The following is a 144179-nucleotide window of genomic DNA, read 5'->3' as shown; positions in this document are numbered from 1 at the left end:
AACATCTAAAGTTTAGAGACACTTGTTTTTCCAAGATCATATAGCATCATGAAAGTAATTTGAGAATAGCAAAACAATAAATATGCTCTATGACACCAAAACTAGATTTATAGTGTTCCTGAAAATTAAAAATATTGGAAACTGAAAACATAGTGTATTAGTTTGTTTTCACACTGGTTTAAACATACTACCTGAGAATGGGTAATTTATAAACAAAAGAGGTTTAATTGATTCATAATTCCACATGGCTGGGGAGGCCTCAAGAAACTTACAATCATGGCAAAAGGGGAAGCAAGGTATGTCTTACATGGCGGGAGGAGAGAGCACGCACAGGGGAAACTGCCACTTTTAAACCATCAGACCTGGTGAGAACTCCCTCACTATCATGAGAATAATATGGGGGAAACCTTCCCCATTATCTAATCACTTCCAACAAACTCCCTCCCTCAACATGTGGAAATTGCACTTCGCGATAAGATTTGGGTGGGGACACGAACCAAACCATATCCCATAGGTGGGCTTGTTTATCAAAGTGTTCCCTTCATCTAGTACATAGTCAAATTAAACTTGTTTTTAATTTAATTGTGTTTATGTTGAGGGTTATGAGGACTTTAAGTAGAGAGTGACAAAATACGCATTTTAAAACACTCTGGAAAAAGTGTGGAAGGCAGTTTAAAAGAAGACAAGATTTGAGAATTAGAAGGCTGTATGATTTTTTTAAATAAATAAACTTTAATTTTAGAGCAGTTTTAGATTTACAGAAACTTGAACAGAAAACACAAGAGTTCCCAGTATTCCCTCTGTCTCCTTGCCCTCAGTTTCCTGTATTATTACCGTCTTGCAGTTGCGTGGCACATTTGTTATAACTGCCTAGCCAATATTGATATATTATTATTAGCCAGTCAGTAGTTTTTATTTTATTTTATTTTACTTTAAGTTCTGGGATACATGTGCAGAATGTGCAGGTTTGTTACATAGATATACATGTGCCATGGTGGTTTGTTGCACACATTAACCCATCATCTACATTAGGTATTTCTCCTAATGCTATCCCTCCCCTTGCCCTCCAACCCCTGACAGGCCCTGGTGTGTGATGTTTCTCTCCCTTTGTGCATATGTTTTCATGGTTCAACTCCCACTTATGAGTGAGAACATGTGATGTTTGGTTTTCTATTTCTGTGTTAGTTTGCAGAGGATCATGGCTTTCGGTTTCATCCATATCCCTGCAAAGGACATGATCTCATTCTTTTTTATGGCTGCATAGTATTCCCTAGTTTATATGTACCACATTTTCTTTATCCAGTCTATCATTGATGGGCATTTGGGTGGGTTCCATGTCTTTGCTATTGTAAATAGTTCCACAATTAACATACGTGTGCATGTATCTTTATAGTAGAATGATTTATATTCCTATAAGTGTATACCCAGTAATGGGATTGCTGGGTCAAATGGTATTTCTGGTTCTAGATCCTTGAGGAATTGCCACACTGTCTTCCACAATGGTTGAATTAATTTACATTCCCACCAACAGTGAAAAAGCATTCCTATTTATCCACAGCTTCACCAGCATCTGTTGTTTCCTGACTTTTTAATAATCACCATTCTGACTGGCATGAGATGATCTCTCATTGTGGTTTTGATTTGCATTTCTCTAATGATCAGTGATGTTGAGCTTTTTTTCATATGTTCGTTGGCTGCATAAATGTCTTCTTTTGAGAAGTGTCTGTTCATATCCTTTGCCCACTTTTTGATGGGTTTGTTTCCTTTTCCTGTAAATTTGTTTAAGTTCCTTGTTGATTCTGGATATTAGACCATTGCCAGATGGGTAGGTTGCTAAACTTTTCTCCCATCCTATAGGTTTCTTGTTCACTCTGTTTCTAGTTTTCTTTTGCTGTGCAGAAGCTCTTTAGTTTAATTAGATCCCATTTGTCAATTTTGGCTTTTGTTGCAATTGCTTTTGGTGTTTTTTAATGAAGTCTTTGCCATGCCTATGTCCTGAATGCCATTGCCTAGGTTTTCCTCTAGAGTTTTTATGGTTTTGGGTTTTACTTTTAAGTCTTTAATATATCTTGAGTTAATTTTTGTATAGGGTGTAAGGAAGGGGTTGTGTTTCAGTTTTTTGCATATGACTAGCCAGTATTCCCAGCACCATTTATTAAATAGGGAATTCTTTTCTCATTACCTGTTTTTGTCAGGATATGTGGTGTTATTTCTGCTGTCTCTTTTTTGTTTCATTAGTCTATATAACCGTTTTAGTACAAGTACCATGCTGTTGTGGTTACTGTAGCTTTGTAATATAGTTTGAAGTCAGGTAGCATGATGCCTCCAGCTTTGTTCTTTTTGCTTAGGATTGTCTTGGCTGTACAGGCTCACTTTTGGTTCCATATGAAATTTAAAGTAGATTTTTCTAATTCTGTGAAGAATGTCAAGGGTAGTTTGATGGGAATAGGATTGAATCTATAAATTACTTGGGCAGTACAGCCATTTTCACAATACTGATTCTTCCTAACCATGAGCATGGGATGTTTTTCCATTTATGTGTGGGTCTTCTCTTATTTCCTTGAGCAGTGATTTGCAGTTCTTCTTTAAGAGGTCCTTCACGTCCCTTGTTAGTTGTATTCCTAGGTAGTTTATTCTCTTTGTAGCAATTGTGAATGATTGTTCATTCATGATTTGGCTCTCTGCTTGTTTATTGTTGATGTATTTGAATGCTTGTGACTTTTACACACTAATTATATATCCTGAGACTTTGATGAAGTTGCTAATTAGCTTAAGGAGTTTTTGAGCTGAGATGATAGGGTTTTCTAAACATACAATCATCTCATCTGCAAACAGAGACAATTTGACTTCCTCTCTTCCTATTTAAATACCCTTTATTTCTTTCTCTTGCCTTATAGCCCTGGCCAGAACTTCCAATACTATGTTGAATAGGGGTGGTGAGAGAGGGCATCCTTGTCTTGTTCTGGTTTTCAATGGGAATGCTTCCAGCTTTTGCCCATTCAGTATGATATTATCTATGGGTTTGTCATAAATCCAATATCCATCAACTGGATATTGGTGGATAAGCTTTTTGATGTGCTGCTGGATTTGGTTTGCCAGTATTTTATTGAAGATTTTTGCATCGATGTTCATCAGGGATATTGGCCCAATGTTTTCTTTTTTTGTGGTATCTATGCCCGGTTTTGGTATCGGGATGATGCTGGTCTTATAATATGAGTTAGGGAGGAGTCCTTCCTTTTCAATTGTTTGGAATAGTTTCAGAAGAAATGGTACCAGCTCCTCTTTGTATCTCTGGTAGAATTCAGCTGTGAATCCATCTGGTCCTGGGCTTTATTTTGGTTGGTAGGCTATTAATTACAGCCTCAAATTCAGAACTTGTTATTGGTCTATTCAGGGATTCAGATTCTTCCTGGTTTAGTCTTGGGAGAGTGTATGTGTCCAGAAATTCATCCATTTCTTCTAGATTTTCTGGTTAATTTGCATAGAGGTGTTTATAGTATTCTGCAATGGTAGTTTGTATTTCCGTTGGGTCAGTGGTGCTATCCCCTTTATCATTTTCTATTGTGTCTATTTGATTCTTCTCTCTTTTCTTCTTTATTAGTCTAGGTAGCCATCTATCTAGTTTGTTAATTTTTTCAAAAAACAGCTCCTGGATTTATTGATTTTTTGAAGGTATTTTGGTCTCTATCTTCTTCAGTTCTGCTCTGATCTTAATTATTTCTTTGTCTTTGCTAGCTTTTGGACGTGTTTGCTCTTGCTTCTCTAGTTCTTTTAATTGTGATGCTAGTGTGTAGATTTGAAGTCTTTCCAGATTTCTGATGTGGGCATTTATTGCTATAAATGTCCCTCTTAACACTGCTTTAGCTGTGTTCCAGAGATTCTGGTATGCTGTCTCTTTGTTCTCATTGGCTTCAAAGAGCTTCTTGATTTGTGCCTTAATTTTATGATTCACCCAGTAGTCATTCAGGAGCAGGTTGTTCAGTTTCCATGTAGTTGTGTGGTTTTGAGTGAGTTTCTTAATCCTGAGTTATAATTTGATTGCACTGTGGTCTGAGAGACTGTTTGTTATTATTTCAATTCTTTTGCATATGCTGAGGAATCTTTTATTTCCAATTATGTGGTCAATTTTAGAATAAGTGCAATATGGCACTGAAAATAATGTATATTCTGTTGATTTGGAGTGGAGAGTTCTGTGGATGTCTATTAGGTCAACTTGCTCCAGAGCTGAGTTTAAGTCCTGAATATCCTTTTTAATTTTCTGCCTCATTGCGCTAATATTGACAGTGGAGTGTTAAAGTCTCCCACTGTTACTGGGTGGGTGCCTAAGTCTCTTTGTAGGTCTCTAAGAATTTGTTTTATAAATCTCAGTGCTCCTGTATTGGGTGCATATACATTTAGGATTCTTAGCTCTTCTTGTTGCATTGATCCCTTTACCAATTATATAATGCCCTTCATTGTCTTTTTTGATTTTTGTTGGTTTTATCAGAGAGTAGGATTACAACCCCTGTTTTTTTTTGTTTTGTTTTATTTTGTTTGTTTGTTTGTTTGTTTTTGCTTTCTATCTGTTTGGTAAATTTTCCCGCATCCCTTTATTTTGAGCATATGTGTGTCTTTGCAAGTGAGATGGGTCTCCTGAATACAGCACACACATGGGTCTTGACTCTTTATCCAATTTGTCAGTCTGTGTCTTTTAATTGGCACATCTAGCCCATTTACATTTAAAGTTAATATTGTTATGTGTAAATTTGATCCTGTCATCATGATGTTAGCTGGTTATTTTGCAAACTACTTGATGCAGTTTCTTCATAATGTCATTGGTCATTATATTTTGGTGTGGCTGGTACCAGTTTTTATTTTCCATATTTAGTGTTTCCTTGAGGAGCTCTTGCAGGCAGGCCTGTTGGTGATGAAATCTCTTACCATTTGCTTGTCTGGAAAGAATTTTATTTCTCCTTCACTTATGAAGCTTAGTTTGGCTGGATATGAAATTCTGGGTTGAAAACTCTTTTCTTTAAGAATATTGAATATTGGCCTCCAGTCTCTTCTGGCTTGTAGGGTTTCTGCTGTGAGATCCGCTATTAGCCTGATGGGCTTCCCTTTGTAAATGACCTTATCTTTCTCTCTGGTCGCCCTTAAAGTTTCTTCCTTCATTTCAACCTTGGAGAATCTGATGATTTATGTGTCTTGGGGTTGCTGTTATCATGCAGTATCTTAGTGGTGTTCTCTGTATTTCCTGAATTTGAATGTTGGCCTGTCTTGCTAGGTTGGGGATTTTTTTTCCTGGATAATATCCTGAAGTGTGTTTTCCAACTTGATTCCATTCTCCCCATCTCTTTCAGATACTCCAATGAATTGTAGGTTTGGTCTTTATACATAGTCCAATAGTTCTGGAAGGTTTTGTTCATTCCTTTTCATTCTTTTTTCTCTAATCTTGTCTACATGCCTTATTTCAGCAAGATGGTCTTCAGACTCTGATATCCTTTCTTCTACTTGATTGATTCAGCTCTTGATACTTGTATATGATTCACAAAGTTCTCATGCTGTGATTTTCAGCTCCATCAGGTCATTTATGTCCCTCTCTAAACTGGTTATTCTAGTTAGCAGCTCCTCTAACCTTTCATCAAGGTTCTTAGCTTGTTTGCATTGGGTTAGAACATGATCCTTTAGCTCAGCATACTTTGTTACTACCCATCTTCTCAAGCCTACTTCTGTCAATCCATTCATCTCATTCTCTGTTCAGTTTTGCACCCTTGCTGGAGAGGGTGTTGCAATCATTTGGAGGAGAAGACGCATTCTGGCTTTTGGTATTTTCAGCATTTTTGTGCTGGTTTTTCCTCATCTTCATGGATTTATCTACCTTTGATCTTTGAGGCTGATGACCTTTGGACATAGTTTTTGTAGAGGGGAGGGTGGTCTTTTTCGTTGATGTTGTTGTTGCTTTCTGTTGTTAGTTTTTCTTCTAACAGTCATGACTCTCTTCTGCAAGCCTGCTGCAGTTTGCCAAAGGTCCACTCCAGACCCTGTTTGCCTGGGTATCACCAGTGGAGGCTGCAGAATAGCAAAGATTGCTGCCAGCTCCTTCCTCAGGAAGCTTCTTCCCAGGGGCACTGGCCTGATGCCAGCCAGAGCTTTCCTGTATGAGGTGTCTGTCGGCCCCTGCTGGGAGGTCTCTGCCAGTCAGAAGGCCTAGGGTTCAGGGACCTGCTTGAGGAGGCAGTCTGTCCCTTGGCAGAGCTGGTGTATTGTTCTGGGAGAATCCCCCTTGTCAGGATCACCCACTCTCTTCAGAGCCTGCAGGCAGGAAAGATTAAGTCTGCTGAACCTGAGACCACAGCCACCTCTCCCCCAGGTGCTCTGTTCCTGGGAGAGGAGAGTTTGGTCTGGAAGCCCCTGACTGGAGCTGCTGGATTTGCTGCCGAGATGCCCTGCCCAGTGAGAAGGAATCTAGAGAAGCAGTCTGGCCATAGCTGTTTTGCTGCACTGTGGTGAATTCCTCCCAGTATAAACCTCCCAGTCTCCTTAGCGCTATCAGGGGAAAACTGCCTACTATAGCCACAGTAAAGGCAGTTGCCCCTCCCCCACCAAACTCGATTGTCGCAGACTGACTCCAGACTGCTGTGCTGGCAGTGAGAATTTCAAGCCAGTGGTTCTTAGCTTGCTGGGCTCCATGGGAGTGGGACCTGCTGAGCAAGATCACTAGGCTCCCTGGCTTCAGCCTCCTTTCCAGGGGAGTGGAAGGTTCTCCTGTCTCACTGGAGTTCCAGGCACCACTGGAGTATGAAAAAACTCTTGCAGCTCAGTGCCTGCCCAAACAGCCACCCAGTTTTGTGCTTGAAACCCAGGGTTCTGGTGGTGTAGGCTCAGGAGGGAATCTGCTGATCTGCGGATTTTCATTAGGTTCACTCCTTGTGTTGTACATTCTATGGGTTTTTCTAGATGTATAATGTCATGTATCCTTCTTTACAATATCATACATAATAGCTTTACTGCCTTAAAAGTACCTGTGCTTCACCTATTTATCCTTTTTCTTCTTCCTACTCTCAAATCCATTGCAACCACTAGTGTTCTTCTTATCTAAGTTATCCATTTAATAAATTTACAGAAGACCATTATGTTCTGGTAATATCATAAGTGATGGGGATGCAACACTAAACTAGGTAGGAGGGAAACAAGAGGAAAAAAATGCCCAGTAAATACAATATTTCACAGATTTTAAAAAATAAAATTGGGAAATGGGATAAAAAAAATACGCAAGAGAGGATGTACTTTTGATTGGGTAATTAGGAGAGCCTCTCTGAGGATGTGTCATTTTTGAGGTAAGCCTGAGTGATAACAAGGAGCTTCTTCTACAAAGTACTTAGGAAAGTGCATTCCAGACAAAGAAAACACAAATACAACAGCTCTCATGTAGAAAATGCTTGGTTTGTTTGAGTGTCAGAAAGATGCTTTCATGAAAAGGCAAAGAAATATTTATTACCACAGTACCAATAAGCACTCTTAGCAAACAAATGTAGTTTCTACCATATTTTTCTGCTAAAAGGAACCAAACCTCTCTAAATAAATGTATGTTCCCCTGGCTGGGGCTGCACACACCTGAACATCTTGTCAAATCAGAAGCAAAGAAGCTATCAAAGAATACCATGAATGTGTCAATGTGTCAAAAGGACTCAGAAATGTGGAGAGGCACACACTAAAGAAGAGGCAATGGGAATATCAATAAAATAATTATCAGGTGGATAGAAAATATGCAAATTTTTTAAATGTGTGAGTCTGTAAATGATACTGGAAGAAATTGACATTTGGAAGATTCTAGGAAATCTATTGTTTTGAAAATAATCAAGTGAAAGAAATAAGCATTAAAAATAAAAGCAACTAGAGTGTAGTAAATCTTGGAGAGATTGGAAGAAATAGGTCAGAAGTTAGGGAGGAGCCAGATCATATAAACTCCCATAAGGCATAGTAAGAAGTTTGTGTGTTATTCTAATTGCACTGGAAAGTCACTGAGTGTTTGGGCTGGTTAATGACATGATTAGGAGAAAAGCAAAAAAAGAAAAAGAGAGAAACAGTAATAATTCTTATTATTAATGATTAAAAGGAGAAACTATAAAGGAAAATGAGAGTTCATTTTCTGAAGAGGGAGCTGGGTGATCATATTTTGTAAAGAAAAGAAAGAGTGTGTGTGAATGTCTGTCATTGGAAAATTAAATTTGATGAGAAAAATGTAGCATGATGTTGTCCAATATTGAATGCCCATTTATGGCTTTGTATTACACATTTATTTTATTTTATTATTATTATACTTTAAGTTTTAGGGTACATGTGCACAACGTGCAGGTTTGTTACATATGTATACATGTGCCGTGTTGGTGTGCTGCACCCATTAACTCGTCATTTAGCATTAGGTATATCTCCTAATGCTATCCCTCCCCCCTCCCCCCACCCCACAACAGGCTCTGGTGTGTGATGTTCCCCTTCCCGTGTCCATGTGTTCTCATTGTTCAATTCCCACCTATGAGTGAGAATATGCGGTGTTTGGCTTTTTGTCCTTGAGATAGTTTGCTGAGAATGATGGTTTCCAGCTTCATCCATGTCCATACAAAGGACATGAACTCATCATTTTTTATGGCTGCATACTATTCCATGGTGTATATGTGCCACATCTTCTTAATTCAGTCTATCATTGTTGGACATTTGGGTTGGTTCCAAGTCTTTGCTATTGTGAATAGTGCCACAATAAACATAAGTGTGCATATGTCTTTATAGCATCATGATTTATAATCTTTTGGGTATATACCCAGTAATGGGATGGCTGGGTCAAATGGTATTTCTAGTTTTAGATCCCTGAGGAATTGCCACACCGACTTCCACAATGGCTGAACTAGTTTACAGTCCCACCAACAGTGTAAAAGTGTTCCTATTTCTCCACATCCTCTCCAGCACCTTTTGTTTCCTGACTTTTTAATGATCGCCATTCTAACTGGTGTGAGATGGTATCTCATTGTGGTTTTGATTTGCATTTCTCTGATGGCCAGTGATGATGAGCATTTTTTCATGTGTTTTTTGGCTGCATAAATGTCTTCTTTTGAGAAGTGTCTGTTCATATCCTTCGCCCACTTTTTGATGGGGTTGTTTGTTTTTTTCTTGTAAATTTGTTTGAGTTCATTGTAGACTCTGGATGTTAGCCCTTTGTCAGATGAGTAGGTTGCAAAAATTTTCTCCCATTCTGTAGGTTGCCTGTTCACTCTGATGGTAGTTTCCTTTGCTGTGCAGAAGCTCTTTAGTTTATTAGATCCTATTTGTCAATTTTGTCTTTTGTTGCCATTGCTTTTGGTGTTTTAGACATGAAGTCCTTGCCCATGCCTATGTCCTGAATGGTATTGCCTAGTATTACACATTTTAAATGACACAAGTCAAGATGATTGTATTATTCATTCAGCATCTCAGATACAGGTGCAGACTAAACTAATACTTAGAATTAATTTAGACTTGATGCTTCCAGGTGAATATGACAAGGAGAAGGGAGCTGCGAATTTAAGAGATTTGCAAATGTGTGATTATAGAGCTGAATTATTAATTCTAAATGGGTAAGGCAGAGGAGAAGACATGAGTGAAAATCGTAAATGGATTGTAGGTCTTGAAAAAATGTTGGAGTGAGACTATTTGAGTAAATGAGTGATAATAAAATAATTTGGTGATTAAAAGTAGAGTAGAATGCTGAAAATGTAGATTTAACAGACATTGCCATTTTTATGATAAAAAGTAAGAAGTGAGCATGGGAATGCATGCAGGAGTGGAGTAGAGAAAAAGTCACTGATGTTAAGTATTTCAAAAATCTGAGGGGGCAGGGAAGGGATGACTCATATGCTATGTCACCATAGATGTTGAAATAGCCAAGGATGATAACAATAAATAGTAGAGGAGGCAGAACAGTTGGATTTATAATGGCTGCAGTTTGGCTAGACAGGTGTAAGAGATGTTGATAGAAGCAAGGAAAATAAAGTTCTAGATAGTAATAAAGTTCTACATGAGTTGATTGGAGGCTGGTTCTTTGGCAAACAGGGAAAGATTATTAACAGGAAACATATGAGGTTAAACCACTTAATCTAATTCAGTCTGAAGTCTCTCACATACAGATCAAGAGCATTGGGAGAAACTGTTGACTAAGACTTCAGATGATAATGGTCTTTGTTTCTAGTAAGTGTCAAGGATATATTATGTATTCACAGATCTATGCCCAGGACATTTACGCATTTGGCCAACTACTTTTCTGCACTTTTTAGTCAGGTATGACTCTTGAACAATGATGAATAATAAAGAAAAATATAGTAATTAAATAAAACTGTTCATTCCGGTATATTTAGGGCAATTTAATCTTACCAGTTTCCTAAATTTTGAGACAGTTTACTATATGGTTGAGATTCATTGAGAATGAAGGACATCAGCCACAGAAATGGATTGAATTTTATCATAAATTAAATTAATTGATTTTGGAATGTTAAATAAGCCTTGTATTACACTGGATCATTATATACTATTCATATATTAGCAAATTAAATTATATACCATTTTGTTTAGAATATTTGCACCTATGCTCATAAAGGATATTTGTCTGGGGTTTTCTTGCAATGGTTGTCTGGTTTTGTAGTCATGGTAATATTGACTTCATGGAATATATTGAAAGTGTTTCTTCCTCTTTTAGCTTCTGGAAGAGATTGAATAGAATTGCTATTATTTATTTTATACATTCTTGGTACAAATCAGCAGTGAACACATCTGAATCTAGAAATTTTTTCTGAGTAGGTTTTTAACTATAAATTCAAATTATTTTGAAGATTGAGCTATTAAGTTTATGTATTTCTTCTTGAATAATTTTGTTAGTTTGTGTCATTCAAAGAATTAATCAATTTTATCTAACTTGTCGAAATAAAGTTGTTTATAACATTCCCTTATACTCCATTTAATATTTGTAGAATTTGTTTAATGATACTAATCTTCTTCCTGATATTAAGAATTGGTGTCCTTTCTTTCTTCCTGATCAGTCTGACTAAAAATTTATCAATTTTATTGCACTTCTCAAATAACTAGCTCTTAATTTTATTAGTTTTTCTTAATTTTCCTCTGTTTCCTACTTCTCAGATGCTTGTTTTGATCTTTTTTTTTCTGCTTATTTTGGGTTTTGACTACTCTTATTGTCTTAGTTTCTTAGAATGAAAGGCAAGGTCACTGACTTAAATCTCTTTCTAATATTGATATTTAGTGCTATAACTCTACCCTTATGTACTGTGCTACCTGCCGCTCACAAATTCTTTTGTTATTTTTTTTGCTTTCATTTAGTTAAAAATATTTTCTAACATCCCTTTTGAGTTTTTCTTTGACCCATGTGTTATTTAGAAGTGTGTTTGGTTTTCAAGTATTATGGACATTTGAAAAATTATCCTCTTTTTTATTTTTAATTTAAATTTGCCAGGATTTAAATCAATTTTATATCACTGTAATCCTTTTTATTGACATTTTATGACCCAGAGTATGGTCTATTTTGGAAAACAATTTGTGTACACTTGTAATGAATGTGTTTTCTCATGCTGGGAATAGTATTCTGTGATGCTAATTAGGTCGAGATTGTGGAAACTGTTGTTTAAATTTTCTATTTTTTTCTGATTTGGGGTTTAAGTATTCTATCGATTTTTTGAGAGAGAAATGTTGAAATCACCAACTGTATCATAGGATAGGTCAGTTTCTTGTACTTCTATCAGTTTCAGCTTCACATATTTTGAGACTCTGTTAGGGGCATTCATGTGTAGGATTGTTATTCTTCTTGATGAAGTAACCCTTTAGCTTTATAAAATGACCTTCTTTATTCATTACATTAATTTTGTATGACCATTTTAACAAATTAGCAAAATACTTATTGGCTTAATGCAACCCCAATTTTTTTAATCTGTTTCAGAAATCTGACCTATACCTCCCTGGGCTAAAATTAAGGTGGTAGAACTCTCTTTCTAGTGGCTCCAGGGGGGAATCTGTTTCCGTTCCTTATCCAACTTCTAGAGGCAACCCACATTCCTTGGCTATGGCCATCTTCCACCATTTTCAAAGTCAGCAACATTTCATCTCTCTTGCCATTCTTCCATAGTGACTTTTCCCTCTTGCTACAGCTAGATAAGTTTTCTTGCTACACCTAGGTAAGTTATCTGTCTTTAAGGACACATTTGACATACCCAGATTAGCCAGTATAATCTCTCCATCTCAAGGTCATTAACTTAATCACATCTACAAAGTCTCTTTTACCATGTGAGATAACATTTTCACAATGTTCTACTATTAGGTTATAAACACATTGTGGACGGGGGCATTACTTTGCCTACCACACACTAGGCAGTATTTACTGCTCTGAAATCTAATCTTCTTAATATTAGTATAGGCATTCTAACTTTCTTTTGATTAGTATAAACATGATATTTCTTTTTTCATTCATTTACTTTCAATTTAGTTTTGTATTTATATTTAAACTTTGAATTCCCTTTTAATTAAGGTGTTTAGAACATTTACATTTAATATAATTATCTGTATTTGGTTATGTTTAAATCTATCTGGCTCTTTGTTTTATATATGTGCCTTCTATTCTTTGTTCCCCTTTTCCTCTTTTTCTGCTTTCTTTGGAATTGAATTTTAAGTTTACTTCATTTGACTTTTTGCTTATTTGTTAAAACTCATTTTATAATTTAAGTAGTTGTTTCATGCTTTATAATATACATCTTTAACTTATCGCCACCTAGCTTCAAGTGCTATTATACAACTTTACATAATGTAGAATACTTAACAATAGTTTACTTATTTTTATTTTCTTCCAGTTTTTATAAGATACACAATTATACTTCTACATATTTGAAACTCCACACTGTATCATCATTATTATCTTTTTAAACTATCAGTGTTTTGTAGGAAAGGTTATATAAAAAAAAGCCTGGTATATTTACTGATGTAATTGCCATTTCAGTTGCTCTTTATTTTTGGGGGTAGATTCACATTTTCATTTGGTGTCATTTTCCTTCCACTTGAAAGATTTCTGTTAGCATTTCTTGTCATGCAAGTCTGTTAGTGATGAATTATCTTTAAAAGTTTTTACTTTACCTTTAATTTTGCAAGATATTTTCCTCAGCTTAAAAGCCTAGGTTGTTAATTTTTATTTTTCAATACATTAAAGTTTCCTTGTTTCCAGAAAAAAATGTGCTGGTAATCTAACTCTGACTGTTTTCCCTGTGTTCATAATGTGTCCCTTGTCTCTGGATGCTTAAGATATTTTCTTTATCCGTAGTTTTGAGTAATTTAATTGTAATGTACCTTGGTGTAGTTTATTTCTTTGTGTGTGTGTGCTTGGGATTTATTGTATACGTAGGTTTATAATTCTCATCAAATTTGGAAAAGTGGTCTTTACTAAAGTTTTTATTGTTCTTTTCTCCTGTATTTATTTTTATATGATTTCTATTGCTATGTCTTTAATTATTCTTTTTTCTGTATTGTCTTATGTTCCATTAATTCCATCCAGTATATTTTTGATCTCAGACATTTCAGTTTTCATTCCTGGAAGTACAATTCGTATCATTTTTACATATTCCATTTCTCTACTTACTGTTTGACTACATGTAATTGAATGCACCAACTGTTTTAACAACTTTATTTTCTAATTCTAACATCCACTTCAGGTCTAGGTGAGTTTCAAATGTTGATTTTCAACTCATTCTATATTCTGCTTTTTTGCATACTTTGGAATTTTGATTGGATACCAGATATTGTGAATTTTACCTTTTTCTGTGCTGGATATTTTAGTACTTCTATAAATTATATTTTGGTACTTCTATAATTATTCTAGAGCTTCATTCAAAGATGCATTTTATTTATTTAGAAACCATTTATTCTTTTCAAATGTTGCTTTTAAGCTTTGTTAGGCAGGGCAGCACAGTGTTAAGACTAGGTTTTAGGCTGTTTTGTGTAGCTATAACAGAATACTACAGACCACATAATTTGGATCATTTAAAAAGAAAAGAAATTTATTTCTTAATTCTGGAGGCTTGGAAGTCCAAGATCTGGGGACTCACACCTGGTAGAGAACTTCTTGCTGTCTCATGCTCCCTGATAATGACATTAATCTAAAGGCAGACCCTTTATAACTTATTCAGCTCTTGAAGGTCTCATTTCTCACACAGTTGCATTAGAGATTAGTTTCTGACACATGAACTTTAGGGGACACATTCAAACGATAGCACTGATGAATTACTCTCAACTACCGAGAAAAGACTCTTCTGAATTATCTACCCAATACTCTGTGAATTACAAAGTTGTTCCATCTGGCTGGTGGGAACACCCACTATTCTGAGTTCACTGTGAGCATTCAGTGCTGTTCTCGCTAATCCTTTGAGTGACACTTTTTCTGATTACTTTCTTCTCATGTATACAGTGATTAGTATTCTGTTGAATACATAAGCAGGACCCTCTGCAGACCTCTGGGGTACTTTATCTGTGCATCTTCTTGTCTCTTATGCTCTGTCTTGCAAACTCTAGCCAACCTTGGTGTCCCCAGACTCTCAGCAATGTCTTATCAACTATGGGAGTCATCTGGGCTTTGCCTAGATTTCTTATCCCTGTCTCTTGTCCTTAAAACTCTCCTAGCTGAGAAAATGTAGAGCTAACTTCTACTTTTTTCCATCTCTCAGGGACCACAATAATACATTGCTTAATATCTAATGTCTTGAAAATACTATTTCACATTATGATATGTATTATATTATTTCATATATGAAATTGGGGCTCTCAGAGTGTAAATCCTGTCCCAGTTACTTTTTCTTGTCCAGAAATGGAAGTCTCATTAACTTGCTTTTGTTTTTAATGAATATTCTCCAGTGGACTCCCTTCCAATTTCTCCTCACATTTGGGAAATTTGTAGTGAGCTTGGAAAATAAGGAAGAAGGATTGTGCTTATACTTTTTGAAAAATCTATTCTACATCAAATAAGAAAATTATAGAAGAGACATTGTTAATTTAAATGGCGACATAAAGAGAATGATGCTTTGTCTATAGCACACCTAAGTAGGGGCAGTTTTTCTGAGGGAACCTCTCATCCTTCAGGGTTGATGGGTCAATATAGTGCATCCTATTGCATATTGTTAATGAAAATCATTCTCTACTCTTTTTAAAATATTTCCTGTACTTCTGAAGTTTTTATCAAATAAGTTACTTATTTCTCCCCTTCTCTTTGTAATTATCTGTGAAATTCAGTGCACTTCACTCACTGGAAACTCAAGCACCTTTCCACCTTGATTCATGTCATTATGCTATAAACATCTACCTGGACAAGTCATGCAACAGTACATTATAGTAATTCCCAGACCTCTCTATCTTCCTCAACCTTCACTCTAGCTCAGGATCTTGGTGATACTCTTGATCTTATCAGTGTCAGAGTTGGTAATGGCTCCAAAATCATAAGCATCCCAATTCTTAATTTCAAGTTTTGGTCCAAATATATATATATATATATGGTTTTTGTTTGTTTGTTTGTTTGTTTGTTTTTCTTTTTCAACTTCCACCTATTTTCATGTGTCTCTTTTTTTTCTGTTAATATTCTACAATTTATTATAATAATCAATCCCTTACAATTTCCTAATTTCTACTGACTGTCTTTCCTATAGGGAAGAATTGGAATACATCATTCTAGATGAACTCATTATTTAGTTTCTCTACACCTGATTTCATGAAGCTGAACATGGATGTAGAAAATTATACACAAGAAAATAGAGGTCAATATAAATTTATAATTACACACTCAATGAGTGTGTGTTACCCAGCAATCCTTAACATTGCTTTAGTAATTATTTTCTTGAATATTCCATATTTTAATCTGTTTTAAACCTCTTAACTCCTCAAATCATCTACAGTTCTTCTTTAGTCTCCCTATTTTCAACTCTTCAATTTCTTTAATACTATTTGTAGAAATAATATAAGCAAATATCTATTTATTTGCTACCATGACAGTGTTGTTTGCATACACTGTCTTCAAATTTTCACATCCCTTTAAGCACTTCAGACATACTCCAGCCTGACTTGCACTCTCTACTTCATTAAAATGCTCATTTGAGATGACACATCAGCTCTCTTTTCAAATCAGACATTTCTAATTCCCTGTTTCTCTCAACACCTCAAGAACAGTAAGCTCCTGTGACAACTCTCCCCTTACGTTGCTCTCATATACTCCTGGATTTTTACTTCCACCTCTCTGGCTTGTTTTTCTGAGACCGTTTCCTTTTTTTCTCATTTTTCATGTATGATATACACAAAATGTTGAATTTCCATATAGTTTTTCTTGTTATCTCTACCATCTTTACATAGATAATCTTCAAGAACACACTTTGTCATATTTTTATTTTTTTTAATTTTTATTTTAGGTTTGGGGGTACATGTAGTAGTTTGTTACATAGATAAACACGTGTCCCAGGGATTTGTTGAACATAGTATTACACCATCCTGGTATTAAAACCAGTACTCAATAGTTATATTTTCTGTTCTTCTCCCTCCTCCTACCCTCCTGCCTCAAGTAGACCCCAGTGTCTGTTGTTTCCTTCTTTGTGTTCATAAGCTCTTATCATTTAGCTCCCACTTATAAGTGAAAATACGCAATATTTGATTTTCTGTTTCTGTTTCAGTTTGCTAAGGATGATAACCTCCAGCTCCATCCATGTTCCCACCAAAGACATGATCTCATTCTTTTTTATGGCTGCATAATGTTCCATTGTGTGTATGTACCACATTTTATTTATTCAGTCTGTCATTGATGGGCATTTAGGTTGATGCCATGCCTTTGCTATTGTGAACAATGCTTCAGTGAACATTTGTGTGCATGTGTCTTTATTTTAGAATGCTTTATAGTCCTCTGGCTCTATATCCAGTAATGGGATTGCTGGATAAATTGTACTTCTGCTTTTAGCTCTTTGAGGAATCACCATACTTCTTTTCACAATGGTTGAAGTAATTTACACTCCCACCAGTGTGTTCAAGGGTTCATTTTTCTCTGCAACCTTACCAGCATCTGTCATTTTTGACTTTTTGATAATAATCATTCTGACTATTGTGAGATGGTATCTTACTGTGGTTTTGATTTGCCTTTCTCTAATGATCTGTGATAGCGAGCTTTTTTTCATATGCTTGTTGGCCGCATGTATGCCTTCTTTTGAAAAGTGTCTGTTCATATCCTTTCCCCACTTTTTGATGGAGTTGTCTGTTTTTCCTATAAATTTGTTTAAGTTCCTTACATGATGAAGGATATTAGACCTTTGTCAAATGTGCAGTTTGCAAACATTTTCTCCCATTCTGTAGGTTGTCTATTTACTCTGTTGATAGTTTCTTTAGTTGTGCAGAAGCTCTTAAGTTTACTTAGATATCACTTGTCAACTTTTGTTTTATGATTGCTTTTGGTGTTTTTGTCATGAAATCTTTGCTCGTTCCTATATCCAGGATGGTATCCTAGGTTATCTTCTGAGGTTTTTATGGTTTGGGGTTTTACATTTAAGTCTTTAATACAACTTGAGTTGATTTTTGTATATGATATAAGAAAGGGGTCCAGCTTCAATCTTCTGCATATGGCTACCCAGCACCATTTATTGAATAGGTAGTCTTTTCCCCACTGCTTGTTTTTGTTAGCTCAGATGGTCATATATGTGTGGCCCTATTTCTGGGCTCTCTATTCTGCCACATTGGTCTATGTGCCTGTTTTTGTGCAAGTACCATGTTGTTTTGGTCACTGAAGCCTTGTACTATAGTATGAAGTTGAGTAACATGAGTATTCTTATACTACTCATAAACTATCTTGTCCCAATACACACACAGTGATTTTAACAATAATTTATAGAAATTCAGCAATTTTTGATTCTCTGACCCTCATTCTCTCACTTAACTTTATAGCCAACCCATTTCTAAATTTTATAGATTCTACATTAAAACCTGTCTCTACCCACTTGTTTTACAGTGAGGTGGTACTGCATTATAATTAAGAGCATGAACTGTGAAATCAGGGTTCCTAAATGCCTGTTCTAACCTATCACTAGGTGTGTGATCTTAACAAGTGAAAACTTTTCTAAGCTATATCTCCTTACCATATGAGTTATAATAACTCACATGTAAATTGTCTAACATGATGTTTGACACATCATAAGTTCTCAGTGAAGGCTGACTACTATAATTGTTGTTATTGTTTTTGTCATTATTGTCATTATCATTTTATGTTCAGTGATACAACTCTATTTCATGTCATTATCTGTTTTTGCTTCATTCTCTACTGTGTCACTCAACTGGTTTTTAGTCTATTTTTGCCCCTTTCCTAACCATTATCTAGCCACTAAATGGAATGATCTTTTAAGACATAGATTGGAATCACATTAATCTACTAATTGAAAATTCCCAATGATATCACTTTGCACTTAGATTGGATTAGAAAAAAAAAACAAAAAACACTTACCATGTTCTATGATGCCAAATATGATCTGTCCCCTGATCACCATTCAAAATGACTGCTACTCTTCATCACTCCTCATACTCCCGCAACTGAAAGGGTTTTCTTCTCCTAAATCATGCCAAGATTTTTCTTACCACCCTCCTCCCTCTGCCCCATGCCATTTACTCTTCTGAATATGCATCCCATCTTTAATTGATTGTTTTCAATTTGGTTGTTTTCTTTCAAACTTCAGGTAACAGCTTAAATGACACTTCCTCAGAGATCTCTTTCCTGACCAAACTGCAAAATTTCTTCCATTCATTATTAAAGCAGACAAAACATGGCTTAAGAATGACTCTGTGTTTCTATATTTGAGTCATTGTGGATGAACTGTAACCTAGCTTAATAGTCAGACAAAATAGGAAATCTAACTTAATAATATGCACCTGTAACACTGGCTGTGTGTTGGCCAAACCCAGTGGCCATACTTCAACCACTCATAGACTGCTGAATGTTCAAACCGCCTTCAAATAAGGCAAATGCCAAGCTGTAACCAATCTCACTGTTTCTGTACCTCACTTCTGATTCCTGTACATCACTTTATCTTTTTTGTCTATAAATTTGTTCTGACCATGAGGCACCCCTGGAGTCTCTGTGAATCTTCTGTGATTCTGGGGTCTGCCTGATTTGCGAATCATTCATTGTTCAATTAAACTCTTTTAAATTTAATTAGGCTAAAGTTCTTATTTTATCAGATTATGTCAGAAATGGAATCCGAAGTGGAGCTTCTAGTGACCCCCAGGAGCTCTGAGTGAACATTCAAGTTACCTGCAGGACCCACGTGTGTCAATTGATCTCTCAGAGTAGCTGGGGATTGTGGGTAAGCTCCCTCTCAGATTTTGGAGCTCCACAGATTTGTGTTTTGAGTTCTCCGAGTTTCTTTGAGCAAATTTCTGATCCAAACTGGGTTTGGCATTCTGACAGAAACTGGACTGGGTCCAGGAATGGATTTGATTCGGGAATTAACTGTTTGGGATCTCATTAGAGGCCTCTTACATCTGACTTGTTCAGAAAGGAACTGGTAGTAAGCAGTAATATTGCAGGGGTTATAAAATTTGGCTTTTGAAAATTCATGGGATTTTTGTGTTATACCCCTTTGTATTATTTTTCTTGCGTGCTAAGGTAGGAAAAAGTCATTGGCTAAGTTAATCAAGAGAACCTGAGAGTAAAGCCAATATTTTAGATAAAAATGGGATCCTTAATTTCTGGAAAACTGAGTTCCTTCTGGCTTATACATTAGGCCTGGGAGGCAGCAAAGTCTTAGAGAAACAGCAAAATATTACTAAAAATAACTTACAGTGGAATGTTCAGAATGAACAACAATGTACTGAAGTACATTTTAAAAATGAGGGCTCTTGGTAAAGTCCCTTTTGGCCAAGATTGGGTTTGACACTACAGCATGTCAACTGCTATTCTTTTTGGAGTAGTCTACCTTGCACTCTTTACTAATGGCTGTAGGTGACAGATTGTGGGATATGGGGAGCTTTTTCCTCCCTAGAAGGGGAAACTTGAGAGATGATGGGATTGCTGGAAAAGATCCCTTTGCTACTGAGAAGCAGCTGCCTGAACTTTTCAGTGTTGCTGCAATGAGTGGGTCTTTCTCTGGCCTCCCTGATCATTTTGCCTTCCCCATCCTGTCACAGGCAATGCTTTTCTCTCTCTCCTTTCCCTTTCTTATCTTTTCTATTACTCAAGGTGACCATCTTGCCCAGAGACCACATGTTGAAACTCCTGGTTGGAGATTGGATTAACGATGATGGGGCCCAACCAGGGGCAAGCTTGAGCCTTGCCAGTTTGATATTGGGTGCTAATCAGAGTGGCTAATGTCTATGTTCTGTGGCCAGAACAAAAAAGGATAATTTTTCCTTTTGATGCAACTTGGCCCCACCATGATAGTGCAGCAAGCTGAGTCACCAGGGCCGCTCAGGGAAAGTGAACCTAGAAGCCTGGCATGCTGGCAAAAGGGTAAGAATTTCTTACCAGTCAGATTTCTGGCTTCTCTCTCTCTGTGCAAATGGTCAAATGAATGGTAAAAATCACTGTTTATCTCCATTTTGTTTTATGTCCTTGGGAGCTTGACCTTGTAAATAAAAGGCAGTACTTTCTCTTGGTCTCTGCATTCTAGGGAAAAGGAATTTGGAGGTTTATGTCAGAGTTAGCTCTAAACATTATCTTGAGTAGTTAAAAGCCTTTGCAAGCTCAAAGTTAACTACTCTGGATACCTTTCAGGAAGAGTAGTGGAGAATGCCTATGCTGTAACTCAGTAGCTAAGGTTTTGCCTTTCACACTGGCAGTCCAGGTTGAATTCCCTGCTTAGGAAGTAAGTCCTTTTTGGTTTAATATCTGCGGAACTTTTCTAGTCTATTCTCCTCCATGGACTATCTGAAATTTTCCTTTCTCTGAGCACCTGGGAGGTTACCTTTGGTAAAGTTCAAAAGCCAGAAATATCAGCTGTTTGGTCTGGCTAAATTCAGGTAATAAAAAATTTCAAAAGCACTTTATTAAAGAGTGCTATGGTTAAAAGTCAGCTTACTTAAAAGTGGATATTCAAGCTCTGATAGCCTAGACTTCTTAGGAAAAACAGGAGGCCCAACAAATCCCTTTCCTGGTCCTGTTCTTCCAAGGACTCCACCCTAAAGCCAATAACCAATTAAGAAACTTAAAAAATGGGAAATGAAAAATCTTACAACTACTGCAGTAATATTCTGTCTTTCTGTCTGTGTAAATATATATGTGTTGTATTTAACGTTTATATAAAAGAGCTCTAATTAATTGGTTTAAACACAAATAAGCACTTAAATCAAATATTTTGAAAGCAATATAAAAAGTGTAATGCCTTTTGGTTCATGTGAATTTAGTAATCTTTGGGAAATAAAAACAGCTTTGAAGATTATTGATAAAATAAAGACATTTTGTCTAAATTATGCAGGACAAATATGAGGTTTGCTAAATGCTTTAAGGTCATAAACTGCTTTGACTTTTAAAAATTGTTCAATTTATTTTGGAGACATTAAATTCTAAATAAGGTCTGAGTATATATGGAATTAGCCATGCCCCCTAGCTATGAAAAGAAGGTTATAAAGAAGAAAGATTTTATGTAAGAAAGGTTGTTGTATGGTAAATCTTTGTACTAAAGTAAAATGACTGGTTGTTTAAAAAGAAAGATGTTTAGGGCACGTCAGAAAGTCTAAACATGTCATACATGGTCTGTGTAAGTCACGAAAGAATTTATGAAAAGAAATTTAAGCCAGAAATGTTGTACAATTTAAAGATGATTCAATGTTCATCAAGGATATTGGTCTAAAATTCTCTTTTTTGGTTGTGTCTCTGCCCGTCTTTGGTATCAGGATGATGCTGGCCTCATAAAATGAGTTAGGGAGGATTCCTTCTTTTTCTATTGATTGGACTAATTTCAGAGGAATGGTACCAGTTCCTCCTTGTAACTCTGGTAGAATTCGGCTGTGAATCCATCTGGTCCTGGACTCTTTTTGGTTGGTAAGCTATTGATTGTTAATACAGGCAAACCAAATCCAGCAGCATATCAAAAAGCTTATCCACCATGATCGAGTGGGCTTCATCCCTGGGATGCAAGGCTGGTTCAATATATGCAAATCAATAAATGTAATCCAGCATATAAACAGAACCAAAGACAAAAACCACATGATTATCTCAATAGATGCAGAAAAGGCCTTTGACAAAATTCAACAGCCCTTCATGCTAAAAACTCTCAATAAATTAGGTATTGATGGGATGTATCTCAAAATAATAAGAGCTATCTATGACAAACACACAGCCAATATCACACTGAATGGGCAAAAACTGGAAGCATTCCCTTTGAAAACTGGCACAAGAGAAGGATGCCCTCTCTCACCACTCCTATTCAACATAGTGCTGGAAGTTCTGGCCAGGGCAATTAGGCAGGAGAAGGAAATAAAGGGTATTCAATTAGGAAAAGAGGAAGTCAAATTGTCCCTGTTTGCAGATGACATGATTGTATATCTAGAGAACCCCATCATCTCAGCCCAAAATCTCCTTAAGCTGATAAGCAACTTCAGCAAAGTCTCAGGATACAAAATCAATGTACGAAAATCACAAGCATTCTTATACACCAACAACAGACAAACAGAGAGCCAAATCATGAGTGAACTCCCATTCACAATTGCTTCAAAGAGAATAAAATACCTAGGAATCCAACTTACAAGGGACGTGAAGGACCTCTTCAAGGAGAACTACAAACCACTGCTCAAGGAAATAAAAGAGGACACAAACAAATGGAAGAACATTCCATGCTCATGGGTAGGAAGAATCAATATCATGAAAATGGCCATACTGCCCAAGGTAATTTATAGATTCAATGCCATCCCCATCAAGCTACCAATGCCTTTCTTCACAGAATTGGAAAAAACTACTTTAAAGTTCATATGGCACCAAAAAAGAGCCCGCATTGCCAAGTCAATCCTAAGCCAAAAGAACAAAGCTGGAGGCATCACCCTACCTGACTTCAAACTATACTACAAGGCTACAGTAACCAAAACAGTATGGTATTGGTACCAAAACAAAGATATACATTAATAGAACAGAAGAGAGCCCTCAGAAGTAACGCTGCATATCTACAACTATCTGATCTTTGACAAACCTGAGAAAAACAAGCAATGGGGAAAGGATTCCCTATTTAATAAATAGTGCTGGGAAAACTGGCTAGCCATATGTAGAAAGCTGAAACTGGATCCCTTCCTTACATCTTATACAAAAATTAATTCAAGTTGGATTAAAGACTTAAACCTTAGACCTAAAACCATAAAAACCCTAGAAGAAAACCTAGGCATTACCATTCAGGACATAGGCATGGGCAAGGACTTCATGTCTAAAACACCAAAAGCAACAGCAACAAAAGCCAAAATTGACAAATGGGATCTAATTAAACTCAAGAGCTTCTGCACAGCAAAAGAAACTACCATCAGAGTGAACAGGCAACCCAGAAAATGGGAGAAAATTTTTGCAACCTACTCATCTGACAAAGGGCTAATATCCAGAATCTACAATGAACTCAAACAAATTTATAAGAAAAAAACAAACAACCCCATCAAAAAGTGGGCAAAGGACATGAACAGACACTTCTCAAAAGAAGACATTTATGCAGCCAAAAAAACACATGAAAAAATGCTCACCATCACTGGCCATCAGAGAAATGCAAATCAAAACCACAATGAGATATCATCTCACACCAGTTAGAATGGCAATCATTAAAAAGTCAGGAAACAACAGGTGCTGGAGAGGATGTGGAGAAATAGGAACACTTTTACACTGTTGGTGGGACTGTAAACTAGTTCAACCATTGTGGAAGTCAGTGTGGCAATTCCTCAGTGATCTAGAACTAGAAATATCATTTGACCCAGCCATCCCATTACTGGGTATATACCCAAAAGACTATAAATCATGTTGCTATAAAGACACATGCACACGTATGTTTATTGCAGCACTATTCACAATAGCAAAGACTTGGAACCAACCCAAATGTCCAACAATGATAGACTGGATTAAGAAAATGTGGCACATATACACCATGGAATAGTATGCAGCCATAAAAAATGATGAGTTCATGTCCTTTGTAGGGACATGGATGGAATTGGAAATCATCATTCTCAGTAAACTATCGCAAGAACAAAAACCCAAACACCGCATATTCTCACTCATAGGTGGGAATTGAACAATGAGAACACATGGACACAGGAAGGGGAACATCACACTCTGGGGACTGTTGTGGGGTGGTGGAGTGGTGAGGGATAGCTTTAGGAGGTATACCTAATGCTAAATGATGAGTTAATGGGTGCAGCACACCAGCATGGCACATGTATACATATGTAACTAACCTGCACATTGTGCACATGTACCCTAAACCTGAAGTGTAATAATAATAAAATAAAATAAAATAAAATAAGAAAAATTTAAAGATGATTAGACCTCCTAAATGCTTCATAAAATGTCACTATGACTCATAACTGTACAGCCTGCTTGCTTTACACCTATGTAAGGCCTGGGACATGTGGAGTTAGAGACTGGAAAGAGTCAGGCTTTATCTGCATTTCTGTCTGGGTCCTAGGCTTCACACCTTCTACGTAATTAAAATCCTTTATTTACCAAGAATTTCACCAAAAGTAAAAGTAAATACCAACATTTTACCAAAAGAGTAAACATTGTAATATGTAATTGAGACTAATGAAAAAATAAGTTTTCATACAAGGTGTGCAAGGAGAATAAAATGTGTTTTTTAAGAGATTATAAGAAGGAATGGAAATGTAAACTTTTGCTAGGTTAGAGGGTGAAAGGATTGCTTTAAATTTTAAAAAAGGTAAAGGTGTGAACAAGTTGTGGAAGGTTTATAAAAAATTAATTGTAAAAACTTCGATGTGTGGACATATTGGCTAAAATTAAAATGGCATTATTCAGTTTTTTTCCATAAATTGGACATTGGAATAAAAGCACAACAGAGTTTTATCAGAACATTGTTCTGCTCTGAGAAAAAAAAGTAAAGGATTATAAAAGGTTTACAAAAATCTTAAATTATAGTCAAACTAAAAAAATAGATTTATAAAATGTTATTTAAAAACTAGCTTTAACATCAACAATATACTACTGGAAACATGAAATTTGTTTTTCTCTTTTAAAGAAGACTTTTATGTAATATTAAAAGATAATGAAAGGTTTTTGTTTACCTTTTTAGTAAACTACAAAAAAAGGGGGTGGGGAGGAAAGAAAGGAGACAGAGTCAGTAGGCCTCATGCTATCTTCATTGAGTCTTCTTTGGAAAGCTAAAAGACTCCTATCTATCAGAATAATGTTTTTTCCTTTAAAATTTTTTTGAGTTATCATTTTGGCTAAATGAATTACTTATGGTAAGCTAAGATTATATTTTGTAATATCCAATGTTTTAAACTTTGGTATTTAACAAACTTTTCAAAATCAAGCTCTAGATTATCATGCAAAACCAGCCAACATTAAAATTGTTTAAATATGCAATTTGAATGAACTCCATGGTCTAAGTTAAATTACCTCTGATAACCTATTAGTTATCATTGCTTTGCACCTAAATTGGAGAAACAACTAGTATTCAAGAGGACTTAAGTCCAGTGTTAAGCATGGACTCATGAAGAACCAGGACAGCCACCTTGTCCTTCCTGATTCCTTAAAGCTTTTATTATTAAGGTTCTGCATTCCATGACTCATCATGGAAAAGAAAAATTAATCCAAATTGAATATATTGATGTAGTGAGTTATAAATTACAGAAATAGTTTAAAATAAGTTTTTGGTTCCATATTCCTGGAATGATAATCAAAGTTTGAGGTACATTTGGCTACCTCATGGGCCATTTAAACATTTATAAAGGGATTTCATTCAATTGTCATTTTCAATGCATGTTTTCTGGTTGTATAAAAGCTTTCCCATTCAAGAGGCCTGATGTTATAAGAGCAGATTATTATGCTACAGTGAATTTTCACCAGGAAAAGAACTTTTTTTATGGTTCACTGAGTACAATTCCTTCACAATCTAGAACCCAGAGTTTGGATCTTCTGAGAACATCAGAGAAAGACTGTCCTTGCCATTTACACTACAGCAAAACTTTGGAGTCTTGAACCTTGGGTTCATAATCTCACAACTGAGAAGGGTCTCTCCACACTCCTGGAACTGTACACCCATTGGTACCCTTAAAGTAAAACTAACCAGGAAAGTTTTTCCCCAGAAGAAGATGGCATCCTTAATGTTAACAGCTTTTCCCAACATCATGGATCAAAACTTCTACTATCACTAGACTCTTATCTTTAAATATTTTTTCCTTATTTATGCCTCTGTGAACAGTAGAAATAAAAAGAGAATCTACTATGTGCACTTATAATGTATACTTTTATTTATGAAGGATTTTGCAGCCAGCCTTATACATGAATAACCTTACACTTCAACAGATAAAAGATGAAGGCCCAATGTAGGTGAGAAACATTAGTGGTACATACATTGCCTTATAATCAGTCAAAACTCCTCTTAACCCACAACCTGGAATAAAGAGAACATTGCCAGGAGGCCTTCAGTCTTCTAGAAGGACATCATTTGTTAGGTCCTTTTTCCATGGTTTAGAATAAAAGAGGCAATAATTAGAAATATCTCCCTCATAATAGGTTCTACAGCAAATTGTACTTTAAAGGCTATTATCGCACAACAGACTTTAAATTCTCTTGTGAAAGTTATGCTAAATAATAGAATTGACTAAACAGAGAAGCACCTGTGCAGTTGCTGACATTTGTGGCCTATGGAGAAATCTATAAAATGTAAATTATAAAAATTCAGTTGTAGGGGATTAATGAAAAGACCACTTAGTCAAGTGAGTAGACTCTTCATCTAGCTCATTCTTTAATCTATCTAATTTTAAGTAGTTTGGTTTGTGGGGTCCCTGAGTAAGGAGAATACTCCAAACTCTTGGCATTATCCTCCCAATAGTCATAATGGTCTTCCTGGTACACTGTATTCTCTCAAAGATTTTAAATGTTCACATGCAGCCATCTCTAGAACATCAAATGGTCTCTCTTCAACTGGAATGACAAAAGCAGAAAGAAATGTGTGACCATGAGGACACTGTGACCTATGAATGACATGCTGAGACCAGAAACCCAAAACGATGGTAACTGAGAATGGTGCTAAGGCTCTAAGTTTTTATTACTTTCTCACCTAAGTGAGAACCTGGCCAAAAGGGGGGACTTTTTTAAAAACAAAATTACAAGAGGCCATTATTTTGGATTGAACTCATGTACTAGGTCCTAACAAACCAAACCAAACTAAAATGGAGTCACTCATGCTAAATGTGACATAATCAAACTAAGGCTTTAAGAAAACACATAAGTACTAGAACAGATCAGGTTTTGTTTTTCTCCTGTAAAAAGGATGGTCCAGCATAAGGAGGTACCCCCTATTCAGTCCTTATTCTCTTTGCAAAACTCACTGTTCTACTGCTTCCCAGTGAATTTCAAAACCATATTGGTACATTTATGACAGCGACAGTGGCATCAATGCCTAAGGTTTTGGGCAATCTCTCAAAATTGAGAAAATGACCACAAGGGGGGAATTGTTAAAGTGAAGTAAATATGGCCTGTGAAGGACTCCATACTTCTATACTTGAATCCTTGTAGATGAACTGTAACCTAGCTTAATAGTCAGACAAAATTGAAAACCTAACTTAATAGTATGCACCTGTAACAATGGCTGAGTGTTGGCCAATTCCATCTGCCATACTTCAACTACTCATAGACTGCTGAATGTTCAAACTGCATGCAAATAAGGCAAACACTGAGCTATAACCAATCTCACTGTTTCTGTACCTCACTTCTGATTCCTGTGCTTCACTTGATCTTTTTTGTCTATAAATTTGTTCTAACCACAAGGCACTCCTGGAATCTCTGTGAACCTTCTGTGATTCTGGTGTCTGCCTGATTCACAAATCATTCATTGCTCAATTAAACTCATTTAAATTTAATTTGGCTGAAGTTTTTTTATGACTATCAAAAAATTTATTCTGTTCCTCCCTGGCACACATTATACTTTCTAATTGTATACTGAACTGTGTTTTACTTTTATATTGCTTATTTTGCACATAACTCCATGAAGGCAGGGTCCGTGACTATTTTATTAATCACTATGTACCCAGAGACTTGTATAAAGCATAGCAAATAATCAAAGCCTAATAAAATATTTGTTTAATAAAAAACGGAAAAGTGGAGGCAAAGCAAGATGGCCACATAGAACCCTCCAATGGCCATAGCCCCAAGAGGAATACAAATTGAACAACTATCTACACAAGAAAGCACCTTCGTAAGAATCAAAAATCAGGCAAGCTATCACAGTACTTGCTTTTAACATCATAAAAAGGAAAGAGGCACTGAAGAAGGTAGGAAAGACAGTCTTGAATTGCCAATACCATCCCTCCCCCATCTCCCAGCAGCACAGTATGGCATGGAGAGAGAAGCTGTGTACTTGGGGAAGGGGGAAGAAAGTGATTGTGGGAATCAGTGCTGCACTGCTACAGAAAGCAACATGGGAAGAATTCAGCCAGAGCCTATGGAGGGAAGATTAAGACCAGCCCTAGCCAGAGGCAAATTATCCGTGTCAGGAGTCAAAACCTGAGTTCCAGCAAGCCATACCACCACAGGTTAAAATGCTCTGTGGTCTTACATAACTTGAAAGGCAGTCCAGGCCACAAAGACTGCAATTCCTGAGCAAGTCCTGGTGCTTTGCTGGGTTCAAAGCCAGTTGACTTGGGGTGCACATTATCCAATGAGACACCAGCTGGGGCAGCCAAAGGAATATTTTCATTACTCCTTTCCCAACCCCAGGCAGTGCAGCTTGAAGATCCAAGAGGGATATCTTCTTTCTACTTGAGGAGAGAAAAGGGGAGAGTAAGGGTACTTTGTCTTGCACCTTTGATATCAGTTCAACCACAGTAGGATACAGCACTAGGCAAAGTTCTGCAGCCCCATTCAAGGCCCCAGCTCCTAGATGACATTTCTAGACCCACACTGGGCCAGAAGAGAACCTACTGCCTTGAAGAAAACAACTCAATCCTGCTGACTAAAGAGCCCTTGGGCTTTGAATAAACATTAGCATTACCCAAGCAGTACTGACTGTGGGCTTTAGGTGAGACTCAGTGACATGCTTGCTTTAGTTGTGACCCAGAACATTCCCAGTTGTTGCAGTCATGGGGAGAGACCCCCGCATGAGGAAAGGAAAGGGAAGATTAAGGGAATTTTCTCTTGCAGCTTGGGTACCAACTTGGCCATAGTGGGTCAGAGCACCAAGCAGGCTATTGGGGTTCCTGATTCTATGCCTTGGCTCCTTGATGCCATTTCTGGACCTGATCTGGGCCAGAGAGGAGCCTACTGCCCCAACAGGAGAGACAGACCTGGCAGCATTCACCACAAGGTGATTAAAGAGCTTTTGGGGCTTAAGTGAACATTGGTGGTAGCCAGGCAGTATTTGCCATGAGCCTGAGTGGTGGTAGCTGCAGGGAGAGACTCCTTTTGCTCAATAAAAGGAGAGGGAAGAGTTGGAAGGACTTTGTCTTGCAGCTTTGGTGTCAGTTCACCTGCAGTAGAATAGAGCACCAAGTAGATTCTCAAACTTTCTGAATCCCAAACCTGGCTCCTGGATGGCATTTCTGGACATGCTCTGGGTCTGAAGTGAGCAGAGGGGGGTAACTTGCCACCCTGAACGTAAGAACACAAGCCTGGATGGACTTCCACTTGATGACTGAAGAGCCCTTAGGCTTTGGTGAACATTGGTGATAGCCAGGCAATGGTTGCTGCAAACTTTGGGCAAGACCCATTGATGTGCTGAGTTTGGGTCTAACCCACCACAATCCCATTGCTGGTGGCCACAGGGGTGCTTGTGTCACCTCTCCCTCAACTCCAGGCAGCTCAACATAGAGCGAGAGACTCCAATTCTTTGGGGAGAGGAAAAGGAAGATAACAAGAATCTTTGACTGGTAATCCAAAAAATTGTCCTGGATTTTACCAAGGACTACAAAAATCGTACCCTGATGAGTCTGCAAGAGTCACAGTGCTACTGTGTTGGGGTGTCTCCTAATACAGACATGGCTGCTGTAACCAAAGACTTAGATAATAGCACTAAATTTCCTTTGAATACATGGAAAGCCTTCCCCCAAAAAATAGGCACCAACAAGCCCAGACTGTGGAGACTACAATAAATACCTAACTCTTCAATGCCCAAATTGATGAACATCTACAAGCATCAAGATCATACAGGAAAACATGACTTCACCAAACAAACTGAATAAGGCACCAGTGATGAATTCCACAGTGAGAGATATATGACCTTTCAAACAGATAATTCAAAATAGCTATTTTGAGGAAGCTCAACAAAATTTAAGATAACACAGAGAAGAAATTCAGAATCCTACTAGATAAATTTAACAAAGAGATTGAAATAATTTTTTAAAATCAAGGCAAAATTCTGGAGCTGAAAATTCAATTGACATTCTGAAGAACGCATCAGTCTTTCAGTAGCAGAACTGATCAAGGAGCAGAAAGAATTACTGATCCTGAATATAGGCTATTTGAAAATACACAGTCAAAGGACATAAAGAAAAAAATCAATAAAAAAGAATAAAACACACCTGCAAGATCTAGAACATAGCCTCAACTAGGCAAATCTAAGAGTTACTGACCTCTAAGAAGAAGTAGAGAGAGAGATCAGAGTAGAAAGATTATTCAAAGATATAATAACAAAGAATTTTCCAAACCCAGAGAAAGATATCCATATTCAAGTACAAAAAGGTTATAGAACACCAAGCAGATTTAACACAAATAGCACTACCTCAAGGTATTAAATCAAATTCCCAAAGTCAATAATAAAGAAAGGATCCTAAAAGCACCAAGACAAAAAAACAACATACTAAGGAGCTTCAAGCAAGAGTGGTATGACATATTTAAAGTGTTGAAGGAAAAACCTTTTACCCAAGAAGAGTTTGTCCAGTGAAAGTATTGTTTAAGCATGAAGGAGAAATAAAGACCTTCCCAGACAAACAAAAGCGGAAGGATTTCAGCAACACCAGACCTCTCCTACAATAAATACTAAAGGAAGTTCTGCAATCTGAAAGAAATAGACATGAATGAGTGTATTAGTCAGGGTTCTCTACAGGGACAAAACCAATAGGCTAGATGTATATATAAAGAGGAGTTTATTAAGGAATACTGACTCACACAGTTACAAGATGAAGTTCCACAATAGGTTGTCTGAAAGCTGGGGAGCACAGAAGCCAGTCAACTCCTAAAACCTCAAAAGTAGGGAAGCCGACAGTGTAGCCTTCAGTCTGGGTCCAAAGGCATAAGAGCCCCTGGAAAACCACTGGGGTAAGTCTGAGTCCAGGGGCTGAAGAACTTGGAGTCTGATGTTCTAGGGCAGGAAGCATCCAGCACAAGAGAAAGATGAAGGTTGGGAGACTCAGCAAGTCTGCTCTTTCTATCTTCTTCTGTTTGCTTTATTCTAGCTATGCTGGCAGCTGATTAGATTGTGTCCACCCAGATTGAGGTTGGATCTGCCTCTCCCAGTCCACTGATTCAAATGTTAATCTCCTTTGGCAACACTCTCACAGACACACCCAGGAACAATACTTTGTATCCTTCAATCCAATCAAGTTGACACTCAATAACAACCACCACAGTGAGCAAAAGAAGACATCCAAAGGAACAAAACTCACTGGCAATAATAAGTACATAGACAAATATAAGGTATTATAACACTCTAATTGTTGTGTGTGAACTACTTATCTCTGGACTAAAAGGAAAAAAAATGAAACTATCAAAAATAACAAAACAATTTTAAAGACACAGACATAATAAGATATAAATAGAAACAACAAATGGTTAAAAAGTATGGCAGATAAACTGTAGAATCTCTATTAGTTTTCTCTTTGCTTGTTAGTTTAGTTCATTTGTTTTGCAGTCAGTGTTAAGTTGTTTTCAGTTTGCAATCATGGGTTATGAAATGTTACTTTCACACATCATGGTAACCTCAAATCAAAAAACCTTAAACAGATACACAAAAAGAAAAAGCAAAAAATAAAACATACCACCAGAGAAAATCATCTTCACCAAATGGTAGACAGAAAGGTAGGAAGGAAGAATGGAAGGAAGTGAAAAAAAGGAAGAAAAAGGAGAAGATCACATAACAACCAGAAGAGAAGTTATAAAATGGCAAAAGTAAGTCTTTACTTATCAATAATAATATTTACTGTAAATGGACTAAATTCTCCAATCAAAAGACATAGAGTGGCTGAATGGATTAAAAAAAAAAAAAGACCCAATAATCTGCTGCCTACAAGAAACACATTTTGCCTATAAAGGCACAGAAAATAAAGGGATGAAAAAAGAAATTCCATTCAAATAGAAACTAAAAAAGAGCAAGAGTAGCTATACTTAAATCAGACAAAATATATTTCAAAACAAAAACTATAAAAAGAGACAAATAAGATCATTATATAATGATAAATATGTCAATTCAGCAAAAGGATAAAACAATTGTAAATACATATGCACCCAACACTGGAGTACCCAGATATAAAAACAAATATTATTAGAGCCAAAGAGAGATAGATCACAATACAATAATAGCTGGAGACTTCAACATCCCACTTTCAGCATCAGAAAGAACATCCAGGCAGAAAATCAACAAGGAAACATCAGACTTAATCTCATTATAGACCCAATGGAACTAATAGATATTTACAGAACATTTTATCTAATGGCTGTAGAATACACATTCTTCTCCTTAGCACATGGGTCATTCTCAAGGATAGAGCATATGTTAGTACATAAAACAAATGTTTAAAAATTTGAAAAGTGAAATCCTGTCAAGTACCTTCTCTGACCACAATGGAATAAAATTAGAAAACAATAACAAGAGGAATTTTGGAAACTATGCAAATGCATGGAAATTATACAATATGCTCCTTAATGACAAGTGGGTCAATGAATAAATTAAGAAATAAATTTTTAAAATCTTTGAAATAAATGAAAATGGAAAGACAACATACCAAAACCTACGGAATACAGCAAAAGCACTACTAAGAAGAAACTTTATAGCAATATACAACTACATCAAAAAAGCAGAAAAACTTCAAATAAATGACTGAAAAATTCATCTTAGCCAGAATAACAAGAGAAAATGAAAACCCAAATTAATAGAAGATCAGAGCAAAGATAAATAAAATTGAAATGTTAAAAACAATACAAAAGATCAACAATATGAAAAATCGATTTTTGGGAAAGGTAAACAAAATTGACAATCCTTTAGTCAGATTAAATAAAAAAGAAGAACAAATAAATAAAATCAGAGATGAAAAGGGAGACATTGAAACTGATACCACAGAAATTCAAAGGATCAGTAGACACTACTATGAGCCACTGTATTGCCAATACATTGGAAAACCTAGAAGAAATGGACAAATGCCTGGAAACATACAGCATAGCAAGACTGATCCATGAAGAATTCCAAAACCTGAATAGATTAATAACAAGTAATGTGATTGAAGCCATAATAAAAAGTCTTCCAGCAAAGAAAAAGTCAGGACCCAATGGCTTTACTGCTGAATTATACCAAGCACTTAAATAAAAATAGAATCCTACCCAAACCCTTCCAATAAATAGAGTAGGAGGAAATACTTCCAATCTCATTCTATGAGACCAACATTATCCTGATAAAAATCAGACAAAGACATATCAAAAAAGAAAACTAATAGTCTCATATCCCTGATGAACATTGATGCAAAAATCTTCAACAAAATACTAGCAAACCAAACCCAACAATACATTAAGATGTTTCATCATGACTAAGTGGGATTTATCCCAGGGATGCAAGGATGATTCAAGACATGCAAATAACGATGAGTACATAGAAATGTGCTCAACAGTATTGATCTTCAGAAAAATGCAAATCAAAACTACAATTAGAAATCATCTCACCCCAGTTAAAATGGCTTCGATCCAAAGGATAGATAATAATGAATGCTGGCAAGAATGTGGAGAAAAGGGAACCTTTGTATACTGTTTTGGGGTATGTAAATTAGTACAGCCACTATGGAAATGGTGAACAGTATGGGGTTTCCTCAAAAAACTAATAGTAGAACTGCCATATGATCCAGCAATTTCACTGCTAGGTATATACCCAAAAGAAAGGAAACCAGTATATCCAAGAGTTATCTGCACTCCCATGTTTACTGTAGTACTATTCCCAATAGCCAAGATTTGGAACCAACCTTTGTGTCCATCAACAGATTAATAGATAAAGAAAATGTACAAAATACAAAATGGAGTGCTATTCAGCCATAACAAGAATAAGATTTTGTCATTTGTAATAGCATGGATGGAACTGGAAGACATTATATTAAATGACATAAGCCAGGCATAGAAAGACAAATTTATCATGTTATTACTCATTTGTAGCAGCTAAAATTAAAACCATTGAATTCATGGAGATAGAAAGTAGAGTGATTGTTATCAGAGACTGGGAAGATTACTGGGGAGAGACAGGGAGAGAAATGAGAATGGTTAATGAGTATAAAAATATAGTTAGATACAATGAATAAGATCCACTACTTGATAGCACAATAGAGTGACTACAGTCAACTATAATTTACTGTACATTTAAAAATAACTAAAAGCATATAATTGGATTGTTTGCAATACAAATAAATGATAAATGCTTGAGGTGATGGATATTCCATTTACCCTGATATGATTATTACATTTTATATACTTGTGTCAAAATATGTCATGTATCCCATAAATATATACACCTATTATGTACCCATGAAAATTAAACATTAAAAATTTTAATAAGGTAAAATGAAGTAAAAGCATTGACATAATTAACTGAAAGAGTATAGATTTTGATTAAGCATTAATGAAGAAAATTAAGCACTGCATATTTTCAAAGCTTCTATAAAATACTATTGTTAGTTAACATGCATTAAATGTCTACCACCTGCCAGGAAATATGTAGATTAACATACGTTTCTCACAACAAACCTGTACAGTAAACACAATTATATATGTTTTTCCTGTGGAAAAAAATAAGTTTCAGTTAGTTAAAGCAACGTGCCAAATTTAACAACCTGTAAACAACAGTCTCTTAATCTATGCAGTTCTAGGACCTACCTATTACACAAGAGTTTGACTGTTAATGTAGATTAGATATTATGTATTCAAAGCTGTTAATTTCTCTGATGAGAAATTGAGGTCCAGAGAGATGAGTGCCTTACAGAATGCCATATGATTAGCAAATAACAGGCAAGGTCTCTGGACTTTCTATCCAAAGTGTGTTTATCTCCTCTATGTTGAAACACAAATAGCAGTTAAAACAATAGTCAATCATATCAGAAAATCTTAATAACTTATCTTATTCAAGCAGGAGGTCTACAAATAATTTACACTATTGTTAAAGAGTTTTCTTCCTTCCTTAGAAGGATTATGCTTCTTCACTGTTTTAGGTACTTAAAAGGTGTTATATTACCCTTTGTAATTTGATACTTTTGAAGTACAAATATAATATAAAGGCATTTTGCAAGAAATATGTGTTCTAATTAATGATTACTCTCTGTGTCCTTCAAACTTTTCTCATCAAATTCTTTTATCGTGTAGGAAAATACATTATTAAATACATATTTTTAGATATGCAGGCTTTGCTTCATTTGTAAATCTAAAAAAAACTATTCTTAAAGTAGAATGAAAGAAGCAAGACTAAATTATCACTGAAAGCTATCTAGCCAGTTTTCACACGATAAAAATATTCTATCTCCCTAGCATATTTACATTGTTCTGAAAAGTTTACTGTTATTATATCTACAATAACTGGCATATTGTATGTGTTAGCAAAGGGATTTTGAAAAAAAAGCTTCAGGAAGCCCAATAACAGCAAAAACAATGTCAACAATAACAATAGTAAAAATATATCACTTATTAAGGAAGTACTTTGTGGCTAGCAGTGTGCTCTGATCATCTTTTTCCATGCTCCATCTCATTTAATTTTCACAGTAAGCTAATACTTAAACAAAAGTACCTTTATTATCCCATTTCATTGATAATAAAATTGGACTTCAGAGACTTTAATTAATGCCTACAACTTCCCAGGTGGTAATGAAAAACCCAGTATTCTGACCTAAATCTTCTGACTCCAAAGTCCATGAACTTACCTAACAATAAAATTTGAATATTAACGTGAAGTCTTTGCAAAGGGAAACATTTTTTGAAAATTGTAAAATATGCTTCAGGGATTCCCTAAATGTTTCTTGAAGGGTTGAGGATCATTGACCTATATAAATAGCTTCTTAGGTATTTTTAAATAAGAACAAAATAGCTTATGTAATTTCCTTCTAAATTTAATAAACACCACTTTGCATATTCTGAGTCAAATATTTATCTCAACTTATTTGAGCTGTGGATGAATGGTTGTCAAAGTGGGTTGGAAGGAAACGGTATTCCAGAGAGAAAGGGAGTCATGGAGAGAGGAGAAACAAGGCTGCTTTTGTTAAATTGAAAGTAATTCAGTGTGATTAAAGTGTAGGTGGTGGTATCTCGCTCACCTGATAACCTTTGCTAAAACTTGCTGCCCAGGCTGGAGTGCAATGGTGCGATCTCGGCTCACTGCAACCTCTGCCTCCCAGGTTCAAGTGATTCTCCTCCCTCAGCCTCCCGAGTAGCTGGAATTACAGGTGCCTGCCACCACAGCCGACTAATTTTTTTATATTTTTAGTAGAGACGGGGTTTCATCATGTTGGCCAAGCTGGTCTCAAACTCCTGACCTTAGGTGAATCACCCACCTCAGACTCCCGAAGTGCTGGGATTACATGTGTGAGCCACTGCACCCAGTCGTGAAGTAATTCTTACCTTGAAATAATAAATCTTACACTATATGGTTGACATGAGAATTAGGTATTTCAAATGTCCTATTATTTAAGCAGGAACTTAATAAATAATGGTTATATGATTGAAAGAAAGGGTGGATGTGAGGACATAGTAAGACGTGAGCCCACAGGTGGGCACGAGGGAAATAGTAAAATGACAAGGGAAATTCTGACATACGATAATTTTAAAATTAATTCTAAATATTATTCTTATTTTTAAAAAACAAGATTAAACCACATGAAAGAATTTGTGGTTAAAAAGAAATGTATGATTACATTTGTGCCTTAGAGCACTATTATGTCACTGTGGCAACAGATTTAAGACAGATCTCATGATTCAGGGAGACAATACAATCATGGAAACAACGTGTGCGACTGCTTTAGTAATTCAAACATGAAATTATTACAGCTAAAAAAAGTCAAAGTTTTAGAGATAGAAAGGAAGAGAGGACCGCAGTTGATATTTAGGATGTAAAATAATAGGTTATGGTAACTAATTGGATGTGGATATGAAAAGAAAGTAACATCCAACAAATCCAGGTTCCTGGTTTGGATGTCATTTAACTGTCCTTTAGATAATGAAGCTGGAAAAAAGAGAAAAAAGCTGTTTCTCCCATGAAAGGATTATAAAATTCAGGGAAAAAGGTGATGAGGATAGAAAGCTTTTCCTTATCTATAATAAAATGTCAAACGCTTTTATTTTGGAAAGAAAGATTTGTGATCAAGAAACAAAATACATAATTTCACATTGGTGTTTTTCTATATATAATAAATGAAAGGACAAGGGACACCAATGATGTAACTCTAAATGGGATAAGAATAAAATCACACCGATTTTATTTATATAAAACTTGTTTACCTAAATCTTATATTTTTCTCCTGGAAGCTAAGGAAGTGGAGAGTTAAAAACAGAAATTTATTATAGTGATTAAAGGTGCATGGTTTTGCTTTACCTTTATAATTTGGGAAACACCTGTAATTCTTTGAACTACATCACGACACAGGTAACCGACTCTGCTAAATACACAGTAAGTCAATCCCTTCATTTGTTGCATAAAATATTCATGAATTTTAATCTCTATTCATAAATACGTTTTTTCCTAGAACAATAGAAATGCAGTTAATTCCAAAAATTAAAGTGAAAAATTCTGGGCCCCATTATTACAGTATGTTCACTCTGAAGGAAAATAGCCTTAATATTCAGGGTCCTAGGAACTCTGATAGTCTGCAGGATTTGAGAACTTATGATTTCTCACTTAGTTTTTCATTAAGAATAATGAATTGGAGTATTTATCAAGACGTTTGGTAAAAGTTGTCATTTTTTCACTATTCTATCAATTAAAAATTCAATTGTAAATAACAGAAATAAAAGTTGTAATTTTTCATTATTCTATCAATTAAAAATTTTAATTGTGGCTGGGTACGGTGGCTCACGCCTATAATCCAAGCACTTTGGGAGGCCAAGGCAGGCAGATCACGGGGTCAGGAGATCGAGACCACCCTGGCTAACATGGTAAAACCTCGTCTCTACTAAAAATGCAAAAAATTAGCCGGGCGTGGTGGCGGGCGCCTGTAGTCCCAGCTATTCGGGAGGCTGAGGCAGGAGAATGGCGTGAACCCGGGAGGCAGGGCTTTGCAGTGAGCGGAGATTGCACCACTGCACTCCAGTCTGGGCAACAGAGCTAGACTCTGTCTCAAAAAAAAAAAAAAAAATCAATTGTAAATCAGAGAAATTTGAAATCAAATTGTTTAAGGAAAAATTATTTGCATAAGCTCACCTAACTGAACTGTACAGGGTTGGGTGTAATGTTGGGAATGGTCGAATTCAGAATTGGCTTGGCTGTGCTGTTTGTGAGTTGCTGCCATTTTTAAATGCTATGGGTTGCCTCAGGTTACTTCAGGCTTATAGTATCAATAAACCAAATTTATAAAAAGGGTTTGATTTCCTTGTAGAAAATTGATTTTCATTAGGTTTGATTGACTTCACTTGGAAAGATGCCAGTCCCTGAAGTAATGATTATAATAAGAAAGATAGAATGTGCTGATTGGCTTTTCCAAGACACATAATGCAGCTCTGGTGCCTAGAAATGAGGCCAACTCCATCCAAAACACCTGAACGGAGGTTGAAGTAACCATGGTGATTCATAAAGCAAAACAGGACTATTAGTAGATGCAGAAAGTTTTGACGCTGGGCTTCAAAATTATTAAATACCCACTACCAAATAAGCAGCTTGGAAATGCTCCAGGCACAAGGCAAGGACAAAACAAGTTTACTAAATCAGTGAATTTTGGAGGATTCTCTAGGATTCTATCCCCACTGAATTTCTTGAGCTGTTACAATGCACAAGCAAAGAAAATACAAACATAAAGAATTTGTATGAATAGATAATTTATTTCAGTTGATATATAGGTGGCCAATAAACATAAGAAAGAGTTCAACTGTATAAACTGTCAAATGAAACATAACATTTTCATTTATCAAATTGGCAGTTTTAAAAAGATATTGCTAATTGTTGAGGCTGGAGTAAAAAGGGCTTCATATATAGCTTGAAAAAATAAAATCACTGTAATATTTCTGCTGAGCAGCTATCAATGTAAGTCAAGAGTCTCAATATTATATAATGGCTAAAACATGGAAACAATCTAAATTTCAAACAATAGTTACATTTCTAATGATAAATTGCAGTGATGTTTAATACTACAGAATTCTACCAATGTGTTTTTAGGATTAGACCAATATATGGTGAAACGCATATAATATAATGTAAAGCTAAATAGCAGTGAGGATTTTGCAATATGTTTTCTATATGCACTTACATTAATATGTTTTAATAAATATATATATAATGCGTGCATGAATGCATACATATACACACAAGAAATACACAAAATATTAATTATGGTTATCTTTAAGTCATCGATGAATCAACAATTTTTTATATCATACCTTATATTTCAAATGTTCTTCAAAAAATATAATTCTGACCTCTAATTACACTGTAGAGCTATAGTAACCCAAACAGCATGGTACTGGCATGAAAACAGACACATAGACCAACAGAACAAATAAGGAACTTAGACACAAATCCATACTTCAAGAGTGAATTTATTTTTGACACAAGTGCTAAGAATGTACACTGAAGAAACTACAGTCTCTTCAATAAATGGTGCTGGGAAAACTGGATATCCACATGCAGAAAATGAAACTAGATCCCTAGATCTCTCACCATACATAAATGTGAAATCAAAATGGGTTAAAGACTTAAATCTGAGACCTGAAATTATGAAACTTCTAAAAGAAAAATTAGAGAAATTCTTCAGGACATTGGTCTAGGCAAAGATTCTTGAATAATACCCCAAAAGCATAGACAATTAAAGAAAAAAATGGATAAATGGAATCACATCGAGTTAAAAATGTTCTGTACAGTAAAATAAACAGTCAACGAATTGAAGAGATAAGCCACAGAATGGGAGAAAATATTTGCAAACTATCCATCTGAATACGTAATAAGCTCAAACTTTACAGGAAGACAACTAATAATCCGATTTAAAAATGGGCAAAAGACCTGAATAGATATTTCTCAAAGAAGACATGCAAATGGCAAACAGATATATAAAAAGGTGCTCAACATTACTGATCGTCAGAAAAATGCAAACCGAAACTACAAAGAGCTATCATCTCAGGCCAGTTAAAATGGGTTTGAGCCAAAAGATATGTAATAATGAATGTTGGCGAGGGTGTGGATAAAAGGGAACCCTAGGACACTGTTGGTGGAAATGTAAATTAGTACACCCACAATAGAAAACAGTATGGAGATTTCTCATGAAACTAAAAATAGAACTGCCATGTGATCCAGCAATCCCATTGCTAGGCATAAACTCAAAATAAAGGAAACCAGTATATTAAAGAGATATCTGCCATTCCCATGGTTACTTTAGCACTATTCAAAATAGCCAAGATTTGAACCAAATTAAGTGCCTTCGACGAATGGATAAACAAAATGGTGTATTTATACACAACGGAGTGCTACTCAGCCATAAAAAGAAAAAGATCCTGTCATTTGCAACAACAGATGGAACTGGAGGACATCATATTAAGTGAAATAAACCTGGCACAGAAAGATAAACTTCTCATGCTCTCACTCATTTGTGGGAGTTAAAAATGAAAACAATTAAACTCATGGAGATAGAGAGTAGAAGGATGGTTACCAGAGTCTGGGAAGGGTAGTAGGGAGAGGGAAGTAAGGGTTATAGTTAATAAATGCAAAAATATAGTTAGATACAATTAATAAAATCTACTATTTGATAGCACAGCATGGTGACTATAGTCGACAAAAATTTACTGTACATTTAGGAATAACTAAAAGTACAATTGAAATGTTTGTAACACAAAGAAATGAATGCTCTTGGAGATAGATACTTTATTTACCCTGATGTAATAATTATTATGAATTATATGTCTGTATCCAAATATCCCAAATATCTCATTTTCCCCAAAATATGTACACCCACTGTGTACCCATAAAAATAAAAAATAAAAAAGTTCACTTTTATAACTGAACAATTTATAATCTTTTCCCTTGCCCACTAATGTTAGCAACTTAATATATAGACAATTGGCATCTCTTCTCTATGTCACTATAATTATCTTCAGACTATTAATAGACTTCTCCCTGACTCCCTGGCACATATATATATATATATATATATATATATATATATATATATATATATGTGTGTGTGTGTGTGTGTGTGTGTGTGTATGTGTGTGTGTGTGTTTGCATGTATACATACATGTATGTGTGTATATATGTGTGTGTATATATATGTGTGTGTGTGTGTGTGTGTGTGTGTGTGTGTGTGTGTATTCTCCCAAGTTTTGCCAGAGTTATTTTCCTAAAACATATCTGGTAATACTTCCAAATACTTCCATATTTTAAAATCTTCATTAGTTTTCTGACAGGATCACTAATCTCTGTAATATTGTACAAAAGGTCCTTTAGAGTCTTCCTTTAGTGACCTATCCAGTTGCATATCCTGTTCTTGTCCATGTATGTACTCATAACTATGGTGCCAGTGCTTGTGCAAGACCCAACTTGCTTGGAAAATTATGCCATCCTTCATAACTCTGGATATTGGCTTATACCATTCTAGACACTAAAATGTCTTTTAACCCCTTCCCAGCTTACAAAACCTTAATAAAATATTTTCCACTCTAGGATACTTTCCCCCAATTCTCTGCCCCCTGGCAGACTTGGTCTTTCTTCTGTAATTTCTATGGAATTGCAGGTACTATAATCCTTATCCTGTATCCCACATGCACAACAGAGCAAAACACTATTAAATATTTGAGAGTGAATGATTAAAAGAGTACCTATAGTTTGAATGAAGTCACAAAATGCTTTGGGGACTCAAAGGAATTATATTATTAATTCCTTCTGAGAACTTAAACTACCATTAGATTACAGTACTTCTTAGGTACATCACCATTTGTTTCTTTTACTTTTGGCTTGTGCAACATCTATTCTCTCAGTTCTTTACCTTCCTTTCTGTTGATTCCTATTTAGTGTTCTTCTATGTATTCCACACTTGCATTTGCAGACACATCCCAAAATCTACTTGTATTCTTCTTTACCCATCTTTTGCTCTGAAAGAATAATACAGTCCACAGTTTATTAGTAAACTCATATCATGATGGTTTACTAATTCCATTTTGACTCCAGATCCATATTTAACATTTTTCTGACAAATATGTATTAATTCAGAAGGTAAAACTCTCTTTGCCCACTGCTGAACTTATCATCATTATTCTTTTTGGTATGACCATCACCTTATTTAGCAATAAAGTATATCAATATCACAAATATTTTTCCCTAAATCTTTATTCCATACCAATAATTTTAATTTTCATTGATATCACCCCCATATTTTCATGTTTTGCACATCCTTTCAAATCCCTTTGTCTAGTGCCTAATTCAAGTCTTATTTCTCTAAATGATACTATTAAAATATAACTGTCTTGCTCTTGTTTACTACATTTTTTTAAAAAAACACATTTATATATATGATTTTATCTACAGAAAGATGAATTTTATGCTAATGGTTATGCAACATGGGTTTGAATCTGATAATCCTCATTTTGTTTTTTTTTCCCAATCCATTTATAGTGACTTTGGGACATACTTAACTTCTCTAAGTTTCCTTTTTGCCAACTTTCAAATGCAGTAAATAAAACTTATCTCTTAGTTTGTAGAGAGGATTTAATTAAATGAGATCTTAGATGTAAAGGCTTAATATTTTGCATCAAATATATAAAGGCATTTCTGTATGCATTGTGAAACTGATAAATGATGGGGAATTTGAAGAGGAAATACTCCTATTTCTCTCCCATGTTCAGGATCAATTCTTAAATTGTAAACACTTTAGTAGAAATATCATTATTATTATTATTATTTAGCTGATATTGTAAATTGTGGCTTATATCAGTGGTCAAGTGGGATTTCTAATCTTGAATCACAGAATTAAACAAATTCAGACTCTTGGTCACAAGAAATGCTGACTGAGAAAGCCCTCCTCATCAGGGCATAGTGCACTGCTACAGAAGGCATGGCTTGGAAGAGAGGAGAGAAATGTGTGCTCCCAGTAGGTGAGCATCTCCCTTCTGGGAAAGCATAGAGAGAACTGTAATTGGGCTACATTTGCCTAGTTTATTTGTAAACTCATCAATCAGATCAGGTATTTCCCATGAGAGAAGTGAGTGAATGAGAAAAGGGAAGATACTGTAGTAGAGCTGCATCCACATAAATGAAAACACTTGGACGGGGAGAGAAAGTTCCTCTATAAGGATGACAAAGCCATTAGTATATGCTAGACCTAACAGACACCTATTTAATGGTAACTAATTTTAATACCATACACTTATCTTCCAAAAATAAGTTTTATATTACCATCAAACATTTCCAGATATCCCCAATAGCCTTAGAGGAAAAAAATTAAAACATAAAGATGCCCTCATATATTCAATTTCTTCTAGGCTAAACTCTTCTTACTTTTTCCCACACATACTCTGTCACTCCAAAGTATTTTCTAGAAATCCATATTTTATGGCCTTTTCTTACATTATTTCTTCAGCCTAAAATATTCTTTGCTCTTCAGATCCTAAGTTAAATACCAATTCTTTTTTCCTCTTGTCCACCTTATGAGCCTACACTTTTACACAGCATTTACTCCATTCCTTAGGATATTAATTATTCAGCAAATCTCCACTATCTACTAGATTTTTACATTGCTCAAGGATTCTAAATTCTAAATTCTAAATTCCATATGTACTTCCATTCCCATCCCATCAACCAGATCTCATCACAATATATAGCATATAGGAAATGCTTAATATCTGTTCAATGAACATGAATTAGTTCACCTGTATTTCTATTTCCAGACAATGTATTAAAATTATTAAACAGGACTGATCCTAGTGCTTGCTATATTATATATTGCTAATTCATCTGGGATTCAAAAATGAAAGATTGGCAACTATTTTGCACTCCAACAAATAGTATTAGAATTTTAAAATCAGCTATCTTTGCTCTGTTATGACAATTCCCATGACTTTGACCTATAAAAGGAGTGTTGAGACAACTGCAGTTCAGAAAGTCAAAGGGTAGATTTTTATGAATTTGTAGCTCCTTCCCCAGAGAAATGCTGTAGAACTTTTATTAGCTCTATTCCCTCAAGCCTCAAGGAGTTAATAAAATCTGAATTCCTTATTCTCTCTATGGAATAATATTATCATAGACTTAACAGCCACTATAAATGAGAGCCTAGATAATGTACTGTATTTAGAAGTTACTTCTAAAAGTAATAGAAACCACCTGGCCATCCACTCCCTCATTCAGTTATGGCAGCCAGATTTATGAGCTTGTAGGCACAAGATTGCCTACATCTTGTGAGTAATTAGGGTTGGGGTGGGAGAGGACATGAGGAAACATACTTTAATTAATGGGGTACTTTGATCAGACACTGCTTCTTTAATCTTTGCAGTAGGCTTAAAATATAGGCAACTGTGAATCCCTCACAGGAACATTCCCTGAATGGGATGATGCAAATGTACTTAATTGTCTCTCATCCTTGGCCAAGCCCATTTTTTCAAAAAGAGAGGGTTAAAATTTTGTCTTCTGTTGGGACAAGTTTAAAATTGATGAATTCATAATGCATTGTGAATTTCTCAGTTTATAAACTGTTGGGAGCAGGCTCCCCAAAATCTGGCCATAAACTGGCCATAAACAAAATCTCTGCAGCACTGTAACATGTTCATAATGGCCCTAATGCCCATGCTGGAAAGTTGTGGGTTTACGGGAATGAGGGCAAGAAACACCTGGCCTGCCCAGGGTGGAAAACTGCTTAAAGGCATTCTTAAGCCACAAACAATAGCATGAGCAATCTGTGCCTTAAGGACATGCTCTTGCTGCAGTTAACTAGCACAACCTATTCCTTTAATTCGGCCCATCCCTTTGTTTCCCATAAGGGATATTTTTAGTTAATTTAATATCTATAGAAACAATGCTAATGACTGGCTCACTGTTAATAAATATGTGGGTAAATCTCTTTTCAGGGCTCTCAGCTCTGAAGGCTGTGAGACCCCTGATTTCCCACTTCACATCTCTGTATTTCTGTGTGTGTGTCTTTAATTCTTCTTGCGCCACCGGGTTAGGGTCTCCCCAACCGAGCTGGTCTTGGCAATCAACAATTGCATGCATGTAGCTTTCGCTGTCTTTGTTTTGTTTCTTATGCTATAGTACAGACTGAATGATAAAACTATTATTTGTAATTGATTTGTCAGTAAGAAAACCTTTTCACCTGGTATAAATTTTACATGGTAAAATTTTACTCTACTTTACTTGGTAAAATTTTTGCTATTATATTGTAAAAATCAGTTATTATATTGTGGCAGGGCTTTATTGAATTAAACTATTTGGGTCACCCCCTACAGAAAGAGAAATGTCTTCCCAACCCAAAATTTAATTCAGATGTCAAGACTGATGATGAGATACACACACCTCAAGAGGAAATGGAAAGGTTTATTGCTCCCATAATGAGCTTTTCTGGGAGAACAAGGCAAATCTCAAGCAAGTCCAAAGATGACTCGAGAAACAAGGAAAGAAAACTGGCTTGGGGTTTCTATGGTCAGGGATTGCAGCTGGGATGACGGTTCCTACATGGTTTGACCTTCCTGTCCAAATGAAGGAAGAAGCAAGCAGGCTTTCTCATCAGCTTGTCTAGATGTGGGGCAGAATGTGAAGAGGGAGAGGTGGAGCATAAATGGTATCAACAGTTTAACATTAAAAATGCAGTCAGTCTACAAGAGAGCCCCATCTTACATATTGGGACATTTTCAATAAAGCTCCAACAGATAACTAGCTCAATATCACAAAATTATTGTCAGAACCAGAACCCATATTAGCAGGTGATTTCAAAGGATTCATTTTTTCCACCATACCCACAACTACCTTCCTCAGAAGAAAGGGACTCAATTACAAATTAATATGAGTTATTTGTATATTTCCATTTGAAAATATTTCCTAAGACTTGCTCTGATTGGAATGGATCTAATGAACTATTGCAATGTATGTCCATTTCCTAACACAGAAACAATGTGTAAGATCAGAACCTGTTTTTGGAAAACATGGTCCCCTAAATGACAGGATTTTTTGAGATATGATAGTAAGACTCTAATAATCTAATTCCTTTCCTTGCCTGATTAAGTTCCACAGTTTTTATCAGCTGTGTTGCATGTTGTAACAAGGGGGCAAAACATATTTGTCAGGTCAATTTCACTTGTTCAGGAACAACAGGGATTCAAGATAGGGTCCACCTGGGTTCCAATGCCGATTGTTAGTTTACTTGCCTACTTCTCACTCCTGTTGCTTCGGTCCTCATTCTGGTACTTGCCTGTCTAAAATACTTAGCCCTTATCTCATTCCTGCTTTTTCTTTACTATATAATCCAAAATTGATGCTGGAGCACTGAATGCTTCTAGGTCTCTGCTTTTCTCCCACATGCTATCACAGATTATAGCATGGTATACCTAGTCTTCATTTTAGATCCTAGTTAGGGCATCAAAGGAACCACTATAGAGTTTCTCTTGCCTGAAATAGTGTTCATGGGAGCGAACAGAGAGAACACCCACTTCTTGATGCCAGGCTCTCCCCTCCCCAAAGCTTGCCTGACTACTTCGCAGGAGGCTTTCTTATCTGCCCTAAAAACCCATAATTCATTTATTTCATTTATTTTTTACTTAAAAATTTTTTAGATGTTTCTTGGTATCTTTTAAATAACTCATTTTTTTAATTTTCATTTTTAAATTTTTGATATGGTTTGGCTGTGTCCCCACCCAAATCTCATCTTGAATTCCCACGTGAGTACGTCTCATGAGATCTGATGGTTATCATAAGGGGGAGTTTGCCTGCACAGGCTCTCTGCTTGCTGCCATCCGTGTAAGATGTGACTTGCTCCTCCTTGCCTTCTGCCATTATTGGCTTTCCAAGCCATGTAGAACTCTAAGTCCAATTAGACCTCTCTCTCTTATACATAGCCCTAGCTAGGGTATGTCTTTATCAGCAGCGTGAAAACAGGCTAATACAATTTTTTACCAGCACCTATTTTGTTAGTAACTTTTGTCTTTCATGTCTGCTAATTGATTTCCTTCTTGTCACATAGAATTTAAAATATTGTTTCTTGAGTTTTCAGAGTTCTGAAAGCTGAACCACTTAGAAAAGTTTTAAGAATCTGAAAACCAGCCAATTATAAAATTTCTGTTTTCTAGTATCTCGTAACCTGGATTGGTTCTCTCTGATTCACTGTCAACTTACCCAGTAGTGTCTCATAACTAATAAGCACTATTCTTACTGTCTTGCTTTAATTTTAGAAAGTACATTGAGTATGTCCAATTCTACAAATCTTCTCATTTGATAGAAAAACTAAATCCATTTTTAGTCTGTATCGGTGATGGAAAATTTTCCAATTCTCTTTCTGTCCCAGGCCTCTCCTCAATGATAAAATGAATTCTGTTGTTATTATGGGGTTTAGATGCCCGAATGGAATCTATACGTTGTAATCTTGACCAACATAGTGGAAGACAGACAACCAAATATATATTTTTCCACTAAGTAGTGGTTCTTTGAAGGTCCATCTATATGACTCTTAGGAGTTAAGGGCCAAGAATCCACCCATGTCAAACAGCACGTTGTTATTTTACTTATCTTCCTAAAAGGCAATGTTGGTTTAATGATATCCGAGTAAGTTCCATTTTAATCTCCCCAAATTTACCAAAAAGTTGACTTCAGAGCCATGAGGAAATCTACATTTTTCCTTGAAGAGAGGACTTTCTCCCAACCATCATGATTCAAAATATAACACTATAATATAACACTAGGGTTTTTGTAATATGATTGGTCCCACACCAGGTTACTTAAGGGTGTATATCTGCTGCTTGAACCATAAAGACCTCAGCAGGGCCATGGTGCCCAGCTAAGGAGATGACCCTCAGAACCCAAACATCCCAGAGAGTGTCTGAGAACCTATCAAGAAAGACAGTCCCATCACATACACACAGTAGCAAACAATTAGCTTAAAAGTAGCTTAGAGATGGGAGGTAGTGCCCATCTCTAAAGTTATCCTGCTGCCATCCAAGAGTGCCTTGTATGTAAGTCTCTTGACTCCCTCCTAGTTTGAGAGATAGTTTATTCTTATGATTCTCAGTTTTTCCCTTTACAGATTTGTGTTTATATCTGCACATTAATTTGAGGTAATCCTATACCAATTAATATGGACAGCAGAAACTGCTTGCCTAGTCGATGAATTTCTAATATAACCTAGTACCAGGACCTTTGAATCCTGGCAGGTCCTTAAGGGACTCAGGACTCTTGTGTCTTAAAAGCCACATCTCTATAAGTGAGGCAGTCTGCCTAGTAAAGAACACAGGATTTGTAATATCTCTGGATTCTAATTCTGGTCCTGACATTTGTAAACTATATGATATTGGACATGTTATTTTACCTTTTTTAAAGTCAGTTTCATCATCTATAAAAAGGGAACAATAATTTCTACCTCATCAAGATAATGTAAATATTTGCGTGAATAAGGAATACCTCATCTATAGTGGCACCAATAACCTGTAGCTATTATTAGTAAAAGTAAAATATTTGGCCTCATGGTCCATCATTGGAAAGGAATGTTCTATCCCTTTGGGTTTTTTTTTCCATAGAAAGAAGCTAATAAAATACCCCTATGTGTTCTGTTCCAGAGTTGCATGTCAATGACACTGATTCTCAGTTGACATTTAACAAACTATTGCTAAAACTTAGCAATAATTTTAACATCCCTAGTCGATGCTCCTATTCTTTCCTTCTTTTGTAGTGTCTGAACACCTCAGTCTTTATAGTCTCTTAATTAAAAGTATGATCACTTTTTAAATTGTGTGTGCTCTCAACTTTCCTTTCTTCTAACTGAATGTAGTTCTGTGCCTTTACTTATGGTTGGCTACTATTCGTTGACCTTTATAGGTTGTATATGTTCACTAGGTTCTTTGAGCTCATCTGCTTTCAGGATCAGGCTCCATCAGTTCAGTCTTTCTTTCCACTGCCCTTCCCCTCGTTTCGTTTTCACTAATTTCTTGTTAGTGTACTAGCTTGTACAACTCTACACTAAGAATCGTGATGTTCATTTTACCCCTTATCCTAATGTCCATTATCTATCTCTTTTATCTTCATTAAGCCATGAGTGTGTGCCGTTCAGAAATACTTCATGAAAAAAATTGAGTGAAAAATAGTTCTATATGAAATAAAGTTTTAATATTATTGAACCTCAATTTCCTCTATCAAAGACAGAAAAAAAGTCATTTTTAAGTTAAAGTATTTTAAATACGTTTTAAACTATATACATATAACGATATTTTAAAAAATATTAACACTGATCCAAAACAAAGGCAAAAAAACAAGCATTTAAAAAAAGGGGAATTAACTTTTGCTTTCTATGCATTACCTCTTCTTTTCTTCTTTAGCTGAACTAAAAAAATAATGATAATAAAAGCAATTGTGTTGCCAAAAGTTGTTGCGAATGTGAATGTGGTAAAAGATTTGAGGAGTAGAAATTGCATAAACCTTATTCCTTGGAAAACAGTAGTGATTCATTCAATCTGTGCAAAGGGATGTTCTAACCAAAGTATTTCATTTTGTGCTTTATATTTTATGATGGAAAGAGTAGATGAGAATCTGCTTGAATACCAGATGTTTCTTGTTATGCAACTGTTTCCATTTTCAACTGCCCTGCACATATAAATGTTTAAGAAAAGTAGATTTTACCTGAAGTTTAGATCTTGTCTTCCTTTTTTAATTTCAATTTGGACCTCTAAGTGTATAGGCTTATTATTGATTGTGAGTACCTTAGATGATGATAGTGATGATTATCATCATGGTCATATTTATAACATTAAAGGCTCCTTTCATATTTGAAGTTACCTTTCAATGTAATGAAATGAAATCAAAAGTTGTTCCTGTAGGAGATGAACATAATAATGTGACTACTGTATGCACCTCCAAAGTTTCACTCTAATAAATTATAGCTCTGTTCCACCTGACTTAGAGATTATAGAAATAAATTCGAAGGATAGTAATAATCCAGGATCTATGTGGGAAAAAATGATATATCTCGTCTTTCCTGAAAAAAGAAAAGATTCAATTAGCTAAAGTTATGTAAAACTTATTTATCATCTCAGTCTTTAGAATACTTCTGAAAACATCTATTAAATACCTCAAGGACCAAGAAATTCATTATACATGGGTACCAATTCAGAATACAATATGCTAAACACCTGCTATCTTGTTGTCAACAATAAATGATTACAAACTACTATGTTAACATTTAGAACCTGTTAAAATAGGCCATTGTGAATACAAGTAAACAATGTCAATAGGAGTAAAATTGGTTTAAAAAGATGCTAATATTTTACTTTGGAGTGACATTAGCTACCAAAAATATATACACAAATCAAAACTGTTTAAAATAATTTTTATGTGATCTTAGGAGAATATCAACCTGAAAAATAGTAATATCATCTTAGATTTCACACGTGAAACATGTAGAATTAATATGCATGCATAATTTTTGCATAACATATTTAATTATGAATATAGAAGTAAAGAATAACTCATAATTTTCTGGGAAAATAAAAAAAATAATATTTAACAGAACTCTAGCTACTGAAGTATTATTTGAAAGAGTTTTAAGATCATTGTTGTGTGAGAGGAATATATGATTTTTTGAGTTTTTTTTATAGTCTGCACAAATACAATTGAAAAAGTAATCATAAGTATTTTGGTATTGCAAGGACTCTGTAGCTGAGCTATCTAATTAAAAATAAAAATCACTTATTTTGTTTTAACCTTTTAACGAAAATTATTTTCTCATAAAAGAATCAAAGTATGTTTAATACTTCCTTGGATTTTTAAAGAGGTAATGAGCAGTAAATTCACCAATTATTCATACATATTACCAAATGTCATTTGCTGATGAGCAGCAAACTATGAAGGAAAGATATCATCTAATAAAGGGAGAGATTTTGGTCCGATTTCATACTCCATGAGTTCTCATTCTTCAATGAAATGCTTGAATAATTTTATGCACAGCATTGCAAATAAAGGTAGAAAATTCTTCAAGTTTGTTTGACTTTGGGCTTAATTGAAATGCCTCTTCCACAATCATGTGTGCTAATTCAACCAGCAAACTTGATGTGTTTTTAAATGATACAAAGCTAGATAGTATATCACATTTTGCAAATGATACATCCTGATGTTAAGAAAAATCTGTGTTGCTCTTACCAATCCACTGACTTGAGTTTCTGTAAATCTCTTTTATCTGCACCAATAATTACCGTACTTCAGCAAGGCAGTTTTAATTAAATGTCATCCTTTAAAATCAAGAAACACTTACAAGGTCAAGTAGGTCTAGGATAAAACTAAAGTGTGCTCTCAAATCATGGATTACTTGATATTCTGCTATAAAGAAAAATTGTAAATGGGGCATACATAATTCTCCTCATACAATTTTAATGAGATTTTGACCAGTTCAGAATTGTTTTCTCTGTATAATTTTGCAATTGTTCATTGAAGGATAATGCTTTCTTACATTAGAATATGAAAAATACTTCTACGGGAAAGCATTTCATGCAATAAGTGTTATGTTTTATATATTTTATGAAAATAATTTTATGAGTATAAACTTTTTTGTGAAAAGAAGTGAAAGAACTACCCAGTTTACAATTCTTTAGCTGTATTGCAGAAGTTCAAAGATAATGCTGTTAACTTTTTCATTGTATTCATGTGTGTGTATAATTAAATACATTAGGTATATAATATATGCTGTACTATTTCTAAGCCAGTAAGGGGATGAACTAGATTATATATATTGATTTCAATTGTTTGAGAAAAAAATATTCAGTCTCTAAATACTAGCTTTTCATACCATAAACCACACCTCCATTTTGTATACAATTACATTTTTTTAGTATCTACTACATATATACTGAAGGGAAGGCAAAAAGAAGTAAGCAAATAATTATCAGGAATAGTAAAAAAAACTTCATATAGGACCTGAAGTTTTAAGAAACTGTAATAATAATATTTATTAATTATGTTAATGCAAAAGCTACCTTATATGATAAATGGACAAAGTGAAAAAAAGAAAATAAACCTGTCCCAGATTGTGCAACTTGTTAGTGGCAACACTGACATTTGAACCCAATGCTAAAAGGGGTCTATAATGTATAATCTTATCTTTTAGACTCTTCAGCCTCTGATAGATGAAATTTTACAGTTTGGACAAGAGAGGATTTGACAGACAGCCCAGTAAAACAGGACTATCGGAGCCAAGACTGAGGAATATAATAGCATTGTGTGTTTGGGCAGACAAAACTTTCTCTTATATGCAGTCCTGTCCAGTTCCCCTGCTTCATCTCAAGCTTTGTATTAAGAAACATGAAGAGCTTATGTGCATACTTTCTCATCTCTGTATCTTTGCATGTGCTATCACATCCATTTGGAACCCCTCCCAAAACTTCCAAAATGGGAAAAAGCTTCCTGTTTCCTTTAAAATTCAACTCAATGACCACCCCAACTTTAAGTCTATCTTCCTTTTCTCCTCTGTCCTTTTATAGTCCCCTAGTATAGCATGTTATTTAATTTTACATGTTTTTAACTTATCTTTTTATTTGTCAGTAGTGTCTCACACAACTACTAGTACATGGCAAATAATTAAAATTCTATTGAATTAATTAAACTTGCATATGGATCTTGTCTTTTTATGGTTTTCCTCTCAACCTTTTATGTTATTCCTGATACATATTAGAAATTCAGCCTTCTAAAGACTAAATTGATGAGTTAATAGGCTATACAATATTACATACTTGACATGTGCCCATGACTTTGCATCTGCTAGGCCTGAGCTTAAATACCATTTCTGCCATTTAGTTGTCATTTAATTAGTCCAGATGTCCAGTATTCTTGAACCTTCATTTCTTCATCTATAGACCAGGGAATATGTACTCAGGAGGCCGAGGTTGGAGGATCACTCGAGTCCAGTAATTCAAGGCCAGCCTGAACAACATGGCAAGATCCCATCTACAACAACAACAAACAAACAAACAAGAAACAAAAGACAAGGAAACATAAAAACTACACTCAACTTCCCATGTGATGACCATCAATACGGAGTGAAATAATATATATAACAAGATCACGACTAACCCAAAGGATAGTCAATGTTCTATTGAACAATGTTCTACTGAATACAGTACTTATTGTAATTGGTGTTAATGTTGTTATTATCATAACTATTCTTATTTTTATTCCTTAAATATATTTCAACCTGACCCTTCAACAATATTTTAGATAGGATATTGAATTAGAACATTTATAAACTAATGAATAGAGATAAAATAGGAGATGTGGAGTTGCAAGTTTTGAGTGCTTCAAAGGAAAAAAAAGACATTTTCAAAAACATAAAATTTTTAAAGGAGAGTGCAGAAAATTATATGTTGACCAAATTTTGACAAGTTTCATATGGCTACCAGGCTGCCTATGGATATTCATTTTATAGAGACTGCTGAATTGTTCCACAGTTCTGGAAAAAAACCATTGAAATTTCCATATAATTATGTATACTGCCTTTGAGATACTGGGGGACTTCCTAAAGAGACATAAAATAGGGGACTAAAATCATTTGAACCAATTACAGACTGAACATGAGTTATATTAGTGCAAAGTAAGACATTCTTATAAATGTTAAAGACTTTAAAACAGTTTTAACAATATCTCAAGGTTGCTCATATCTATTCTAGCCATGTAAAACTCCAAATTCAGGACTTTCTTAAGTCAAAGCAATCAATAATATGCTTTAGTTAATCACAGGTGAACTACTAAATTATGTTACTGGAAATGAAAATCAATTCAAATTAAACCTTTTGTGAAACTTCAACACAATTCAGGTCAATGTTTTGGGCTACTTCTCTAGTTGCATTTAGTATCATTTGTTCAGGGATATCTTATAGTAAGTTAAAGGTCTATTTCTCAAAGTGCAAAAATTGCATTGCTTTAATAAACTCAGCCAATTCTCATTTTGGAAAACAAATATTCAGTAAAATCAAACAAAGTGTTTTGGACATCAGCTTTAATAAAAATTGTGCATTGTCAATTATATTTGCAAATCCAAAAATAGCATTGCTCATGCTCAAAATATTCAAATTCACAAAGCAAACTAAAACTGCATATTCATTTTCTTGACTTTTACAATTAGCTATATTTAAAAATATTGATAACTATGCATAAGGACATTTTGGCAAGCCCATCTAAAATCCACAAATATACTTGAATTTGATTCAGCATCTGATCATATTTGACTCAAATATGATTCAACTTTTTTTTACATTGGGAATTTTAATGTCTAAGGAGTATTTTTATTAAGTTTTCTTCAGTAAGAAACTCTTCCCTTCTTGTTTAGAGAACACAGGTAGTGATTTTCCTAATCATATATCTGAATCTCTGCTGAGCCTTCTCCCAGCTTTTCTCCAAAAATTACTTTGCCACTGTATAGTATGTATTTTTAATAAAGAAATTATTATAAAAACATTCTACTATTATTTGATTCACTATTTCATTTATTCATTCCAACATCTATTAAGATTTTACAATGTGCAAATCAGACTTTCCACTCATTAGGAATATATTATTTTTACAAAGATCAATTGCTTTGTAAATATTAATATAGCAGGGTTTATTATATAAGAACTGCATTAAAAAGTACAGTGAAGGCCGGGCGCGGTGGCTCACGCTTGTATTCCCAGCACTTTGGGAGGCTCAGGCAGGCGGATCACGAGATCAGGAGATTGAGACCATCCTGGCTAACACAGTGAAACCCCGTGTCTGCTAAAAATACAAAAAATTAGCTGGGCTGGTGGCGGGCACCTGTACTCCCAGCTACTCAGGAGGCTGAGGCAGGAGAATGGCGTGAACCTGGGAGGCAGAGTTTGCAGTGAGTCGAGATGGCGCCACTGTACTCCAGCCTGGGTGATAGAGCGAGACTCTATCTCAAAAAAATAAAAAAAATAAAAATAAAAATACAGTGAAAGCCATTAGAAATTCTTGGAAGAAATAATTTTTAATCATGAGAGCTACAATTTCATAAAAACAGTGGCCTTTTAGCAAGAGCCCAAAAGATAACTGTGGTACCATAGATAGAGCCAGAGGGATGGAACTCTAGACCATAGGAATGACATCAGCCAAAGAAGCGATCTAGGAGAATGCAAAGCACATTTGAGGAACATTATACAGACAAGAGACTTCATTCATGGGAGAAGTGTGACACTAATGCTCAGATGATTGTTAACAATGTTTAGCAATAAAGCACATTTTAATTGAGTTATGTACATTGTTTTTTAGACATACTATTGCACACAATAAACTATAATATAGTGTAAACATAACTTTTATATGCACTAGGAAATCACAAAATTTCTGACTCATTTTATTGTGATATTCATTTTACAGTAGTGATGTGGATCCAGATCTGCAATATCTCTGAGGAATTCCTGCATTGAATTTGATAGTTTTATGAGCAGGGATATGATAAAACAATAATTAGTTTAGAGAAAGGAAATCTGGAAGTGGCATGGACAAGGGACAATGGGTCAGTGGAGGAGGATTCTAGGAGCCTTGCCTGCCGTCTTCCTGGCTCCTATTTAGAAAGGAATTGATACAGTACATGTACAACTAAGGACCTGGTCAGGTTTTGGGGGCTGATAGCAGTCAGAATAAAAATGAAAAAATATAAATGACAGAGATAGTGAAAAGAATACATCAAAATAACTTAGACATTGAAAGAACTTAAACAAGTAAAGTAGTCAAGGCCAGGGAAATCTCTGCTAAAAATTGCTTAAGAAATATGAACAAATATGTTGCCTTTCTGAAAAGTATTTTTTCTCTTCAAGTTTTTTTTGGGTATAGACCTGATGCAGGCACAGCGAATGAGGTTAAATATATAGCTTGTTTATTCTTTTTTTCCTTCATATATTGCAGATTGAAAATGGTCACAAATTCTTTATACTCAGCCCCTTGTGATACAGTCTATTTTTCCTTGCCTTGAATCTGGGTTGACTTATGACTATTTTGATCAATGGAATATGGCTAAAGTAAAGCTATACAGATCTAGACCTAAAATTCAAAGAGACTGGTAGCCTTTGCTGTGGTTTCTAGGATCCCTGAACCATCCTATAAAAACTCCAACTAGCCCACTGGGGAGGGCTTGAGTCTACATGGAGATGGAAGCAGCCCAGTTTAGCCCAGCCCAGTTATCAGATGAATATCACTAACTGGATCATAAGAATCACCCAGCTGAGTTCTGTGTAAATTCCTGACCAACAGAAATGCAGTTGTTGCTTTAAGCCACTAAGCGCTGTATAAATTGTTAAATAGAAACAGATGACTGGAATAATCTACTTCCCAATATTTCTTGTAGGAGAGATTGTCCTACTTTCCATAGTTTCACATAAAATGAGTTCATGGATTCATTTATTGAACAATAAATATTAATATGTAGTGAGACACTATATATGTATGAAGCATTGTAATAGATGCTCAGAATATGCAAATGAAAAAGATACAGCCTCTGCTCTCTAGAGGTCACAGTCCTGTAAAAAAGTAAGAGAGATTAGTAAAATAAACCAATAGGATACTTTTTACTATATCAGAAGTTTTCAGGGATTAGCCATGTGTAAAGGGGAAATAGGGGAAATGTAAGAAAAATTAAAAGAAAGAAAAATAAATTGACCTAATGATTTTTAAAAAGCTCATTGTTTAAATAAGCATGCAAGCCATAAATAAGACTTTCAAAAGGAAACTTCCATATACATTTAAGGTCATAAGCAAATGAAAATTTTCAGTCCTGTAGAAAAAAGAAAACGATAATTTAGAATTTGAAATACTGGAATCTTTCGTCAAATTCTAGTGGTCACCCAATATCACCTTGGATAGTTCATGTATTGGTTTTATATCAATTATTCTAGAAGAAAGACTTTTTTATGTTGAGAGAATCTTTATTCTTAGTTTAATTTTTTGATGACCAAAAGGAAAAAAAAATGTTTGCTATAGAGGTAATGGCTATCCTACATAATTTGGTACTAATAGTCTTCCTTCTTCCTGTTACGTTTTGGAGCAGCAGACTCGTGGTGAAATAATCCTTCTGCTTTATTTTTAATTTTTTACTAAATCTAAATCTCCTCATTAATATTCCTGGTTCACTTATTAGTCCTCCATAGTTCCTTCCTACATGTTGGCAGAAAAAGTTTCTATTAGACTTCACCTCAGTTTCCCTTCTCCATTTTGCTTATTTTCCAAAAACTGGTCCGATTTCCAGGCTCAGTTCTTCCCCCGTAGAGAGACCATTTATAGCCAATTCTGAAAAACTTAAGCACCAAGAGCCTCACAAGGGGCTTATTTTTGAGTAGCCCTTCTAAGATAATTGGTCTTTGAGCACAAATGGCCAGTAGCTGCCATTTGGACCCCATCTTTTTTTTCTGATCTTCTTCACTGTTAATCTAACCAAGATATAGCCAATGCTGAGCAACAGATATTACAATTTACTGAAGGCCACCTCCCTCCTGCCAAGACTCACAAGGCAATGGTATTAGGAAATGGGGCCTGTTGGGAGGTAATTAGGTCATAAGGGTACAGCCCTCATGAATGGGGTTAATGCTCTTATAAAAGAGATCTCAGAGAGTTGCCAGTCCTTTCCACAGGCTGTGAGGATGCAGCAAAAAGATTGCCTTCTAGGAATTAGGAAACAATCCCTCACCAGATACCACATCTGTCAGTGCCTTGATCTTGGACTTCTCAGCCCCTAGAACTGTCAGAAATGGATTTCTGTTGTTTGTAAGCCACTTAGTCTATGGTATTTTATTATAGCCAACTTAATGAACTGACATCATAACACTGTGTAGGCAAGTAGATGGGCAGGGAACAGCTATATGGACAAATAAGAAAGCACACAAGAGCTCTAATGACTTGTCAAGCATATTTGTCTTTGCTTAACCAAATTTAAGTCACAATTGGCTAGCTTAAATAAACTTGAAAAGTGCAATAAAAAGGACAAAAAAGACCTTCTTTCAGAAACTGGGCACTAAGCCACCCCTTTTTTTTGAGATGTATATTGTTATCAAGCAGTAAGATACATTTCTCACACTCTTGTCACCAGTTTTTTTTCTTTATATTCAGATATCCTATCATTAAATTATTACTAACTACCTCACAGTAAAACCATGTTTGCCACAGTAAGTACCATATTTGCCTCTTGGATTTTATTTAGTTTAAATGCACTGTTCTTTCTATGTTTTGTTCAAAGTGGATGTCAGAGTTAAGTGTAACTTTTAGTTTCAATCTACCTTACTGAAATTTTATAATGCCTTCTTTTCCATCCTGTGTTAAATCTCAGGATTGTGTTAAGTAGAGAAGCCCCATAAAAACATCCTGTAAGTAAAATGGAAAATAAGAAAATATCAAAAATACAGAAGTTTGACTTGTACTTATCACTATTAGGTAAGCAAATAACTGCATCAACCCCTAAGCCACTCAGTTACATTCTTTGCCCTAAATGGCTTCTAGCAGTGAAATCAACATTTCAAGCATAGTTTTCAGCAGTGTTGTCAGACATTTCTCAAGGTCTGAACCCTACACCATGGATGGAAGTTAAGTCTGGTAGGAAATATTTTTTTTTTCTTTCTCTCTGCTAATGAAGACATTTTCAAACAAAGATTTAACATGATTTTCTAGGTGGTAAAAATCTGATGTGTTTCTCTGCTTTTAAATTAAGGTAGTAATTTGGCAGTCACAAAAGTAATCTTGGCCATGTATCTAAAAACATAAAACCAAAACACTTGTAGCTGCCAGGTGTCTAATTTTCTGCTTGTCACACTCATGTGTATGAACTGAGAAGTCAGGCTGTTTTGTACAACGTCTGAAAGCCCAGTTCATACTTCAGCTAAAATAAAATTTTACATGGCCCACTCAGCCTTCTGTACTTATAGCTGCTTTCATATTATATTAAAAAAAAAGCACCCTTACCCAGAAGGATATAAAATTTATCAACTTTTAACTGGGGAATGCAAATTATTTGAAAGTAGAGCTTTCCTTATAGGCTTTATCTGTCAATGAATGGATCAGGTGACCAGTGTAATAATGATTTAATGAAATCATTCATATAAAAATTAATAAAATGTGCTTATTTTTCACCAATTCAGTTAGTAATTTGACTAAATCCCTAGCTGAATAGATCAAAATAGTGAACATACTGTGTGTAAATAGGCAGCATGCTCTCTGTCATCTCTGAAGGGAAATGATTTGATTTAAAGGGCACACAGTCTGCCTCCCATTCCAGCCTAACAGGCACACTGACAAAACAGTTGGCAGAAACTAAGGCCAGGTCCTCTGCTGGGAATTCTATATATGTTATCTTGTTAAATGCTCATTATAAGCCTGTGAAGTAATGTTAAAGAAAAACAAATATTTATGACACTTATTAAAGAGGATACAGAGGACTTTTATCTCAGTAGATATGGGGACCACTGCAATAGAGTCTCTAGGTAGAGGAGAGAGATTGGGATCAATTTTAACTCCAACAAGAACAAGTGGGGATTTACAGCTAAGGAGCAGGTTTGGGGGGTGGGGGCGGTCACAGGATGAATATTTACTAAGAGAAAATATCAGAGGTAAGGGAGATTCTTGCTAGGCCAACTGAACAGAATTCTTGCTGAAGGGAAGCCAGGGTGAGAAGATATTGAGTCTAGAGGATAAGGAATTTGATCAGGTATAGAAGGTGGTCAAATACAAAGAAAGGGGAATTTTTTTTTTCTAACTTGACTAAGCAGGATTCTTGCTCAAACTGAATTCTACAAGGACAATAATGAAAGACCAAGGTCAGGCCTAGTCCAACAGAGGGTTCAGAGAAGATAAAGTTAGGTCAAAGGCTGTGCTCATGCCTATAATCCCAGCACTTTGGGAGGCCAAGGTGGGAGAATCCCTTGAGGAGGACTTGAGTTTGAGATCCCGGTCTACAAAAAGCGTAAAAATTAGCTGGGCATGGTGGCACACACCCATAGTCCTAGTTACTCAGGACACTGAGGTGAGAAGATTGCTTGAGCCCAGGAGTTTGAGGTTACAGTGAACTATGATCGCACCACTGCACTCTAGCCTGGGCAATAGAGCGAGACTCAGTCTCTAAAAACAATTTTTTTAAAAAAAGTTAGATCAAGGGGAGACAGTCTTTGTCAGCAGATATTTTAAAATTTAATAACATAGATAAGGAATGTGATGCTCTTTAAAAATAGTGTGTTTATAACTATTAATTGATTTAATTCAATTTCCAAGCCTTCTTTGTTCTTCAGCACTACCATGATTTGTTAACCTGAGAATAGGATGAAAACTTTCGTATTATTTAAAGAAGAATGCTGAAAGTTTCTAACAAAAAGGAGTATAAAATATAAAACTCACTAAACAAACAATTCATTTTGAGTAAGTAATTTTAAAATTGAGCAAATGGTAATCCCAAGGCCTTAAAAGTACAGGAATATTTTATTCATCAGGCAAGAGGAAAGTAAGCAAATCAAAAAGTACCTGCTTATTATCGCCTCAATTCTACTAAAAGTTTGAGCAGACCCTGATTTACTAACATTTGCAGAGCTCTGAACAAAGAAGGGCAAATCAGATTAATAATTAATTCACATTTGACAAAAATCATTAGGCTGCAGAGCTGTTCCTATGAATTGCAGATCCCATCTGACATTCACCATATTATTGCTCATACCAATGTAGATATGGGCAAATTAGCTGTGAGTTGCTGAAAACCGGTTAGCTGAAATACAGATCAATGCTGTTATTATAAAGACAAAACTAGCACACAAAAATGCGTTCCTCCCACTGTCTAACATCATCCATATTGATGTTTTCTGTCAATACATAATAATACACTGTCACACTTGATGGGACAGGGGGAACAGATTACATAGAAATTGCACTGGAATATGTTTTTGTACATTGTTTCTCTGGAACAGTATAATCAAAATGATTATTGATTCAGGAACTTTGACTGCTTGTCCCAACATGATGCATGAGGTATGGCAGGAGAAGTTACGTATTTTTATTCATTTTACAGTTGTGTTTAAAAGTGTTGGTTTAAAGAAAAAAAAAATCTGTAACTTACTCTTTATCTTCTTCCCTTGCTTCCACTTGCACAAGGCAAAACCCATGGAGTGGTTCATGATTTTTCATGCTCTCTCTGCAAATACATTTCTCTCCTCAACAGTTCGAAATGAGCTTTTCTTCGTCAATTTTTTACCATCTTAGATAGTGTTGCCATCATTTTTCACTGGCTTCCAGGTTGCTGTAGTATTCTCCTTCCTCGTTTCCATGCGGTCCAAGTGGAGTTAGTTGATATTACTCTTCTGATCAAAATTTGCTGTGGTTTCCCATATCACTGAATGAAATCAAGGTCTCCTTAAGACTCGCAGTTGCTCCTAAAGCTCAATGCTTCCTTACCCCTCGGATCTCTCATCACCCAATCTGCCCTGTTCCCTTTCTGACCCCATCTCCTGCTACTCTCCCTTATCCCTTGCACTGCTCAACAGCCATAGAGTCCAATTTGTTATTGTCAGAACCTTTTGGAGACGCATCTGACTTTCAGCCTTTTTATTTGTACCTTCCACCACCTAGATAGGTCACTTTCTCAGTGAGTCTTTCTTTGATACCACTCTATTCATAACTGTACCTTAATTCCTTTTTTCTCTTTTCTGCTATGTATTTCCTTTGAAATTATAATTAAAAATATGCTGCACATTTTACATATATTTTCTTCTTCATGAATCATTTAAATATAAGCTTTATCAAGGCACTGATTTTCTGTGCGTGTAGTGTTGATAGCATTTTTTTTTTCACTATTAGTGTCTTTGGCATCTGGAATAGTTCTTGGCACATGGTAGCTTTTCAATAAAATATTTCCTCAATGAATAAATGAATTATTCAATCAAGAAAAACATACTTCAGAGTCCTAATAATTTAAAATACTAAATATCTTCCAAAAGTAGGTGTTTATAGACAAAAATTCTAATTTTTATCTTATCAAAGCAGTAAACTCCATTTTATATTAGCCATTAAACAAATAACTACTGCGACGAATATTTTACTAATATTTTTCTATTTACCAAAGCAAATCACTGTTAATAGACCTCACTGAAATGGTGAAGGGTGTCATTATTCTGAATTGTTTATTCACAGATTTAGTCACCATTTAATATAACTGAATGGAAATATAAAGTGTCTAAAACTTACTGCTAAAAGTCTGAGAGCCATATCCAATTGAAAATCAATGTGAAATACGGAGAAAACATTTTTAACATTACATGGGTAAACATTTGGAACAATTCAATGTATACACAGATCTCTAGAAGCAAGTCTATCAGTAAGTTGAAGTATCCCTGGTCTTAACCCATTTGCCTCATTTATAGAAGATGGCACCTCCCCAATTTAGATTGCTTCATTCTTCCCCAAAGATATGCTTTAGGAGTAGCCTGGCATTATGACTCCTAGATAATTTAACAATAATAATTATTTTCTTAGAGATGAAAAAGATTATAGAGCTGGTAGAGTCAAAATCAATCAAAATACAACTGGAGGAAAACAGGCCCAAAACCTTATGCTCAGGATCAAACAGATCATTAATGGATGACCCAGACCAAAAGCCATGTCATCTGATTTGAGTCTTTGCTTTGATTATACTTGTATATTAGCATTAATTATATTACTTTATTCAATATAATACAAACATGAGAAAATGGGATACAAGACTTTTTGTTCTTTTAAGAATAAGTACCTCAGCCTGTAATCCCAGCACTTTGGGAGGCTGAGGCAGACGGATCACAATGTCAAGAGATCGAGACAATCCTGGCCACCGGCCACCATAGTTAAACCCCTTCTCTACTAAAAATACAAAAATTAGCCAGGTGTGGTGGTGTGCACCTATAGTCCCAGCTACTCAGGAGGCTGAGACAGGAGAATTGCTTGAACCAGGGAGGCAGAGGTTGCAGTGAGCTGAGATCGCACCACTGCACTCCAGGCTGGTGACAGAGCTAGATCCCGTTTCAAAAAAACAAACATAAATTTAAAAAAAAAGTACCTTAGATTACAAAATAAATAGTTGTACATTGCTACAATTTTAGAAATTGGAAATGCACAAATAATAGATTTACCTACAGCCCCACAACCCATGTGTAATGCTCTTCTCATTTAATATATTTAACATTCTTTATTTTATCCATTGAGATGATGCACATATTATTTGTTCATCCTTTCAATTTAATAATATATTTTAAATTGCATATTGTAAGTTGTTTTTTATTATAATTTTATAGTATCACACAGAAAAAAATCATGTGATATACCTTTGATATTTTCAATATGTATCCTCAGTTTTGAAGGTATTTCCAATTTCAAACTTACAGTGATTCAAATAAATCATTAGAATTGGAAGTATTACCACATTTCCTCCATACCTATGATGACAACCTCACTGCTAGACATATAGAAGTTACCTGACACAATGTTCATTGAATAGATAGTTTTCGTCTTTGCTGAATGAGGATTCATTACAATTACATTATTGCAGACTTTAATTAGCTAATAGAATTAATGATCTTAATATGTAAATAAAGAAATACAATTGAAGTTAATTGTCAACTGGATGTTCCTCATTTTTATACTAATTTATATTTAATGATGGAGATCATAATGTTTGGGCACATTTTCTGTTATTAGTTCTTCAATTTTGTCTTTGTCATATGGCAGAACTGGTTTTTTGCAATTACTTTCTTAATGACTTCCAACTAATTCCTTAACAATAGCTATATTTAAGTGATTGAAATATGAAATGAGCATGTTGAAGCATAGCCACTTGTTTCACTGCAGATGTTTTAAGAGTTCCAATCATAGATAATTACTATAATTAATAGAATTTTTTGATGCAACAATGACTTTTTTCACAGTTTTTACATGTTATTTTATCTCTGGTTTTCTTTCTATAGAAGCCTGGAATTTAAGTATATTATAAGTTTTAGTCAAATGGGTTTTTTGTTTTTAATCAAAATACAGCAAGTGTCCAGATGGTTGGGCTAAAGAAAAGTCTCTATGGATGTTCCATTTATGTTCTTAACCAGTAGATTTAACAAAAATTCAACAGCCAAGCTTTCTGAATTGTGATATTAACATATTTTCTTTCTTTAAAATAAATTCACCAGAACCAATATCAAGCTGCTTCTACTTTAGGATGCAAAACACTGTATTTTCTAAAACCTTCCTTTAAAAATTATATTAAAAATATAATACATTAAAATATTAACAATTATTTGTTCTATGTGATGTAATTATAGCTTTTTTCTGTTTTTACTTTTGGTTTATTTTCAATTTATTTCTTAAATAAGTATGTGACTTTTACATGTATTCTATATTATGTTTTTATTTGTGTTCATTTTCTTTATGTGCCTCTCAATTTAGTTTCCAACTCTTTAAGAAATATTAAAAAATCATCAATTTATTTTATTAGGCCAGGTGCTAAATAATAGCTTTATTATTAATACAATTACATTTATTCATCATAATATATTTACATTATAGATATTATTATAATGTTCAAATAGTGAGCTTGTATTTTCTTTTCTGATCCTTCTGATTCCAAAGCCTATGTTCTTTTGAATTTGACAAAACAACTTCCCAGGAGCTGTTCAAACATGATTTTTTATGATAGCCATGGAGGGTATATTTTAAATGATCCCAAGCAGAATTACTCCTACTCTGTGTGTTGTTACTGTGAACGGTCTGATATTTTATCTTACTTACAAGCTAACAAATTAGTCTGTCATATTTTCATAGATGCTAGTAGAAGACACAAGACTCCTAGGTGAGAGACAAAGGCCTGTATCACTCACTGCACAAAAGGCGGGATACACACTGGCATATTTGCTTGACTTCCTCTCACCCCACCTGAATGACATGGATGGGCACAGATGGATACCTGCTGCACAGGCTCTCAGGCAGCCCTGGGCTTAGGGAACCAGAATCTTCATAATGGTCAACAAGCATGTTTTTCTTTCACTCCACTGGGAAACAACACTATCTTCATCTTCCAAAGCTGTTATACTTACAAACAACATTGGAAAGATAGTCCTTAACAAAGAGCAATTAGTGCCTAACTTGCTAGATGCACCAAAAAGATAAAAACAAACATGGAAAATTGTCTCTTAATAATATCCATCCTTAGTTTCAACACTCATTTGACTTTTGATGAAGTTTTCCATGATTATATCAATCTGTTGACCACTCTAATCTGACCAACAAAAGCTGGGACCATAACTATTCATTTTTTCTCATACAGTAACTAAGTTTAAAACAAATAGGACTATAATCAGCAAGATGAGGTTAATCTGCAGCATTGATCTCAGCCATGGCCTAGGGACCCAGCATAAGCCCGCTAATCAAATCTCATAATCCAGCAAGGTCTACTTGCAAATGCCAGGTGGCTGTCTCTCTATATTGAAATTACCTCTTGGTCTAAGGAGTTAATTCACATGTAACAGGATATGTTAATGAATGTGTGACTCCGCTTTGGCTTACAAGGAGGAAATCCAGGGCAATTCTATTATCCCTAACAACCCTTGTTCAGTGAGTAGAGTCAGGCGTGAATTATTTCCATGGCTCAAGTGGTGTCATTATTCACTTCAGTGAAAATCAGGAACACATTTTGTACCATCTTTTTATTCATTTGAAAAAAAATATGACCACAGGGCCTGCAAAAATGTTGAGTCTATTATGCCTCTAGGAGATCTCCACAGTCATCCAGGATTACATGATATATTGTTGTTGTGTTCTTAAACCCTTGAAGGTCTCTTATGACCACCCCTATAGTGAAAGTTACTGTGTTTTGGCAAGAAAATGCCTGACTTCCACATAAGAAGTATAATCTGAGGAGTACACATGGTGTCTCTGGCAAGAAAGTATTGTTTAAAATTGTGAGGTCCCTGCGGGTGTGACTTACATCAGTCTGGGGATGCATTTGACTAGCTGGTTGTCCTTAGGCATCATAGTTACTTCAGATAATTGAGTTAACTTCTTGTTTGTATGAAGTGTCTTAGGTCAGTCTGTACAACCTGTCCTGTTTTTCCATGTCACAAGCCAAGTAATTCCTCTGCCTCCTGAAATTACTAGCTATAGGAGTGGGAGAAGAAGACATCTGTAGGAGCTGTGGCATGTTTTGCCTGAAGGTACAAGAACTGGGACCACCGCCTAATCTTTTCTATTGACTCTTCAGTAATGTTCAGGGGAATGGCAATTAGGGCATGGTAAGAGGCATCTAGCAGGGGATGGTACACTATATCAGAGGACCTCAAGACCACCCCTGGGTTCAATGATTCACTATAATGACTCATAGAACTAAAAGAAAAGAAAAGAAACTTGTTATACTCAATGTTATTATTTTATTACAGTGAAAAGATAACAGTCAAAATCAGCAATGGGAAAAGGCTCATGGTGCAAGGTACAAAGGAAACAGGGCCAAGTTTTCAGATGTCCCCTCCCAGTAGAGTTTCATGAGGATGATCTTAATTCTTCCAACAACATTGTCTAATGTTGGAAGTGTTGCCAACCCATGCCCTGCAGTAAAGGGATATTATTGGAGATCAGTCACACAGGCATGCAGTGCTGTGCAACTAACCTCAGATACTCATCACCTCCAGAGAAGAAAGAGTCCTTCACTGTAAATCACAATGTTAGGACAACCTCAACTGATTAGGGCATACAAAAGCATTTCTATCAAGCAGAGTATTCCAAGGGCTTAGCAGTTATCGCTCAGGATCCTGCCAAAGGATCCTCTTGGACAGAGGCCTTTCTTTGGAATGTGTAAGGTTTTGAGCCATCCAGGCCTTCTAAGTTAACCCTTTCTTGACCAGAAACCTAGCTACATTTAAGATGCTTTCAATAGTTTTGGAGAGCTACACAGTGTTTTATTTCATAAGGAAGGTTCATAGAGAAGTTTTGAAAGGCAAACATTATAAATGTCTCTTCCCCCAACCCCAACAGCTTCCGGGATCTGAGATGCTCCCTCCTCAGGTTCCTAAGTTGTTATTTCTCCTCCATTACCAAAATCTAGGCACAGCTCTTTATAATAGTTATGACTATACTATATTTTTCAATCAGCCCTTCCTTACACTCAAAATTTACATTTGAATTGATCACATACAAGAGGAAAACAATTTTATAAAATTACAGAAATATATTATATTCCTGACTTTGCTCCATGTGGGTAACTTTGGTGAGCAGTGTACTCAACTAAGTGATTATTAGCCTTATGGCAAAGGACTATGTCAACCCAACTAAAAACTCCAGAAGCCTAAGTCAGAATTAAGCTTATCTCTCCTAGGACACATCTTGGATGGGCTGCCACAGTAAAACTGCATCCATCAGGCAAACCTGGATTTGCCATTAGAAGAAAGAATGAACCATCATACTCAGGAATGGTCAGGACAGAATCCTGAATTTTTAAAATAGGTCCATTTACCACTCCTTTTTATTTTATCATAACCCATGGATCAGCCAAGAGAAAATGATCTTTTTATGGAGGCATACACATTCAATGAGCAAACTTCCTTACAAAGGTGTATGGACCTGGAATACTAAGTGAGCTGGACTCAGCCAACTTTGGCAAGACTCACAAATCTGGTATGCAATGGTTGCCCCTGCATCAGAAACAGAATCTTTTACTATTTCCCTAGTCTATAATTGTGAAGATATTTCCATGTTCTGTATGATGATGGATCCAGGCAACAATGGTGGCATTCTAGGTGTTGCAGTTTCCATCAGCAGCTTGATTTCAGTTAGTCTCATCAGGGAATGGACACTTACCATGAGCAACTGCATGAGTCATTCAGATAGTTTACCTGTTTTTAATCTGCTAGTTTGTAGTTTTCTAAATTTAAAACAAAACAGGTTGCAAGAAATATCCCAGGAATAAGTAAAACAAACAAACTCCATCAAGAGAAGCACCAGCCAGAGTTATTAAAAATTACTTGAGTTCTACCCACTGAGTGAAGTTACCACATACCTTTTCAGTTTTGAACAGCAAGTGCTGAGTTACAGCTACAGTAACTTAGTACATGTAATCAGTTTTCAGCTTAGCTAATGCATCAGTGAACCAGCTCCAAACATTTAAGGAGACTTCTGTGAATTGGTTTTACTGAAATGGCACTGTTGCTTCAGATGGCAGAATGGTTTAACGTTGTCCCTCAAAGACCTAACCATTACTTTTTCATGTAATGCTGTCATGCTACTGGAGGCCTGTTTATTCCTGAACTTCCATTTGACATGAGAAGTATTTTTGTCCTGTCTCATCTTGTTAGTCATTGAATTTCAGTTGGCCCACCCTAAATGGAGAACATCAGGTCACAGACTCATAAGACCCCTGTAAGTTAGGGATTCTGCTTTCTTTAATTATTAGCCATATAATATAGTATTATAATTACTGCTTTATTAGCGTTCTCCTTCAGTTCTACTTCAGTAGAAGTAGAACTACTACTTCTACTTCAGTTCTACTTAAGTAGAACACTAATAGGTACTTTTCAGTTGGTGTATACCTTGTAGCCATGTTTAAGCAGTATGAAATTAATGAGTGCTTCCAGATTTGCCTCACTTTGTCATAGGTTCCAATCAGCAAAATCATCCATCACAGAGTCCTATATCTCAAAGCTCATTTGGGATGTGATGTGCTGATATTATTAGTACTATTCTCCATGCAACCTTTCCAGATCAGGATAATCCCCTCTGGGATTTTGAGCATTCATAGTAAAATTATGCAAACCAAAGCCAAATATTCATTTAGCAGTGGAAGTCACAGCAATATTACATTAAGTTGGATGAAAGTTGGCTGTACTGACAACATCATATTTGCTTTCTTCCTGTACTGCGAAATTTGTCCAAATCCTATCAGTTGAATTCAGGTACCTCTGCTCCACAAGATGGGGATGTGTGTGCCTACATCAAACAGAGCCATACATGTTTGAGTGTCTCACCCCCCCCAAATTCCCCAGCTTATTCAGATGGATGTGTATGGCTGTCAGCCCTACTGGGGAAACAGGGATTTTGGCAAAACCCTTGATCTTTTTTCTTCAAGGGGCTAACTTTGGACTAGAGGGAAGAGATAAATTAGGGGGCAAAGGAGAAACGATTACTCCACATCGGTGAGCAAAGCTTTGCATTCACTTTCAATTTTGAGTAATTGCTTATTTGAGGATCAACAGAATGAACTTCTAATATTTTCAAAACACTATTTCAGCTTTGGAGTTCACTTGACCCAGCAGCTACAGCTACGTTGTTTCTGACTAGGCTGTACTATTTATGCCTCATTGTCAGGACACCCTTTCTTCCTCTGCAATCATGGATAAAAGTGAGCAAAAAAGTAGTCACCATTTGGACACGTTGTTCTGATACTACTTCTTTCTTTTTTTGTGATATAGACACTTTTACTTTCAAATATTTTCTATCTTGTGATTTAAAGTTTAACTTTAAACTTAAACTTGCATACTAAGTTTTATGTTAGTTTATATGATTGTGAATAAAGATAGTTTTACCTCCCAATATGGATAGCTTTTTGATTTTTGAGGCGGATAAGGGTTAGGGGATACATTATTTTACTGGCAAGAACTACCAGTGCCTTGATGAATAAAGGTAGTGAGGGTAGGCATTACTGTCCTGTTCCTGATCTTAAGGGGAAAGCATTCAGTCTTTCACCATTTACCATGATGTTAACTATGGGTTTTTCATGTTTTAGCTGGTTGATGGCGTTCCCTTCTCTTCCTAACTTCTAGAATCTTCTGATCCGTAGTCAGACATGTTATCCATTGAGCCACTGGGCCCCACTCATCTTCCTAAATTCTTGTGAGTTTTTATCATGACAAGATAATGGATTTTGATAATTTTTTTCTTTTGAGATGATTATGTTGTTTTTCCTTTCTTCTTTCTCCTAGGATTGGCAAACACAAATCATGTTCCAAGTTCTGCCTTCCACCTGTGAGTAAATACTTTTGTAAACAAATATTTACCGGAACACAGACGTGCCCATTTACTTACTCAACATAGCTGAATAATTTCTAACAGCTGTCACATGGACTGTAAAGTCTAAAATATTTACTATTTGGCTTATTATAGAAAAACATTTACCAAACATGATTTATTATATTAATATGATGAAGTCATTAATTAGTTTTCAGTTAATTAAACGTCCATCCCTGAGAAATATCACAGTGTTATAGTGTACAATCTTTTTAACAATTAATTGATATTTTGCTGATATTATATCAAGAATTTTTCTTTTCTTTATTTTTAGTGTTTGTATTTTTTTTAGACAGGGCCTCACATTCTCACAGAGGCTGGAGTGCAGTGGTGCCATTGTAGCTAACTGCAGACAACATCCTGGGCTTAAGCAAATCTCCCACCTCAGCCTCTCAAGTATTTGGGACCACAGGCACACACCACCATGCCTGATTTGTTTTTTTAATGTTTTTGTAGAATAGGATCTTTCTATGTTGGCTAGGCTGGTCTCAAACTCTCGGCCTCAAGCTATCTTCTCACCTCTGTCTTAAAAGTGTTGCAATTACTGGCATGAGGTGCCACCCTAGTCCTTGTTAAGAATTTTTGTGTATTTTTTATGATGCGTACTTATCTTTAGTTTCATTTTCTGTCATGTCTTTTGTCTAGATTTGGTCTCAGAATAATACTGACCTCCTAAAATAAGTTGGAAAGTAGTCCCCCCTCTTCAAAACTTTTGAAGACCAGTTGTGTATTGTTTATTCTTTAAATATTTTATAAAATTTACACATGAAACTACCTGAACCTGGGCTTATTTGAAGGGGACTATTTCTAATTACAAGTTTAATTTTGTTACTTATTTTATGGGTCTAACAGATTTTGTGCTTTGTGTTGAGTCATTTTGGTAGTTGGTACCTTCATAGGAATGTGTCTATTTTATCTAGGTTGTCCAATTTATTGTCATAAAGTTGTTAAGTATATCCACCTTTATCCTTTTCAGTTGTGCAGGGTTGGTAGTGATGTCTCTAGCTTTATTTCTCCTTTTGGTAATTTGTGTTGTCAATCTTTTCTTCTTAGTCAGTCTAGCTAAGGTTTGTGAGTTTTGTTAACATATTCCAAGAACAATTTTTTTGTTTCATTAATTTTATATATTGTATTTTCTTAATTTCATGGATATCTGCTCTAATCTCTATTATTTCCTGTCTTCACCTTGCTCTGGTTTTACATTCTTTAATTATTCACCTCATAATATAGTATTGTAATTATTGCTTTAATCAGTCATATATTTTAAAGAAGTTAAGAGAAGAAATAAACAAATACATATGTATTGCCTTTTGTTAATCAACAAAATATATTTAACACTTCTGAGATAGTGTTAAATATAATCGACATATATTTAACACTTCTGAGATTTTTTTATTTATTTCTGTGGGTTCAAATTACTATCTAATATCAATTCCTTTTAGTCTCATGGATTTTAGTATTCAAAGGAAGGTCTGCTATGAACAAACTATCTTAGCCTTTGTTTATTTCTAAGTATCCTTACCTTGCCTTCATTTTTAAAGAAGAGTTTTGCTAGAGAGAGAATTCCTTGTTTTCAAAGTGGGTTTGTTTTGCTTTTAGAACTTTGAATATGTCATTTCACTGTTTTGTGTGCTCCATTGTTTCAGATGGTAATCCAATGTATAAGCAATGGACTGTTTTATTCTTGGTGCTTTCAAGACCTGATGCTTTGTTTTGAACAGGTTGATACATCTAGGTATGTTTCTCTGTGTATTTATTCTACCAAGGATTTAGGGTCTATTTTTTATATTCAAAAGTATACAGAAATGTCTTCATTAATTTGGAAATTTGTCAGCTATTTTTTTTCAAATTTTTTGTCTCTTTCTCTTCCTTTGATTTTTTCTTTATACATATATTGATATACTTTATGGTGTTTTACTGATTTCTAAGGCTTTGCTCGTTTTTCTTTAATTTATTTATCTTCTGTGTTTTTTTTCTTCAGTTGAATAGTTTGTATTGATCTACCTTCAAACTCACTAATTATTCTGCCACCTCAAATCTGCTGCTGAGTTCTTCTGAATTTTCTAAATTTCAATTGCATTTTTTTTAAACTCCATAATTTCCATTTGGTCCTCTTCAAATAATTTATCTGTCCTTATTTTGTTTTGTGTTTGTTGATTCATTGTTATTACACTATTAACTCTTTAGGCATGATTTTCTTCTATTTTTAAACTTATTTTTCATAGCTTTTCTGAAGTCTTTATTTGATAAAATAAATATCTACTGACTGTTTCTCCCTCCTTAACTGTCCTGTATCTTTGGATGTCTCAATTTTTTTATAGACAGCATATCATAGCAACTCTGAATTCTATTTTTCTCCTTATAAATTGATGTTTTGTTTTTACCTTTTTATAAATTTGCTAGGATTGTTTGTTGGTTGGTTGTATTTTTTGTTTGTTTGTTTTAGGGTTCAGATTTACCTGAGCTAAATCTATGAAATCTGTCTCCTCCATAGTTTGTACTCCCTAATATCCATGTTAAGTTTTTGTTTGTCTGTCCATGTTTTGTTCTGTTTTTAATTCTTGCTAAATGTAAGTCAAATTTTCTAGCAGTCACTTCTGTGTCTGTATAATTAGGTGGCAAGCTAATGATTTGAGAGAAATTGTGCTCAAGAGCCTTGAGCCAGTAAGGCTTTTGGTATATCTATTTGTATTTAGAGATATACATTCAAACCTCAGGGTATTTTTTTCCAATCTGATATCTCTTTTACTTTCCACTGGTTCTTTTCAAGTATCCTTCATGACTGCACACAGAGTTGAGTTAAGAGTATATGGAGAGCTTGGGCCCTGTATAGTTTCCACCTTGCATGTCTGAAACAAGCATGTCTATGCCTCAACAATGACCACAACCTCAAGCAAGTAGAACCACTATTCCTCCCCGCTTCCAAACCACAAAGGTTGTCTATTTCATCAACAATGCCATTTCCTAAGAGAATTCTTTATCACTCCAAATAGAACTGTGAGGAGTAGCCACAGGCATGAACACTACAAATTCACACTGTCACTACCCAAAGTGAAGCAGTTCTAAAGCAGAAGAGCTTCTCAAAAATCGCCTTTGGTCAATTAAAAGAGCATAAAAATAGATGTTTTCATTAACTGTATTCCATTTTATCATTGCTTTTTGGAAGGGAAAATTTGCCAATCTCCTCATTTGTCCATAGCCAGAAGTCCTGCCTCTTTCTTCTTTACAACATTTCTAAAATTATTTGGTTAATAAGAAAGATCAAGTTAGTTTAGGGTGAACATGCTTGTTTCTTGGATGAGAAAGTTTTCTTTCTTTTCTCTTTCCTTTTTCCTGAAATTTACTAAAGTGACAGCTTTTAGAGTGGCACTATAAAGGGAAGTCAGTTACCATTTTCTTTTGGTACCTATTAGTACTCAAATGAAATGCTCTAGATTTACACTTTTTTTCTCCAATTCTATTGACAAGAATATGAAAAAATCTATTACTACAGAGAACATTCACCCTACTAGACAGAAATTTTAGGACTTCTTTGTTTTATCTCTATTTTTTTTTAATCTCTGGATACCTGTTTAGAAATAGAGGTTCAATGAAAGTTAATCTGATCTTATCATAAAGAGCCTTTGTTCTTTGAAGCAAATTAAAGAAAATTAATTTATTTTAAATGTTCTTTGGATGAGAATGGAAGGAGACAAAGTGTTTTTTTTTTTTTTTAGTGAAGTTTAGGAATAAAGATATTTTTTAAAAAGGTCTTTCTAAGTCACATATACTGTTTAAAGGGGGTCAATGATATGAAACAGGTTTCACTCAGGGAGAATAATATGAAAAACTGATAGTACAATATTGTAAAATACTTCATCAAATATACAGTGTTCAGTAAGAGTGTTAAACATAGTTTAAATATAATTTGAAATAAAAATTTTCTTGTTATAGGCAGTTTTTGCTTTCATTATTTTCGGTTATCATTCTTAGAATAAAAAAATACATGTATGCCATAGAAATTCTCATTGATTTGACATTATAACATCTGTAGTCAAGTCTTGGTTGTGCAATTTGAGGCAAATAATTAAATTTCTCTGAGTTTCATTTTACTTATGTGACATAAGGAATAGGAAATACCTCTCTTGTAGAAATGTTATAAAAAATAGAAAATAGCCGGGCGTGGTGGCTCACGCCTGTAATCCCAGCACTTTGGGAGGCTGAGGCGGGCAGATTAGCTGAGATCAGGAGTTCAACACCAGCCTGGCCAAGATGGTGAAAGCCGTGTTTACTAAAAATACAAAAAATTAGCTGGGCATGGTGGCAGATGCCTGTAATCCCAGGTACTCAGTGGGCTGAGGCAGTAGACTCACTTGAACCCAGGAGGCGGAGGTTGCAGTAAGCCAAGATTGAGCCATTGCACTTCAGCACAGGCAACAAGAGTGAAACTCTGTCAAAAAAAAAAAATAGATGATACAGTACAGAATACAAAACAAATATAACAAAAACTGTTTCTTCCCACCACCACATGGAGAGATGAGCAAGGGAGTAGCTATTTCCTGGAAAGTCTAAAACTTATTTAAGTCTTGGAAAGAAGCCCTTCAAAACTAGCCCTAAAGTCATTATATCGTTTCCTACTGAATATTTGGATCCAATGGGGGCTGAGTTTCCCAGATCAGTTGGTAAGGGTCTTTTGTGGCATGAAAAGGAGACGGTTTGGAAAATAGGAAGAAGAATAGGTGGAATCAGAAAAGCTTGTGGTATAATCTCTGATTACATTACACTTATAGGTGGCTGAGACTATTTTGGTCTTGATTCCAGAAAATCCTTTAGCTTAGAATTGAGTGAAGATAAGCACAAAGAACTGTGCTATGATTTGAATATGTCTCCCAAATTTCATGTGCTGAACACTTAATCCCCAAATTCATATGTTGATTGGAGGTAGGGTCTTCAGGGGGTAATTAGGATTTGATAAGATCATTAGAGTGGGGCTTCATAAAAAGAGAAAGAGAGACCTGAGGTGACAGGCTTGTTCTTGCCCTCGCACCATGTGATGCCCTCTGCTATGTTATGATGTAGTAAGGAGGTCCTCACCAGTTGCTGGCACTATGCTCTTGGGAATCCCAGCCCACAGAACTGTGAACTAAATAACTTATTTTCTTCATAAATTATCCAGTCTGTGGTATTCTGCTATCACAATAGAAAATAGACTAAGAAAATTGGTATAGAGAGGTGGAGTTTTTGCTATAACAAATAGCCTGAAAATGTGGAAGTGGCTTTGAAACTGGCTAATGGGTAAAGGCTGGAGCAATTTGGAGGAACAGACTAGAAAATGACTGTATTTCCACAAACTAAGCATTATGGGCAATTCTGGTAATGGCTCAACAAGAAGACTAAGGGAATTCTGCAACTTCTTTGAAATGACTTATGTGGTTGTGTCTCAAAGAACATGGCTGACATGTGCTCATGCCCAAGGGCTTTATAGAATGCAGAATTTCAGGGCAATAAACCAGGTTATATGGCAGAAGGAAATATCTAAGCAGCAAAGCATTCAGACTACTGCATGGCCACTTTTAAAGACTTACAGTAAGATGAGAAACAAAACAGAGCATGAAAATTTGCAAGATTCACAGCCTGGCCATGTGGTAGAGAAAGAAAACATTTTTCAGCAGAAGAAACCAAGAATATGGTCCAGTGACAGTTTTCTAAGAAGATTAGTACTGACAAAAAGAATCAAGACAGTGGGAGAAATACCCTGCAGTCATTTCAGAGATCTTTAAAACTGCCTTTTTATCATGAGTCCAGAACTCTAAAAGGGCAGAATGATTTTGGAAAATGGGTCTCTGCCCAGAGCTTCCTTGGTTCTCTGCTCCTTGCATTTCAGTGTAGTGCTCCTCAGCTACCACAGCTGTGGCTGAAGGAGCCCCAAGTGTGGCTCCAGTCTTCACTCAGAAAAGTACAATCATAAAAGTTGGCAGCATCTATCTGGTGATCATTCTGCAGGTATGCAGAATGCAAGAGGAGTCATGGCCTAGATTTCAACACCTAGATTTCAAAGGGTGTTGCAAACAGCCTGGGGGACAAAGTAGAGATTTGTTGCAGACATAGAGCCACCACAGAGTACCTGCTACAGCAATGCTGAGAAGAAATGTGGGGTCACCAAAAGCAAATGCAACAAAAACAAAAATAAATAAATGGGACCTAATTAAACTAAAAAGCTTCTGCACAGCAAAAGAAATAAAATCAACAGAGTAAATAGACAACCCACAGAATAGGAGAAAATATTTTTCCAAATTACAAAACCAACAAATAACTACTATCCAGAATATACAAGGAATTCAAACAAATCAGCAGGAAAAAAAACAAATAATCCCATCAAAAAGTGAGCAAAGGACAAAAATAAACATTTCTCAAAAGAAGAGATACAATAAAGGCCAAGAAGCATATGAAAGAAGAGGCCAAGAAGCATATGAAAAAATGCTCAACATCACTAATCATCAGTGAAATGCAAATTAAAACCACAATGAGATCACCTTGCTTCTGCAAGAATGGCCATTATTAAAAAGCCAGCAAACAATAGGCATGGGTGTGGATGTGGAGTAAAAGGAACGCTTGTTCACTACTGGTAGGAATGTGAATTAGTACTACCCCTACGGAAAACAGTATGGAGATTCCTTAAAGAACTAAAAGTAAATCTACCATTCGATCTAGCAATCCCACTACTGGGTATCTACCCAAAATAAAGTAAGTTGTTATATCAGTAAGACACTGGTGCACGTATGGTTATAGCGGCACAATTCACAACTGCAACAATGTGGAACCAACTTATGTGCCCATCAACTAAAGTTGATTAAAAAAATGTAATATATATATACACACACATACCATGGACTATGACTCACCCATTAAAAAGAATGAAATGATGTCTTTTGCAGAAACTTGGATGGAGCTGGAGACCATTATTCTAAGTCAAGTGACACAGGAGTGGTAAACCAAAAACCATATGTTCTCACTTATAAGTGGGAACTAAGTTATGTATACGCAAAGGCATACAGACTGATATAATGGACATTAAAGACTCAGGATAGGGAGGGTGGCAGGGAGGCTCAGGGTAAAAAATTACACATTAGGTATAATGTACACTACTTGGGTGACGTGCACTAAAATCTCAAAATTCAACACTATATAATTCATCCATGTCAAAAAATCCACTTGTACCCCCAAAGCTATTGAAATAAAAAATGTAAACAAAAAAGAAATGTGGGGTCAGAGCTGCCACAGAGAGTGCCCACCAGGCAATGCCTAGTAGATCACTATTGGGACTCCAGAACTGCACAGCCACCAGTGTGCCGTTGCAGACTGGGAGAACTGAAGTGTGGGTTGAGCTGAGTAAAGCCATGTGTCAGGCTGCCCAAAGCCTTGGGAACACAACTTTCACCTCCATGTATCTGAGAGGTGGCACACAGAGCGAAAGATTATTCTTTAGTTTTTCAACTTAATTTGTGCTCCTTGTTGGGTTTTGAACTTACTTGGGATCAGTTGCCCCTTTCTTCTAGCCTCCTTCCCTCTTTTGAAATGGAAATGTCTATCCTATGCCTGCCCCATCATTGTATTTTGTAAAGTACTTAACTTGTTTTGATTTCACAGGTTCATAGCTGAAGAAAATTTGCCTCAGGATTAATCATGCCTTAAGCACACCCATATCTGATTTAGATGAAACTCTGGACTTTGGGCTTTTGAGTTGGTGCTGGATCGAGTTAAGACTGGAGTTGTTGGGATGGATTAATGTATTTTGCACATGAAAGGAGATGAATTTTGGGGGCCAAGTGTAGAATGCTATGGTTTGAATGTGTCCCCCAAACTTTATGTGTTGGAAACTTAATCTCTAAATTAATATGTTGACTGGAATTTCAGTCTTTGAGAGGTAATTAGAATTAGATAAAGTCATTGGGATGGGACACTCATGATGCGACTTGGGGCTTTATAAAAAGAAGAAGAGACCTAAGGTGACAAACACACTTTTTCTTCTTAATATGTGATACCCTTTTGCCATGCTATGGTGCAGTAAGAAGACTTTCACCAGGTGCTGGTGCCATGTTCTTGGACTTCTCAGTCTCCCAAACCATAAGCCAAGTAAGTTTATTTATAAGTTATCCAGTCTGTGGTATTCTTTTATAGTAACAGAAAACAGACTAAGGCAGAATACTACAGCATGTAGTGTGCATGACTGTGGCAGCAACTCTAATGGCATACCCAGATGCGAAGTGCTGAAACCTTACTATCCTTGGCAAAATTTCTAAACTAGTTTCCATTGTCAGAGCTTCTACATGAGTTAAAGACAGTCAATAACTTCCTTCCTCACCCACAAATCTAAGGATGCACATATTGTACCATAGTCTCCCACAGTCCATTTGCTGGCATTTTTCAATAATTTTACCATGACACTTGACTTTGAAGAAGTGGACTTTTTTATCAGTGAATGTATATTTTTGGTTAGGGTTCACAAGAAACATGTTGGATAGACTTTGGAGAAGAAGAATCTTTTCACAAACCACCGATAAGACTCAGAATAAAATAAAGCCTGGTCAGCATTTTGCTACAAGTCAGTTCCCTGTTCAAGCACCCAGAGCCTCACCTCTAAAATAAGATGTGAAAATTATGCCCCTGCATTTGCATATGGCTGTACAACTGGGTATCGACATAATAGGATCTTCAATTCAAATATCTTTTCCATGATTTTTATCCAGCACCCTTGATTGAGCTCTTATGATATTAAATCTTTCTATCCTGATATCTAAAATTTTCTGAAGCATGTTTTCAGATGATATTCTTATGGTGTATATGTACTATCAATTCCTGCTGAGAATTAAAATTTTATGTAATATAGTTTTCAAGATTATTTCATTTTTGTAATAAATTTATGAGGTACGCCATGCCAGTACTATTATTACTAAATGAAAGGTGAGCAGCGGCACAAACACAAAAAAGTATTCTAGCTATAAAATAAAATAATTTCATGAAAACAATGGGGATAGAACGTTGTTTTATAATGCTCCTTATAATGCTGGTGATTGGAAACTGATCTAACACTTGTAAACCAACTGTTTTGCATTTCTTTGGATAACAGGACTTAAGAGGAAAAAAATAATAAAAGTTAAAATTTCTCAACATATATAAAAATGAACAGTGTTTTCATAGGTTTTTCTCTTTAATTACATTTCCTCTGGGCATACATGCATAATTTTTCAGTAGACATTAGGGATTTTAAAATGGTTTGTAGCCCACATCCTTGAGGGAGAAAACACAAAACGAAACTTATTCTCCAAGCTAGGTGTAATTTGCTAGCATTGCATATTCAGGTTACTTATGGTGGAATGATGTGGCATATTATTTGCCTCTTATACTCTGTTTTCTGAATACTTACTTACTAAGGAATAACACACTAGTTGAAGTCCATTTTAAACGCATGTACAGTGTAAAGTATTTAAATAAGAGACTGAATTTATAAAAGGCAAGATACCCTAGTGTAGAATAAGTGGCACCGTTCTGAAGTGAAATTTTTATTTTTTATTTTTATTTATTTATTTCTTTTGAGACCCAGTCTTGCTCTGTCGCCCAGGCTGGAGTGCAGTGGTGCGATCTCGGCTCACTACAAGCTCCGCCTCCCGGGTTCACGCCATTCTCCTGCCTCAGCCTCCCGAGTAGCTGGGACCCGAGTAGCTGGGACCACAGGCGCCCGCCACCACACCCGGCACATTTTTTTTTATTTTTTATTTTTAGTAGAGACGGAGTTTCGCCGTGTTAGCCAGGATGGTCTCTATCTCCTGATCTCGTGATCCGCCCGTCTCGGCCTCCCAAAGTGCTGGGATTACAGGCGTGAACCACCGCACCCGGCCTTGAAGTCAAATTTTTAATAAAGAAATTACTCAAATATATATTTTACTTATGCGATGTGTTTCTAATAAGATATTTTAGGAGAATTTAGAAAGCTTTAAATAGGAAGATGACTAGATTTTCATTCTATGTAACTCAGTGGTAATCTGACCCAATACTCTTCATTTTCAGCCTGCAACATCCGACAGCTTCAGTTATTGTGAGTAATTGTAACCAAGGCAACATGACAGGGAATAATTAATGACTGGAACTTATCTTCAAAATATGAAGAACATTCCCAATAATAAATATTGGAATAATAACAATACCTCATACCTCTCTCTACCTTCAACGCTCTTGAAACATCTCCACAAATTAATAATAGTGATTTTGCATACAGGAGGATATGATTGACATGCATATAATATTAAAAAGAGAATTAATTATAGTAAAATTGACATATTATTAAATTTATATCAAAAGCTTTCCTAAATCTCTACAAATATATAACAGCAGATGTTCTCCCTCTTTCTATCTCTTTCATGCCCATCTAAGTTGAAAGTTGTGTGAAGGTATTCCATATAAATAAGATATTCGAGAGGAAGTAGATTTAGCAGTCAGATTATCTTGGCTACAAATCATATACTAGCCTTCTGACCTTGGGAATTCATGACATTCATTAATCTTTTTCGCTCTCAGTTTCTTTTAATAGGAAAGTAAGGTTGATGTTAAAAACATCAACATATTAATGTAGTTGTTGAGAAAATTATATGAAAGTGTGTAAGTAAAGTGTGTATCTTAGTACCTTCCAACCAAAGAATAAACATTCAATAGATTAGTTTGTAGGCCCATTAACACATAAATGTGTCATATATGGGGCATTCTTCTAGATTCTGTGATATAGCAGCCCCTGATGCAAAAGGAAGTTAATTTTGAATGCGGCCTCTCCTGATGGGAGAGGGTGGGAGCCCAGAATTAACAACTGACTTGTCTCACCAACTCAGAGTGAGCAATTATAGCCACTAATTTTTTACTTTGTTTTTATTCTATATTTTTTATTTTCAATTTGATGCATAGGGCTTTGTTATTTCTCTGTGTGTGTGTGTGTGTGCGTGTGTGTGTGTGTGTGTGTGTGTAAAACAGAACCCAGATTAATTCTTGCTTTTTTTTGTTTTCAAATCTATCACTACCCTCATATTTGATGAATGTTGCTTTCCTTAGATGAGTTGGGTTTTGATTTTTCTTTATTTTAATTGAATTTTTTAAATATTTAGTTAACTGTTGGTTCACGTGCAGTTGTAGGAAATAATACAGAGAGATATTCCATGCCCTTTACCCAGTTTTCTTCTAGTGGTAACATCTTTCAAATTTGTAGGACAATATCACAACCAGGATATTGACGTTGATACAGTCAAGGTACGTTTCCTCCCCACAAGGAAGCTTCACTGTGTTCTTACATAGCTGCCTCTACTCCCCGACAACTTCATAACCCTAAACCCCTGACAACCACTAATCTTCCATTTTGTAATTTTGTCAATTCAAGAATATTACATAAATGGAACCATACAGTATATAACCTTTGGAGATTGGCTTTGTTGTTGTTGTTGTTTTAACTCAAGATACTACCCTGGAAATTCATTCAGGTTGTTGTGTTTATAAGTTTATTCTTTTTTTAATCACCAAGTAGTATTTCTTGACATGGGTGTACCATGATTTGTTTAGACACACACTTGGTGAAGGACATCTGGGTTGTTGCCAGATTTTGGCTATCATGATTAAAACAGCTATATAAACATTTGTGCACAGGTTTTCATGTGAGAATAAGTTTGCATACCTCTAGGTAAATATCCGGGAGTGCAATTGCTGGGTTGTATGCTAGTTGTATGTTTAGTTCTGAAGAAACTGCTGAACTGTTTTTTGAAAGTGGTTGTACCATTTTACATTCATATCAGCAATGTATGAGTGATCCAGTTTTTCTACTTCCTTGCCCAGCATTTGGTGTCATCAATGTTTTTCATTTTAGCTGTTCTTATAGGTGTACAGCAGTATCTTACTGCAGTTTTAATTTGCATTTTCCTAAAGAGTAGCAGTGTTGAACATCTTTTTCTGCCTTTTTTAAATTTGAAGGATGAGTTACTATTTTTTTGCTTAATAATAAAGCTATTGATGTTCTACACTTTCTATGATTTTATAGAATGACTTTATTTTTACATTTTTCTAAATATACTATAATAGTAATTTTCATTCTTTCCTTGATCTTATAGTTTGTTTTTGTTGTTGCTTTGTTTACCAGAACTATTAACACTCATTTTTTTAAGAACGATTTTCTTTATAGTCATATTGTCAAACAGGAATTGAAAAATGTCATGTTATGCTATTATAAAACTTTGTTAAAAAATTGCATACACACCCAAAATCTGTCAAAACTTGATGCATTCTAAGTTAGCTCATATTTTCCATTTTTTTCTTTTTTTATTATACTTTAAGTAACAATCATTTTTTTTAGAACTACTCCTTCTCATGCAGTTTATTCTTATCTGAACTTGACTAAATTAAGTGATACCTAGAGAGTTGGTAAAGCATTATTTCTGGATGTGTTTGTGAGGATGTTTCAGCAGAAGATTGGTGTGTGAGTTGGTGGACTGAATGGCCAAGTTCCACTCTTAATATAGGAGGGCATGGAGAGAACAAAAAGTCAGGAGAAAGGCAAATTTGTTTTAGCTGATCCTGAAACTTTCAGGCTTGATCAGCCATGCTGCTGGGTTCCAGGTTCTTCTGCTTGCTGACAGCCTATCAGGGGCCTTCTCAGCCTCCATAACCATGTGAGCCAATTCACCTAATAAGTCCCATCTCATCTATCTATCTATCTATCTATCTATCTATCTATCTATCTATCTATAATTTATCCTTTATGTTGGTTCTGTCTCTCTGGAGAACTCTGACAAACACAAACACAAAAAGAGAAAACTGCATATAGGATGACAACCCAAGGAAATGTCTTATTTGGATAGTTAATACAGAGTACAATCTACAACCAAAATCGTCCCACTGTTCTTCGATTTGATAAGGTAGATGAGACATACCTAGAAGAAATAACAAAGGAAAACATCAGAGAAAAGAAATTTTTTTCAGGATCATTCAAATAATTTTTTATGTTATGCTAAAAACATTTTAATGTTAACTACTATGCCATGGGATAAGGGTGGAGGGACTTGGGGCATTAACTTTTCATTCTGGAATTTTTTGTTTTTTAATATTGGAGTTCACTGGTTGGTTTTAAACTATATCTTGGGTGACAAAATATATAAGTATTTTGCCTATTTAATTGACTTCTTTGCATATAAATCAAAATATTTACTTTGAATGCACAGTTGACTCCTGAGCAACGCAAGAGTTAAGAGTGCCAACCCGCTTGCAGTAAGAAGTCCACTTATAACTTTTCGCTTTCAAAAAATGTCGCTACTAATAGCCTACTATTAACCAGAAACCTTACTGATAACATGTATGACTGATTAAAGACTATTTAGTATGTCATATATATAATACCCTGTATACTTACAATAAAGTAAGCTAGAGAAATGAAAATATTATTAAGAAAATCATAAGGGAGGGAAAATACATATACATCCTCATGATCTTAACATGAGTAAACTGAAGAGGAGGAGGAAGTGGAGGGATTGTTCTTGCTGCCTGAAGGGTGACCAAGGTGGAAAAGATGGAGAGAGTGAAAGGAGAGGCAGACAAATTTGGTGTAATTTTCCTCTGAAATATGTCTGAATTATCCTTAATTCCATCATTTGCTTTACTTTCAGTGCCCACATCATAAAAGAGTCCACATTATAGTAAAAAAAAAATCAAGAGTAATTTTGGGTTATCAGAATCCTTCTGGCAAATTATCTAATATCAATCTGTTTTCCAGCATTACTTCTTCTACAGCTCTTTCTTCATCATCTGACACTGGTTCAGAAGGACTCATCTCCACTAAATCATCTTTTGTTAATTGCTCTGCTGTGGTATCTGTTAGGTCTTGAATTTTTCCAAGATCCCTATCTCAAAATGCTTCACTTGTCTCCCTTTTTGCCATATTCACCATCTCTTTCATGATTTTCCTTATTGGCTTTATCACAAATCTTGTGAAGTTATGCACAGCTTCTGGAAACAATTTTCTCTGGCAGGAATTTATTATTTGGAGCTTAATGCCTTTCACAGCATTTTTTGTAACATCAATGACGTCCATGGTGTAATTCCGCCAAACTTTCATGGTACTCTCTCCATTGGGGTTCTCTTCCATAACATTGACAATTCTTTCAATTAAGGTCATGTGTAATAACCCTTAAAGGTCTTTATGATCAGGTCTCAAGACCCTGATCCAGAGGCCAACTTAGAGACATTGTGTTTTGGGGCAAGTAGACCACTTTGAACTCATGAGGTTCTGGGTTACCAGGGTCATTGTCCAATAACAAAAGGACTTTAAAAGCCGGTTCCTTACTAGCAAGCTTCTTCTTGACTTCAGGGACAAAGCATCATTTGAATCAACCCAGAAAAATAATTTTCGTTGTCCAGATCTCCCATTGTACAACTAAAAAACTGGCAGCTGGTGTTTGTCTTTTCCCTACAAAGCTCCAAGTTTTGCAGCTTTATAGATAAGACCAATCCTGATTATAAACCCAATTTCATTTGCACAAAACAGTAGAGTTAGCCTATCTCTTCCTGCCTACAATTCTGGTGCTTGCTTCTATTTCTTACTAATAAATATCCTTCACAGCATATTTTTCCAGAATAGGGCACATTTGTCTTCATTAAAAACCTTTTTATACAGATTTTCTTTCTCCTTAATGATTTTCTTTATGGTATGTGAGAAATTGTTTTCATACTTTTGGCCTGCAGAAGCCTCTTCTGTATTCTTAAAATTTTTTAACCTAACCTCTTTCTAAAATTATCAAACCATCCTTTACTGCCATTAAATTCTCCAGCACTAGATCTTTCATCTTTGTTTTGCTTTCAGTTGTCATATAATGATTTTGCTTTTTCTCAAATCTATTAGAATTGTTAGGTATGACTTTCTTATAGCAATTTTGCACTCATGTGAAAGCTGTATTTTCCACTATGAAATGAAAGGCATTTTGCAAAAAGTGCAAGGTTATCATGCCTGCTGGCATAAGCTACAATGATGATTTCACAAATTTTCTTTTTTTTAAAAAAATGGTCTTTAGGCTTGGTATGTTTTAACCTGAAATGGTGAAAAACCTCAGCTGCAGACCTCACTCTGTGGTACATATCAAGGAATTGAATTTTTTCTTGTAATGTCATGATTTTTCTCTGTTTCTTGGGGGTACATCCAGCATCACAAGTGGCACTTCATATGGGTCTCATCCTGTTATTGGCAATTTACCATATTGCACTAAACACAATAAAAAATATGTGAGAAACTTGAGGGATCACTTTTACTGTGATATGCATTTTACTAAAGAGAGGAACTATGAACATGAAGAGAATTACCTTCACAAAATGTTTTAACCAGATTCAACACTTGAACTCACCACAATAGCAATAGAAGGTGGCTACAAATTTAGTATAATAGCATAGTATGTATTAAAGCTACTTTTATGCAGTTATGATTTAACAGTGCATCTTTACATCTCTTTGGACTGAAATAACACCATGTATGGTCTGTAAGTGTTTGTGTGCATAAGTTTTTATAAATTTTAACTATAATAGATTTATGTATATTTAATCATGGTAAATAATGTTACAGACTAGTATATAAACATTTTATGTATTCAGCACATAACTATTTTTTTTCAATATTTCTAGGCTACACAGTTCATCTGAAAATTTTTTAAAATTGTTACAAATCTCCAAAACAAGTTTCCAATATATTTACTGAAAAAAAAAATCCACACATAAGTGGATCCATGTAGCCCAAACCTGTGTTGTTCAAGGGTCAAATGTACTGTGGTGTTTTAGATCATCTTAAGTTCCCTTGCTCTATCTTAAAAGTACACAGATCATTTGAACAACAAAATCAGGGATTTGAAGAGAAGTTACTTTTTCTTACTTGTATATTCTTGTGTTGTGACACATAAGCAATCATGAGGTTGAAGCAGGTGGGAGTGGTTAGAAAAAATAGCTTTAGATAGTTGTTAATGTAATCGTAACAAGAAATGGTGCTTAGATGACAATGCTGCTTAATACCAAGATTCTATATTTGCATTTTGACTTTAAAAGTATCTGTAGAGACTCAGCACAGCGGCTCACGCCTGTAATCCCAGCACTTTGGGAGGCCGAGGCAGGTGGATCACGAGGTCAAGAGATCGAGACCATCCTGGCCAACATGGTGAAATCCAGTCTCTACTAAAAATCCAAAAAAAAAAAAAAAATAGCCGGGTGTGGTGGCATGCACCTGTAGTCCCAGCTACTCAGGAGGCTGAGGCCGGAGAATCACTTGAACCCGGGAAACAGAGGTTGCAGTGAACCGAGATTGCGCCACTGCATTACAGCTGGGGGGCAGAGCAAGACACCGTCAAAAAAATAAAAATCTATAGAATAGCTTCCTTCCTATGTGTGTTTGTGCACACACACCCATGCACACATGCACATATGTTATACATGAGTATTAGTATTGGCATTAGTAATAGAGTTCCATCTAGTGTTTACAGATATTCTAAATCATAGGTAAATTTGTGTTTTCTTATTTAATTAAAAAATCATTTCAGGATAAACGTTATTAATTAAACATATTTACTTACCCATTCAGCCCTATTAAAACAGAAAAGTGAAACATTTTAAAGGATTATCAAATCATGATAAAAATCTTGCTATTGCTATTATAAAATAGAATAGGTTTATAAATGCTCAGGTAATTATAACTAATATGTACAATTAATGCATAATTAATATTATAAAACTACGATTTTATTAACAGGAGAAACTAAATTATTTGCTTATTATTTAGTGTTCAGAAATCTCTACATTTTTGCAGTGTTGCTCAACTTCAATTTGTCTATGAAATTCTCAAAGTTTCCACTGAAGTTAATTACAATGGCATTCAAAATGCTAAACACAAAATGCCTACAAGCTATGAAGTGTTATATAATTTTAAAACCAGGTTACTCACACAATATACAATTAGTTTTACTAACCCTTTTGGTTTTGAGAGATCTTATTGTGCAGCAATAAAGTTTTGGTGGTAAAAATGAGTCCCAGTGTAATGGATCATAATAATAATTGTGTTCAGCTAAAATATTGAAAACCCTAAGCAATAGAACTGCAGTCTGCTCATGTGTTAACAGTTCTCTAAATATCTGGAAAATATGATTTCCTTTTCATGCCAATTTCTATATAAATTTCATTGATTCCCTCATTCAACAGTGTTCATTAGCCCCCCAGAACTGTTCCAAATTCTCTATATATGTACAATGGGAGAAACTGTTAATCATTTCCCTATATCCATTATTCGTATTTTCTTTTTAAGGAGTGAAATACATCACCGCTTTCCCTGCTCCCGCCGCCATTAAAATTGTGTTTGGCATCTGACCACCAAGATACAGATATTTCCTAGACTGTTTTGCAGCTAGGTACTTAGGTAAGTACTGCCCTGAGATTGAATTTAAACCAACGTATGTAAGCATAAATATTGTGTCCAAATTGTGTACAACTTCTTGGTCATCCCTTTAAAACTAAACCTGTTTTCCCAGCACTGCCTCTTTTTCCATTCTGCAGATAGTAATGAAGATAGGGGCCACCATTCCCTGTGAAAATCAAGTGGGAAAGTCCTGAGTCCTTTAATGACTTTACAGAGGACAGAATAAACTCCTATCATATTCATGCAATTGTGCCTATGGGTCTCCTGTCTTGTTGTTAGAATGGATTTATTTGAACACTAACGAATATTGATAAGTATAAAAGAAAAATAAAATATAGTCTTTGGCCTAAAGGATACTCTAATCTGATGAACCAGCCAAAAAAATGGGCAACTGTATATAATGCAGAATCTCTATCATGATAGATGTCTGCAGAAAAGATGTGGTCACCGAAGAAATTCTGCCATGAGAAATTAAATAAGGCTTCAGATAAGTAGTGGCATTTAAATTGATCTTGAAATAGTGGTTTAAGATCATTACATGAAGAAACGGAATAACAGGTAGAAAAGATTCTACAGATAAAAAGAACACCATCAACAAAGGCATGGGGGAAGGAGTGCAGAGTAAATGAGGCATTTGGTGGATAGAAAGAAAATGATGGGTCAGCGAAGGGAGTAAGTGGCTGATAAGATCCTGGAAAAAGAACTATGATAGGTTGGATTATCTTGTGAATAGAGCTTTAATGTCATAAAGAGAATTTGTACTTTACCTGACAGAAAATGAACTTTTAGCAAACAGGTGAAATGAACATGCAATCTATGAAATCATCTAGGGTTGATATATTCTACATGGTATCAGCCATGGTCAAAAGGAGTGCTTCTTGATTTTTTATTATATGTGATTTTCCTTTATCATGAGAAATATTCTGTGGTGTGGAAAGAGCTTCCTTCTTTCAAAATAAAATGTAAGCAGCCACTCAGCTCTGAAGGGACAACACAAAGAGATAACAGACACCCTTCTTCTCTCTTATAATAGATGTAATTAATCTACCATTTACATTTTAAATAGTAGGAAATATGGACAGTAATTGGAGAACTTTTGAGCTAATATTTCTCCTGCATTCATCCCCAGCAGTCAGTGCAGCTGAAATATTTGAAAAATCAAACGCAGCATTGCCTTTCATAATTTCAGGGTCACCAGCAATTGATATTTTGAATATATTTGCATATGATTTGCTTCATCTGTATAAACAGCAACAACAACAACAACAAACACAAGATAGAAGCAACTGGTAAAATAATCCTAAAAAGTACCAATCACTATGTAGTTTCAGCCACACAAAAGACATACTGTGTTATAATGTTGAGGAAATTGTTGCTATATCATTTTCTCCACTGAACTACCTAAATGTTAAAAGAGGACTGTTTCTACTACTTCCTCTTTTTTTCACGTTTTTCACATCATAATCATGTACTACCATTAAATGTCAACTGAGATAGCATCCTGAGTCCTAGGTTTTGTGGGTTAGCTAGGCTCCTCTAAATTTGAAAACTGAGTCTGCAGCCAGAGGGAATTTAATAATATATGGAATTAATGATTGTCAATCAATGAGAAACTGAAATAAATCAGGGAATAAGCTCGATGGTATAATACAAGTTAGTCAAATCAATGAGTTTTCATAGTTGGAAATTTAATTGACTATTAAGCCAACTTTTTCAAAACTGTCTCAGTATCAAAGATAATATCAAGCACAGCAAAGCTGTACATGAAGGCCAGACTGCAATCTCAGACACAGTAATTGGCAAATAGTGCAAGGCAGCTGTCTATGCATTCTTGATATGTTTCTGCTTCTTTGTGGTATAACTTTACAATTGTTGAAAGAACTAACAGCCCTATAGGTCACAGAGTTTTTGAAAGTAGGTCTCCATCTCCTCAGACAAAGCTTCTGAAAATATAGAGATACTTTTGGGAGTAGATATGAATATTTTGCCTAAGATTTAACATTCTAAAAGCACTCAGATATTTTTGTTCTCACTTAGAAACAATTTAATGTTACAGATGCAAGCTTTATTTAAGCAGAGAATTACAAAAGGTCCAACATTTTTTCTCATTCTCTAGAGGATATTTCTAGTGCATAATTTAGAAATGGATATATTATTCATATTTGGGATATAAATTCAGAAACATGATTTCAAAAATTTTTTTGGATTAAGGGAAATTAGTCTGTTAGAAATAACAGATACTAATAAAAACATTTGTTAAACATGAATAAAGTCAATTAGCTATCCTGAATGGGATCCTCATAGAGAATAATTTCATTTCATTTCAAGAAGCAAGATCAACACTTTTGGCTCAATATGAACATAGTTGTATCCATATGTCTACAACTTCCCAATTTTCCAATTTTATACTAAGACTGAGTAAATATTTACAATAATACAACTCATATGCTGTTTTGTGAGGAAAAAGTATAATATAATATTTACATAATAATGTCAGAATAATAACATTTCTAAGGTTACCAAATGTTGGACTTTTTACACAAAGGCAAGATACCCAATATTCAAATTACATTCAAGTATAGTATTTCCTGTAACAGATAATCAACATCCCTCTCTCATCCCAAAACTCTTGAAGAGTTTGAATGTCCAGTCATGGGGGGAAGCTCTACAAAGTCAGCTGTGAGCATAGCCGGTTTCTATGTGGAGATATAAGGGGAACTGGCCCCATTTCATTGCATAAATATGGGAATTCTCATGGTTAAATTGATTTATTTATGGCTGCATAAGCTGATTCGGTCTGTTAAAGGTGTCTGTTACCAAGACTGTGTGGTTAACTACACGAATAGAAATAAAGATGGAGAAAAACACGATGCAATTTTTTAAAGGAAGCAGAAAGGATATTAAAATGTTTAACATACATACTTGTTATGCACTTAAAGAAATAGAAACTCTAATTGGAAGGCTACAGGAGACATATGGGAATTTTACAGGATTGCATTAAAGACCCCAGCACAAGGATAGAATAGAATATAGGACTATGCAGTGGGAAAATTAGCAGCAGCCTTATCCAAAACTGGATTCTAAATACAATAATATATACCCTGTTGATGTTCTATTAATAATGACAATAACCTTTGCATTAGATTTTACTCTCCAGGAAGCATTTTCCTTCAACTTATTCAAGTAACAGAAAAGGCCTACATGTATTATAATTATTTCCATTTGTAATTGGTAGAGGATGAAACTGACTTCCAGAACTTCTAATTTAATTGAATAAAGTTGCTTGATGTATTAGTTTTCTACTGTTGCATAACAAATTACCACAGACTTATTGGCATAAGACAACATCTATTTATTAACTCTAAGTTGTGTAGGTCAGAGCCTGGCATGATATGGGTGGATAACCTGCTTCTGATATCAAGGTATTTGCTGGTATGTGTCTTAACTGTAAGGCTCTGATGGAGAATCCACTTCTAAGCTTATTTAAATTGTTGACAGAATTCAGTTCTTTGCAGTTGTCACCTGAGGTCTTTGTTTTCTTGCTAGCTGTCAGCTCAGGGCAGCTCTCAACTCCTAGAGCTGCTACATTTATTGGCATATAGACTCCTCCATTTTTGAAGTTAACAATTACATGGCTGAATGCCTCTCGTGCTTCAAATATCTGTGATTTCCTCTGTTGCCACCAGCCAGATAAAACTCTTTGCTTTTAATGGGCTCACTCGATTGGGTCAGGCCTACAAAGTAAATCTTTGTATCTTAAGGTTCAGTTCTATTAGTACTTTAATAACCTCAGCAAAATTTCTTTACAGTAGTGCTTAGATGAGTGTCTGAATTAATAACTAGGGGATGGGAATCTAGCAGGTGCCATCTTTAGATATCTTCCCATCACATTTGGTTTATGAGGAGTCAAGCCAGAATCATAATTCAGGGATTTTTTATTAAAAATTCAAAAACTCTTTCAACCACAGTTAATTTGTTAACTTATAATAAATTGGTTAATCTTTAGCTACCTTATCTGTATATTACTCTCACATCATTCATAAGTTACTAGGGCATTCAAGAAGATGTCTCAAGCTGACTTGTTTTGAGAGCACAGAAAATACTCAAAAGGCAACAGACCCAGGGAAGAATGCCAGTTACTTGATTAGTGGAAGCAGAGAAAAGACAAGACCTAGTAAACCTTTGCCTGTTGTTCCATAATAGAGAGGCCTTTATAATCACTCCCTCTTCCCACCTCTCTATCCATTGACTCTCTTGTAATTTATAGCACTTCTATTAGGAAAGAAGCACATTTTAGAATGGAAGCCCCTTAAGGAGGAAAGCTTTTATCTTTGGATCTTTAGTGCCTTGCATAAGTTCTGGCACATATTAAATGCTATCAGACAACTTGCACATAGGTGATTCTTACATAGGTTGAGCTGAGTCATATTATTGAATTAATTAGGAATGAAAAAGGGTGTCATTGCAAAATAAATACCTTGAAAATAATTTCTAAAATAGACAAAAAGTGAAATCAACCCTTGAAAAAAAATGATGCTAACTGTAGTACCTGATACTCATGGGAATATAAGTGGATGTGAATATGTGTTTAATTCATATAAGTGGATATAAATAAATATTTAATTCCTCCAGTGGGTGTTTGTTTATAGATTCAGTTATCTTTAATCAAAATACAGACACTTGGGTTTATCTGATTGGCAGAAGTGCTGCTGGGTAATGGCATTTTCTCTTTGAGTCTGTATGGGTCAGGAATCCCAGCAAAAGGACAGGAAAGGAGATAGGCATTCCATGCTAACTAAGGTATGCAAAACATAAAACTTTTTTTCATAAACCTTAATTTATATGTCAAATACTAACTTCTGGGAGAACTCAGTCATTTGCATTATTTATTGGGCATTTCAGTTAAAAACAATCCCATTCAGGATTTCTCTCCTGTCCATATTGTTTACTCAGGATGTGGCATTTGGGCCAATGAAGGCTCATGGCAATGGATAGGGTGTCTGGCATTAATCTGGTCTTTGAGGATAGTTACTCTGTATTGGTGAGTTCACTGCTGACAAACCTCTTCTAACTGATGCTTCTCAGCCTCCTCTGTTACGATGTAAACATCCTCACACTGGGGCTCCTGAATGTCCCATGACCTATCTTTCTGTCATCTAACTTTGGCATGGAACCCAGTAAAGCTTCTTTGAAGTTATTCTGCCTACATATATCTGGGTCTAATATTGCCTTTCCAAAACTTATCCTTTTATCCATATTTGAAGAGTTTTGGAAGGGAAGTCTTGGAAGACTTGGAAGCAGTTTCAAAACAAATGATATCTAAGCGAATTCTCCTTTACACAAATTATTTAGCATTTGACTTTAATTTAATCTAGTTTTTTGTTTTTTTTTTTAACATTAAGAGCCAAGTATTAGACCTCATTCTGTTCTGTTCCTTAATATCTTCATCCCAGTCCTCCAGCCCCATCTTGGAGTAGAGTTTGGGCAACTTTTTTAAGCTCTCCTTACTCTCAATTTGAGGTGAATGCCAGCTTCAAGTCTAAACAGTCTTTTCAGTAGCAGGATTGATGCAGGACTAATTTATTAAATCCTAGCTCTCCAGAGTGGTACATTGTGATTGTCTGCTGAGGGATCATCTCTGCATTTAAACTTATTGGGTCAGTGCCTATTTGCATGTGAACTGACTGGTGCTAAGCATCTCTGGTTAGTTCTGTTCTCAGTATTGTACAAGTGTTCAGTCTAACAAAGCTAACATGAAAATAGGCACAGGGACATTTGTGTAAAGACCTCTTCCTAACCATCAAGTTGGTTCTTAGTTAAACTTCTTTGTCCATAGTATCTCTAGGCTGCAATAGTTTAACTGGGCAATAGACCAAAAAATGCCTTACAGCTAAGCCATGCTGGTGATTGTCTGTGGCTTCATTCCCTCCCAGACAAAATCCTAGTATGTCTCAAAATAATTCACCTTTTATGAACCGAATATAAACAGATGTATTAATTTTAAGTAATAGATTTTGTTTTTGTTGTAATTATATGTGACCTAAAACATGAACCCAAATCCCATTTTTCACTGAAAATTTTGTTCAGACGTTCACTTATCTTTTTGAAAACTAGGCTTGAAATTATAAATACCACTGCACCTAAATCTAATTATGTTATTTGGCTTAAGATATTCTAAAGAGGACAAAACTGTGTTTACTATCTTCTTATATGACTAAGCCCTTTGAAGGAAATAGCTGTAATATTTATGTACATCTCTGGATGGACTGATGTGGGGAAATTTTTCTTATAAAAACCCATATTCATGCATATTACTATTAAAGTATTCCAGTCAATCACTGCAACCTGGTTACCTTCACATAAATTAAAATTACTTCTGTGAACCTACATGTTCTTATATCTTTGGGCTTAGGTCAAGGCTCTTTTCTTTGCGAAATTTTCTCTGATCCTCACAGAAAGGGGTGACTTTGGGAGAGTTGGTTTGTGGATAAGTGAAAATCACTTTTTTCTCCTGCAGGATAATATAGTTTGTGGGTTATACATTTATTATGGAGCTTATTCTTTTTAATACTACATTATTAATTTTCTCCTTGAGTAAAGAAACTGTTTATCTAGTTCAAATTGTTATCTTTCGTTTCAGTACATAGCAGAGAATTTGCCCATAGCAGACGCTTCTGGAGGTTGAGTTTAATGTATTGATGAATTATAATTTCTGAAATTTTTGCATTAAAAATTTTGTCAGTGGTCTTTTACTATTCCTATCCTGATATAAAAATAAAAAGGCCTACTTGCCTGGAATCAATCTAGAAAATTAACTGTCTAAGAAAATCATTTGGAAGCTGCAACTAGTCAAAGATAACTAGTTATTTTTCAAGAATAGCCCCTTTAAGTTAGATATATAAAATCTCATTGCATAGGTTTGCTGAGCAATGACACTCAAGCCATCAACAGAAACCCAGGGATCACTTTCATTGAATTCAATTCTCATGATCTTAGATCATATTCCATTAACTTGACTTGAGTCAAATCAATTGAATTGCCATAGACATTACTACTAAATTCTGCATTTCTCCATCTTAGGTCAAAATATTTGTTAGCTCTGCCAGTGGCTAAAAGCACTTAAGCAGAAACAAAAATAGACTGAAGAATAGGGGTTGGGGTTGACATAAGATCTGTTGTCAATCCTACCCTGCTTATATGTGTGTTAAAATATGTCTGACCTATTTTCTTCTGTAAAAAGTCATTAAGGACAATATTTATTCCAGCAGGTATCAGGTAGAGTTTGAGCAAGTACTTGAAGCTTTCTTTCCATATCTCTCAGAATGCACTTGATTTATAATGGGCCTCTCATTTGGATCATCCATCACTCTGAAACTAAAGCTGCCATTCAATATTTGGCAGTTAGGGTGCCAAATTAGAAGATTTTTATATGTCCAAATCGGGATAGAATGGAGCTGCCAAAATTGTACTCACTTGTGACCTAAATATCCAAGAAAGGAAAAGCCAATGCCATTAAAAAGTGTGTCATCTCCTCTCTATGATTCAGTAATGAAAACCTGTCAGTTGCATTCTGTTTAATCATTGGAAGTGGTGTGCACTGTATCTGTGAAGTCTAAATGGAAAAAGTTGCCACTGCAATTGCCAGCTTCCTCCTACCAATAAATCAATGTAGAAGAGGAGGGGAGAAAGAAGGCCATCCGACAGCTCTCCATCAGAACGCCAATCATAAATTAGTACCTACAGAGAACATATCATATGAGACTGTCTTTTCAGGGACTCAGAGTTAAATAATGAACAGAGACACTTTAATTCAAAAAGGTTGCAATTCCAGAGATATCAGAGATGCATTTAATTAAAGCAAAGGGAACCACACAGTGAAAAAGTTCATCCTGTCTCTGAAAGGAGAGCTGTCTACCTGCTCTTGATTTTTGACACTTGGAATGGTTAAGATGCTGATGAGTTTTATAACTGCAACTAGAACAGACCCTGACTTCTTTCACTGATAGTATTTCTTAAGACTCTCCCCATAATGTAAGGCAAATTTATTGTTTTCTCGTGTTTTGAAGGAAAGCACCATTGTGTAAAATATGATTTTCAACTTGACAGCAGCATGCCCAAGTGATTTAGGTGATATTGGATTATTGCATAGGTTCGCTGCATAAACCTAGAAAAAGAATGCTGGTTTTGACAGCAGGAGAAGGCACGTTTCCTTCCTAAATCATTAAGTTAGAAATATACTTGTTCAAAACATATGTTGTATTCTATGTTTCTTGGATTTGGCATATAAATTTTAAAAGAGTTGATAAAAGACCAAGTAAGTTCATATTTTAAAGAGAAGAAGAACTACATATAATTAAAATCCAAATTATATTAAATTACTATTAACCTGATAAATACATTAAAATTATATATGAAGTTACTGACTTTGTAATAGTGTAACAAAAATATCAGTTGCTTTTCTCTCTTCTCCCATAATACCTGCAAAGTTTAGAGTATCTTCTACCTTGTGGCCTTTATTATCTTTCAGTAAAGTGTGCTGTAATTTACTTATTTGTTTTGAAAAATAAAAATGGTACTAAAAATAGGTAGTACACTATCTCTAAATTTTGCAAATGTCTTCCCTGAGAATTAGATTTTTATTCTCAAAAGGCTCAATTTATATCATGCCATGATTATGATTATCACAGGCATTTCCTAACATTTTAGTAACCTGTTCTAGAAAGACATGCAAATAGTATCTTAAAATAATCAAAAGAGAGCAAGAAGAGACCTGAGAACAAATTAGGTTCAAATTCTACCAAGTATTGCAATAGTCCTCAGAAAGCCTTGATGATATTGATTGGGCCTCTGCTTGAACATTTCCAACAAAAAGGTATGCATTATCTCAAAAGGATGCTATTTTACCCCTGGATAATTATAGTCATTAAAAACATTTCACTTTATATTGAGTGAAATACAAATAAAAATAGTAAAATTTTGCCTGTCTTTTGATGTGTCAGTTAGGGGCTCTGGGGTCCATGTTTTTACCCCCATTCTATACTTCATTCCTGTTGAAATCAACCCCAGAGCCAAATAATTATCTCAGCTATCTCAGGTGGTTTAACCATGGTCAGTAAAGCAGGACTGTTATCTCATTTAATTTGAAAGGAAAACTTACATTCAAATATTAACATTTGCATATTTTGTATATCAGATTGTTTTCTAAAAAGAGGTGTCACCCTCAAATGGGTAATTTAGGAGAGTTTAGTAAAGAAACTGTTAAAAAGTGTGGGCAAAATTACAGATGACCAACAATTGGTGAAGCGCCCTGGGGCTTGCAGCAAAAGAGATCTTGCCTCCTCTAGGCCTGAAGGGGAAAGAGGAAGGAGAAATGACTGTCACCCAGTGATCACAGTTGTAGTTTCTCGATAATGTAGCTTGACAGGAGCTGTGGCTTTGGTAAAGACCAAAATGGCCCAGCTGGAGGGAACTAAAGACTAAATGCCCTGTTTGTACTATCTTTCTGTCTTTTGATCTCCTGTTGATGGCTTTTATTAGAAACACAACCACAAGCCAGAAGCAAAAATGCTCACTGATGCAGTCCGTTCATATCAGCCTCCCTGGCCACAGAGCAAGGTAGAGAGAGGTGAAGAGTGGAAAAAAAAAGTGCAAATGAAATATTAGCATACTATGTACTGGAAACTATGATACATTGTTATAATTGCTTCATGGACTATGTAAAAAGGTGAACATGTATCACCAAACATAAACAAAAAGCGTGCCTATTTTAGCAGTTACAAGGAAAAAAAATCTATGGGCTGGAAGAGGTGTGTGTGTCTACTGACACTGTGGGCATTATTTCATTGTTTTATGAATAATTCAAAGTTTTACATTTCTTTAAACCAACTTAGTTTCAATGCATTGTTGCAACATTATTTTAATCCCCCATCCCTACACTAATTAATACACACACACACACACACACACCCCTAAGTGCATACGTATATGTAACTAATCTCAGCAATGAAAAGAACTTAAGTCCTCCCTGTCTTTCATGACAACCTGTTCTACTTTGTTTTAATCCTAAACAAAATAATCCTAGCCTTTTGTTTACAAGCTCAGTATTGAAGCTTTCCTTCTTCACTTATCATATTGCTGTTGTTCCTTCTCTAATCTTCTTACACCAGTTCACCAATGACTAGAATTCTAGCTTAAATTCTAGGTCCTAAATTTTTGCGTTTGTAACAATAACTCCCCTTGTAATTAGGATCTCTAGCTCCTAACACAAATTTGTCAAACCAGATATTGTTATTTGTGCCAGTAATTCAGTAACTAGGCTATTGTCTTACTTTTCATCTCCTAAGGAGCATGTTTTCTGAAAGGCAACACAATTTATGCCCCTGAAAAATCACAGGATCTATGTGGCCATTTCCTCAATATCTTAGTACAGGACCTGGCATTATTTTGGATATATAGTAAACATTTTAGATATATCTTCTGATAGCAAATGAAATGCTGCCACATAATGCAATGTCTGCTCATTAGTTCCCTAAATTGCCCCCAATTACTTGCCACTAGCACAGTGCTAATTGTAGAGCTATTCTTATTTTATTATCTGATATGGTTTAGCTGTGTCCCCACCCAAATCTCAGCTTTAATAGTGTCTCCCAGGATTCCCATGTGTTGTGGGAGGGACTCATGGGGAGGTAGTTGAATCATGGGGGCCATTTTTTCAGGTGCTGTTCTCTTGAGAGTGAATGGGTTTCACAAGATCTGATGGGTTTATCAGGGGTTTCCGCTTTTGCTTCTTCCTCATCTTTTTCTCTTGCCACCACCATGTAAGAAGTGCGTTTCACCTCCTGCCATGATTCTGAGGGCTCCCCAGCCATGTGGAACTGTAAGTCCAATTAAACCTCTTTTTGTTCCCAGTTTTGGGTATATCTGTATCAGCAGCTTGAAAACAAACTAATATATTTTTATTGGGGATATATGACTCAACTTGAACAATGGACATTGATGTTTCTGCCTCACTTGGGCATTTCAATGAGTCCATTCTCTCAAATTCTGACCTACATTTAGATGTGCTTTTTCATGAAGATATCCTCAGAATAAGAATCTCCAAGCCTGAAAACTTTTTGTCAAGCTCCCAGTTTCACCCAATTATGCTACTTCTGCCTACATTTCTTTGGCTTGGTCTTTCTCAGCCCAAAACTGTCCCACTACCCACCTAATTATTTCAAATCCCATTGAAATGTGTTGATTGTTTCAATTAAATATTTAACATCTAAGATATTTAAAACATGTCTCTAAGCCTTATGAAATAACAATAAAATGAACAGCACAAATACTTTTGAAGTTTCCTTTGTTCATTTCTATGATTCTATTCTCCTTTCCCCACCAACTCTACAACCACTATCCTGAATTTTGTGATTCTCATTTTCATTTCCATGGTCTATTCACAAACACACACACACACACACACACACACACACACACAGCCTATATTTTGAACTCTATATAAATGGAATCATACTTTTTACAAACTTCAACAACTTCCTCTTAATGGTAAACATCTTCTTCATTATGTTTATCTATGTAGAGGAATGCAGCTATAATTTATTTATTTTCATTGGTATATAGCAAAATGCATCATAACATTGAATCTGCTCTTCTTTCCATTAGCTTTGTATCTGCATTTTTTCTAGTCTTCATGCTTGTTATGGATAAAAGGATTGCCTAAGTTAAGGCAAGTTGAGGCTGTTACACACTTCAGTTCTGTGTGAGTGAAGAGAATCTAAATCTAAATGAAGCTTAACATAATCAATGGTTAACTTGATCAGATGCGAAACAAATCATAACCACTGACATGCTCTGAAGTCAATTTTCCCCATGCAATTAAAAATGCCTGGCAGAGATAAGACAATAGATTTCAGAATCAAATTGCCAGGGTTCTAGCTATAATTTTGAAAGTCACGCAGTTTCTCTCTCTCTTTCTCAATATGCTTGTTTATAACACTAAAGCAGTTTATCCTCAAAAAATGTGTATGAGGATTAGACAAAATACTCTGTGTGGAATATGTAGAATATATTCTATGTGGAATGTATGAAAATACTCTATGTGAACTATAAATAGGGTAACTTTATCATGAAAATAATATATATTTCAAGTGCCCTAGAGAGGTTCTGGCAAAGTGTTAGGATTTTTGCAAAATCTGAAAATAAGTAAGTGGGTTATTTAGAGTTAAGGAAGACCTATCACTTTTTCACGTATTCTTCTCATTCATTATACTTTCCCTTTTCTATGATACCATTGGAGTGATATCTACTATATGGGAAATTTTGCTAAGGGAATTTGGGTTAGAACAATAATTTGTCTGGATTTCATGGGATATACTCTTGTGATTAGAAGTCATTTTCTTTATGGTTAGATATAGTTAGTCAAGGAATTCATGGTAGATATGTAAGCCATGTAAGCTTCCAGAAAAATTCTTGCTACTGCTCACTCTGCAAACTAACCCAGAATTTTGACCTCTAGAAGAGGGGCCAGAGGTTGACTCATAATATGAGAAAGTGTCCTCTGGCCCATGGCAACAGAAGTATGTGTATAGTGAAGAAAAAACAAAGTTAGGAAACCAAAAGCAAACCAGTAAGCAATTCTTTTAATAACATGTAAAATGTTAAGCAAAAAATTTACTTTTCCTAAACACCAAGTGAAAATAGATTTTTTTCTTCTGTCAGAAATATTTGATAAAGCAAGATATACAATTATAAGTGAAATATAAAATAAAACAATGTTTGCATGTGTTGTTATATAAATTCAGTAGAAATTACTGTAGCAATAAGAAGTGAATTAAAATAATTTTCAGGTCATTCCAAAGTCAGCAATTCATTAAGCAAAAGATTTTACTACAAATAATATATAGGCTTGACTAATTTAAGAGTCCAATTAATTAATGAAGATTTTTTTCATAGCAGAAAAGTTGTTTTTTTTTTATGAATTCAACACAAAATACTGATATAAGCCACTGCAGTAAGGAAATAGAAATGACAAATTATTTAATAGGTATTGTTGATTCAAAGAATATTGAAGATGAGTAACTGCACAAAAATACCTAAACTACTCTGAAATCTTACAATAATATATGAAAGAAATTTTGTGAAAGTTTTTCCAAAGTTGACAACAATCCAAAAATTTACATGGCATTACCAAAGATGAATTATTAGGCTGAGAGAATCTTTTCTAAACTATCATTAAATAAAACCAGTCATCCTAATGGAAAGATGGAATTACCTTTCTCTTCTCCCTTTGAGAAAAAAAATGACAAAATAATTGTCATATGAAGAAATAATCAAAGAACATAAAACCAAAAAAAGTAGATTTTAGAGCTATTGTAATAAAATGTATTACTTTTCTGGAATCGTCCATGTTTTAGATTTGTTAGATTTTTGAAATTATGTAACTGGAAATGATTTATATTCTTATTCCAAGTAAATATTCATATTCATACTTAATTTTGTATTTCTCATTTTGTATTTTATTTTTACCTACAGAAGTTTTTCTAAGTTATTTAAACTTCTCACCACACAAAATCTGGATTTGTATCTGTCACGTAGTAATTGCTTGATAAATGTGAGTATTCATAGCTATTATATATATAAGGTATTATATTATATATATATACACACATATATATATATATACATATGTATGGACATGCAAATATATAGATGATCTCACATTTTTATGTATTTAGAGATATTAATGAAAAAATGTACATTTCTGTAAGTATCCATTTTTAATTAATGTAGCCTCTACTTAAGTTCTAGAGGCATAGATGATGTGTTTGAACTCTCTATCTTTTCACTCTGTGAAAAATTTCTATGCCTTTTTTATGTGAAAAGACATAGAGTTAAAAACATTATCATACACTTAAAAAAATTAAGTTTTTAGCAGATACTTTAATCAGGAATCACAATATTTAAAAACCAGAAACACAAACAAGAAAATACACATTTAAAATATGAATGCATTTGTGAATACATAGTATCACTGTTTACAACTGAAATCTAACATGTTTGCCAAACTATCAAGGCATTCCACAAGCTTCTGAGTTATGCGTGGAGACAAAGTTTATATTTGAACTCTATCACCTAGAATTTGACTCGATAATATAAGAAGAAAAAGTATTTTTACCTCATTGTGTTGAACACATTGTCTTGAAAAGAACTGGTATCAATTTTTGAAGCTTCAAGAATAAAGCATAAAGTAAAAATACAGCTTGTCAAAAAAAACATAGTGTAGCTGTTTGTGATACTGATATGAAATAAGAATTTCATGTTATTAAAGCAGATGACAGTTCAATCTAGTGAAAACAATGGCATTTGAAAAGTATTAGATCTATGTATATAAAATAAGCTTATATTAATATGCACACAGCATGAGTATATACACAAGTTAACATTTCAAGAGTTAACATTCTTGGCATTATTCACAATTGAAATTATAAAAGGCATTTTTGTGGTGGTTTTACAAATATTTTTAAATGACTATGTCACAGTTATGTCATGTTGTTTTATATATTGCAAAGATAGTCATTTGGCACAGCATGAAACAGTGTTATTGCTGGGTCTACTACAATATGGTATCATTTGTTCAAAGTCCTTCATATAAGTGGTGTTTTAGAAGAAAGAGTCATAAACTTCAGATTTAAAAGGCTTGACTCTGAACCCTAATTCTGCTCTTCAAAGCTGCGTGACTTTAAGCAACAGGACTAACTTCTCTGTACCACTTTCCCTGCTATAAAATGGTCAATAATATTTGTCTTTCAGATTTATTGTGAGGGTTAAAGCAAATATGATGGCACATTACTGGCCACATACTGGCACATTACTGGCCACATACTGTCACATTTGGTGGAATTTCAGGTCCACTACTTCTTTTCCCTCCCACACAAGCTCATGGGAGGAGAAAACTATCAGAAAATAAGGCAATAATAGTGATCTTTGAGATGCACAATTGGTTTACAATGTTAAATTATAGGTTATTTTTCCAGAGTAGGAACAGAAATACTAAAATCTCTTTCAAATGCTTTGGAGCTTTGAGGAATCTTGGAGAAAATTACCAATGACATTGTGTCTGTTAATAATGTAATTAAGCATGTCACTGACAAACCGTAAACACATATGTTCAATCTTCGATAACTAGTATAAGGACAAGAAGTGTGCTATAGAGTCTGTATTTTTTCTGCAATGAGTTCACTATACATATACTTTAAAGAACTTCTGCAATAGTAGATACCTGGCAGGTAATTCGGGATCCTTGTGTTTCCCATACATCAACATGACATTGCTGAGAGTTTAACGTTTCTCTTTTTCTATGCCTGGGACATAGAAACATGGTCAGCACTGAATTGCAGAAAACAGTTCAAATTAAACAGCACCAATCATGTCCCTGGCATATATAGTGAACACTGTATATGATATTTCCATGATTCTTACAAAAATTCTGTGAGGTATCAATTTTCCATTTTGGGTGAAGAAAGTAAAGTACAAAAAATAAGTAACATGCATGAAGTTATACAATTAATAATAGAGAGAAATGGGAAGTAAACATGAGTATACATGGATCCAAAAGGCAGAGGGAAAGATTATCCAGAAAAAGCATTTCAATAATTTACTCAAAACCATATAGTTATTAGTTTTAAAAAAAGATGGCTACTGAAATGTCCTTTGTAAGATGCCAGGAATTAGTTGTATGTAACCATAAATTCTGCAATCATATATTAAATGCATATGATGTACAAGTCACATGTCCCTCTACATTGAATTATCTACATTATTAGTGGTTAAATGCAGACAATAGGTAACCATAATAGTAATTATAATGAGGAATGAAATCTGCTAAAACAGACAAAAATGGATTTCTATGAAAATGCAGATGAAGAGCCAAGTAAATATTTCTAAGGAAATACAGTAAGGCTTCCCAGAAGAAGCAACATTTATATCAAATCTTAAAGATATAAAGCACATATAAATATGCTTTATTTTAAAGGATAGATAATATAAAGCATATATGGTTTTGCTTTTTAAAAAATATTTTGTAGAGAAAAAATATTTTTTAAAAAGCAAAACTGAAGTTTTCTGCTAAAGATTAGAGAAAGGCAAGTGCAGAGATTTAGAGGTAGTTTAATTAAAATATTACATTGGTTATGGCCACATGAAAAGATGTTGGCATTAATCTCAGCATAAAACTTATGTAAGATGGGATAAAATTGTTAAAATAAAAACATGAATTTTAGGCCACTAGAAAATCAACCCGAGCAGGCAACAATTTTATAACTGTTTATTCATAGAACATTGCCGCATCAGATCAGAGAGTGAGTTTGTGATCTTCTTGCCCAAGGATACTCTTACCCCTTAGAAAATAGGTGACAAAAACCTACAGTTTTAGTGGTAGAGGTAGGGGACTTAGTTCAGAGAGGAGAAGAACAGCTAGAAATTTAAAGGGACAATTTTGGAAGAAAAAAGGCACAGATAGGCTGAGTTAAGAAACTCCCCACACATTTCTCTCTGCTAAAATATATATGCCACCAGAAGATCCTAGAGAGCCTGAAAAAATTAAAACACTAGCGATATTTTTGAATTTTTAACAACTTTAAAAGTTTCCCTCAACCTAAACACAAGTCATGCAGTAAAGAATAAGCTTTACTGGATTCTAATATCTAACTATAATCTCCACTCAAACAAAGCATTGACTTACTGATAAACTGAGAACAAGAGATATTTCCAGAGAACCACACTAAACTATGCATCCCATGATGGAGATACTGTTCACAGTTTGAGTTGAGACAAGCTGATTCCCTTCTAAAGCAAAAAATAAACAAACTTCTGAAGAACAAAACAAAATCAAGAGTTGCTACAATGTATTATCTACAATGCTCAAATTTAATGACTAGTAGTTTTATGACTAGTAATTTTACCAAGAAATTACTAGACAATAAAAAAATTGATACATATGCAAGGGTTTTAAAAAGTCAATCAAAATTGATTCCAACTCAGAGTTAGCAGAAAAATACTTTGAAGCAGCTTTTATTAACACTTCAAAGAACTAACGGTAAATATACAAAAAATAATCACGTTAGGAATCTCAATATAAAAAGACAAACAGAAGTTGTGGATATAAAAGTGATGTCAGCAAGATGGCCAAATAGAGGAGTCACCCAGCATTACTAACTTCAAAAAAATACAACTAGAAACGATTCAAAAACAAGAATACCAGCCTAAATACACCAGAACTTTAAAGAGATGCCTAATTGAGAGAAGTTACAACCAGTAAAAAAAAAAAATCATTTCAGTCTGTGCCAACCCCTCCTGTAACCTGGCATAATGCCATTCACAGATAATTTTCTTAGACTTATGGTTGCCAAGGTGAGAGGAGGAAATTAGAGTAGATGTTCCATCTCCCTGCTTGTTTAGGAATCTTCATGGGAAGGTCACTCTCATACCATCCCACAGGAGCCACTGGGAATGCAAGGAGGTCTAGACTACCTGGGATGAATTGGGGACAAAGAGAAGGATGCTGATCACAGTGACTGGTATGCAGATCTTGGTGGTTACTCAACACTTCAATCAGCAGGGAAACCATGTTGAAAATACTAGCTGATATCAAGGCACTTCAGGGGCACAATTTAAATGGAGGCCCAAACTCCTAGCTAGATTTTTCACAAATCTCAGAAGCTCTGGTGGAGCCTTCCCTTGGTTTGGAAACAAAATTGTGGAATTAAGTTCCAGTGCCTGCTTAACGCTTCTCCAGACTGGGAAAAATAGCGGGGAAGCAATATAGTTCAGGACAGTAATTAAGCTCTGGTGCTCACTTTAAGTCTTCCCTGGACAAAGATATGATGACAAGACAATGATTTAGCTCCAGTGCAGTGATTTAGTTCTGGTGATCACTGTAAGTTTTTTCCAGAATGGAAAACAGTAAAGGCCACTATTTATGCTCTGATACTGGAAAGTAAACGTCTAACATCACCAAAGAACACTTGCAAAAACTGAAAGAGTTGGCTGTCTCCACAAATGGGCTGTCATCAATGTAAAAATGTAAGAATTGTGAAAAGTCAGGGAAATATGACACCACCAAAGGAAACAACAAACACCACCAAGAGCTCCAGTAATGAACTCAGAAGAACTGAAGATCTGTGAAATTTCTAACAGTGAAATCAGAATCATCCTCTGAAGGAAGATCAGAGAATCATTTTTAAAAATGGATGAAAAAGTAAATAAAATTTGAAAGTCAATTCAGGATGAAAATGAGAAATTCAACAGAGAAATAAATTAAAAACAAATCCCAAAGAAAATCTTAGAAATAAGTAATACAACAGCTTAAATAAAAGCCTCATTAGAAAGCTTCAACAGGAGACTTGATCAAACAGGAATTAATTAGCAAGCTTATAGACAAAACATGTAAAATTATCTAATCAGAGGAGAAAAAAAGAATTAAAAACAATGACAAAGGCATACAAAATTTATGGGACACCATCAAGTAAACTAATTTCCATGTAATTGGAATTCCTTAAGAAGATTAAAATAGAAAAATCTTAAAAAGCATATTTAAGGAAATAACGAACATATTTTAATCTAGAAAAAGAAGAGGAAGACAAGATCATCCACGTATAAGGATCTCAGAAATCACCAATTACTTTCAACACAAAGAAGAATTACCCAAGTTATATCATAATCAAATTAGCAAATCCAAACACTAAAAAATAAAAAATTCAGTGCAGCAGGAGAAAAGAAACATAACACAAGAAGTGGAGTCATTATATGCCTTTCAACAGATTACTTAGCAGAAGACTTGCAGACCAGAGGAGAGTAAGATGCTGTATTCAAACTACTGAAGGAAAATAAAACCTGCTTACCAAGAATACTGTAGCCCAGCAAAGCTGTTATTTAAATGTGAAGGACAGATACTTTTCCAGATAAACAAAAGCTGAAGGAATTGATCAAACAAGATATATCATACAATAAATTTAAAGGGACTTCTTCAATCTAAAAAAAAAAGGATGCTACCAGGTAACACACAAAAAATCTGAAGGTATAAAACTCACTAGTAAAATAAGAAAGCAGAGATATTCATAATATTCTAATACTGTAATTTTGGTAAGTAAAACACATATTAGACTGTAAAGACCAAAAGCAAAACCATTGAAAACAACATAACTACAATAATTTGTTAAGAGGTAGGCAACATAAAAAAAGTAAAATGAAGCATCAAAAGTCAAAATATAGGGCTGTAGTATTAAAAGTGTAGGATTTGCTTTTGATACTTTTCTTTGAGATCAAAGTTGTTGATAGTTTCAAATAACCTGTTATAAGATATTCTTTGTAAGCCACATGGTAACCACAAAAAAAATCTGTAATAGATAAAGTAAACATAAATAGCATGGAATCAAACATATTGCTAGAGAAAATCACTTAACCTTAACCACAAAGGAGGATAATAATAGAGAAAAAAATGAATTAAGAATCTACCAAAAAATTCCCACAGAAAACAAATTACAAGATGGCAATAGTAAACTCTTATCTATCAATAAGAACCTTGAATAGAAGTGGATGATATTAACCAATTAAAAGTTATAGAGTGGCTGAAAGGATTAAAAAAATAAGACCCAACAGGTTGCTGTCTTCAAGAATATCACTCCATCTATAAAGACATGCAAAGCCAAAAAAATGTAGGGATGGCAAAAGCTATTCAATGCAAATGGAAAGGGAAAAAGAGCAGGAGTGGCTCTACTTATATCAGCTAAAATAGACTTTAAATCAAGAAAGGTGAAATCACAAACTACTTCAGCCATCGTGGAAAACGGTTTGGCGATTTCTCAAATAATTTAAAACAGAACTAATATTTGATCAAAAAATGTCACTACTGGGTATATAACCCCCCAAAATAATTCATTATATCAAAGAGACACACACACACGGCATATGTGTTCATTGCAGTGCTCTTCACAATAGCAAAGAAGTGAGATAAACCAAGATGCCCATCAACAGTGGACTGGATAAGGAAAATGAGTTACATATACACCATAAAATACTAGGCAGCCACTAAAACAAACAAACAAACAACAACAATAAGAAACAAAAATCATGTCCCTTGCAGCAACATGGATATAGATGGAGATTGTTCTCAGCTTTTTTGGTTGGTTGGCCATTTATAACTGATTCCATTTTGAAGCTTGTTATTGGTTTGTTTAAGGAATCCATTTCTTCCTGGCTCAGTCTTGAGAGGGGGTTTGTGTCCAGAAATTTATTCATTTTTCTAGAATTTCCAGTTTACGTGCATAGAAGTGTTCATAATATTCCCTGATAGTTATTTATATTTCTGTGAGGTCAGTGGTAGTATCCTTTGCTGTTTCTAATTGTGTTTATTTTCTTTTATTCTTTATTAGTCTAGTTAACAGTCTATTTCATTAATCTTTTCAAAAAACGAACTCCTGGATCCATTGATCTTTTGAATGGTATTTTGTTTTCCAGTCTCCTTCAGTTCAGCTCTGATTTTGATTATTTCTTGTCTTCTGCTAGGTATGTGTTCTTTTATTTGTGATGTTAGGTTTTTAAATTGAGATATTTCTACTTTTTTTTTTTTTTTTTTTGAGATGGAGTCTCGCTGTGCCACCCAGGCTGGAGTTCAGTGGTACAATCTCAGCTCACTGCAACTTCTGTCTCCTGGGTTCAAGTGATTCTCGTGCCTCAGCCTCCTGAGCAGCTGAGATTACAGGTGCCTGCCACCATGCCTGGCTAATTTTTGTATTTTTAGTAGAGACAGGGTTTCACCATGTTGGCCAGCCTGGTTTCGAACTCATGACCTCAGGTGATCCACCCGCCTCAGCCTCCCAAATTGCTGGGATTAATATACAATTATGTTATTCCTGAGTATAATCACCCTATTGTGCTATCAAATAGTAGGTCTTATTCATTCTTTCTATTTTTTTGCACCCGTTAACTATCCCTTTGTCCCTCCCAACAAACCATTACCCTTCCCAGCCTCTTATAACCATCCTTCTACTCTCTATGATCATAAGTTTAATTGATTTTATTTTTAGATCCCACAAATATATGAGATCATTCAATGTTTGTCTTTTTGTGTTTGGTTTATTTCACTTAACATAATGATCTCCAGTTCCATCCACGTTGTTGCTAATGACTGGATCTCATTTTTTTTTTATCGCTGAATAGTACTCCATTGTGTATATGAACCACATTTCCTTTGGTCATTCATCTGTCAATGGACACTTAGGTTGTTTCTAAATCTTCTCTATTGTTAACAGTGCTGCAACATACATAGGAGTGTATCCATCTCTTTGATAAACTGATTTTTTAAAATTATTTGGGATATATACCCAGTAGTGGGATTGGTAGATCATATGATAGTTTAAGTTTTAATTTTTTGAGGAACCTCTGAACTGTTCTCCATCACTATGGAGAACTAGTTGTACTAGTTTATATTCCCATTAACAGTGTAGAAGAATTCTCTTTTCCCCACATCCTCACCAGCATTTGTTAATGCCCGTCTTTTGGATAAAATCATTTTAACTAGGGTGAGAGGATAACTCACTGTAGTTTTGATTTGCATTTCTCTCATTATCCATGATGTTGAGCACCTTTTCATATGCCTGTTTGGCTTTTGTATGTCTTCTTTTGAGAAATATCTATGTAAACCTTTTGACAATGTTTTTATCAGATTATTAGATTTTTTTTTCCAATAGAGTTGTTTGAGCTTCTTATACATCTTCTTGTTATTAACCCGTTGTCAGAGGGTAGTTGTAGTTTGCAAATATTTTCTCCCATTTTGTGGGTTGTCTCTCCACTTTGTTGATTGTATCCTCTGTTGTGCAAAAGTGTCTTAACTAGATGTGATCCCATTTGTCCATGTTTGCTTTTGTTGCCTGTGCTTGTGCAGTATTACCCCAAAAACCCCTTTTGCCCAGACCAATATCATGAATATTTTCCCAATGTTTTCTGGTGGTAGTTTCATACTTTGAGGTCTTAGAATTAAGTCTCAGGAGCTCTTGTAAGACATATCTGGGGGTAATGAATTCCCTCAGTATTTGCTTACCTAAAATATATCTTATTTCTCCTTCATTTATGCAGCTTAGTTCGTCCAGACATGAAATTTTGGGTTGGAATTTCTTTTTAATAAGAATGTTGAATATTGGCCCCAATCTTTTCTGGCTTGTAGGGTTTCTGCTGAGGGACTTGCTGTTAGTCAGGTGGGCTTCCCTTTGTAGGTGACCTGACCTTTCTTTCTAGCTGCCTTTAACATTTTTTCTTTCATTGCGACATTGAAGAATCTGATGTATGTGTCTTGGGATTGATCTTCTTATGAACTGTCTTACTGGTGTTCTCTGAATTTCCTGAATTTGAATGTTGGCCTCTCTAGCTAGTTTGGGGACGTTCTCATGAATGATATTCTAAAATATGTTTTCCAAGTTGCTTACAATCTCCCTATCTCTTTCAGGTACATCAGTGAGTCATAGATTTGTTCTCTACGTAATCCCATATTTATCAGAGGTTTTGTTCACTCATTTTCATTACTTTTTTCTGTATGCTTGTCTGATGTCTTATTGCAGTAAGCCAGTCTTCAAGCTCTGAGATTCTTTCCTTCATGTGGTGTATTCTGCTGTTAATAATTGTGATTGTATTATGAAACTCTTGTAGTTTGTTCTTCAGTTCTATCAGGTTGGTTGCATTATTTTCTATGCTGGCTATTTTGTCTGTCAGCTCCTGCATTGTTTTATTGTGATTTTTAGCGTCCTTGGATTGGCTTTCAACATACTCCTGCATCTCAATGATCTTTGTTCCTAACCATATTCTGAATTCTAATTCTGTCATTTCAGCCATCTCAGCCTGGTTCAGAGCCCTTGCTGGAGAGGTGATGCAGTTTTTTGCAGGAAGGAAGGCATTCTGGCTTTTTGAGTTGTCAGGGTTCTTGTGGTCATTCTTTCTCATCTTAGTGGGCTTGTGTTCCTTCCATCTTTACAGTTGCTGACCTTTGCTATATATATATATATATATATATATATATATCTCCTATTTGATGACCTCACAGGTTTGATTGTGGTATAAGGTGGATTTAGTCAAATGGCTTTGTTTCTGGAACTGCGTGGTCTAACTCTGGGACTTGTATTGTGCCTCGACTTTGTTCTCTGGCTTCTCAAGGTTAGGAATCCACGGTACTAGGGGCGCTGATGTGCTCCTGAACTACTGGTCACTACACTCCAATGGATGGTCTCAGCCAAAGCATTTATAGTGTGGTGACAGCGGGACTCCTCCTCATTTGCATGTGCCAGCAGCAGCCTTTGCGCATGGCAGGGTGCGTGCTCCTTGGCTGTGGCAGGGTGCTAGCGGGGGCTGGGGGGCCCTGTCTCCACAGAGGCATTCACCACAGCAGAAGCAATGTGGCTTTAGGGGAGATGGCGGGTGGGGGCCCCTCCTGGGAACTGCGTGCATGGTCATGCTGGTGATGGTTTTGGCACCAGGCGGGCCACTGAAGGGTGCAGGCCTGTGTGCTTTTTCTGTGTGCCACAGGCAGGGGTGGTTACTCAAGGCAGGGGAAGGTCCGCTGTTCTCTGTGCATAGTTTCACTCCCATGGCTGGGAGGGGCACTGGCAGGAACGGAACAGGGCTGGCTGGCTCTGTGCCTGCCAAAGCTCTGAGTGTGATGGTGTGGTGCTGGGGCGGGTAAGTGGACTACACTCCCACTGCAGCAGTGGCAAGGCAGAGTGCTCACACACGTGCGCTGGCAGGGCAAAGAAAGCAAAACCCACTCCTGTGCACATGCCCCGGCAAAGCTATATGATAGCTGCCGTGGGCTGGGGGAAGCTGCTGTGTAGGGAGGGAGTGGGTGGGCTGGTGCATGGCTGTGAGGGCCGCTTGCTGAAGCTCTCTGCTGGTCAGGCATGGTCCCCTGGCACAGAAGCTATGATGCAGGCCCCCAGGGCACCCGAGGCTGCTCTGCAAGCAGGTAACCAGGCTGGGGCCACCGGAGAGGCCAGCAGACCAAGGGGTCCTCAGGTCAGACTGGCCCCATCTGATGGGCAAGACTGCCCTCCAGAGTTCAGTTGCAATAGCTCCTCTAGAGCTAAAGTTTCTTAAGGGAAGCCAGGGGAGCCCAGGGGAATCACCATCCCTGGCTGTGGTCCACTACAGAGGCTCTGGCTCCAAACCCGCTGGGCTCCACATCAGCTGCCTTGCTGCCCCTTCCATTCCTCTAAGTAATATTCCCTTCCAACTCTATGTCCCTGGTGGCAAAGGGGTCTCCTCCTTCCTGAATTCCAGAGGCCTGTAGAGAGAGCAGGTAGCTCCTTGCCAGTTCTCCTTGCTAGAATTCATCCATTCTTTTAGACTCATTGGGATATTTATGACTTAATCTTATATTTAGAAAAACCTAAAGATTCCACCAAAGTCTGGTAGAAATAATTTTTTAGGCCGGGAGAGATGGCTCACGCCTGTAGTCCCAGCACTCTGGGAGGCCGAGGCGGGCGGATCATGAGGTCAGGAGTTCCAGAGCAGCCTAACCAAATGGGGTGAAACCGTGTCTCTACTAAAAATACAAAAATTAGCCGGGCGTGGTGGTGCACGCCTGTAGTCCCAGCTACTCAGGAGGCTGAGGCAGGAGATTCGCTTGAACCCGGGAGTCGGAGATCACGGAGCGCAGATCGCACCATTGCACTCCAGCCTGGGTGACAGAACTAGACTCTGTCTCAGAATAATAATAATGATAGTAATAATAATAATAATTTTTAAAAAGTAAACTTTCCGATTATAAAATCAACTTACAAAATCAGTAACATTTGTATACACCAACAGCAATTAATCTGAAAAAAATTCAAGAAAGAAATTCAATTTACAAATACCTGCAAAGATAACTAAAAAAACTACCTAGGAATAAATGTAATAAAAGAAGTGAAAATCTATACAATAAAACTATTAAATACTGATAAAAAATGAAAAGAACACAAAAAAAGGAGAGCTATCCCATGTTCATGGTTTGGAAGAATTAATATTGTTAATAAGTTTCATACTACCCAAAGTGGGCTACAGATCGAATGCAATACCTATGAAAATGCCAGTGACAAGCTTCACAGAAATAGAAAAGCAATACTAAAATTTATATGAAGTCACAGAGTACCCTGAATAGCCTAGGAATTTTCAGCAAAAATAACAAAACTAGAGGCATCACATTATCTGATTTCAAGGTATACTACAAACTATAGTAACCAAAGCAGCATGATACTTGCAAAAAAGCAGACACATAACCCAATTGAACTGAACAGAGAACACAGAAATAAATTCACACACTTACAACCAACTAATATTTGACAACAGCGCCAAGAACATACACTGGGGAAAGAATAGCCTCTTCAATAAATGGCGCTAAAAAAGCTGGATAACCACATGTAGAAGAATGAAACGACTCTTATCTCTTACCACATACAAAAATCACATCAAAACTTATGTAAGCCTTAAATGTAAGACCTGGAATTATGAAAATAGTAGAATAAAACATTGGAAATGTAGAAGAAATATTGGAAATGGAATGGAATAATGGAAATATTGGAAGTAGTATAAGAAAATTGGAAATGGTTCAGGACATTGATTTACACAAGGATATTTTGAGTAAGGCAACAAAAATCAAACAACAGACAAATAGAATTTCATCATGCCAAAATATTTCTGAACTTCATCAGAAACTTCTGAATTTCATCATGCCAAAAATATTCTGAATAACAAAGAAACAGTGAATGGAATAAAGATACAGCCTACAGAATGAAAGAAAAGATTTATTTGACAATAGATTAATGACCAAAATGTATTTTAAAAAATCAAACAACTCAACAGAAAAAAACCCCACATAATCTGTTTTAAAAAATGGACAGAGTATCTGAATAGATATTTATCAAAAGAAGACATGCAAATGGCTAACAGGCACTTGAAAGAATTCTTAACATAATTAACCATCAGCAAAATGCAAATCTATACTACAAAACTATAAAATCAACAAATCAAAATCACAATGAGATATCAAAGGATAGTAAAGATATCAAATGAGATAGTAAAATGACTATTATCAAAAAGACAAAAAAAACCAGATGCTTATGAGTTTATGGAGAAAGGAGAACTCAGATACACAGTTGGTGGAAATGAAAATTAATACAGCCACTATAGAAAGAAGTGTGGAGTTTTCATTAAAAAATTAAAAATATACCTGCCATGTTGAACCAGAACTCACGCTGCCATATATATGTATATATCTCAAATGCGTGTGTATATATACACAAATGTGTGTGTATATATACAATTGTGTGTGTGTATATATATACACACACAAATATTTATATCTCAAGTGTATATATATATATATACACACACAAATAAAAAATCAGTATGTTAAACAGATATCTGCATTTTGATGTTTATAGTAACACTTTTCACAATAACAAAGACATGAAATTAACATAAGTGCCCATTAACAGAAAAATGAATAAAGTGAATATATTATACATGGAATATAATTCAACCACAAAAAAGAATGAAATTCTGTCATTTGCAGCAACATGGATGGAACTGGGAGTCATCATGTTAAGTGAAATAAGCCAGGCATAAAATGACAAATTTCACATGTTATCATTGATATGTAGGAGCTAAAGAGTTGATTTCATGGAAGTAGAGAATATAATGATGATTACCAGAGGCTGGGAAAGTTTTAGGGAGGAGAGGGATGAAAAGAGGTTGGTTAATGAGTAAAAAACAGAATTAGATAGAGGTAATAAATTTTAGTGTTCAGTAGCACAGTAGGATGACTATAGCTAACAATAATTTATTGTATATTTCAAAATAGCTAGAAGAATTGAAGTGTTCACATCACAAAGAAATAACAAATGTTGGAGGCAGTGAATATCTCAATTACCCTGATTTGATCATTACATATTTTATACATGCATCAATATAACACATGTAACTCATAAATACATATACTCATTGTGTATCAACATTTTTTTAAATTCTGAGATAAAAATATACAATAATTGAAATGAAAATTTCACTAAATGACTCAAAAGCAGAATTGATAAGGCAAAATAAATGAGTAATTGATTAAAATAGATCAGTAGATATTCATTTCAAATTATAAAAAGAAAAAGAATTGACTTAAAATTAAGTCATAGATGTGTGGGAAAATATCAGATATTTTAGCACACATTTTATAGCTTTCCAGAAAAAGATGGGGCAGGCAGAAGGCAGAAAATCATTTGAAAAGAAGTTTAATTAAAAATACAAACCGAAAACCATACTGATCCCAAGAAACTTATCCAACCTGAAATATGATAAACACACCAAAAACAAGAAGAAGAAAAAAAACCACAGAGCTAGACATACTAACATAAAAATGAAAAGCTTGGTCAAAGGAAAAGAAAAATTAAACCTCAGTTGCAGGAAACAATGATATGATTAACAGTTAACTTCTTATCAGAAATGACAGAAGCCAGAAAACCTTGCAATGACTTATTCAGGTTGCTAAAAAGTGAGGAAACAAACAAAAACATAAAAGCTGTCAGTAAAAAATCCCATATTTAGCAGAACTCTTTTTTTACAAGTAGTAATGGAATAAAGACACTTCAAATAAAAAAAATACTGATATAATTCATTGGTGGTATAATTCTACTTAATAAAAAACTAAATGAACTTCAGTGTGAAAAAGATCACATTAGATGGTAATTCATATATAGAGGAAGAAACTAAAAGTACTGGAAATGGCAAATATGGGGGTACAATTTTTAAAACATGTATTATTCATATATACCTATATTCATATATGAATATAGGTATATATATATATAGGTATACATATGTATATATATATAGGTATAGGTATACATATGTATATATATATAGGTATAGGTATACATATATAGGTGTACATATAGGTGTATATATATATATATACTCATATATCTATTATATATATAATTCTTTTATGTTTAAAACACATGTAATTACCTTAGTGGGCATTGAATTATTTTACCAAACTGATTCAAAAAACAACAGAAAAATGTAAATGTCTGTATATCAAGTAAAATATTTCATTACTAATTAAAAACCTTCCCTGAAAGAAAAGTCTAGGCCTGGTGACTTCATTGTTGAATTTTATAAAACTATGATGAAAGTACTAATGTCAAACCTGGACACCCTTTTTTACAAAATAGAGGAGAAAAGATTACTTTCTGACTAATTTTGTTAGGTCAGTACCACTTTGTCACCAAAGGCAGAAAAAGACATCACACAACAATAGAACAAGCAAAAAATAACAAAATAACTATGAAACAATATCACAGACTCTCAAAGATGTGAAAATCTGTAACAAAATGTCAGTAAATCTAACTCAGCAAGAATTAAAGTATTACCAAGTATATGCAAGCTTGGTTTAAAATCTGAAAAGCAATATAATACACTATGTAAACTGAATAAATTAAATATTAGATAATATCAATAGACACAAAAACGTTTGACAAATTCACGTATTTAGCATGGAAACTCTTAAAAACAATAGAAATCACCCTCTTCATCCTGACAAAGGACATATTAAAAACCTAAGCTGTCATTTTACTTAATGGTAAGACTGATGCCCTCTACTGTCTTCCCTTCTGAAAAAGCAAAGTTGTCTGCTTACACCAATTCCACTTAACAATATTGGACATTCTAGACAGTGTAATAAGAACAGATAAAAAAAATATTCACTCATATTTGAGTAGAGGATGTAGAACATAATCATGCATATAGCTATGGAAATTAATACATGATTTTAACAAGATCAATATAAACATCAGTGTTATTTCTATCAGCAACAACAATCTGAAAATTAAATTAGAAAATTAAATTGATTTTATTGAAAATAGCTTCAGAAAAAATGGAAATAATAATAAGTTTAAGAAAATATATTCAAGACTTGCACACTAAAAATCATAAAATATAGCTGAGATCATTACAGAAGACTTAAATAAATGGAGCAATACACCATGATCATGAATTTGAAGACTCAATATAGATAAAATGTCAGATTTCCCAAAGTGATGTAGAGATTTGACACAATACCAGTAAAATTCCTGGCATTGTTTTGTGGAAATTAACACAATTATTCTAAAATGTATATTTAAACTCTTTAAATTCCTTTTTATTTTACATACATTTTTAAATAATTTAATATATTTCTTTTATGCAAAAATCATAAAAACAATTTAAAAATGAGATTTTAGAAGAAATAACTGTCACTTACAAAAAGATATAAGATAATGAAAAAGCAGCCACAGAATGGTTTAAAATATTTGCAAAGCATACATCTAACAATATATTGCATCCAGTATAAAGAAAGAATGCTTACAACTTAACAATAAGAAAAATGGCTCAATAAATAATGGTCAAATATTTAAAGAAACACTTCCCAAAAGAAGATATATGAATGACCAACACACATAAAAAAGAGGTCTACATCATCAATCATTAGGAAAATGGCAACTATAACCACAATGAGATTTTATTACACATTCCCTAAAATAACTAAAAATGAAGAAAACTGATAATACCATGAATATGTAGAGAAACTAGAATCTTCATATATTGGCTGGTGGGAATGCAAAATGGTACAGGCACTTTAAAAGTGATTTATAACTTCTTAAAAAGGTACACCACTGACCAAGCACCTCCCATTTTAGTTACCTGCTAAGAAAAATGAAAACAGATGTCAAACACAGATGTGTATTTGAATGTCTTAAAAGTATTATCTAACATAGCTATAAACTGTAAACCATTCAAATATCCTTCATCTGGCTAATGAGTAAAGAAAATGTAGTATACCTATACATTGGAATGCTATTCAGCAATAATAAGAAATCAACTACTGATACAAATAGCATCCACCATGAATGAATCTCAAAAATAGCACACCAAGTGAATGAAGCCATACACAAGAGTACATACCGTATGATTATATGAAATCCTAGAAAAAGGGGAAACAGTAAAAGAAAGTTAGCAGTCAATGGGTGTTGGGGGATTGGAGCACAGATGTAATGCAAAGGAGCATGAGAAATTTCTTTGAGGTGATGGAGGTGTACTAAAACTTGATTGTGATGGTTCTCATATTATTCCATTCATTTACCAGAAATAATTAAATCCTGCACTTAAAATATGTGAATTTTATTTATAGAAATTTTATACATAAAGATATAAAAAATCAGAAAAAATATCATGGATGAACTTTTTATTCCTTAAAATGTCTAACGTTTGACCATTTAAGTATGGTGCTAGCTCAAGGTTTTTCTCAGATGCCTCTTATTAGAGATGCCCATTTTGTCTATTTTGCTGAGTATTCCTATTCTATATACTGAATTGTGTTAAATGATTATTTTGCATAAATTGAAAAGTTTACAAGAAAAGTTGATTTTTTTTTCTATTTTTAATGTGATGAATTGCATTCATGATTTGAGTAGGAATCAACCCACAGAGTCATGATGTATACATATTTATTTTTTGCTGGTTACAACTCGTTAATATTTTGTGATAAGATTTATACATCTTTTCATTTGGGCTATTAGTCTTTAATTTGAGAGATCTTTTGGCATCATGATTATCTCAGCTTTTTAAAATCAGAAGAAAAGTGTTAGCTTCTCCATTATCTGGAAGTTTTTATTGAATTGATATTCTTGCATCCTAAAATGCTTAGTAGAATGCCTTCTCAAAATCAGCAGGATCTCTAGTCTTCCTGTGAAAATATTTTAATAACATTTAATTCCTTTTTAATAGATTACACATGTAGTTTTTTTTTGTCAGTTTCACTAATTTGTATTTTCCAAAGAATCGCCTTTGTATAATTGTCAAACCTATTGGCATTGAGTTATTTATATTTCTTTATCATTTTTTATATCCATAGGAACTTTAGTGATATTCTGTTTTTTATTCTAGTTATTGGTAGTTTGTGTTTTGTCTTTTTTGTCTTAATCTTGCTGATGATAAGATTTGTCAGCATTATTAATTTTTTTACATAATCAACTGTAGGCTTTGTTATTTCTCTCTACTTTTTCTATGTTGTTGATTTCTGATCTTATCCTTAATGTATGCATTCTTCTACTTAATTTGTATTTAATTTCCCCTTTTTTTCTTAGCTTCTCAAATGGAATTGTAGATTACTAATTTTTGACCTTTTTATTTTTAAATTATATAGATTTGAAATTATGAATTTCTTTTTAAACCCTGCTTTAGATACATCACACAAATTTTGATACTTTGTTTTACCGTTTTTAGAAATGTTTTCTATTTTCTCTTGTGAATTCTTATTTGACTCAGGAGTTATTTAGAAGTATGTTGTTTACTGCCCACTGGGGCAGCACATATACTAAAACTGCACTGATACAGAGAGCATTAGCATGACCCCTGTGAAATGATGGCATACAAATTCATGAAACATTTCAAATTTTTCACAATAAAATGATATAGGAGCTTAAGGATGAAATAGCCGGTATAAAAAAAAGAACCTAATAGATCTGACAGAGCTGAATAACACAATGCAAGAATTTCACAGTGTAATCACAAGTATTAACAGCAGAATAGACCAAGCAAAGGAAATAATCTCAGAACATGAATAATGGCAGTCTGAAATAAGACAGTCAGACAAAAATAAAGGAAACTAATAATAAGGAATGAATAAAACCTCTGAGAAATATGGGATTATGTAAAGAGGCCAAATCTATGTGAATCACTGGCATTGCTGAAAAGGAGGGGAAGAAAGCAAACAACTTGGAGAACATATTTCAATGTTTTGTGTATGATATCAGTTATCAATACAGGAAATCCAGGATATAGGATATTGTCCATGAAAATTTATCAAACCTTGCTAGAGAAGCCAACAGTCAAATTCAAGAAATGCAGAGAACGCCTACAAGATTCTACACAAGAAGATTCTTTGTAAGACACATAATCATCAGAAATTCCAAAGTCAAAATGAAAGAAAGTGAAAGGCAGATAGAAAGGGTAGGCCACCTACAAGGGGAAGCCCATCAGGCTAATAGTGGACCTCTCAGGTGAAACCCGGGAAGCCAGAAAAGATTGAGGACCTATATTCAACATTCTTAAAGAAAAAAATCTTCAACAAAGAATTTCATATCCAACCAAACTAAGATTTCTATGCAAAGGGGAAATAAGATTCTTTTCAGATCAGCAAATGTTGAGAGAGTTTGTTATGACCAGACCTGCCTTACAAGAGATCTTGAAAGAAGAAGTAAATATAGAAAGATCACTACCAGCTAATACAAAAGCACAGTTAATTATACATACTAGTGACACTACAATGCAACCGTGCAAACAAGCCAGCATAACTTAAAAGGCATAGCGTGGCAAGCGGGATGAAAAATCAAGAACTTTTGTTATTGTGTCTTCAGGGGACCCATCTCACATGTAATGACACCCAGAGGCTCAAAATAAAAGGATGGAGGAAAATCTACCAAGCAAATGGGAAACAGAAAAACACAGGGATTGCAATCTTAATGTCAGACAAAACAGATATTAAACCAATAAAGATTAAAAAAAAAAGACAAACAAGGGCATTACATAATGGTAAAAGGTTCAATTCAACAAGAAGACCTAACTATCCTAAATATGTATGCACCCAACACAGGAGCACCCAGAGTGATAAAACAAGTTCTTAGATAACCTGCAAAGAGACACAGATTGTCACACAATAATAGTGCAAGACTCCAACACTTCACTGACAGTATTAGACAGATAGTAGGGGCAGAAAATAAAGATATTCAGGAACTGAAGTCAACATTGGACCAAATGGATCGGGCAGACCTCTACAGAACTTTCTACTGCAAACCAACAGACTATACATTCTTCTCATTGCCATATGGCACATGCTTTAAAATTGGTCACATAATTGGACATAAAACTATCCTCAGCAAATGCAAAAAAAAGCCCTGAAATCATACCAAACACACTCTCAAACCACAGCACAATAAAAATAAAAGTCAAAGCTAAGAACAGTGCTCAAAACCATGCGATTACATGGAAATTAAACAACATACTCTTGAATGACTTTTGGGTAAATAATGAAGTTAAAGAAGAAATCAAGAGGTTCTTTGAAACTAATGAGAACAAAGATATAGCATATCAGAATCTCTGTGACACAGAGCTAAGGCAGCGTTAAGAGGAAAATTCATAGCATTAAATACCTGCTTCATAAAGTTAGAAAGATCTCACATTAACAACGTAACATCACAATGGAAAGAATTAGAGAAGAACAAATCAAGCCTAAAGCTAACAGAAGACAAAAAATAACCCAAATCAGAGCTGAACTGAAGTAAATTGAGACATTAAAAAACCATTTAAAAGATCAACAAATATAGAAGTTTTTTTTTTTTTGAAAAAAAAAAATAAAATAGGCTGCTAAACAGATGAATGATGAAGAATAGAGAGAAAATGCAAATAAACACAGTTAGAAATGATGCAGGGGATGTTACCATTGAACTCCCAGAAATACAAACAACCATCAGAAACTACTATGAACACCTACCTCTATGCACACAAACTAGAAAACCTATAAGAGATTGATAAATTCCTGGACACATATGACCTCCCAAGACTGAACCAGGGGGGAACTGATTCCCTGAACAGACCAACAATGAGCTCTGAAATTGAATCAGTAATAACCTACCAACCAAAACAAGCCCAGGACCTGATGGCTTCACAGGCTAATTCTACGAGATGTACAAAGAAGAGCTGGTACCATTCCTACAGACACTATTCCAAAAAATTGAGGAGAGATTCCTCCCCAATTCATTTCGCAAGGCTGGCATCATCCTGGTACCAAAACCTGGCAGAGATATAAGAAGAAAAGACAATTTCACACCAGTATCCTTGAAGAACATGGATTCAAAAATCTTCAACAAACTACTTGATAAGTGAATCCGGCAACACTAAAAAATTAATCTACCACAATTAAGTAGGCTTCATCTCCAGGATGCAAGGTTGATTAAAAATATGCAAATCAATAAATGTGATTCATCACATAAACAAAACTAAAGACAAAAACCACACGATTCTCTCAATAAATGCAGGAAAGACTTCTGATCAAATTTAAAACCAATTCATGTTAAAAACTCTCAATAAACTAGGTATTGAAGGACCATACCTCAAAATAATAAGATCCATCTATGACAAACCCACAGCCAACATCTTACCGAATGGGCAAAAGCTGAACACATTCACCTTGAAAACTGGCACAAGACAAGGATGCCCTCTCTCACTACTCCTATTCAACATAATATTGGAAGTCCTAGCCAGAGCAATCAGGCAATAAAAAAAATAAAGGGCATCCAAATAGAAAGGAAGTCAAACTATCTCTGTTTGCAGACATGATTCTATATCTAGAAAACCCCATAGTCTTAACCTCAAAAGTTCCTTCAGCTGATAAAAATCTTCAGCAAAGTTTCAGGATACAAAAATCAGTGTATGAAAATCATTAGAATTTGTATACATCAACAACAGCCAAGCTGAGAGCCAAATCAGCAACACAATCCCATTACAATTGCCACAAAAAGAATAAAATAGAATACAGTTAACCAGGGAGGTGAAAGATCTCTACAGTGAGAATTACAAAATACTGCTCAAAGAAATTAGGGAAGACACAAGCAAATGGAAAAACATCCCATGCTCATGGATAGAATCAATATGATTAAAATGGCCATATTGACTAAAGCAATTTACAGATTCAGTGTGACTCTATCAAACTACCAATGGTATTCTTCACAGAACTAAATAAAATAATAAAAAATAAAATAAACTATTTTAAAATTCACATGGAACCAAAAAAGAGCCAGAATAACCAAAGCATTCCTAATCAAAAAGAACAAAGCTGGAGGCATCATGCTACCTGACTTCACGCTATACTACAGAGATACAGTAACCAATACAGCATAGTACTGGTACAAAAACAGACACCTAGATCAATGGAACAGAATAAAGAGTGCAGAAATAGGACCATGTATCTATGACCATCTGATCTTCGACGGAGCTGACAAAAACAAGCAATGGGGAGAAAACTCCCAATTCAATAAATGTTGTTGGGATAATTGGCTAGCCATATGCTGAAGATTGAAGCTGGACCTGTTCCTTACACCATATACAAAAATCAAGTCAAGATGGTGTAAAGACTCAAATGTAAAACCCAAAACTATAAAATCCTGAAAGACAGCCAAGGTAATACCTTCCTGGACATAGCAACGGGCAAAGATTTTATGACAAAAAATACCAAAAGCAATCACAACAAAAGCAAAAAAATTGACAAATGAGATCTAATTAAACTTCTAATTAGAGCTTCTGCACAGCAAAAGGAATTATCAACAGAATAAACAGACAACCTACAGAATGGGATAAAATTTTTGCAAATACCTAAAAAAGGTCTAATATTCAACATCTATAAGGAACCAAAACAAATTTACAAGAGAAAAACAAACAACCCCATTAAAAAGTGGGCAAAGTACATGCACAGACACTTCTCAAAAGAAGACATACATGCAGCCAACAAGCATATGGAAAAAAAGCTCAATATCACTGATGATTAGAGAAATGCAAATCAAAACCACAATGATATACCATCTCATACCACTCAGAATGGCTATTACTAAAAAATTGAAAAAATAACAGATACCTGAAAGATTTTGGAGAAAAGGGAACATTTTCACTCTCACTGTTGGTGAGAGTGTAAATTAGTTCAACCATTGTAGAAAGCAGTATGATTATTCCTTAAAGACCTAAAAGCAGAACTACCATTTCACCCAGCAATCCCATTACTGGGTATATACTCAGAAGAATATAAATAATTCTACCATAAAGACAAACACACGAATGTTTGCTGCAGCATGAGTAACAATAGCAAGACATGGAATCAACGTAAATCCCTATCAATAGTAGAGTGAATGAAGAAAATGTGGTATGTATTCACTATGAAATGCTACGCAGCCATAAAAAAAAAAAAAAAGATCATGTCTTTCGTGGAAACATGGATGGAGCTGGAGGCTATTTTCCTTAGCAAACTAATACAGAAACTGAAAACCAAATACCACATGTTCTCTCTTATAAGTGGGTGCTAAAGGATGATAACTCATCAACACAGAGAAGGAAATAACAGACACTGGGATCTACTTGCGAGGAGGAAGGGGAGCAGAAAAAATAACTATTGGATACTAGGCTTAATACCTGGGTGATCAAATAATCTCTGTACAACAAACCCCTGTGACATGAGTTTACTATATAACAAACGTTCACATGTACCCCCAAACCTAAATAAAAATTTAAAAAAAAAAACAAAAACAAAAACAAAAAACAAAAAAATGTATTTTTTAAATTTCCAGATATTTGGGGATTTTCTAGATATCTCAATTACTTGATTTTTAATTAATTCCATGGTGCTCAAAACATATTCTATAACGTTGGTTTTTTTTTTTTTTTTTTTTTTTTTTTTTTTTTTTGTAATAGCTATTCCAAATGAGGTGAGGTGGTAACTCGCTGTGGTTTTGATTTGCATTTCCACAATGATTCGGGATGTTGAGTATTTTTCATGCACATATTAGCCATTTGTATGTCTTCTTTTGAGAAATGTCTAATCATATATTTTGCTCATTTTTAAATCAAATATCTGTTGTTTGGCTATTGATTTTTTTGAGTTCCTTACATATTCTGAATACTAACGCATTGTCAGATTCAGTTTGTGCATATTTTCTTTCATTTTGTAGGTAGTCTCTTCGCTCTGTTGATTGTTTTCTTTGCTCTGCAGAAGCTTTTTCGTTTGATGTAATCTCACTTGTCTATTTTTACTTTGATTGTGTTTTTGAGGTCTTATTCAAAAAATCTTTGCCCAAATCAATGTCATGAAGCATTCACCCTACATTTTCTTCTAATAGTTTTAATATTTTGAGTCTTACATTTAAGTCTTTAATCCATTGAAATGCTGATGAGGATGTGAAGAAAGGGGAAATCTTATACATTGCTGGCAGGAATGTAAATTAGTACAGCCATTATGGATAACAGTAGGGAAGTTCCTTTAAAAAGTAAAATAACATGGGACTACCATATGATCCAACAATACTACTACTGGGTATATATCAAAGAAAATAAAATCAATATGCCAAAGAAATATCTCCACTCTCAGGTTTACTGCAGCGCTATTCACAACAGCTTAGACATGGAATCAACACCTAAGTGTTCATCAATAGATGAATGGATTTTTAAAATGTGGCACATATACACAATGGAATACTATTCAGCCATAAAAAGAAATGAAAACCTGTCATTTGTGACAACATGGATGAAACTTATAGACAATGTTAAGTGAATTAAGCCAAGCACAGAAGGACAAATACTGCATGATCTCACTCCTACTGGAAATTTTTAAAAAATTGATTTTTAGAAGGAGAATAGTAATTGCTACAGGCAGGGGAGGTGAGGGAGAAAGGACTGTTAAAGGGACGGGTTAGTCAACAGGCATACAGTTATAGTAAGATAGGAGAAATAAGTTCTTGTTCTATTGCACAGCAGGATGACGGCAGTTAACAATAATGTATCATATATTGCCAAATGGCTGAAAGCGAGGATTTGGCACGTCCTCACCACAAAGAAAGGACATGTGTTTGAGGTGATGAATATGCTAACTTCCCTGATTTGATTATTACAATAGGTATCAAAGCATCACACTGTACCCCATAAATATATGCAATTATCATGTCAATTTAAAACAAAACTTTAAACATTTATTTTGAAATATATTGAGACTTACTGAGTGTTATATATTGAGGCTAAACATATAAACTATCTCAGTTTTGATTTTATGTAAGACAATACATATACAAAATGTACATTCTTTATCTGTTGGTTTCTTTAATTGAAATATTATTACTTGAACCTCATTAATGAAGGACATCTTCATGGGATACAGAATTTTTGGCTGACTTTTAATTTTTTTTGCCATTTAATGATGAGGTTTTCTTGTCTTCTGATTTCTACTGTATCTGTTAAAAAATTCAGCCATCAATTCTTATAGTTGTGCCATTGTACATAATGATTCATACTTTCTTTTTATTTTTCTGGCTTCTTTATCTGTTATACATGGCTCTCTTTTCTCTAGGACTGTGCCCTGCATTCTCAGCTGCCTCAGCATTCCCTAACTCCTCTATTCATTTGAGGGCTCCTACCTCCTGGACTGTTCAGGAAAAGGCCCTGCAGAAAAAAAAAAAAAAGTGAGGAAAATACTACACACTTCCTTTCTATGTTTGCTTTCTTTCACAATCCTGTGCTGCCCCGTATCCAATGCCTGAAGCTCATTGTTCATAAATATATTCTTCAGTTTTATAATTGTGAGTAAGGTAGGGTAACTCCAATACCAATTATTCCTTTGTGCATATGAAAATCACACTTTAATGGGGAAATAGATAGTAAACAAGATAATTAATTTTAAAACTTCTATGTTAGGTGCTAAAGACTAAGAAGAAAATAAATCAGAAGCATGGATAAGGAAGGTTGTGTAGGTATGGTGGGGGAGCAAAGAACATCATAAAAGAAGCATTTGATACTTTTGAAAAATCATGCAATGAAAGATTCACTGTGAAAATGTTCTTAGAAGAAAGTTAAGAGAGCCATGCAGATATTGGCAGGAAGGGCCTTCTAAGACAGAGGAGTAGCCAGTACAAAAGGGTATGTGGCAGGAATACATATGGCATGTTGGTAGGAAAGTGAGGTGGCCATTGAGACTAGACCTAAATGAAGGAGAGAGTGCTAGGAAATGAATTTACAGGTATAAGTGAGGATCAGATTGGGTAACATTTCCATCACTTGCAAGAATCTATTGCTTTCTTTGAGCATAATAGGAAGCCAGCAGAGGGCCTTGAGCACAGATATTTTACTATCTCTGGCTTTTATGTGACACAAAAAGTCCTTGGGAACCAGATTTAGGTCTCTGAAACAAACTTGAGTCCTGTGAATGTGGTGGAGTTGCAAAGCCTTTGTGTTTGGAGGAAACTTACCTGACTGGTTGTATACCACAAGGTTGTCTTGATGTACTATGCCTCGCTAATCTCAGAGCAGTTTGGGCCTGCCACTGGACATCTCTGGACCTCAATCAAGGAATATTCTGTACAATCATTGGCCAGCTGCCTAAGCTAAATTGTGCCAGTTAGCTTTTACCTTAGTAAAATAACTTCTACATTCTCAGGTATGAGAATATTTTCCATAGGGGGGATTCCACAGTTATTTAGTTTTTTAATTTAAAGGACAGTGACTGTGCTGTGATCTTGAGTGAAGAGTTTATTCACAAATCACTCAATGAAAGCACATCAGTTTGATTGCTTGGATTATAAAGTACACCTCTATTCCAAGTGGCTTAAACAATAAAGGGGAATCATTGGCTCCTGTAACTTGAAGTTACAGTGGTTCAGTAATGTCATCAAGGACTCAATTTCTTTCAGACTCTCTGTTGTGCCATACAAAAATCTGGCTTCACGCTACATCTGGCTTCCCTGTAAGTGCTAATATGGCTGCCAGCAGTTGGGCAACATGGTACATTCCCATCCAGCAGCACAGAGGACATCAAATAAATATCTGACTTTCCTACTAATTGAAACACTGTGAACAGGTCCCTGTGTTCAGGGGAGTGTCATGTTATGACTGGTCAAGACTTAAGCTACGTGAAATATTGTGGAAAGAGAGATAGGATAGCCCTTATTGATTTAAACAACAGGGAGCCTACCTTTTGTGACAGAAGTGAAACTAATATCACCCTAATCAAAGCTGATACAGCATGGGAAAGAATGGAATGGGTGCTGAAAAGAAGATGAAAATAAAGAAATAAAATTCACCAGTGCCAGGATGTCTTCATTCGGTCTACTCATATCTAGAAAGCAGACTCAGCAGACTCCAGTTTTCATCCTCACAAGTGGCAGACAGGATGAAGATCACTAGCATCTGAGTCCTCCTTGGAATGAATGGGCTCTACCACTGTTGTGGAGCTGTCAGTTATGATGGTATAGGATTGAGCTATATTAGGAGAAAGTAGAGATAAAGTAAAACAGAGTATTTTAGAGCTGCTAAAAGTTCTGATTATGGCCACAGAACAGAAAAACAGGTTTCAACAGGTGAATTTTCAAAGCAGTTTGGAAAAGAAGGCAACCTCCATTAATCACTGGATATCTCTGATTGCTTTTGAAGACCTCTCATTTTAAAAACATTAATATTCATCCAAGAATATGAGAGCACAATTGTTAAGTTGTAGCTTAGGATTTTTCTTTTGGAGATAGAAGTATATCTTGCAAGTGTGATTACAGTTGGCTACAAAATTTGCTTAAGCACAAAGAGAATAGAAAATGAATATATCAATAATATTTTGTAACAATAAAAAGAAAAATAGTAATGGTAAATGCTCACATTTAACCGAGTACTTGCTGTGTAGTAGCAAAGAAATTTACATGTGTTTACATATTTGATCCCATAATTCTATGAAGCAACTGAGATATAGAGAACTTAAACACCTTACTTAGACTCCGGGCCAGCAAGCAAAAAGCATAGCTGAGAGATGCTCGCAGGCACTCTGACTTTAACACTCATCCTCATAAGTATTCATCTCTGTCTAGGAAGTCATGTAAGATCTTTTTCATTAGTTGTTACAAAATGTATACGTAAACTGATGAGATTTGACTGAAAATATGTTTCTATATTCATCATCTTTTTTGATCCTTCCTGTAACCCCGAAAACTTAGATTTTATAGGATTGGCACAAAATATGGGAGGCTGAACACAGCTAATTAACATAGATCACATATACTGGGGTTCTGGAAAAGATCCACATACTGAGTTTATTTCACAGGAATCTAGGCCCCAAGCTATAATAGCATAATTTAATTACATACCGTCTTCAGAGATATCTCCCCAAATTTACAAATGAGTTGCACATTTACTGAAACCAAAAGAATGGGAAGAAAATGTAAGATAAGCTAGAATAGGGTGGGAGTAGAATGAGAAGCAAATTCAGGAAGCTGAAAAAAGATATTAAAATAATCACTAAAAGAAGGATATAGGCTTGAATAAGGTATAGAGTTGAGTACAGAGTCAGAAGAATAGAAAGAACCATGGGAAAGAGCATAAAATGCTAGGTCGAACATGTATGTGGATAGACATTCTTGAAGTACTAAAAAGAAAGGAAGGCTGACCTTTGCTGACTGTAATTGTTCTATGTGTTCATAATGGAACATCCATTTAAGAATACAGATAATAAGCAGGCAACTTCAATAACCCAAAACAATATTTATCTTTTCTATGGATTTTTCCAAACCAACAATATGTAAGTGCCAATTCATTATTTGTTTCCTTTAATTTATTTACTTCCCACCCATTAAGTTTCCAGTTCTGCACTGGTGTTCTGTTATTGTTTACTCCTTCAATCAAAAGCTCCTGAGTGTTTAGAGTGTGTTCAGTTCTGTGCTTAGACTCTGGTTCTAGAGATGACAAAAACACAATTCTTGGCTAACAATCCCTTAAAGGAGACAAGCATGTTAATCATGAGATCACAATTTAATGAGTGCCATGAATGTAACACAGAAACTGATTCCTGATTTACTGACTGGAAACATTTGATACATAAGTATTTAAAATTAACATGAGATGAGATTAAAAAGAGCATCTGCTCAGAAATCAGGTATCCACACAAAAGAAAGAAAGAAAAAAAAAAGATTGCAAGAAAGGAACCCAGCAGAGGAGAGCAGCCTCAAGAATAACTGACTGCAGACATAAACAACCACAGGGCCTGAACCAGTTTTCTTATCATTGCCACAAAGAGAGAATAATAACAATAAAGACAAATGGCAGGGTCACCAACTCAGATATGAAAATTGCCAATAAAAACCAATACATCAGACATATTAGAAAAGAAACTTTGCTTTGAGAATGAATCATAGACCCTTGTGATCACTGAAGCCTGTAATATAGCTCTAGAATATTTCAGCTACTTATTATTCCATCCTATCAGATTTAGAAAAACGACAGGCTGAATGCTCAGCCTGTCTAAGCTATTTCAGAAATTAATTCCAAATATTAAACCAAAGAGAACTGCTGCAAAATGTAAGGAGCATACAAGCTTGCTAAGCCTGAATGGTGATAATAAAACTTGCACGGGTGCTACAGTGTTCTAATCAATGTCTAATTGACTCACTAATTAAAAAATTCTGTCATATAGTTTTTCTATAGCTAAAAAGCCTACTAAAATCTGGGAATTTATTTTTGAGCTAGAGTTTATAGTCAGACATTTGTTACAAGTCAAAAAGTTCAACAGCTACTTTAAAAATATATTTATATTTTAGATGGGTTCTCATTGACTGGTAGTCAGCCAGCTGCCAAATTTTTAGGTATTCTTTTTCTAATATAAGTCCATATTAATTCTCAACTAACATAGCACAGCTACTTGACCAATATAGTAGGCAGAAAAATAATGAAGGATATGGATACTTTCCCAAGTAAACTAATGAAAAATACTAAGCCTTATTGTATCTTGAATAGGTGATAAGCAATGTTATTCTGATATTTAAAAAACTGTATAGAAATACGTGCACACACATATGTATAAATAAATATATACTCACACAATTTTTTTCTTGGAAAGCAGGCCTTCTCCAGTTGCAAGCCCAGTATATTGAAGCAAATCATATAAATCAGCTAATCTTCTTGATTTTATAAAGAAACATGTTTAAATCATCCCAAATGCATGGGAATTTATCTTATTTTATAATAACATATATCTAAAATGTTTTCCTTTTAGTTACTTCCATTTTACAACACACACACACACACACACACCCTTGATATTTGCCTATGTACACTAAGTAAAATAGTGTCCCTATTTGCCGAGTAGTAGTAAACAGAAGAATTGATCGCTACGACAGAGCCTTCCATTGCCCACAAGAAAGCTGCTCCATGAGCTTAACATGATCCCGCCCACCTGCTACCCTTATTTAATCTAGAAATAGACACTTTACTGAATCTGAGTCAGTTGCAATTTCTCCCGATGAATACAGATTTGAGAGTAAGAAATATTATGTTGAGTCACAGCCAAATTGCATTAATGGCTTTTCTCTTGAGTGAAAGTTAAAATTCTATAGAAACCTTGAAAGATACTGTGTGATTGATTTTCCAACTCCTTTTTGGATTATGGTGATAGGTTTTAAACAGGTATCTTTCTAATAAATTCCCTTTTTCTCTTTATGTTACCAAAACACTGTAACCAAATAAATTCAAATCAAACAGCTGGGTTTCTGGTTTGTTCCATTATTTTGCTGTAGGCACACACCACCTACCTTATTCTTACTAAAGTTCCACCTGTTATTAAACAAAAATCAAACAACTTATCCTTTCTGCACATAAAGAGGATGGCACATCTCTGTCCTCCAACCATACAAAAAGTTTCTTCTCTGGGCTAAATAATGATAGTTCCTTTTTAAAAATTAATTATTTACTTACCCCCAAGTTTACTATTTACTTTAGAAGTTCCATTTTAGTTGAATCTTGCTTATCTGTCAATACCAAGAGCTTTAGATGCCTAATATGAGAAAGAATAAAGAAAGAGAAAGAAAGATGAAAGAAAAAGAAAGAAAGAAAGAAAAAGAAAGAAAGAAAGAAAAAGAAAGAAAGAAAGAGAGAGAGGAAGGAAGGAAGGAAGGAAGGAAGGAAGGAAGGAAGGAAGGAAGGAAGGAAGGAAGGAAGGAAGGAAATATCCCCTGTTGGATATAGTGCATATCACTATATCCAATCCCAGTACATACAAGAGGCGTAGCAAATTGTCAAAGGGCTTTCATGAATTCTGTGACATCTCCTACTAGCAAACTTTCCTTTTATTAATTGACTTCAAAATAACAGCCATTGATAGTTATTAAATATAAAACAAAAAAGCAAATTTAGCTTCTGAACAGACTCCAGAAAAGATAACTTAAGAGGAAGTATGTAATTGTTGTATTTGGCTGCTTAGATTCCCCTGCAGGTCAGAAGAACCTGTGCTCCCATCTGCGAGGAGTGCTCCTGGAAGATAATGCTCAACTATATGTTTCAGGAAATCTCAGAAAATTGCCCTTAGTTGAAGAGCCCTGCATTGCTCAAGGTCATACCTCCTTCCTGAAGAAGCCTACATCCAATGCCTGGTTGATATAAAAGTATGGACACCCGGGCTCCTCCCAGCAACAAAAGGCCACTGAAGGGCCATCTATTAACAGCTCCAGAGCTCCCATGTAATTGGTTGAAACCTTGTTGAGACTGATGCCTGCAAGAGTTTCTCTCACCTCCCAGTCCTATCTCTATCTCTTTCTTCTACAGGTGCTGACTCCAACTGCACTTCCTAATAAACTCCTAGCATTTTAATCTCTTTCTCAGAGTTGGCTTTCACAGAATCCAACCTGCAACACATACCTAGAAGAAAAAGATTAATTGAGAAAAACATGGCCAGGCACCGGTGGCTCATGCCTGTAATCCCCACACTTTGGGAGGCCAAGGCAGGAAGATCACCTGAAGTCAGGAGTTCAAGACCAGCCTGGTCAACATGTTGAAACCCCATCTCCACTAAGAATACAAAAAATTAGCCAGGTGTGGTGGCACGTGCCTATAATTCCAGCTACTTGTGAGGCTGAGGCTGGAGAATTGCTTGAACCCAGGAGGCAGAGGTTGCAGTGAGCCAAGAAAAGCATATATACATTTAAGTAAACAAAAACATAATAATACATAAATTGTAGCTACTTGATTCTATTAGCTTTTCAATTTATGATGTGCATCATACTAAATATTTTTCCTGTTAACACTAAATGCTTTACATATTAATACTAAACACCTTAATTGCATTACTTCTGAGCTTTTGTATGTGCATTATACTGGACCATTTAGTTGCATTACCTTACTTAACCCACATAGCAACCTTATACGTAGGCATCATTATTTATCAGGTTTACAGATGAAGAAAATTAATGCTTAGGAAGTTGAAACAACTTGTTCAAGATCAAATAGCCAGTAAGTGGCAGAATCAAGAGTAAAACCAATTAAGTTTAATTGCAAACCCACTTATTTCACCACTTCTATAGGTACTATCCCAGATCTCAAATCAGAAGCAGAATCTACAATTCTGCTTTTTTCTTTTTTTTTTTTTTCTTGGAAAGCAGGCTTTCTCCAATTGCAAGCCCAGAATCTACAATTTTCCTTCTGATTTGAGAAATGAACCTATAACATGGATACTTCCTGTGCTACATTCCTTTCTTAAGTTGTTGGCTGAAAGTCCAGAGTTGATTAGAACAATTCTGGTCACACATCTGACCAGTGGCAGAAGATACTTGCTAATAAGTTTTCATATGCTAGTCTATTATTTGGGTTCTTGAGCACTTTGCTTGTTTGATGAAGAAAAGATTTTGCAATACACAGTTCAATGTGTTGAATTATGAGTGGTCACTCTTCAGAGAGTTAAAGTTTTAGAGACAGAGAATATTATTGGTTGAAGACATATAAATAAATGATTAATGTTGGGAGAATACATTGATCAAGTTAATCACAAGTGAAAAGAGACAAAATTTTCTCCTTAACATTTTCAGATACCACTCAAGCTAATTTTGAAAAGTTCTCAGAAAATATGCATAAGGTTTGTATGTCTGAGCAATGTAATCAAGATTTAATCAATAAAAATAAGCTTAGACTCAGATCATTTTTCATGTTTCTTTGATGTATCTTTTCCAATTAAAAGACAACTAACTTATAATGTGTACCACTAATACAGAAAGACAGAGTGAACAATATTTCATTTTCTTTGTCTCAGTGCTTTTGGTTTATTTGAAACAAATATATCTATCTAAACATTATGGGTTTCCATTTAATATGTAAAACTTTACTATTAGCTATAGCAAGTACTTGAAAGAATAGAAAAAAAATTATAACTATAAAAGAGTTAATTAAGCAACATTTGTTTTGTTAGATAGTACAATTTCTCAATTGTAGAGTACAGTTTATTTGAATAAAGTCAATATACATCTCAACCAAAATAAAAAATAAAACCAGCATTGCAAATTATATTTTTAGAGACACAATCATACAATATTGCTTAAATAATAAAATATTGAGATACGAAGTATTTTCACATTGAGCCGTTCCTTTAGAGCACCTGGATAACAGATTTCATGCCTTCTTAAAGAATTCTAGCAATTAGAATAGAAGATATATTTTGTTTCGTTCATTTAGAAGGAAATGATATTTCATTTCAGGTTATCAATGTAGAGAAACTGTATTTGCAATATAATAAAATATATCATCTATCAAGCAGAATCATCAAGCCATACAAGCCATGAAGTTGGAGTAAATCTGTCTTCTGAAATAGAAAAAGAAATATAGAACTATTCTTATATATTACCTATTTATATTGGCACATGTGCAATGTAGAGAAGGTATTGTTAATTCTGGGCTTTTCTACATATTTCAGTGCACTTTCATCTTAGTTCACCCTGTCAAAAGATCTGAAACTATGGTCACTGAATCTACAGAAATATACTGAGTTAACCATTTTTATTCAACTGAAAGAAATGCATAGAAATTAGGTTGCCTTGGATATGCAATCTAGGTCAATACACTGGAATAAGTTTTGTACTTGAAGCTTGCTAGCAATCTATAAATGGAAGCATTTATCTAGATGTCCAATTGACATATGCACAGGGTTTGGGCATCCCAATATTTTTAAAAAATGTGATTCACTGTATTAACCAAATAGAGGAAGAGGTTAAATAAGTCCCCTAAAAATTCATAGCTAACAGACATCATGATGAAGTTTCAAATCTCATGTACTTTCCAAAAGAAGGTATTTGTGTTTGAGGTTTTTACTTTGTGTTAAAAGAGTTATTTTTGATTGTAAGAAAATTCAGATTATAGGAGGGAGGCACAAGTGTATTGAATTTTTCTGAGAATTTGATGATTTTATTTGAAAAATTATAGCATAGAAAATCATTTGGGCTCTATTTCCAGGTGCCCTTCAATAAAATAAAATAAAAACAAGAACCTGGAGATGTGGAAGTAAGGTATAGACAAAGGATGAAGATGACTTCCACAAGTTTAAAGGGATTTGTTAGTGGGGTAATCTTAGTAGGCCAGGTAAACACATGCTGTAATGGATACAAAATGTCCACTAAATCAATGAAAGCCATTGACCAAAATATTATATAGCTAATGTATTGATTTCTTTTGTGTAATAATTATAAAGTGCCTTATATGCATTATCACATTTAAAACACTGAAAACATTCTTAGGAGGTGTTTATTGTCCTACTATTATCGTTATAGATGAGGTAAATTACACTAAAAGAGATTAAATGTAACAGGACACAAAATAGGTAAACATTTACATTGCCCTCTTCTGTTTTCTAAGGAAGATGGTTTCCTTGCTTCTTTAACATATCTCATGAGGTGCTTGACTCAGCTTTGCTCTGCTGAGTGCTGAGGCGAAGTCTGAGGAAGAGAATTTGGGAAGCCAAAAGAACGATAAGTTGCTATACATGAGATCAGAGAAACATAGATGAATGGGAAAGAGGGAATGCAGAGGGTTGGAAAGAATAGTGTTGCAATCCTTTGAAAAAGAGATCCATTGAGGGAAACTGAGAGAGGTGTGAGAATACCCATCAACGTGTGAGTAACCATAAAGGGTGGAAGTTTTGACAAAAGGGTAGTCATACTCCAACAGGATTTTTAGGATGTTTTGTGATAGAATATATCTATCAGTGTCTCCCAAATATTACAGGAAAGGGTTGTCATTTTCTTCAATTCTTTGCTGTAAGTTAGGATTATCATTTATACATTAACTTGATGAGATTTTATTTAAAGAGAATTCAGTAGTCTCAAAAGGTAAATTCATTGTCAATTTTATCAGGAAATTATCCAAATTCACACAACTAGTAAGTAGTAAAGCTAGAATTCCATCCCATCTATCTAACTTCCAGCCTCTGCCATTAATCACCTCCTTTTATTGCTTTTGTCTCCCAAGCATTTCTCTTTCCTCTGGAGAAAAATATCTGCTTTCTTTAAAATAAATGTTCCATCCATGCAGCTAAGCAGCTAAGGACACGAACAGCCACTGATACAGGCCAACTCATCAGTAGATTATTGAGGTATTAAAATATATTAAATTATTACATTATTATTTATTTATTTTTAGAGACAGGATCTCACTCTGTCACCCAGGCTAGAGTTTAGGGGTCTAATTATAGCACACTGCAGCCTCAACCTCCTGGGCTCAAGCAATTGTACTGCCTCAGCCTTCCAAGTAGCTGGGACTACAGGCCCATGAAACCACACCTGGCTTTTTTTTTTTTTTTTTTTTTTTTTTGAGATGGGGGGGTCTCCTTATGTTGCCCAGGCTGATCTTGAACTCCTGGCCTCAAGCAATCCTCTTGTCTGGCCTCCCAAAGCCTTGGTATTACAGACATAACCCACCATGCCTGGCCTTAGTCATTAAATTATATGCTACTTAAAACATCACTTCTTGTGGCATTGCTACATCCAACCAGTTATTTGAAATTACAAATTTTAAATTACAGTCTTATTAGCTGGGACAAGACTTTTGGTATAGAAGATTGGGATTCCTCCCTCTGCCCCCAAGGGAAAAAACTTTCAAATCTGGGTAAACAAAATATATAATAAAAAGTAACTATACTTTCTAGGTGAAAATAGATAGATGTCAAATGAATAAATGTTGAAAATCTATACCAGCGGAGGCAAAGGTACTTTAGAAAACCATTAGAGAATCAATATACATGAGCACAGTTTTAAAGAATAATCAGGATTTTTCCATACGAAAGGGTAGTTTTACAATATTAGAGGGATAGAGACAAATATATAAAGAGAAAGACACTTGTAAAAATTGCAACATTTTTGAAGACTAATGATAAATTCAATTCTATTTCTCTGTTGATAAACTCCTTTGTGTTTGAACTGTAGGTTTTAGCTAAGGTTATTTTACTTAGCTTTCTTGCTTCCTTATAAATGTTGCTGACATTTGGAATAACTGTGGCTACTTATTCAAAGAATCTGTGTCCACCAGGATATATGGAGCTTCAGCTAAATCCAAAATGCTAAAGCATGTTTATTTTCATTTATTTTTAATCAAATAAAACAACTAATAAATAAATAAATAATCTTAGGTAAGGATTACTAGTAATTTAACAATTTTGTGAAACTTTTTCTGGAGTTTTAACCTTTCCAACATTTTGCTATCTTGTATTCAACCTTATGACTCAGACGAAGATTTGTTTCATCAGAAATTTGTTTAATCTTCTTTATGTGAATGCAAACCTGAGTTTTGAAGTCATATCAGCATTCTCAGACCATATTTTCTCTTGATTGCTCTGCCTGGGTTTGCTAGAGTATTAAGTTTCTCAAACTAAAATAATTTGACATGTTTTCTTCTAAAATCAATTTTCTTTAGAAATAAGCCCCTTGAAGTTCCTATTAGTAACAGTGATTCTTTCTATGTTAGTCTGTGCATGCCTGCCCTAACAGCCAGGGAATACAAGATGGCTGCTTTTGCATTGTTTAGTCCACCAAAATAGCTGTTTATGATCATGCTGTATGTTCATACTTAACAGCTCTTCTCAATCCATTTAGCTATTTCTACACGTATTTCAAAAAGAACCCTGCTTTTCATAAAATCTTTTGAACTTTCTTCTTTCAAAAATATGTAGTGCAACACTAGAAACATGTAATATTCCCCCACCTATATCAAATGGTTTCTAGCACATTTTCTTGAAAAGGCAGATATCCAATAAATTTGTGTTGATTTATTACTCTTTTCAGTTGAACAATGTTTGTAATAACTAATGTCTACAGTTCTTTGAGAGCAAAAGGGAAAATTGTGCCTCTATGGTTTTCTTAGGAATCATTCTCTTCAGTCAGATCACGATTTGAGTTTGAACTAACCAGAGAGTAGCAGAAGGAACGTTTTCTCATTTCCATGTCCAGAAAGATATATTCCTGCTACCCTCCTGAAGTCAGAGGATGAAATCATAGTCAATACATCTTTGCAGATAAACTATTAGGTACATTTTTCTTTGTCTATAGAAATCAATGGAACACAGAAAACTACAGCTTGCTATCCCCTCAACCCCTTGGAAAAAAAAAAGTTGGGTAGAGGGTGTTTTTGAGTGTATGTGTGTTTCAAGCTTCATTTGGGTCCATTTGTTTTTTGCTACCACCGGTATATTAAGTAGCATTTGTATAAATCAAAATCATATGAGGGTATGAGATTATCAGGGGCAACAAACTTTCAGTCTTTGGAAAATCCATCACATTGTTCTCAGTGAAGAATCAAACTGTATAGCTAAGGAGCATAGATATACTGAAATGTAGCCCACTTTGAAGAGAAGGAAGGGAAACTAAGCTCTACTTCCTGGGGAAAAAAAAAGAGTATCTGTCTATATTATGTGGGATTTTTCTCCAAAGATTTCTTTCTACTCTCTTATTGATTTAATCTTTTATTTATATTAATATGTATTCATGAATATTAATTTTTTACTTTGGATTATAATTCAATAGTATGTTATTTGTGTATTCTGTTGCTAAATTGTTCTACCATGTCCTTGTGGGAGCTCTCTCAGGTTGGAGCTTTGTGTCCCTTTGACATGCCCTCATCTTTTTGTTTCTTGAACACTTTCTTGCTTTCTGGTATTACAAGATGCTCAAGACTCATTGTTCAATTTTCTCACCACAGACCTAGGATTGACTTTACTTTTAATTTCTGAAAATAATTTAGTAGACCTCTAGGCTCCATCTCCTCAAGAAGCTGTGGTGTCCTATTATCTTGAGGTCACCAAGATAATTTCTCACTGAATCTTAAGAGTCACACCATATATGCACCATTCTAAGCCTGACTCAAAGTTCTCATAACTGTAATATCATTTTATTATATCTAATTTCCTCCCAGTTCAAATGTCTGTTGTCTCATGAGAACCTTTTCTATCAGTCAGGATCTTGGAATGAAACATACATCATGCTCAATCTTGTCATTTGAAGAGATTTTGATAGTGGAGTTATTTATAAAGTACATACAGGGTTTAGTAAGGTATAATGCAGTGCTCTAGACCTAGTAAAAATAGGAAGCTATTATTCTAAGCCTTTAAGGCCACTGGAGGGAATGATCACCAAAACCTGGAGAAAATAGCTGTAGGTGGAAAGGTTCTGAAGAAGAATGCAGCAAGCTCAATAAAGCCAACCCATTCTTTTGACCACTGTCTCCTTCCACTTTCAGATTTCATACTAGGACCTTTCATTGGCTGAACAAAGACAAAGACAGAAATCAAGGAAGGTCAAAGAAGCAGTCAGTTTTCTGGCACCCAAAGTTGTTGGAGAAGGGTACAGAGTCGGTAAATAAGTCATATGACAGACAGGCAGTATTTTCTTATTTTAATAACAAGTTTAAAAATCCCACTTCTTGTACTTACCTTCTGTCTGACGTCATCAGTATTTTAAAATGCCAACTGGGATCAAGTTCAACACTGCATTACTGAAGAATCCAGATTATCTACATTTCAAGTGCCAAATGAAAGAAAGAACCCAGAAAATAAAACAATATGATGATAACAGTAAAATTTTTTAAAATGAAATTTATGGTCTAAATCCTGATCATTAATGGTTATTTCATATTGAAGCAATGAGGCCTGTTCTTCATTCTGAACATAGGGTAAAGGTGAAATCTTTTCACATATTTATTTATTTAGCCAATTTATACATATAGTGAATTTTAATTATAACTTAATAGTATGCCTCCTTATTATGCATATAATTGGGCCTATCTGAATTTTCTTTGGAATTGTGCCTCCAATTTACCATATTTTTTTAGGCAACTCTATTTTAATTACTAGTTGAATATGATGGGTAAATTTTATTGTTCTCTCTTTTGATTTTGAAAAAAAGAGGGAAACCTTAACTTCTCAGATTTCTGAGAAAAATAGAGCTCATGAAAACACACACACAATCACACACATGTCTTCAATATCTTTGCAAAGATACTGGAAAGGGGAAAAGTTCTGTTTCCTTCTTTCATGAGTATCATAAATTTCAGTAAAAGAGAAAATTTGAGCATTTCCCAAGGTAATCATCTTTCTGCCAGCCATCATACTATTACTTCGTAAAATCTTTGCCATCCCACTCTATTTTCTACCTTCTCATTCTTAAAATTTCCAAAGCTTCACCAAATCCTCATTCTCTGTTGATGGCCTACCCCCATGGTTCAATAAGAAAACAAGCACTATTTTGCTAATATATCTGGGCGGATACAAAATACAAAATAATATTATGCCACCATACCAGACTGGAATCATAGCTTTGTTTACCTGTGTACTTAATTTTAAAGATAGAAAATAGTGGAACATAATTGTTTGCTAAAGATCACACTTGAATAGAAAAGAGATGGTAAAAGAAGAAACTTGATTCTATCAAGATTAGTTTTTAAAAGAATGATAAACATTCCATCCATTGCAATAGTTAAAACCATAAAGAGTGTGCAGATGTAGACTAAGGTACTTTTATGTATTTAGGGTTTTACATTAATGATTTACCTCCTAATGACCTCTAGGTGACCACAGTCAATGGTTACATCTGTATTATTATCTTACTCAACTTCAAGCATCTTTGACCAACTTGGTTTCTCCCAACTTCTTTATTCTTCTTTACTTGTGTTCTTTACGTGCCTTTCCTTATACCAGTCTCCTGATCAGGGAGGATATTTAGAAAGAGTGGAAAAGTGAGGGAATGGACAAGAGATACAGTTTCCCTACCAAATCTACCTAAATTAGGAATCCATGTCCTAAACTAACAGTATTATTTCTTCACAGAGCATTTTATTTCTCTCATAACTTTTTTCAAGTTCACATGTATTTATTAGTTATTGTCTGTGTGTTCAACTAAATTTTATCAAGAGGGTCCAAGAATAGTGTTCAAAGCTATATTCAAGTATACAATACAGTGTCTGGCAAGAGTGGATGCTCAACCAATAATTCTAAAGTAAATCAATGAATGTAACATGGTTCAGGCCAAGGAATGAAAATAAACCAGAAGAAATGGATGGGTAGAACAGGAGCAGGTATAGTAAGTTAAACTTGAAAAAAACAGTTAACTTACAAGTTAAACATGAAAAAACCAGTTAAATCCATGATAAGAAGAGAGGGTCAGACAAGTCTCATTAAACTCTCCTCTCTTTGGAATTCAGACACAACTAACCAGCATTAACATTAAAAAAGATATCTTATAACAGACAAAACAAACTCTTTGTAGCAGTAAGATATCAAATTCCAACCTGCCTCTAGTATAACATCATATGACAGAGACCAAGCCCTGAAAGAAAATGAAGTATTTTACCCAAGATATATTTTATGACATATTTTGATATGGCCTCACAAAGCTGTCTCTTGTAGGGAAAATCTACATTCTGTAGAAAAATCAGATTCGTTTTCCTGGTTTTTTCCTCGTCCAGGAGAGATTTAATTAAGAGTCTGGAGCACCTTTTAGAGTCTGATAAGAGACATTTATCATTTATTCTATCTAATGCCTGCTACCTGGAGGCTTCATCTACACAACAAGACCCCTGGCTTCCACAAGCCCCCTTATCTTAACAATAAACATTTCTTTCTGCTAACTTCACTCCTTCAGGTAGAGTTTAACCCTTTCAACCAATTATAATTCAGGAAATCTTTAAATCCATCTATAAGGTGGAAGCCCCCCACATCACTACTTTGAGATGTCCTGCCTTTATGGGATGAACCAATGTATATCTTACATACATTCATTTATGTCTCTGCCTGTAACTTCTGTCCCCCTAAAATGTTTAAAAAAAAATGTAACCCAACTGCCTTGGGCACATGTTCTCAGGGTCTCCTGGGGCTATATCATGGGTCATGGATCTTACATTTATCTCAGAATAAATATCTTCAAATATTTTACAGAATGTGACTCTTTTGTTGACATAAGTTACATTCCCTGAAGATCTAAAATTGTCACCACATAGGAACTCTTTCATTTAGCTTATATAAATCAGGCAAAGTCTAGAAATCATAACCAGGTGAAAATTATACAATTGCACTGCTCTACCTTTGTTAGCTAATACTGACTTTACCTCTTTTTTTTTTCCTTTTATCATTTTGCTGTTTCTCACACTCTACCCTGGTTCTGTGCTTAATTACTCATTCTTGGACATTCATAAGAGCTCATTCTTTCTACATTTTTCATCTGATATTGTTACAGTGGGTAGAGCAGGAAAGGGATCCCCAGCCCCCAACCAGAAATGTCAACTGACCATCAGGTGATGATCAGGTGGTTGTTACATTGTTTCTCAAAATAATAATCAGTCACAGCCAGTGCCAGGGAAAGGCAATCTCCCAATAGATAGAATAAAACTGAAAGTGGTAATCAGCAGCTTCCCAATAAGACTTCAAGAATTAGGCAAGTAGGGCCAAGCACGAACATTAAAAAGGCAAAATGGCAGACTGGTATATGGCTTTCTAGGGCTATTCAACTGCTAAGGGAAGAATGCCTCAAGTAAGCATGCGTACAACTCCAATAAACACACTGTGCATGCTTGCATGCTCCCCTCCCAGGTGCTCGCAGTCCTCTGTGCATGTGGACAGCTCACCCCAAGAGAAGAATCAGGGAAGAAGGGACAGAAGGCTCAGAAGTATGCCAACTTCTAAAATCCTAAGTTGAAGATCATACCATGCACTTGATCTCTTAAGTCACCTGTTTGGCCCTCTTCCAAGTGTACTTTATTTTCTTTAATTCTGGCACTAAAGCTTTGTAATAAACTTTCACTTCTGCTCTAAAACTTGCCTTGGTCTCCTCTGCCTTATGCCCCTTAGCCAAGTTCTTTCTTCTGAGGAGGCAAGAACTGAGGTTGCTTGTAGCCCTATATGGATTCACCAGCAGTAACATACTTTGGTGCCACATGACTCATATATGTTCCACTGCTAACACACTTTGGTCCACATGACTCTGATACGTTCCCTAAGTGGTAAGACATGTCCACATCTCACCTTCTTTGTGACCAGAGGCATTAAACCCCTTTATGTGGTTTTCTTCTCACCTTTCACTCTCCTGCTTACTAACCAACTCTCAGAAAGATTCTTCTTGGCCAAAAGTAGCTCTGCTCACCCAGGCTGATCTTTCAGCTCACCCTGACAGGTGGCTCATAGGGGGTGGGAAGGACCTTGGGGTCTGCACCTAGTAGAACTGAGGTATTTAATGGCCCTCCTGACAGGAGACTCATGAGGGTGGTAGGACTAAAGCCTAACACCCTGCAATGTCTGGGGTTTCTTCTGCTTTTTCAACTAAAATCAGCTCTTTCCCAAGAACTTGCACTGCCTATTATTCTGTTTTTTTCTGTATGTGTTCTGAAATGGCCTTGCATACCTGCCAAATTGTCTGCCTCAGGGGTAAGTCTGCCTCTTCTCTGGCTGCACTTTGCATTCCACATGACTTCTTAAACATACACTCGTTAAACATACACTACCTGTTATTCAGGCTCTTGCTGCATTTGCTGGGCTGCAAAGACACGGGCTGTCTTGATGATACCCTCTGAGATTTATACTTGCTTTTACCTTACCAGCTTGGATACCTCTAACCCTCCCACTATCTGCTGACACATTTCCAGGACAGACACTAACTGGAATCCTGACTTTGCCAGCTTCTTATGACTTACCTACACTTTTTTTTTTCCTTATCATGCTCTAGGGTTAAGATTTTCATAGGCTTTTGAAGCTGTTTTTCTGCCTGCATAATGCCTCACCCTGTGGCCCTTTATGGACCTCACCTGCTTGCTTTTTTGAGTTAATACCACATTTGGAGGAGGGGAAATTCTCTTTGCCATTTGCAACTTTTTATCCCCACATCCTATAGAGGTTACTATTC

The 144179-nt window shown here is 35.1% G+C and overlaps 2 long non-coding RNA genes and 1 pseudogene across 6 annotated transcripts; 2 read left to right on the top strand and 1 right to left on the bottom strand.

Annotated features, from left to right (window-relative positions):
- Positions 1-53237: 53237 nt before the first annotated feature.
- Positions 53238-72448, bottom strand: LINC02796 (long intergenic non-protein coding RNA 2796). The gene is made up of 4 exons (NR_187240.1): positions 72256-72448; positions 61792-62064; positions 58979-59063; positions 53238-53666 (listed from the first exon to the last, which is right to left on the bottom strand). It is a non-coding gene; the product is annotated as a long intergenic non-protein coding RNA 2796 (long non-coding RNA).
- Positions 70649-139885, top strand: LOC105378798 (uncharacterized). Of its 5 annotated transcripts, none has more exons than NR_188684.1 (5): positions 72378-72468; positions 88060-88170; positions 101701-101779; positions 136273-136396; positions 139531-139885. It is a non-coding gene; the product is annotated as an uncharacterized LOC105378798 (long non-coding RNA). The 5 variants fall into 5 exon arrangements; NR_188685.1 differs by lacking the exon at positions 101701-101779 and adding an exon at positions 80778-80805; NR_188686.1 differs by lacking the exon at positions 136273-136396.
- RNU6-1246P (RNA, U6 small nuclear 1246, pseudogene) lies at positions 119567-119673 on the top strand (annotated as a pseudogene).
- Positions 139886-144179: the final 4294 nt, after the last annotated feature.

Source organism: Homo sapiens, chromosome 1 (assembly GCF_000001405.40).
Source record: "Homo sapiens chromosome 1, GRCh38.p14 Primary Assembly".
Taxonomy (NCBI): domain Eukaryota; kingdom Metazoa; phylum Chordata; class Mammalia; order Primates; family Hominidae; genus Homo; species Homo sapiens.
This window is presented reverse-complemented; position numbering and strand designations above follow the sequence as displayed.